The following is a 144179-nucleotide window of genomic DNA, read 5'->3' as shown; positions in this document are numbered from 1 at the left end:
CATTGTGGTGGTGAATAGAGGCCAAAATATGAAAATTCTGTCAATGTCCCAATATTTATGCACCTGCATGTATATATATTGTGCGCATCGGCTTGCTTCCGACGCAGAGTAGCGTCCGATTTACTCTTTATCAGCCCATAAATGACTAGATTGTCAGATAATAATTATAAACGATCATAACCAATTATTTGACTTCGACATAACGATCGTTCAATCTTTCATAAATCGTTTGCAAAAATGTCTAAAATGACCAGTGATGCGCGTGCCCGCTGGTCGTTTAGACATCCATCATCGTGCAAACAAGCTGGTCAACTTGACGATAACGTCAGGTTGAGCATGTTTGCAGATGATTGCTGAGCCTGCACTGAACGACTGCTCATTCATTGCAGGCTCATCACAGACTGACAAACGACTGTACGATTACAATGTCGTAATCATGTAGTCGTTTTCATGTCTGCTAGTGGATGGGCACCTTTAGTAAATTTGTTTTTGTATTTACAGTAAGTCAGTGTTATTGATACGATGTTTGGTCTGATTGTGTATTGTACCAAATTGGTGTGTTATTTTTATGTTTCACCTGCGAGTTACAGTCGAATTGGCCTTAATCTCCGATTTGCAAAGTCACACCCAAATTGCAGAAAAACTAAAAATCGACCAAAAACAAATCTTAGTATATTTACCCCTAAGTATCCATTTATCCTGCAAATAATTCAGGTAATAGGTAGCCCAGCTGGAATCTGTTAACAGATGCTGCAGACTGATTATCAGAGCTGGGTCACTGGAGCCTAAATCCTCAATGAGGAGTCTATGTCCAGCACCCAGTCCCCAACATCTGGAATGAATGCTGTAGCAGAAACTCAGTATGAACCTCAACACTCTAGGGGGTAAATTTACTAAGATGGGAGTTCTATTAAGTGATGTTGCCCATAGCAACCAATCATATTCCATGTATCATCTTCTAAAAGGTGCTAGATAAATGAGAAGTAGAGTCTGATTGGTTGCTATGGGCAACATCACTTTTTAAAGAGAACTCCCATCTTAGTAAATTTACCCCTAGGAGAGGACTATAGAGCAACAACCACCATCAATAGAGGTACCAACGGTATAGTGAGTAGTGAGTCCCAAAGTAGATAAGGAGCTGCAACGCTGAGTATAAGCAATACAATGCAGGACAGAAAAAAACAAGTACCGTGAGGATAAAGGGTCTGTCACAGCATGCCGGATTCCGGCACCCGCTTACCGGGTCCGACAGCGCTGGTCTGCGGAGGGGCAGCGGGGGGTGCGACACCGGCGTCCCCGGTAGTCTTTGTCTCTCCCTCCTCAGTCTGATGCAGGCGGCAGCGGCTCCCTACGGGCGCGCGCGCCGCCCTGTGTTATATTTAAAGGGCCATACACACGCCCTTAGCGATGTCACAGGAAGTGACTGGAGTAGTATAAGGAAGTCTGTGGGAACGCTCCAGTGCCATAGTATAGGCTCATTTACCATACTCCAGCGTTCCTGTGTTATTCCATTACCTGTTTCTGACCTTGGCTTCGTTTGTGAACCTGAATTCGCCTGACCCTTGGTCCTGCATCTGATATCTGGTTTTGACTTTTGCTAATCCCTGTGACCTGTTTTCGCCTGCTCCCTGGTACCATCTAGTCTGTTTGGTTCTGACCCGGCCTATCAACTAAGCAATACGTCTTCTCCGCTCCATCCAGAGTTTGCCAGCACTAATATAAGGGAACCTATCCTGAGGGCCGCGACCTGTGTGTCGGACGCAGCCAAGTCCCTGCTTTCTTGCGAGGGTCCCTGGTGATGTCGAAGTTGGTTTAGTGGCTGAGACAGAATCAGTGTAAAATTATCTCGGAGCGACGCCATCTTGCGAATGGCAACCAGACTCCATCTTAAAAATAAGAATCTGCAAGACGCCATTTTGCAACTGATCTTCCAGCGCCATTTTAAGTTACAACTCACGAGCTAAGTACAGATGGCAATGTTTTTGGTACTGGGGACAACCTTGCATAGAAAAACAGCTTCCTGAGAAAAGTAATTAGAAAAGACAATACACCAGGAACTGTGGGTGTTTTTGCATGTAAATGGAGAGACCCCACATGTGGACAGGTGTAGCTGTGGCAATTGTAATATGGCCCAGACACTTGAATTTGACTGAATGAATAATGGTAAGAAATCTGCATGAAAAGAACTGTTTAAACTCACTGTCAGACAATATGGCACCAGCAATCGGCTGGGGGTCTCCACCCTGTTTGAGAGTGAATCTCATTACTAATAACACATTGCATTTCAGTTTAAAAATGTTAGTAAGGAATGATATATATGTACATATATATATATATATATATATATATATATTAAATCCATCATAAATAGAATCACATGAATAAACACTGCACATTACGCACAGTTGCGCTGTTAACATGTCGCACATTAGCGAATGCATAATACCCCGCATGCGAACGCTGTTTATTAGCTTCATGCGTACGCATCTGCCACAAGTTAACTAGCGTCTTTTCCCAAACCCATAATACTTACGCACTGCACACTCATGTAAAAGGTTCCATAGCTTCAAAGTATAAGATTCAAGTTTTATTCATTTATTACAAATGCTGTGAAATAAAGGCTATTTTGTATCTAAGGTTTAATACGTGATAAGTAAGCCGTGTTTGGTATTGTACTGATCTGCTCTTTCTCAACAGCTTCCCGGTATCATCGGTGTGAAGATCGCAACATGCATTCTCAACTTATGGACCGTAGAGAGTTAAAACACTAAAATGTATTTTGTAAAATTAACAGCCTAGATTTGCATGCAGGGGGAAATTGGAGACAAAGGCTGTTGAAGGCTGGTCTGTGTCCATTTGAATCAACCTGTTAAATATCCTGTAACAGATGCACCCGCACTGGGAACCAATGAAACCATGCCAAACTTTTCTATTGTATAGTCTATTTCTGTAAGGGTATATATATATGTGGGTTCTGACCCCAATCTGGAGTCTTCATGCTGATGCTGTTGATGGAGGTTTCTTATGGATGCCGGTAACTGGTCCCAGTGCACGTGCGTATGTATAACTGTATCTTGGGTCTATATAATTTCTTTATAAATTGTACTTAGATCACAGCGTGCAACTAACTGTACTTTACTTGAATAATACTTTGTGCTTTGGAAACACATGTTCAAGGTCTGAAGGCATTTATTTACTGTATGACTGCGTACGCAAATAGCGTCAATTTTAGAAGGTATAGACAGGTTTTTAGAAGGTATAGGCAGGAGCGTATAGAGGTTTAAAAGTCAGTATCCTTAGATGGGGCTCTCGAGTGAGGTCACTTACCAATTCAAACGATAAACATACGGTTATCCATCTCTCACCAAAGGGTGGAGTGGCCACACGCAGGGTTTACCTGCAACCACTTGATGCTGAGAGATCGCTATCCGTTATCGTGTGAGTCAAGGTACGCTGACTAGAATCCAGGGACAAGAAAGGAAAAAGTTTGTTTTCCTTTGTTGATAGTAGTTTACGCTAAAAAGGGTACCGTAGTATTGTGTACACGGCTGAGTCACATTTTTGCGCGCGCAGCAAAGATGCACTTTTGCGTACGCAGCTAAGGGTAAGTCATACGGTTGTGTAGTAGTCGCATTATTGTGTATGCGACTAGTCGCACAATAGCGTATACGTATTTCCGGTTGTGCTGCCACGTGTTTAAACAAAGCCGTTGAGTTTACTTTATCAATTGTTGCCAATAACTGGGTTAACGTGTATTTTTCTGCCTAGGAAAAAAGTGTGTAACTGTGAGTATTTGTTTAGGGCGTAACACGGGACCTAAATGTTAAGGGTATCGTAGGACCCTTAAGTGCTAGGCGTAACGAACGGCCTAGTGAGTCGGTAGCAGCTTACCGTTTACTTTACATAAGGCAGGTGTATGGGTTGTTATTTTTGTTAGGGATCGGCTCCCAGCGTGATTATAGTATTCAGTAATCAATGTGCGTGATCTGTTATTTGAACACTATAATTGAACCACATAGTTTTGGTTAGACTATGATTGTGAGCTGGTGAGAGGGTGGACGAAATCAACTGGAAAACAAAGGGTACTTTGCTGCCCCCTAGCAGTTGAAATGTAGTCAAAAAGGGATTGCTGAGTGGAAGCGGCCTTTACTTCCGTAGATGAGTGGAGGCGTCTAGAGGTCCTCCATAGGGTTCGTGGATACACCCTTTTTCAAAGGCGTCCGCAGGTAAGTGAAAGTATCTTGATTGTCTTTCACCAGTTTCAATTTTTATTGAAAAACGTAGGAGTTGTCCCAAGGTGGGAGCCACGCAAACAATAGAAATGTTAGACAATGATGTGCTGCTAATGGAAGCGCCGCTTGGATCGGCCTGTCGTATTATGCATACTAAGGGCCTGATTCAGACCCGGACGCTATTTGCGGACGGTCGTTCCAAAAAAGGGGCCGTCTATTTAAATTGAGCGCTCACTCTTTGCGGTTTGTTGACGCCTCTATGTCTGAGCGAGCGAACGAAAAATACGCTCGCTATTTTGTAAAGACGCCCCTTTGCCGTTCACATCACACGACATCTCCGGTATTTATTAGATTAATCGGGTACCTTTGTAGGGTAGGTGACTAACATACTAGGGTTCAAATCCAGAGTGCAGGACACCCCCAAACTAGCCCAGCTAAGCCACCCTAAGGCACCTCTATAATAAGAAAAGTGAAGTGTAAAGGAAATAGTTAAGAGCAGCCGCAGCTGCATATAAAGTATAAAAAAGTGAAATACATATATAAAAAACAGACAGTGAAGCGAAAAAATGTGTTGAAGGAAAAATGTGTTATACTGCGGTGCCCTGAAGCATATCAACCCAAGCAATCCAGGGGGACCTATGCCCCAAATATGAACCAAAGCTGCACTACACAGTCTAAATATTTGCAGGACTTACATATATTGTGCCTCTGACTGGTGTGCATATTACAATGCCAGACTCCATGCTCTAAACCAATATAGTAGGGGTGCTAGTCTGAGTTGAAAGTGTCTCAAGCTTTCAGGTGTGCAAAACAATGCACTGATTGGATTTATCTAGAAAATGGGCCTCAGACTGCACACCCTGAACATATATATATAATTGGAGGTGCTACCTGTGGAGACAATTGATATATACACAAAAAGAAATACAAGTGCACAACACCAAATTAACTGATTATATATAAATAAATACATTTTTGCAGTAAATAGAGGTTTTTGGCATAATCTTGGCCAAGGTTATGGGCCTACCCACCACATCCGGGTAACCTCTGTAGGGTAGGTCCCTAACATACTGGGTTCAAATCCAGAGTGGCGAAAAAGTAGGGGTACAAACTTTAAAATTAGCAAAATAGACTTTTGGAGGGTCTGCAAGTATGGGGGAGGTGTTTTTTGTTTGCAGGTGTTTTTTAAAACTTCACTTTAGCGTTTTGAAACCATGCTTGCATTTTCAAGTATCTGAAATTTGACTGGTCTACTTATTTTTTCTAAAAAAACTGCTTAATGCTACTCTTCACCACTTGTGCAAAGACGCTATATAGAGGCAATTGAAAGCACTTAAGTACCCCAAATAGCTCCAGGAGGACTAATCGGGGACATCTATACTGATCCCCATTTAGTGCATCTTTTGGGGGTGACAGGCTGATTTCCCCATTTCTGACAGCACTTTTCGTCTGTTTGAGTTTATTCGGGATGCGTTTTTACGTCCTTTGGAATTGAATACGGTAAATTGTGGGGGCGCGCACGATAAGTTTCCACGGCTAAAACACATGAAGTTGGCGAAAAGTGCGGTATGCGAAAAAGTATCATGGGTACGAAACTAATTGAATATGGCCTCAAGTTGTTTAAGCAACGTAGCATGACCTGAAGCTCCCTAGCATGTGCAGAGACAGTGTCTTGAATTTTAACTTGGTTGTCAAATTCACTTCCGTATGGTCCTCTAACTCTGGTGGTGGGATATATGACAAATGTCCGCTTGCAGTGTGGCAATCTCCACCTTTATGGTGTCCCTGACCTATTTTTCAAGCTCAAGGTTTGGTAGGAAAATCTTGTTTAGTTGGCAGAGAGCAGATGTGGGCCAGGATGTCATCTACATGGGTTCCTGATGCATAACAGAATCTGAACAGGCAGACGAGATCATTGGATCCATGCTATCAAGTTGAGATGAGACAGTAGTGGAGGGTAGAGTCATTTAGGAGAAATCAACGTCAGTCTGGAACTTAAACCTAAAGAGGTTTGGTTGCGTGGAGATGTCACATGAAGCCTTCACAGATTTTTTAGGAACACTCTTTCTTTTTTTCCCCCATTCAAGTGGTTTACAATAAGCATTTATAGGGCTACGGTGAGAGCAGTGCTAGATTCCAGTATCCTGGGCACAGGGGTCAGGGCAAGGTCTGTGTAACATCCACAGGAGAGCCGGTGGGAGGCAGCCTGTGGAGGAGGGGGGGGTCATACACAAAGTATTTTAGTGACATATGATACAGAGACCATCCTAGTAACATAATCAACACAGAGTGCATCCTATTATCAGATGCTACAAATGGATCCTGGGTCTAACCAGTGTTCTTGTTTCAGCATACTTATCTCCCCCGGAGAGTCCCTACGTTCTCTTGCTGATAGACAAGCGACCTTAAGTCCAGGGTCACATCATAGCTTCTGGGTTTGGCTTGCTCCTCTCCCAGAGGGTTCTGCTTCCCCCTACTGTTGGTAAAAAAGAAATGCAGTCCTTTTCATACTGGTCTTCTGCCTGTTGATTTCACTTTGACCATGTAATTCAAATTACCTAACCTATATTATAAACCAATACTGAGCATAGCATGGTGCCAGAGTATTTAGTCTCCTTTACTCTAGCGTACTCGTGCTTTTCAGTCACTCAGATATCTGAGTGACTGAGCCTTGCTTGAGAACTTGATCTCGGACCGACTGTTACCAAACCAGATTTTCTGATGCAAATGGCAGATATTCTATACAGAAAATCTGAGTGACCACAATACAATACAGAGCTCATCCTAGTAATCAATATTCAATACAGAGAGTATCCCAGTGGCTGTCATGAAATACCAAGAGCATTCTAGCGAGCACCATGCAATAGAGCATCCTAGTTACCACTAGGGATGTGCAGGCTCGGTTCTACTCGGTTCCGTTCGGTTTTTTTTACCGAATCTTATTGGGTTTCAGCTGTCACGAGTTTTGGATAGCCAATAAGATTCGGTAAAAAAAAACTAACGGAACCGAGTAGAACCGAGCCTGCACATCCCTAGTTACCACCATACAAAACAGAGATCATTTTTAGTGACTGAGGGGTGTATTTACTAAGCTTTATTAGGAGATAAAGTGAACGGTGATAAGGTACCAGCCAATCAGCTCCTAACTGCCATGTCACAGGCTGTGTTTAAAAAATGGCAGTTAGTAGCTGGTTGGCTGGTACCTTATCACCGTTCACGTTATCTCCTAACAAAGCTCAGTAAATAGACCCCTGACATCCAATACAAAGAGTATCTTAGTGATAACCATACAATACAGAGAATATCCTTGTGACTGCCGTTAAATACAAATTACATCCAAGTGACAGCCATGCAATGCAGAGAGCATCCTAGTGACATATTCAATACAGAAAGGATCCAAGAGGTAGATATTCAATACAGAGAGCACCCTAGTGGCAAATATTTAAACAATGAGTGACCTACTGACTGCCAAACAACACAGAAAGCATCCTATCAACTGCCATACAATACAGAGAGCACCCTAGTGAGGTTGACAAATACACTTTACATATCCACACAGCTACCTGCCCAAGGTACCTGAATTCATCTACTTTTTCTCTCTGCTTTAACCACATCATTCTTCCTAACGCTATAAAGGACAATCAACAGGCTCCAATATCAAACTCATTGATGATGTTCACTGAGACCCATCCATAAAATGGGAACTAAGATCTGGAAAACATAGGAACAGGAAGAGGGGTGGGGCCAAATTGAGAATAGTGTTACTGGCCTCTAAATAGGGGAATTAACAAGGAAGTGGGCAGGATGTGCGAGGGTGGCTTAATTTTATGGGAATCTGATTTTCATCTGCAATTTCCTAACATGATGATGTGTCATCATGACTTTCACCCTTGTCATGGCTACAACCTATCCTGCCTGGCACTTACCTTTCCAATGCTTTTCACCTCTCCAGCGGAGGTCTTCTAGGCTGTACTGCCTGCCGGTTTCTACATGTCACTCCAACGCTGCTCACTTTCAGTGCCCGTTCTGTAATGCCGCAGACTGTTCCAGCGTCTTCTGCCGACTATTGCTCCTGGGTACCGCCACCTTCCTTTGGATTAGGCGACCGCTGCACCACCAAATGAGAGGGTGACCAGAAACAGCTGACCCAGTTCTCTGATCAGCATCCAGCAGCCCCTATAAAAGCTCTTACTGGAGATCAGGCTGGTTGCCAATGCAACTTCACTCCTTGCTAGCGTTCAGTGGCTCAGCAGCATATATTCCAGGGTTATTTCACCACTGTGTTGCCACTTGCTAATTCCACCAGTTTCAGTCCGGTCATCAGCATCACCTGTCCCAGTCTGGTAACGAGCACCATTGATTTCAGCCCGATTACCAGCATAACCGGTCCCAGTCTGGTCACCAGCACCTCCAGTTCCAGTCCGTTTACCAGCATCACTGGTACCAGCCCAGTTACCAGCAACATCGGTTTCAGTCCGGTCACCAGCATCACCAGATCCAGTCCGGTCACCAGCATTACCGGTTTCAGTCCAGTCACCAGCACTACCGGTTCCAGTACGGTCACCAGCTTCACCAAATCCAGTGTTACACATTACCGGTCCCAGCACAGTCCAGTGTTTCACATCACCGGTCCCAGACTGGTACCAGAGATATGCATCACCAGTCCCAGTCTGATTCCAGAAATACACATTACCGGTCCTAGCCCAGTTCCAGAGATACACATTATTGGTCCCAGTCCAGTTCCAGTGTTACGCATTACCGCTCCCAGCCGGTTTCTAGAGATACGCATTATGGTCCCAGCCCGGTTCCATGGTTATGCATTACCGGTCCCAGCCCAGTTCCAGAGATATGCATTTCTGGTCCTAGTCCAGTTCCAGTGTTGTGCTTTACCAGTCTCAGTGAGTTCCAGTGTTATTACCGGTCCCAGCCCAGTTCCGGAGTATCGCATTACCAGCTCGAATCCAGTACCTAGTACTACCAAACTTAACCGGATCCTAGTCCAGATCCTCTTCACTATTTCATCCATGCACAGGAGCTTCATCAAACCACCCAGTTTTCTGCACACAACTCCTACTCCAGCTCTTGTCCTAGATCCCAGTCTGGAAACACAATCCGACCTAGATCTGACAGTCCTGCTGTGTGATGATTTGTATCACTTCTATGAAGAGAGTGGTGCCATGATGACACTTGCCTCCCAATGTAGGTAAGTCAATTTTAGTCCTAACTCTAAACCAAGCCACATTACATTGCTATTTACCAAAAGAAGATATATTTTTACAGGATTATATTCCAAATAAAAGTGATGACATCAATACTTAATACTAGGGACGGACTGGCGCTGTAGATCAGCCCTGGCAGTCCCCCCTGTGTGCTTGCCATAGGGGCATGGTTAAGTTTCACAGGGGCGTGCTGCAAGTCACGGGGGCCTGGCCTCTCAGCACGCCCCCGTCTTTTATTATCCCTGTCGAGCAGAATGCCGGGAGGCAGTGTTGCTCGCCAAGGATTAAAGACCAGATTGGCCCATCATGTGCTCTGTGTACTGTACTGATGACACCCTTTCCCCTAACCCTCCCTCCGACTGAGCTCATACAATGAACTCCAGCCTGAGGGTGGGAACACCTCCATGGTAGGACAGATGATTTCCGCCCTGTGCAGCGGCAGCCACACTCCTCGAGCCAGCTCTGAGGCCATAGGCCCTTCTAGCATTTCCCAGATGGCCAGCCCAGCCCTGCTTTACACATATAAATAGATTTTGCAGGAAATTTTATATACATTGACGCTGTTTGGTGAAAAAATTATACAAAGTCAAAAATGATCCACAAACGTTTCCCCATATTATAATTATTATGAGGATATAGCTACCAACAACTAAACTGAATGAGAGTGGAGGCAGACTGGGGTAATTATTACTAGCTACAAAATTTCATATACAAAATGCTCCAGGAGGATAATTCCTGATGGAGAAAACACTAAGCATTGTTGTCAGGATGCTTTGAGCCCCCTGTTGCTTCCAGAGACGAAACGCGTCAGTAGGATTCCCCAGTTGAGACCTAAATGGTTGAAACGTCTATTTGCTGATGTTCAAATGTCCAGCAGGCTGAGAATTAATCCACTCATCATCACGATTCCGGGCATGCCGCTGTGAGTCAGTGTGTGCAAATTGCTGGCAGTTGGCTGTAATCCGCAGATCTAAGGCAGCTTTCAGCTGAGGCATAGCATAACGCCTCCAGGACAGAGATCTATTTGACGGGGTGAGCATCAAAACATAACCCGGCTGAGCTGCAGCCTATTACCCTCCCGAGACAGTGATCATTTACTGAATGGGGTAAACATTTGGCTGTATATTCAAATTAACTTTGTTATTGAACAGTGATCACCACTTGTGGGATTTACACAGTAAAAATCAGCTGACAGCATCAGGTTGCAAATTTGTACTATTTTTCTCAGCAAATGGACCCAAGTGAAACATTTATCCTTTAATTGAATTGCTGCTAATTGAATAGGTTGGACTTTTAAGCGTTTTTTCTGTGTTATTATGTGGAGTATCTCCAGATGGAATTATTGTTATAATAGTCACACCATACTGTATTAAAGGTATATAAAAATATTTTTATATTCATGATCGATTCCTGACTATATCTTTTCTTCTGCCATTTCACAATATCTACTAGCTTAGAGTCCAGCTGTGTGTTTTTATTGTTGTCAAGATGTTCATCCAAATTTGCACAACCAATATCTTATTCAAGACTAAAATCAATATTTAAGTGCAATGACTATTAAACTGAATGAAGTTTTAGTTAATATGACTCAATCCATCAATGCACTATCTGTGCTGACAGACGGGAACATTCAACAGAATAGTGGAAGAACAGACACAGAACTCAGTTGCTTATCATGGGTGGGCAGGATACAATTACACACACAGTCACGTGACGCTGGGATAGATCATGTGACCACCACAGACCAGTGTCCTCCTCTCCCTGCACTGGTGTACCGCTGCGTGTGATCTGGAGCTGCTGAGTGCTGACCTCCCGCAGATTTGTGGTATTGTACGTAGAGCGGCGTCCCAGTGACTGTCAGGTGAGTGCATGGTTATTATTCACAGGAGCAGCCAGGGGACACTGACAGAAGAGTATACCTGCAGCCTTGTGTAATGTAGGCGCTGTGCTGGGCAATCAGTGACACACAGACACCTCCAGTAACCGGGGGCTGGTCCTGTGCGTGTGTCTGCTGTGCAGGATAAGGACTGGGAGATGTCCTATCGGCACTGACGCGTGTGTCGGGACAGACTGTGTAGGCCTGGGCCTGGGTATGCTGCTGGCCTGGCAATGCTTCTCTGGTGCCAAGCACGTTATTTGCTGTACTCTTATACAAATATTCACTTCCTGTGGTCAGCAATGGCTCCTTGGCAGTACATGTAGGTAGGGTCAGCAATGGCTCCTTGGCAGTACATGTAGGTAGGGTCAGCTACGAAGGGGTCTGAGGCCTAGACAGCACAGTAATCTGCTCACTTTCATGTGACAATTTGCAGGTCTTGTTTTTATTTTGTAGAGAGGTAACTGCTTACATTCCTGATGCTAGCATGCACCCTGCCTTAAGCTGGCCACACACTAGACCAACTTACATCCAACCAGACAACTTGTTGATTGGTTGTAATGAAAATCTGGTAACGTATGGGAGTAAATGATGATCAGCAATTTGCTCCTAAATGCCAGAAAACAGATGAAAATGGTCATCAGACAAGTTTGTTAAATGTTTGATCTAAAGTATTTGTTCAAACAACAGTTTTGGTCCATTTTCCGGCATTTGGGATCAAATTGCTGATTGTCATTTGCTTTCATTCCTTACCAGGTTTTCATTCCAACCAATCAACAAGTTGGCTGGTTGGATGTAAGTTGGTCTAATGTGTGGCCAGCTTTACTCTGACCCTAATATAGGAGGTTTAAGATGTTTATTTTTTGACTGTTACACTTGTCTTTTATTTCCATTGTTGTGCATCCTAATAAATGTCTGACCTATTATTATCAATAAACTGGTCTGTATAAGCAGCTGTATAGACCAGTAACTTCCTCTCCCCTAATAGCATTTGTAAACAAGTCAAATAAACATAACCAATTTAAACTGAAAGTTGCAGTTTGTATTCTGCAACTAAGTAATAACCATTTTCTCTTTGACCATAATTTTCAATATTCTGTGCCATGAAGACATGTGCTAGTGCTAAATAATACCCCTTTAACATGGCAATGCCGAGCTGAGACCCCTTTCAGACTGCCGGCTCGACCCGGTAATGACGTTACAGCCATCACGTGCTGATCTGGCGCTTGGAGATGAGATCATCGCCGGTTCTTATTATGCTGTGAATGGGTCCCGGGTTACCTGTTCACGCTGAATCGCAAGCCGGAGTGAACCCGTGTTCAACCCTGCTCATTACCAGGGTTGAAATGCTGGGTTATTTCAACCTGTCCCTTTCACACTGCACAGTAACCCGGGTTGTTACGTTTTTATGTGCAATAACCTGGGTTATTGCTGGCAGTGTGAAAGTGGTGTATAAGAAGTCAGGCACTTCAGTGTCAAACAAAACAGCCTGGTAAGACTTAGGGCCTGATACAGACCCGCACGTGAGCGCATATCGCTTGCAAGTGGGTCGATGGTCAGGCAGTGCATGCACAAGCCCCGGAGCGAGTGAGAACTTCACTCGCTCGGGGCTTGCAGCAAAATGGGGCAGCTGTCGATGTTGATCGATAGCTCGCCACGTTTTGTGGGTGGCTGCACAAACGGAAGCGTTCCCGAACGAACGCCTGCCGTTTGTGGGCGGCCCTACTGACATCACACGTGATGTCAGTAGTGAACTTCCTGCTCTATTAGAGCAGGAAGTTCACTGGGGCTTGCGGTGGACGAGACCCTACCACAAGGGTCTTGTCACAAGTCCGATGGTCGCGATAATCGTGACCATTGCCAGGCCGCCCGCACAAGCTGTGGGTGGTCACAGACAGCTATGCGAGCTCCCTGGAGGCGGATTTTTTTTAAAACAAATCCGCCCTGATTCAGAGCGAGCGCCTAGCGAATAGCGAGCGCCTCTGAATCAGGACCTTAGAACTAAAGATGAATTACAGTTCACTGGCACAGGTTCTGTCTGTATTAAAAGCGATAGGTTAAGGCAGGGTTAGAGTTAGACAAAATTGGCAAGAAATCATGGCTGGGTTGCTGCTGTAACAGTGGGTTAGTGCTATTTGCCTTGCTTCAATGACATCTATTATACACATGTATTTCCAAAATAAACCAAATGGATCAGGAGAGGTTAACTGGTTTCGCTCTTGTACATACTCATTGGGAAATTGCAGTAAACCTGGACAGAGTGACTGATTGCTTTGCACAGTTGGAATCGAGGATTGGATTATGTATTGTAAAAAGTTACTGATTTGTTTGTATTTTTCTTGTTGAATACTCTATTTCACTTTTTGGTTTATTGTTCAGTGTTCTCCCCAGGCTGTTTTATGCGGGTGTACCACCTGGCAAGAAACAGCCTATCACCCGGCACTTTGGGAACCTGCAAGTGGGGACAGTATCTGGGAGCTGTATAAAAAGGAACTGATCCTACAGACTTTGCAGCTTTTTCATAATCCGACGACTGGGCCTCTAATAATAAGAGGAGAATCAATATATAAAATGTTATTTCAAGAGTAAATCGTTGGGTCAGGGTTTAAAACATTTTATTATTGCAAAAGCTCCCACCCGGCTACTTGATGCCACCCGGCTGGAAATATTTTCTGGGGAGAACACTGTTGTTGTGATTTTTATAGCTATTTAGTGTCTTATTTAAAATAAAGCAAAGAACAAACCTGATCTTAAAATACATTTATTTGTGTGACGTATAGTATAGTACGGCACAGAGCCTGCAAGGATTTGGAACTAAACGGCAAACTGCCTCTCTAAAAGAAAAGTCTACATCCGCCACTGGTACTGTTACAGATCAAACTTAAGTACTTAATGGAGCCTGCTATATGTTCACTGACTCAAAGCTGACTACGTATGCCAGCCAGCAAGTTTAGCTCCAGAGATACTTCTAGTAGAACCTATATCAACCCACATCTGGAACCCATGTCAATGTTGGGTTACCCAGCTTTAGCTACTTATGATTCAAGCCGTATCTATCTTAATTTTTGCTTTATTGTTTGACAGCCGCTCAGTTTAATCATGCTTAGGACAGTTAGAGCCTTGACTGAGCCTCTAGAAATCCCTGGTTATACTGTTCTAATATAATATTGTGTTCTATTTTAGAATGGGCATAGAGTGGTTTGGTTTTAGCTATGCCGCCCTGGTTGCTTCGGGAGGAGTTATTGGCTATGTAAAGGCAGGTATGTTTTTCATGGTAAGAATCTTACCAATAATATGAATATTGTATGTTTGTAAATACTGTACACGTTATTCTGAACCAAGAACCTGAAAGTCCTATTTATCACAGTGTAATGGAACACTTATTAATTGGTAATGTGATAACAATTATTCTTTATTAGTATTTATTTATAAAGCCTCTTGTATTAACCATAGCATTGTACAATTGTGGAGATTATTGTTGATCTATTTGCATACTATATTTACAACTGACAATATTAAATCCTACAAGTCTGATTGATGAAGATACATATTGTGGGATCTTCTATCTGGAAATCCATTAATCGGAAAGCGAGAAAGTAAATGACAAATGCTTTCAGTAATGACATACACACTAAATCATGTTTTACACTGCTCTCCACTCATTCTCCCCTCCCCCTGTGCTTCTCCTTCATATTCAAGTGATAGAGAGGGTGTCACTGATTAGCTGATAGCAAAGTGCTTGAGTTAACTTCACCAGGAGTTGCAAATGATCAGAGTACATGAATGACCTGGAGGAGCTGCTTGTGTGTGATACCAGGAGAACCCATGTTATTACATGGGAGGGGCTGGCTGTGATAGAGAAGTTATAGAGGCAGTTGGAAATAATTCCAGTGGAGACTAGGGGCTTTATTTACTAAGCCGCTGCTTCCCAGTTGCAGGTGAATATTTAAAGCGGCACCCGCAGTCAGTGGAAAGCTCGCCATGCTTTATACTGACCGTGGGTGCCGTTTTAAGTTTTTACCTGCAACCTGCCAGGAAGCAGCATTACTTTGTAAATAAAGCCCCTAGTCTCCACTGGAATTATTTCCAACTGCCCCTATAAGGTCTCTGTTTCAGCCAGCCCCACCCATGTAATAACATGGGTGCTCCTGGTATCACACACAAGCACTTTGCTATTTAAAACCATGCTAATATTGGTTTCTCTGTAAACTAATTTTCAATGCTGCTTCTAGAAGATGTTAAATGACTGCAGTTGTAGAGAGGGAATGCACATCACTTCATTTAGGACCAGTGCATGCCCTACGCTAACATCGCCGATTAATCTGCAGTGTTGCCAGGCTCTGATATTTGTCGCTCTCCTCTTATTTTGCTACAAGAAATGCTACAGTTGTGTAGGTTAAGCTCGGTACGCACTAGAGCGACGTGTACCCGGCTGATATATCGTATCCTCGGTACACATCAGAACGATTTAATGAAGGACGAAATATTCCCTAGTTCCGTCCTAAATTACCTTACATGACGCCACATGCAATGTCGTCTGGTTGGCAGTGTAGCATGGCCGACTGGAAGATATCGCTAACGAATGCGGAAGTGCGCAGATTGGCCGTACACACTGAACAATCCAGCTGATATGTCATTCCGATTTGGCTGGAAATTCCATTTTGGCCGATATCGCTCCACTGTTTACCAAGCTTTAGGGTTAGGGGACGATTCAATGCAAAGTATATTATGTAGCCAAACATTGGTCATTTTCCTGTGCAACTGTAAATTTTCCTGTAAATGTAATTATAAATTGGTGTTCTGAATATTGATTCATCTCCTGTACAGAGCATTGCATTTTTCTTTTTGTAGTACTATCCTTTTTTTTTGTTTTCAATACTTTACACTGTGATATTAATACAATGTAATGTGTACAACACTTTTACAAAATAGCATATACTTGGAGTTTACCACTAGAGGTCAGTAGTGGTCTTTATTTCAGTGTAGTTTGTTGTATATTACCAGTTATTTATATAGCGCACACATATTGCACAGTGCTTTACAGAGAGAATTTAGCCATTCAGATCAGTCCCTGTACCCAGTGGTGCTTACAATCCATATTCCCTACCACATATACATAGTACAGTTAAATTTTATTCAAAGCAAATTCTGTTTTTTTAAATTGTGAAACAAATTTGGAGGTAACCCATGCAAACAAGGGGAGAACATACAAAATCTACACAGGGCCCTGATTGAACTCCTGGCCTCAGGGCCTGATTCAGACCCGCTCGCAAGTGGGTCGATGGTGGCCCAATGCATACGCACGGCGTGTGCAAGCCCCGGAGCGAGCACAAAAAGCACTCGCTCTGGGACTCGCTACAAAAGGGGCGGCTGTCGATGTTGATCGACGTCTCGCCCCATTTTGTAGGCGTGGTGGGGGGGTGGCTTCACAAACTGAGGCGTTCCCATGCGAATGCCTGCCGTTTGTGGGCGGCCCACTGACATCACCAGTGATGCCAGTGGGAGAGCTTCCGGCTCTATTTGAACCAGAAGCTATCCGGGGCTTGCGGCCACGAGACCCTACCACAAGGGTTTCGTCGCAAGCCCGATGGTCTTGACCATCGCGACCATCATCATGGCCGCTCGCTATAGCCGTGGGTGGTCACCAACAGCTATGTGAGCGGCCGGAAGGCCGCTCCTAAAAAAAACGAGCGCACACTTTTTGCGAGCGCTTCTGAATCAGGCCCTCAGTTCTATGAGGCAAGAACTCCACCGACTGGACACACATGCTGTTACTACTTCATTGTTTTACCTTCTGGCTACATAGTCACTGTGCAATATGTAAGTTTGTAATCATTTCTCATGCTGGGCATACACTATACAATTATCTGGCTGGTTGGAATGAAAACCTGGTAATGTATGGGAGCAAATGACAGTTGAGCATATGGTTTTAAACACAGGAAAACAGCCAAAAAAACAATTGTTCAAATTGGTTAAATCCATGTGTTTTAACCAATTTGTTTGATCGACCATTTTTGGCCATTTTACAGTTTTGTGAGCAAATGGACGATTGTCATTTGCTCCCATACATTACCAGGTTTTCATTCCAACCAGACGGATAATTGTATCGTGTATGCCCAGCATAAGTGTTTATCTTCATATTGCTCAAAATCTTGAGATCTTTTAGCATATAACTAACATGTTATATAATCAATTGCTGTGCAGGTATCCATCTCTCTATCTCTGGTAGATCTCCCCCATATAACAAACTGACAAAGTGTGACAATATGAAAGTATATTTATATACGTTTTTATGTTCTAAGAGTATGTGTGTTTAATCATTCTCAGTGACCACTTTATTAGGTACACCCATTGTGGAATCATCCCCTACAGTTTCCAATGAGTTGTGTACGGGATCCTTGCGGTTGGGATGCCGGCAGTCAGAATACAGACAACGGCATACCTACAGTCAGAATCCCGACCCAATTAGGTAAGTCTCCTAACCCACCTTTCCTGCAGCCTAACCCTAACACCTCCCCCTAGTACCTAACTTTCCCCTAACCCGAAAAGGGTGTGTGGCCAATCGGGAAGGGGGCATGTCCTTGTAGCACACCAACAAATTCGTCAGACTTGGGGGCGTGCCCAGCACTTAAGGAGGTGCTAGGCTTCCCCCAAGCTCTTCCCTCATGGTGAATAAAAGCCATACGTATGTGTAGTGCATCTCTTCACCGGGCGGAAATCTGTCACCGCAACTTTTCCCACACGCAGGACACTGCGGCCTGTGGGTGAGTAAAGCACAGGGCAGGCTGTTTTAGCAGGGCGCTACTAAAAGGGCAGGGCACATTTTACCCTTTTAAAATTGAGCAGGGCACGGCCCCCAGCTAAAACAACCTAGCGGGAACACTAGCATCGTTATAGTGTTATATTTAGTGCCACGTTAAAGCAAAAATAAAATAAATTAAACATAAACCCTGCAGCTCAAGAAAAATTGGAAAGAAGTGGGGTTAAGTCTTATATTAAAGATGTAATAACCAGGTTCTTTAGCTTGAAATTTACTATGTACAGTAGGCTACATAGTCAAATTTGTAGAGCAATAGTGCCATTCTCCACATGTGCTAATGACCGTTGTGTTTTTCAGGTAGTGTTCCATCTCTTGCTGCCGGTCTTCTGTTCGGAGGTCTGGCTGGGCTAGGAGCCTATCAGATGTCACAGGATTCAAAGAATGTATTAGTTTCACTGAGTACGTTTCTAAATACCTCTCTTCTCCTGCAATAATAATACCAAGTTTAGAACTCAGAGACTAATGTATTACTTCAACTATATCTGACAATATACCAGTAATCTATTTTTAAGATTGATTTCAAATTAATTTTCACTATGTATACATTTTGTCTTGAAACAACCTAGAGGATGACTGATCACTTAGTTGTGGCAGATATTCTTGTGTTCTGGTTTCGTACGCTGACACAAAATACTACATTACAGTATATCTGAAATTATGTACTTCTCAAAAGGTTTATGCCGTTTTAATATTCATTTTGTGAATATAACCTAAATCCCAAAACAAAGTCTAAATGAATGCAAATAATTGGTAGCACAGTCTTCAGACACAACTGCTAGCTGTACTCAGCATATGATTACCCTTCCTCCTTTATGTTCCAGTTGCATCAGGCACATTAGCGGGCGTAATGGGCTACCGCTTCTACAACTCTGGGAAATTCATGCCAGCTGGATTAATTGCTGGTGCCAGGTGCGTACTTTCTACTGAAGGTTTCCTGTTATATGCATGGAAATACCTTCTGCAAGGGAGATGCATGGTCTCAGAAATGTTCTAAAAATGTATGGGGCAATCCTGGGCAATGGTCTGTCTTATGGGTGTTCTATCGGAGTGTCGTGGATAGTGGTTGTGTACAGAATCGTTCACATAGGAGGCCGTATGCAGGCTGAGAATCTGCACCTGTCATAGGGATGGTGCTCCTAAAGACAAGTTGTATTTCAGTGTATACAGGTGCTGGCAGTGAGCATCTCAGTCCTTTGGATGCATGGATGTACACCAGGGAAGGGCTTTGTAGTGACATTTGCATAAAGTCACAGTCGTGCGACTGGCAAAAGACAGAGATGAACATGTTTGTCTCTGAATCATAATATCCTTTCTGGCCACAGGCTACCCATCTGCTAAAGGCTACTACCAGAATAGCACACCATGTTACAAAGCTAACCTCCTCTCGTGCTGCCACCACGAACATGACAATGAGGTCCGTGTACTCCAGGGCCTCCAAAGTCACCAGATCTGGTGAATAGAGACACCTTTGGGATATGATGAAACGTAGGATTTTCACTCCGCACTATGGTATCTAGCTTGTACACCAATGTCTCTATCTAGCCAGAATCTTCTAGATCACAAGATTATCCCACCGCCTAGGTTAGGTGTCCTAAAAAGAAAATGAATGCAACCTGAATGGTGAGTGCAGTATAAACTTCTATGAGGGCTGGAATCGTAAAATCCTTGTTTCACTAGGAAGATCTGTAACAAGTTCCTCATTTGTAAAGTCGCATACACACTGGACGATGTGTCCAGTGAGCGGCAGCTGCGGGGGTGCTGGCATCGATAAGTGCATACACACTTGCCGATGCCAGCAACAACGGTTGGAGTGGGCCCAGCATGGCATCGCTAACTATATTGTTCTGCAAGTTCAGACGACTGGGGATATCGTTAACGACCCGCGGGAGCGTGCATCGTCCATAGTTTACTGCTTACACACTGAACGGTATATCATCCAGTGTGCATGCACCTTAAGGTAATAGTTCTCTTTTCACATGGACGGATTTATAGTTCAGGTTTAGCTGTCTTCAACCAGTTGCCTGGCATGGTCACATCAGATGCGACCACACCAGGCTGGGCTTTCCCTGACATGGTCGCATCTGATGCGACCAGTCAAATGCCCAGTGGGCAGCTTGCTGGAAGTTAACTTCCAGCAGCCACCCATCTCAGAAAGACCTCCTGGTTCCTCTGCAGCTATTGCTCCTCCCCTTGTCCCGATCACTGGTAGGAAGCAGTGATCAGGAAGCCCGGTACCGCCACACCCCAACTTGGCGACTGTAAAGGAGATGGAGCAGCCACCAGGGAAAAAAAAACTAACTAACCGCACTGTCCACCTCTCCGTACCCTTACCCCCCGCCGCCTAGCTATACAGCCCATTGGCACACATAGCCGGTGGCTGCAACAGGAAGGAGCAGCCACCGAGAAAATAGAAAACATGCTGTCCTCTAGCCCCCCGCTGCCTGACTAGAGAAAACAGCCCCGCGAATCCAACACCCGACGGGGTAAAAAGTTAGCCCTCTGTCCTCCACGAATCCCTCATCACCTCTCCACTTACCCTCACCGCTGCCTACCTAGAGGCAACAGTCCACCGGTGGCTGCTCTGTCCTCTGCAGCCGCCGGGTGTAAGCAGCGTGCTGTCCCCCCCACTTGACCACCCCTTCATGTAAGTGGCATCAGCAGAGCCCCGACACTCTCTCTCTCTCTCTCAAATATATATTTATTATATATGCTGAAAACTCAGCACTCACCATTGTTAAATCACTCACAATAATACATAAATAATAGGGGTTTGGTTCATGGATTTATCAATGCAGTTAAGCCTGCAGCCTACATCACGGGACCCCATTTCTGTGCAGGTCCTACACTATCCGTCATACTTATGGAAACCTGGTAGCTGCTATCACAGAGTTTAAACTGAAAAAATGTTAACTGGTTTAAAGCTCACCTGCCAACTAACTTATGGCTTTTTAAAGGCAAGACAGTCACCATACAGCTTCTATCATACTACCAAGAAGGCAGCTGACAGAGGTTAATATAAATGAGCTTGCACAGGGGTGCATGAGAAAGCGGTGATCACAAAACGGCTAATTAAAAATTAACCAAATAAACAAAGTCCGAAAACCACTGCACTCGCCACACCCAGATTTGGGGTGCAAACCTGCACTCGCCATTCACAGGCCTGGGGTGCAAGTGGCTTGTGACCACACTGCTTAAATAACTAAAAACAGAAAACTCAGAACTCACCATTGTTAAATCACTCACAAAAATACATAAATAATGGGGTTTTGGTTCATGGATTGAGATATATGTACAGATGTAGCCAGCCTCATCGTTGCCACGATGTGCCCAAACGTGCGCACGCATTGCGGCATAGTGCAGCAATTGCCAGGCTTCGAGCACTCACAGCTGGCGATTACCCTATTGAAGTCTATGGTGTGCGAACGCTATAGCAGTGGGCCCAACCATGCTGTGTTTTTAAAAAAAAAAATTAAATCCGTGTTGGATACGTTTTAAATTGATGTTCTTGACCTAATTCAATAAAAAAAAAAAAAATTTCAGAGAGGTTTTTGGGAAAAAAAATAAAATAAAGTGGTTAATAAGGATACAATTGTTGTTTACATGTTTTGTTTTCTGCTCCACAGTCTGCTAATGTTAGGGAGGCTGGGACTGAAAATGTTGGAGAAACCTCACGATACATGATAGAGATGAAGCACTGAAACCTACATATATCTTCAATGAACAGTGTCCTGATTCTGATTATACTTGTTTACTGCAAATCTCATTAGTTTTCTAAGTAAAACCTGTTTTTACAAAGTAACTCGCATTGTGTGATTTGTGATGTATTGAAATTATATGTTAATCAGATATTGTGGTTGTTGACTAAGAATAATGACAAAAGCTCTTATTAATGAAACATTCAGGAGTCCTGTCTTTCCTGTACCAATTTCTTGAATTGCAAGCACAGTTTATGTCTGGTTTTCAGTCAGGCCAGGGATGCTGTAATGTAATGTTACTCTGGGAAGAGCAACACTAATATTGCAATGGTAAGCAGGGCCCTTATGGCTGCCAAGTTATATGGTAGAGTGAGGGGAGAGTCATACGAGAGACCTGACTACAGGACCACTCCATACAAGTCCGATGAATTATCCAGGGCAAAAGTAGATAGGTTGGATACTATTTTAGTTATATACTTTGCCTCCAGTAGCTAACAAACTACTCTCAAACCATTATTAACTGAAGGATACAAATCAGGAAAAAAAAAAAGTTCATTTGTAATACTATTACAGGTTCAGTCTCTCATATCCAAATATTCCAAAATACAGAATATTTTTCGCATGAGGTAGTGAAACCTTTTTGCTTTTTGATGGTTCAGTGTACACAAATTTTGTTTAATGCACACAAATAAAGTATAAAATTACCTTCAGTCTGTGTGTATAAGGTATATATAACACATACATGCATTCTGTGTTTATATTTGGGTCCCATCCCCAAGATATTTCATTATGGTATGCAAATATTCCAAAATATGGAATATTCCGATATCCAAAATACCCCTGGTCCCAATCATTTTAGATATGGAAGACTCAACCTGTAATGTTGTAAAGATATAGGCTGGATACACACCTAAACGACCAGCTATTGTGCCGCTGTTCAGGGCGATTTGCCTTCACCATGGACATCGAATGATTGCCAGTACACACTTAAAAGATTTAATGAACGACGGAACAATCACTGTTCCGTCCTTCATTAATCTATACAGCCTCACATGCAATATCGTGTGATTGGTCGTGCTGCACAGTCAATCACACGATATCGCATGCGACCGCAGGAGTGCGCAAATTGGGCATACGCACTGCACGATATGCCCGATTTGTCGTTCTGATTTGGCCAAATCATGCTAATAACGTCCTGGTGTGTATGCACCTTAAGTCTCCAGAAATCTTTGAATAATGGAGGTTTGGGTTTCCCGCTAGTGCGGAATTATTATTATGTAGCTCAGCTACATTACATTTTGGCTTTCTAATCCTGGTACAAAGAAATGGGTGGATATTGAAAGTGCTCTTACCCCCTGACATGGGACTTAGCTTCCTCCCCTGGTTACCTGAGATCTACAGACCTGCTTCGGCCATCCTTTGATTCAATTTACCCTCTCTCTTTGGGTTGAGGCAAATGGAATACTTCCGCTCTTCACATACCCCTCTCTGCTTTCTTCGCTTTGTAGACACCCTGTTTCCATCAGGCTGTTCTGACACAATCACCTCGTTCTGGACTACAGAGCTGGAGAAACCCTTAGCCGTTAGGAGGGATGTCTCAAGACCCAAGCCGTTAAAGACAGACGGGCTAGGTCCAGATGTAGACATGGACCCTGAAACAACAGGTCTACTCATAGAGGAAGTTGAAGAGGAACGTCTATGGAGAGTCTGAAGATCGGAGTACCAATGGCATCTGGATCAAGCCGGAGCTGTCAACAGGACTGTGCCCCCCTCCTTCCTGAACTTTCAAAGCACTTGAGGAAGCAGGGATATTGGAGGAAAGAGATATGCCAAATAGAAGTTCCAGTTCACCAACAATGCATCTATGAAGGGTTCTTTGTCCTGACTCCATAAACTGGAAGTTTGTTGTAGTGTCTTGAGGCTATGAGATCCACTTCTGGTAGACCCCATCCGTCCACCAGATACTGAAAGACTTCTGGCTGTAGAGACCATTCTCCTGCATGCATGTCGTGAAGGCATGAGGAAATCTGCTTCTCAATTGAGAATCCCCGGGATGAACACTGCGGAGATGGCTGGGAGATTATGTTTGGTCCATTGAGAATGCGGGACACTTCTGTCATTGCTCACTGACTGAGTGCCCCCCTGGTGATTGAGGTAGGCCACTGTTGTGGCGTTGTCAGACTGTACCTGTACTGGCCTGTTCTTCAGAATATCCTGAGCCATAGTGAGAGCTCTGTAGATGGCTCAAAGTTCCTGGACATTGATTGGCAACACTGCCTCGACTGGAGTCCATTGGCCTTGGAAGGAGTGCTGACCGGTTACTGCGCCCCACCCTCTGAGGCTTGCGTCCGTGGTGAGGAGAGCCTAGTTCGGGTTCCAAAAGGGGCGACCCTTGTCCAAATAGGATGTCTGTAGCTACCAGGCTAGGGACAGGCGAACCTCTGGGGAGAGGCTCATTGTCTGGGATCTGAGCAGATGGGGTAGCCCATTCTACCTGGACAGGATCAGGTGTTGTAGGGGCCTGGAGTGAAACTGGAAAAAACTCCATGTCGAAGATGGACACCATTGATTCCAAGGTCTGCATTGCAGAGTGAACTGACACTCGGCGACTAAGAAGAGTTCGCTATAACTGTCATGGTCTTGGTAAAGACCCGAGGGGCTGTTGAAAGAACAGAGCCTGAAATTGGTAATGTTGCTGTAGTATAGCAAACCGGAGATATTGTTGATGAGAAGGTGGTATAGGGGAATGGGTATGAAATACCGCCAGCTGCATGGTTCGATTCCCGTCAGCGGTAGCCCGACATCAGCAGAGTTCCGAGCAGCAGAAGGCCGACAGCGCTGGAAATCCCGATCGTGGATAGGTGAGTATCTACTAACCTAACCCCCCCCCCCAACCCTCCTTAAGGGTGCCTAACCCTAACTTCGCCCCCAAGTGCCTAACCCTAACCACCCCCTTCCCCGCTGCCTAACCCTCCCTCCCCCTAGCCTAACTCTAAGTCCCCCCCGGGAGCCCTAAACCTAACCCTCCCCCCCCCTCCCTCCGCGGCTGTCCGCTCGTGGCGCCCGGCATCACTACGATCGGGATGCGGGGTGCCGGTCTACCGGCGTCGGGGTAATGCGGGCGTCTACATCTAGACGCCCGGCATTTCACCCTTGCCGGGATATGACAGTCGGGAAGCCGGCTGCCGGTATTTAGGCAGTCGGCTTCCCGGTATAGGTACATGTAGGAAAGAGTCTTGAATATCCAGAGATACCAAAAAATCCCCAGGCTCTCTAGCTAGGATAATAGAGCGGCGGGTATTCATACAAAACCTGGGCACCCTGATAAACTTGTTCAGAGATTTGAGGTTGATAGGCCGATGAGACTCATTGGGCTTCTGAACTAGGAATAGCCCTTGTCCCGTTGTGAGCAGGAGGGCGGGGGGGGGGTCTATCCGTGGGAGACCACTTCCCTCATCTAGGCATGTGACGTGGTCCCCCAGGGAGAGGCCTGCCCCGTCAGACTGTAGACTTGTCCTCAGATTTGGCAGGCGGACATCTAGTAGCCCAGGTCTTTTTAGTTTTAGGCTTGGAGGCCTTGGTTAATGCCTGATGCCTTGCAACTGACTGACCTTTGGCTTTTCCTTGAGGGCGAAAGGATGATGTCCGAGGCTTTGCATTATATCGAGAGGGCAGGAACGCAGTCTTGGAAGCTGCCAAGGTAGTCACAATTTTATCCAATTACGGGCCAAACAGGATATCTCCAGAATAAGGCAGAGATTCCAGAGCCTTCTTAGAGTCCAAATCTGCTTCCAGGAATGGACCCAGACAATATAGCGGGCCACTACCGAAGTGGCGGATACCGTGGAGGCTAGAAGTCGTCTAAGTAGGAGGCTGCATCTCTAATGTGAGATAGTGCCTTGCAAAAGTATTCACCCCCTTTACATATTTCATGTTTTGTTGCCTCACAACCTGGAATTAAAATGGATTGTTTGAAGGTGTGCATCATTTCATTCACAGCACATGCCTACAACTGTGAAGGTTTTTTTTTTTTTTTATATTGTGAATCAAACAACATTTAGGACAACATAACAGAAAACTTCAGCATGCATAACTATTTACCCCCCTAAAGTCAGTACTTTGTCGAGCCACCTTTTGCGGCAATTACAGCTGCAAGTCGCTTTGGATAAGTCTCTATGAGCTTGCCACATCTTGCCCCTGGGATTTTTGCCCATTCCTCAAGGCAAAACTGCTTCAGCTCCTTCATGTTGGATGGTTTCTACTTGTGAACAGTAATCTTCAAGTCTGACCACAGTACTCAATTGGATTGAGATCTGGGCTTTGACTAGGCCATACCAACACATTTAAATGTTTCCCCTTAAACCACTCGAGTGTTGCTTTAGCAGTATGCTTCGGGTCATTGTCCTGCTGGAAGGTGAACCTCCGTCCCAGTCTCTAATCACAGGCAGACTGAAACTGGTTTTGCTCAAGAATATCCCTGTATTTAGCACCATCCATCTTTCCCTTGACTCAAATCAGTTTACCAGTCCCTGCTGCTGAAAAACATCCCCCCAGCATGATGCTGCCACCACCATGTTTCACTGTGGGGATGGTGTTCTTGGGGTGATGGGCCAGACATAGTGTTTTCCTTGGTGGCCGAAAAGTAAAATTTTAGTCTCGTCTGACCAGAGCACCTTCCTCCATACATTTGGGGAGTCGCCCACATGCCTTTTGGCAAGCTCAAATCGTGTCTTCTTATTTTTATCACTAAGTAATGGCTTTTTTTCTGGCCACTCTTCCATAAAGCCCAGCTCTATGGAGTGTATGGCTTATTGTGGTCACATGCACGATACACCAGTCTCTGCTGTGGAACTCTGAAGCTCCTTCAGGGTTACCTTTTGGTCTCTGTGCTGCCTCTCTGATTAATGCCCTCCTTGCCTGGTCTGTGAGTTTTGGTGGGCAGCCCTCTCATGATGGGTTTGTTGTGGTACCATGTTCTTTCCATTTGATTATGATGGATTTGATGGTGGTCCGGGGCATCAAAGATATGGATTTTTTTTTTTTTTTTTTATAACCCAACCCAGAATTATACTTCTCAACAACTTTGTCCCTGACTTGTTTGGAGAGCTCCTTGGTCTTCATGGTGTGATGCCTCTTGCTTAGTGGTGGTGTAGCTACTGGGGCCTTTCAGAAAAGGTGTGTTTATACTGACAGATCATGTGACACTTAGATTTCACACAGGTGGACTTCATTTCACTAATTGTGACTTCTGAAGGTAATTGGTTGCACCAGAACTTTTGAGGGGCTTCATAGCAAAGGGGGTGATTACATATGCACATGCCAATTTTCAGAATTTAATTTATAAAGATTCTTTTTTATATATATTTTTCTCATTTTCACTTCACCAAATTAGACTATTTTGTGCAGATCCGTCACATAAAATTCAGATTACAACCTGTAATTTTATTTTTTTTTTGTAACGTAACAATATAGGTAAAAAGCCAAGGCGGGTGAATACTTTGGCAAGGCACTGTATGTAGGATAGCTGTTCCATCGAAACATCAGGGGCAAATGTGCCTTCTAGGGCCTCTGCCCAACTCTCAATGGCTTTTGCCACCCAGGCCGTAGCCCTAGCAGGTGGAGTAAAAGCTCCTGTAAGAGAGTATATAGCTTTATGACAAGCATCTATCCTTTTATCAATAGTTTCCTTCAAGGAGGTTGCATTATGTATGGATAAGGTAGCAGTCTTAACCAGATGAGTTACATGAGAATCCACTGCTGGGGGAACTTTCCATTTAGGCAATCTGTAGCAGAGAGAAGGTAAAAGGAACTTAAAGGTACCTGAAACCTTTTACTGGGCATATTCCATGTCTTACTCATGTGATCAGATAGTTGGTGAGAGTGAGGAAAGTCTGGCTGTTTTGTCTTAGGAGTGGCTTCCGCCTCTTCTATTTGTAGAATAGACTTTACAGCTCTCACCAATGCAGGTATATTTAATTTAGAGGGCGGTTCCTTGTCTCCTGTCAAGGAGTCAGAGTGAGAGAGGTCTGCATCTTCTGCCTCTGCAGAGGATACATCAGAATCATAACTGGGTAGACTGGGAAGATAAGCATGCTGTTAGCAGGTTTCCTAGGGAAAGGCTTCTCTTTTTGCAGCACTTGCTGAAAAACTGATGTAGAAAGTACATCTACCCATGGGGGAGGCAAAGGATTTGCAGGGAGCACCGGATGTGACCAATGCATAGGGGGAGCTTCCACAGGGACTGCTAGGTGGTCTGTAATTTTTGCCAGCACCTGTGAAAAAGTAACCCAAGGTGGGTCCTGAGGAGGAGACACCTGCGCCGAGGGGCTGGGGGCAGTATAGCAATTAGTACAAAGACCATCCTGAATGAGGTCCTCTGCAGCGAAACCCACTGAGCAGGACTTACAAGACACCAGCGTGGGAGCAGCAGCATCAGCCTGCTTGTTATTTCCTCTGCCAGCCACAGCCACTGAGATAATAAAATATATAAACTGACACAGTGCAGTGAGCAACCCCAATGTATGTAAAATATGGCAGTGTGGTGAGCAACCGCGCTATATAGTATGTGATAGTACCTCACATCTCCCATAGATTTGGGAGGGCTATGAACCCCCTATACCTTAGTATGCCAGGGTATAGTAGAATAAAGGAAAGGTAGAAGCTTGACAGTATAGAAATTAGAGATCAGCGCTAGCACAAGTCACATACAAATGCAAAAAAACACTGTACATATTTGCAATGGACACTAAATCAACTACACAGACCGCAGAGGCTGGTAGGACCTGGCCCCAGTGGCTGTATAACATGGCCCTTGGGAGAGGTATACAAGGAGACTGGACTCAGTGTTCCTGGAGATCTGCTTGCCGAAAATGGCTGCTGCATGTCTCTGGGGGGCGAAGGATGAGGGAGGAGCAGCTCATGGCACAGCAAGACAGCAGTGGAATGGTGCCCTGAGCTGGGGGAGGGGCTGCAGGGAGAGCACCTTATTCCCCTTGCTGACATTAACCACCGGGTCCCTTGGCCTGTAAAATATGCCTCTGCGCCAGTGTTATATATGCTCCGGTGGTCTAGTGGAGTCGTGGGCGTACCAATGTCCACATCAGCGCCTCTGGTCTGTCTCCTGAGACCGAAGGCAAGACTGCATAAAGACGTGGGGATCCGCCTTACCTGTCCCCTGGATTCCAGGCTGCAGTCTGGGGTCCGGGGAGCCTGCTAACTAGTCCCCCTCAGAGCCCCGCTGGAAGTATCTAGCCGAGGGCTGGTGTCACAGCGCCGCATAGGGGTGATGGAGCAGCAGTGCAGACGTCCAAAGGACTGTCTCGTGCTCCTGCTCAATAGTACAAAAAAAATACTAGAAATAAAAATAAGCTTGGGCTGTGTAAAGTAGCCTCACTGTTAAAAATGGTGATCCAACTTCTGCTGGACACCAACGAAACTGAGTTGCTCTCAGGCTGTGGGTAGGGTATAGGGGAAAGGACTGAAGCATCCTGTGATTGAACAGTTTTGCTGTTGGTGTCTGGTCCTCCACGTCCCACCTACACCCCATTGTCTCCCTGTGGAGCACTATGGACATTTATATGGGACACCTTTTGTACCCTTCCAATAGCACTTTATACGAGAAAGGAGAACACATTTGTAGATGACCAATTTCCTAAGAACATTCAAATGCTCAAAATGATCCCAAAGACATAAATGAGGTTAAACTGCTCAAAATTGTAGAAAACAGTTTAAATTAATTGGATGCCCTAGTGGCAGTAGGCTGGACTTAACAACTTAAGAGCTTTTAACCATGTGTGTTGACAACCAGATCTGCCAAAGGTTAGTGTATAACTATAGGCACTTTCTCAGAGTAGTGAGTGTAAAAAGGGAATTTGAGAACTATAAAACGTAGGCAGTTTCAAAATAAGATCTTCATTTTTTCATGAGGGGGAGGATTTACAGGAGTCTGATTTGCACTACACAGAGTGAGCAAGAGAGGGCACTGTTGGATAAGAAAAAAAAAAACTTTTCTAGATTAAAGCCACAGATTCAGCTTCTTACATTAACCTTTGTGTCTGCAAAGTACAGTGTATTTATTCAGAGAATAGTGGTGTAGTAATACTTGTCAGCACAATAAAGGTGCCCATCCACTGGACTATTTAATTGAGCGATTGAACAATAACGATATCATTATCGTTCATAAATTGTTTGCAAAAATGTCTAAAACAACCAGTGATGTGCGCTCTGGCTGGTTGTTTAGACATCTATCATCAGGCAGTGTAGGCACATCACAGACTGACAAACGACTGCACGATTACAATATCGTAATCGTGCATTCGTTTTCATGTCTTCTAGTGGATGGGCACCTTAATGGGTATATTTAATAAGGAGTGAGTTTTTAGAAGTGGAGATGTTGCCCATAGCATCCAATCAGATTCTACTTAACATTTAACTAGCCCCTTCTAGAAGATAAGAGCTAGAATCTGGTTGCTATGGGCAACATCTCCACTTCTAAAAACTCTCACTTTAGTAAATATACCCCTAAATGTTTCAAAAGGTTTTACATTGGTGGACAAGAAAGTCTGGAATTGCAGGTATGGCCGATTTTTACAGTATGAATTGATCTTCATTAAGATACATTGACTACTACATATTTGTGGAAAGATTATTTCTGGCACTATAGTAAAGCAAACAGTTAACGGGGGAACTCCTTGTGGGGGAAGAAATCTAGAGAACCAGTTAAAAAAAACTACTAATTTTTCCCATTTCAGTATTTTGTCCCAGTCTCAGAGATCTGTCCTGCTGGGCCATATTTATTTATTTCTGTTTATATAGTGCCATCAAACTATGCAGCGCTTACCAGAGGACATTGATAATTCACTTCAGTCTCTGGGCCATTAGAGATTAAAGTCTATTCTCCACCAAAAAATACATGCACAAGGGTCCATTATTGTCAGAAGCCAATTGACCTACCGTACCAGCATGTTTGTGGAACGTGGGAGGAAAGCCATAGAAACACAGTGAGGACGTGTGAAGAAATCAAAGACTGTTTGCGCATTCACGCTGCGCAGGTCATTCACCCTGCGCAGGTCATTCACCCACCAAGACTCATGGTCGGGCAGTCTCCCTAAATTGCTTTTTAAGTGCTCTGTAAGGGGCGTGCCATTACAACCTTTTTTTGGAGATGTTGTGCATTGTTAAAATGAACCCTACAATACAAAATCCCTCTGACTGAAGGGAGGAGTGTTATTAAATTCCTGAATGAGTAGAAAGCGAGACCTGATGAAATTTATCGTCAATTATAGCAGGTGTATGGGGAAGTGAGAAAGTGGTGTGAAATGTTCCATAATGGATGAAAAAACGTACATGATGAAGATTGACTGGAACGCTCTTCACTTGTCAGTTTTGGGTGGGAGGTTTTTGATAAATCACCCTTATAGTAAAGGCCTGGACAGAAAACGTGTTAGAAGTGATGATACTATAAGTTGAAATTTGCAGTCAACAATTGCTCTTGGACATAGATTATAAATGCTTAAAAGAAGGAGGTGATTATGTGGAGGAATAGACAAAGGTACTCTGTGTTTAAAAAAAAAAAATAAAAAATAAAATATATATATATATATATATTATTTTTTTTTACAGTGAAACGGTCATTAGTTTCTGGATTACCCTCGTACAAGCACCAGACACAGATGGTGCCTTGGTCAGAATCATATGGGCTGCAGTGAGGGATGTGGTTACAGCTTGCATTGTAAGATTTCCATTGTACATTGTCAGTTTTTGAAGCTGGGACATCTTGGTGTGATAAACTTCTGGAAGGAAAGCCAGTACATTGTAACATTCAGCTGATACTGGAGAAAAGCTATCTCGAACACATGTAAGCAAGCCACATGAGGAACTCTGAACAAGTATAACAGTGTGATAACCTTATCTATGTCTTGGTGGATCAGTCTTGATATAAAGCAGTGGTTCTCATATCCAACCCTCAAGTAACCACAAGTAGTCATGTTTCATGTTTCTGAAAAATAGATTAAAACCTGATAATGATTAAAGAAATCCACAAAACATGACCTGTTGGTGGTACTTCAAGACTGGAGTTGAGAAACCCTTATAAAGCATTCTATATTTTCCATATATAAATTTTTTCCCCTCAGAGCTACGTCTTAGTGACTTTCTTAACAGATCTACTTACACACATGGGGCCAGGGGAGTATCTATAATAGGTGCAGGGTGTGCGGGGAACACAGGTCCCTGGGTCCAGGGGGGCACCGCACACCCTGCACCCATAATATTACCTCTCCGGAGTCTCACGTCGGCGCGAGGGTCCGGCGCTGTAAGACGACTGGAAAAAGGCAGCGGTGGCCATTTTCCCTTCGTTTGCGCATGCGCAGTACAGGGAAAATGGCCGCAGCAGCCATTTTCCCAGTGACTTGCGCGTACACTACAGGCTCTGGGCACACTCTAGTGCCCAGAGTCTATAACTCCGGCGCTGGCCGCGCACAGCTCAGTGCGCTACCAGGCAAAGAGGAGGGGGCCCATGTCGGAGACTGCACATGGGCCCCCTCCTCTCTAGAAACGCCCGTGCATGGGGCAATCCTGCCACTTAAGCCTAACAAGAGGATCACAACCCCCACGAGTAGGTTGCTACATTGGATGAGATCTGGGGATACCCTGAGGGTATCCCTAGTATGATTGGTCACTTTAACTTAGGGCATATAAATGTACAGTATCCTATAGTAAACATATATGAGCTTTGTGTTACCTGTACCATAATAAAGTTACATCACAAGCACATTAACAGTAACTGAAAAATTATTTAGATGGAGTTATGCCGGAGTTAATCTGGAGGAAAAACATCCTCAAAACCAGAACACTTTTTGAACAACAACAAGCAATGTACTTATGTGATTACCAAATTCACCATCACCTGCTGTATGCATATGGAAACTCCTTACTGCACTCGCTGCTTGGACATTGCAAGTACTCCCCTATCTGCTGCTGCTCTTGTTGATTGATCTTTGTTGTTCAAAACACTTCAGACTGGATCGGCTCTGTACATTGTCATTTTTGCCTTCATACTACTGAACATCCTGTTTGTACTGTATCTCCTTTTTCTATTGCATTGTATCTGTCCACTTTAAACATTCTTTATTTTAATAACTAATTCCTGCACCCACTACTCACATACTTCTCTTTATATTTCACTTTTGGAGCTGAGCTCATACATTAGCAGCACTGATCTTTTACCTGTATTTTGAACATTTAACAACTTTTATCCACTGTCTCTACATTACACAGCCTCCACTCCAGTTTTCATCTTGCTTATTACCTCGTCCACAGCATGTTGGGCATGGCTGCACCCATTTGTGGCTGGGTCTAGCATGTGAGATGTACCCACTCACAGGAACATGGCATAGCATCCAGCAGCTGGGACTGAAGTAGTCACTACTGTATTAGGATGGCAGGACAGTCCCATAATAGCTGCATTTTTAGCAGGATTTATTTAGATGCTAAAATGGAACACACAAAGCGCTACAGCTTTATTTTGTATATCTCTCAAGTAAATAACACATAAATAAAATCTATTTTCTGTCATAGAGATAGATGTTATGTCAAACTTAAATTCTTCATACATTAGGTCATCTTATACACACACATTCCGCAGCATATATCCTAACCCACTGTTCCATGCTCCTTCCTCACTATCTACCCCATCTGTGTTGCCCCTGTCTGTCTGCCCCTTCCCTTTAGAATGTAAGCTCGCACGAGCAGGGCCCTCATCCCTCATGTGCTTCTCCTCCCCCTACTCATAGTATCCTTTACTCCTAACTCCCCAATTGGCACCTAACACTTGGTGGCTCATGTCCTGCTGCTTGTGTTATGCAGCTATGTTTATAAACCATGTCCTTGTCCTGCATTGTTTTGTATTACTATTAACTGTTTTTCTTGTGTGCTCATGTATGTACTGTGTAAGGCGCTGCGGAACCTTTGTGGCGCCATATAAATAAAGGATAATAATAATAATAACTACTGTCCTACAATGAATCAATTGAAAGATTTTGGTCCACAAAATGTTATTACAAATGTAATGAATAATGGTAGCACACCACATGACACACATTCAGTGGGAACCACATCTCAGGAAACAGACTGAAACTGGGAAGTCCTAAATCAAATCATGGGTCAGTACATGCTTAATAGATACATACACAACAGTATGAGTGGTTTAAACATATGCTGATCTTGTACAACAAACTAGCAGCCTTTGGAAATAATTAAATAAAACTTTATTGCTTATACCTATCATATACGTTCTACATTAGTAAACATTTGCCATAACAGTTTATATGACGTGATGATGGTGACTGACTGTTAAAACAATTTGCAATACGTTTAATGTACGTGGTTTTTACTTGTGAATAACCCTGTCATCCAGTACTATGGGTCATTTCCCTGTGCACTTTCCAGGGTTGCATATGCTGATCCATAATCAAAAAGTAGAGAAAGCTAGTATGCGAGATTGTGATGTGTGTTTCATGGTTATTTGGCCACAAAGTGTGTTTCAGTGATGAGTGTATGTATGTATGTATATATAAATAAAATAGCATAAATAATATAGAGGCAGCTCATATATAGCTTTTACACGGGTAGAGTAATCCAGATTCTATGCGAGTGTGACATTCCTAAAGATAAGTAGCATGATCAGTGGGCTCCATGATGGACTTGCTATCATGAGCATCTATAAGCAGGTTTGTTTTCTTTTGTTTTCATTTTGTTTCTATGGAAATATTCAAATGCAATAAGTATGTATTATTATTATACTCATAGTCAGTGATTTACAAAGTCAGTCCCTTAGTATTCTCCGGTCTGTGCCCTGCTTAAAGCACTTCCCTTGCTTCATTCATAAAAGTGTTCACAAAACGTGTTACATTTTAATATCTTTACAGTAGGACTGTAATAGTCTAAATAAAAAATAATCTCCTTGTGCCTTTCCATTGCTTGTAAAGAACTATTTCAGCTATCAAGATCTTTTAATATACAACAATTAACCTATCCTAAATTATTATGATAGATCTTGATGAAGCTATTTGGCCAGGTCTTCTACAAAATCTCAGTAAAGAGGATATTCAGAAACGTGGAATGATTATATTTTGCTCATATTGTTTGTGACGCTGCTCCTAGGAAATGTTCACTATTTGTATTATCAAAGGTTGAAATTTCAGTAGTCCAAATCATTATTAATACTTTGTGTAATGATTAGTATTTTGTTCTCCTATAATTAAAATTAGTTAGCCTTGCATGACTCTTTTCTTGATACTTTTTGTCAGGCATATTTACACAATTCTGGAATCCTAGAGAATGAAGAAAAATAGATCAGTGATAAAAGGTTTCTGTTTCCTACATTGTAAAAAAATAAATGTTCTTTGAGCTTCCTTCTAACGATGACTACCATACTTTGCAATCCAGTCAGTCCTTCCATGTATTGGTTGAATTGGCTGTGGGCGGTTTAACAAAGAAAGGTTTTTAGCTGCCGGCTTGTAGGATGGAGCTGGTAATTGAGAACGCATAGCTTTTGTTTTCCATGTGTCATAATCTGAAATAGACAGAGGGAAGATTACCAATCTTTTAAAAATATGAAATAGTTTATACAGTAGTAGGTTTCCTGAGCAGTGTAAAATACATGTAATTTACTGATAAAATGCTAAGAAAGCATAACATCACAGTAGGGAACCATTATTTAGCTGCATGATCATTAAGTAGGTGTAATGGTCATATTTAAATAGTAGTTCAAAAATATAAAGATTTTGCTTGATGCTGCGTATATATGATTATCTAATGCATATTGGGAATGGAGTGCCCTAGCATTTAAGTGTTAATGCTCTAGCGTGATATATATTGTATATTATGTACTAGATGATTTTGATACTTCTCTGCACTGAGTCTATTATTCTCTTTTTTTCATATATTTATATAATATGTTTATATATGCTGTATTTTTTTTTTATGCTCTGCAGTTTGCGAATGTGTTATTTATATTAGGTGTTCTATATATTTGTGATGGATATGTTTTACACATTAATTATCACACATCAAAATCGTGTTTTTACTTTTTTTTTTATTTATTGTTATATTGTATTGTTTAATTGGAAAAATAATTTCAATAAAAAATACTCAATTTTAAATATATATATATATATATATATATATATATATATATATATATATAAAGTTATATCATGTGTTGCAGGCACATTTGCATAATAAGTCTACTATATTTGCAAAATGTTAACTTATATTTATTAAATTCTTACTGTGTTTGTACAGTGTAGGTATGCAATAAATCTGTTTTTTTTTCTTATTATTATTATTATAGGAATAGTGTCTCTATTTCAGCGATTTACACCCGATTGTAGTCCATTGTGTTGTGTCAAATACTACTTCTATACTGATGTTGATGTGTCCTAATACACCTGGGGGTACATTTACTAAGATAGATCTATTAAGAAGTGATGTTGCCCATAGCAACCAATAAGATTCTACTTCTCATTTATCTAGCACCTTTTAGAAAGATAATACCTGGAATCTGATAGGTTGCTATGGGCAACATCACTTCTTAATAGAACTCTTATCTTAGTAAATTTACCTCCTGGTGTCTATACTGCGTGAAATGCCCGGCACGACAGATGCTCAGAGAGAAATGGCATACCATACTTTAAAATTTAGCATCTTTTACGCATCGCAAAATCAGCAAAAGGTGCCCATAGTGTACTAGAGACGTTAGCTGCGACATTAACCATACAGGAATTGGTTTTACACGCATACAAAGTTGCAGATGAGGCACAATGTAACTTGGCGTGAGGAAAAAGCAGCGGACACTGCTCCCAGTTGTTTTATTAATGTGAACAAGAAGCACATTTTGAGTGAGAAAGACGATTGGCATGGGCGATTTGCCCGGGACCTGGTGAGCCATGAGGGGCTATTTGATGTGACTGAAGCCTCAGTGTAGAAGAACACGTGTTGCCAACAATAAGCAATAGAAGTTAGCAAAATAAACAGCACAGTATCTATTTTAGCACACAATCTTGTGTAAGTGATCACTCTTTGATCGTGTGTTGGTTTAATTCAGTTTATGAAGTTTTCTTATTAAAAACCAAGTCTAGACAAAGAAAAATGACAAGTTCTGCCTAATCTTATGCTTGAAAAAAGAATACATTTTCTTATTCCACATTTTGTTATGTTACAGTCTTATTCCAAAATGGAAAAAATTCATTTTTGTTCTCAAAATTCTACACACAATACCCCATAATGACAACATGTTAAACATTTTTTGAGATTTTTGCAAATTTAATTAAAAAAAAAAAAACAATAAGAAATCACACGTACATAAGTATTCACGACCTTTGCCATGATGCACAAAATTGAGCTCGGGTGCATCCTGTTTCCACTGATCATGCTTGAGGTGTTCCTACAGCTTAATTGGAGTCCACCTGTGGTAAATTCAGTTGATTGGACATGATTTTGAAAGGAATACACCCGTCTATATAAGGTCCCACACTTGACAGTGCATGTCAGATCACAAATCAAGCATGAAGTCCAAGACATTGTCTGTAGACAATCCTGTCTCGAGACACAAATCTGGGGAACGGTACAGAAAAATATCTGCTGCTTTGAAGGTCCCAATGAGCACAGTGGCCTCCATCATGGAAGTAAATGGAAGAAGTTTGGAACCACCAGGACTCTTCCTAGAGTTGGCCGACAGTCTAAACTGAGCGATAGGGGGAGAAGGGCCCTAGTCAGGGAGGTGACTAAGAACCCGATAGTCACTCTGTCAGAGCTAAAGCATTCCTCTGTGGAAAGAGGAGAACCTTCCAGATGGACAACCATCTCTGCAGCAATCCACCAATCAGGCCTGTATGGTAGAGTGGCCAGACGGAAGTCACTCATTAGTAAAAAGCACATGACGCCCGCTTGGAGTTTGCCAAAATGCACCTAAAGGACTCTCAGACCATGATGAGACAAAGATTGAACTCTTTGGCGTGAATGCCAGACGTTATGTTTGGAGGAAACCAGGCTACGCTGATCACCAGGCCAATACCATCCCTACAGTGAAGCATGGTGGTGGCAGCATCATGCTGTGGGGATGTTTTTCAGCGGCAGGAACTGGGAGACTAGTCAGGATAGAGGGAAAGATGAATGCAGCAATGTACAGAGACATCCTGGATGAAAACCTGCTTCAGAGTGCTCTTGACCTCAGACTGGGGTGACGGTTCATCTTTCAGCAGGACAACGACCCTAAGCACACAACCAAGATATCAAAGGAGTGGCTTGAGGACAACTATGAATGTCCTTGAGTGACCCAGCCAGAGGACAGACTTGAATCCAATTGAACATCTCTGGAGAGATCTGTAAATGGCTGTGCACCGACACTTCCCATCCAACCTGATGGAGCTTGAGAGGTGCTGCAAAGAGGAATGGGCGAAACTGCCCAAAGATAGGTGTGCCAAGCTTGTGGCATCATATTCAAAAAGACTTGATGCACCTTTGGCAGCAACTACAGACTCAAGAAAGTATTGAGCAAAGGTTGTGAATACTTATGTACATGTGATTTCTTACTTTTGTTTTAATTAAATTTGCAAAACTTGTAAAAAAAACTTTTTACACATTGTCATTATGGGGTATTGTGTGTAGAATTGTGAGGACAAAAATTTATTTATTCCATTTTGGAATAAGGTTGTAACATAACAAAATGTGGAAAAAGTGAAGCGTTGTGAATACTTTCCGGATGCACTGTATCACAGAACTACAGATTCTTTCATGATCACATTTCATAGCATGATGATGCCACTTCTGAAATCATGACAGTTGCAGATAAAAATCATAATTATGCATACTATACACTTAGGGTAAATTTATTACATTTGTTCGTGCAATTTTTCATAACTCTTTGTGCTTGTTCTACAGAAGATCTAACCAGGGCTAGATTCAGAGCCACAAGGACTGGAGCTGAAAATGACCAAGACTCTGTTGTGAGAAGCAATAGGGGTGTGTTCAGGGACGGCGCTAGGCTTTGCTGCGCCCAGCGCCGTCCTGTATTGCCGCCCCTTCCCTCCCTCCCCCTGAAGCTACATATTCTCTACAGCGCCGGGAGGCAGGGTGGGCGTTTCCAGCGCCCGTCGGATACCATGGCGCTCCGGGCGACGGCCCAGCTTGCCCGGGCCTAGAGCCACTACTGGGTGTGTTAAGTGTTGTTTTGGCATGGCCAATATAAGGCATAGCTAGTGCCTCCATCCATCTGTCACACATGGCAAGATAGAGGAAGATATACTGGAATAAATAGGAATGGGGTGAAATACACAGACATGGAGAGACTGGCACAGAGAGGGTAGAGAGAAAAGAAGGTACAGACAGAAGGGAAGTGAAACTGATAGAAGAGCAGAGAATAGCATAGACGGAATGGGCATGGAGGCTGACTCAGGTGCAGAGGATCTGGCAAAGATAAGAGAAGAGAGATTTACTCAGACAAGGGGGAGTGGCTGGCAGAGTCGTCAGAAGACACTGTTAGGAAGAAGTTTCATATTTGTTCTCAGTACCTCTACTGTCCAATGACTCAAGTTCTGCAGTCCAATGAAGGAGGTGTAGTGGTGGGGTTAAGCGGCTTGAAGCAAATGCTCTGGAACTTACTAATCCTTAACCTTCTCTAGATCAAATATGTCAGGAATATGGCACTGGCATGCTGTAGACTACAAAATTATTAGTAAACTAACAAAAAAAATAAAGTAAACAAGCAGACTGACAGAAGAGTGGGCACCTCTGTACTATGGCACACCTCTGCCTCACTTACGCACAGCTGAATCAAGCCCACTGTGTTTATAAATCCACACAATGTAGCAATAGTCTCCAGTACTAGATGAAAGTGAGAACTTCGAATGACAGCCTGTAGTCAATCCTCCTTTATAAACCCAAAAAAGGAAGTTTATTGATGGCACATAGAAAATCAGTATGTCAATAGTCCGACTATAGATCTCTGTGGGGAAAGTCAGTTCATAGGTCTAGAAAAGTTAACATGGCTGCAATGGGAAATCTCCTCAACAGTACTCACTAATATTGGCATCCTCTGATTTCCAGCCACAGCTGGTGACAAGCGGAAGCTCTGATATTACACCGCTGTCGCTGTGAGGTACCTGTATACTATTGGCAGTGGAAGGTGGGGAAAACAAAACTTGAGTTGAGGAGCGTTTGTTTATGCACTACAATTGTCTAGTTAGGTGCCAGGGTAATTTGTATATTTAGAAAACACAACCTGTCTGCATTTCAACACTGATATCTAATCTGTTAGCCTATATATCTAACATTAAAGGTTAAAATAAGCATATGTCACATTGTGAGATGTCATTTCAGCAGATAACTGATAGTTCTATACCAAGCATTGACTTTAATACCAAAGCTGATACAAAATCTGTTTAGTCAACTACATCATCAGCCTACTAAGGTATTCTGTGTATTTAATCTCTATCAATGTGTATTTATCTCTATCAATCTATTATTATTTTCATGTAAAGAAAAAGTTAATATGTTAACCTTAAATTGTGAGAAGTAAAATCTGTAGATTCATTTGATAACTGACAGTTCAATACAAGCTGTGACTTTCATTCAAAGGCAATTGATAATGTAAGGCGGGCACATGATCAGCCTACTAAGGTGATAGATCACAAACTGCCTGCATTTCACCACAGATATCTGTTTATTTATCTACTGTATCATTTACCATTATTTACATTTACCTTTTTAGGTTAAAGCAAGCTTATTTTACACTGAGAAATGCCAGATCAGCAGCTACAGCTGACATCTGGTGGATCTATACCAAACAGTGGCCTTTATACTGAAGCAGATATACATCACAAAGGCTGTTTATGAACAATTACAGATGTGATACAACTGAAACTGCATGCTTTAACCAATGGATAAATACCTATCATTTAGGCTAGAAAAAAAGATTACATTACACTGTGAGATGTCTTTTCAGTAGATACTGCTCACAACTAACAGTTACACACAAAACAGTGATATCAGAAAGACTGTTTATGATGTAGGATAGTCACAAGATCAACCTACTGAGGTGGTAAAACTCATCCTGCATTAAGTTGAACACTGATATCTATCCACCTACCTATGTAAAATAAAAGCTTACCTTACATTGTGAGATGTCTTACCAACAGATAAGTTCCATACAAGGCAGTGACATCACAAAGGCTGTTTATGATGTAAGCCAGTCACATGATTAGCCTACCAAGGTGATAAATTACAAACTGTCTGCATTTCATCACTAATATGTTTATATACTGCATCTACCATGTTTCCCCGATAATAAGACACTGTCTTATTTTTTTTAATGTTCAAAAAAACACCATAGGGCTTATTTTCGGGGTAGGTCTTATATTGATTAACATTGACAGCAGTGCCCCTTATGCAGGCCCCCTTGTAGAAGTGCCCCTTATACAGGCCCCCCCTTGCAGGCCCCCTTGTAGAAGTGACTCTTATGCAGCCCCCCCCCCCCCCCTGTAGCAGTGTCCCTTATTTCAGTGCACTTGCCTGACTCGCCGCCATCCGGGATGTCGCCTCACTTGCGCGCTGACTGGATCTAACATGATCCAGCAGGCGCGGCCGCACAGGATCCTCAGCGCGCGGGTGACGTCATGACGTCACCCACGCACTGCATGACTGGGAACGCTGGTCTCTGCAGCGTTCCCAGCTCAAAATGAGATTCAGGTAGGTCTTATTTTCGGGGTAGGGCTTAATTTGGACCGGGTTACAAAATTAAGGGTAGGGCTTATTATCGGGGAAACACTGTATGTCTAACCATCTAACTTTATTTACAGATAATTTGTAGGTTAAAACAAGCTGACTTTACACTGAGAAATGTCATATCAGCATGATACAGCTGACATCTGGCAGTTCTATACCAAACAGTGGCTTTTATGCCTAAGTGATATCACAAAGGCTGTTTATGAGGTTATAAAATTATTATTTATTAACAGTTTCTTATATAGCGCAGCATATTCCGTTGCGCTTTACAATTGAAACAACATTAATAGAACAAAACTGGGTTGTAAGAGACAGGCATAAAGGTAAGAGGGCCCTGCAAACCACATGACCAGCCGATAGAGGTGATAAAACTAAATACTGCATGCTTTTACAAACTGTTATTGAGCTATCATTAAGGCTAAATAAAAGCTTACCTTACACTGTGAGATCTTATCATTAGATACAGCTCAAAACTGGCAGTTACACTTAAAGCACTGACATCACAAAGGTTATTTATGATGTAAGCTAGTCATATGATCAACCTGCTGAGGTGGTAAAACTCATCATGCATTAATTTTAACACTGATATCTATCCACCTATGTTAAATAAAAGCTTACCTTACACTGAGATGTCTTACCAACAGATACTGACCATTCCATACAAAGCAGTGACATCACAAAGGATGTCTATGAGGTATGAGATGATCAGACTACCAAGGTGAAAAATTACAGACTGCCTGCATTTCACCAATGGTATCTGTTTTTCTATCTACTGCATCTCTGTCTAACTATCTAACATTATTTACATATAATTTTTAGGTTAAAACAAGCTTACCTTACACTGAGAAATGTCATATATTAGTGTGATACAGCGGACATCTGGCAGTTCTATAATAGTGGCTTTCATGACTAATGCCCCCATTTACTAACGAGTTTTATCACCAAAACGAGGGATCGATTTCACTGTGTATGATAAATGGTGCTCCAGCCAATCAGCTCCCAACTGTCATTTTTATAACAGTTGACAGTTGGGAGCGGATTGGCTGGAGCACTATTTATCATACATAGTGAAATGTATCACTCGTTTCAGTGATAAAACTCGTTAGTAAATGAGGCCCTTAGAATGAGTGACAACACAAAGGCTGTTTATGAGGTTATGAAGCCACCTTACCAGCCTACAGAGCTGATAAACCTAAAACTGCATATTTTTAGGAATTGCTATCTATATAACTATCTATCATTTAGGCTAAATAAAAACTTACCTTACAGTGTGTGATGTCTTACCAGCAGATACTGCTTTGTATGGAACTGTCAGATATCAGCTGTAACATCACAAAGACTGTTTATAAGGTAAGCCAGTCACATGATCAGCCTACTGAGGCGATAAATCACGGACTATCTACATTTTACAACTGATATCTGTTTATACATCTACTGCATCTATGTCTAACCATCTAACATTATTTACATATAAGGTTTTGGTTAAAACAAGCTTACCTTACACTGAGAGATGTCATGTCAGTATGATACAACTGACGTCTGGCAGTTATATACCAAACAGTGGCTTTTAAGTCTAAAGCTGGGTACACACTGGCCAATCAATTGAACAGCCAATATATCGTGCCCCCGCCGGCCAGTGTGTACAGACGATGTGTCTGTGAACAACGTTTTTTACAGACATAGCGCATTGGCTGTGCTCCACAGCCAATGAACAGATATGTCTGCAGACATATCTGCCCATCGGCAAGTGTGTACGGGCGATCAGCCGATCGCCCGTGCACAGGGGCGCTGAGAGGGGAGGGGGGGAGCCACGAGCGGGTACTATGTACCTGGGTCCAGCACCGCTCCCCATCCCTCTTAGGTCACAGCAGCCCACGCTGCTGTGACCTGGTCACGCTGATCGCACCCCCCATTGGCCGGGCTGAGGGGCACACAGCGCCCACCTCCGCAAATGTTTTTTTTTTGTGTGAAGGGGGCGTGGCCACGAGGGTCATGATTAGGCCACGCCCCCTACCAGCCCCCAGGCCGGACTGACCCGCTGCAGCATGCAGATGATGGTCTTCAACGAACGACCATCATCTGCAGATCACTCGATCTGCAGATATATCGCTATAGTGTGTACCCACCTTAAGTGACATCACAAAGGCTGTTTATGAGGTTATAAAGCCACATGATGAGTCTACAGAGGTGATAACACTAATACTGTGTGCTATTAGGAACTTCTATCTATCTATCTTATATAAATTAAAGCTTACTCGACACTGAGATCTTATTAGTAGATACAGCTCAATACTGACTGTTACGCACAAAGCAGTGACCTCACAAAGACTAGTGTACGGAGACCCTAGCGCATAATACTGCATGCTTTTAGGAACTGTAATCTATCTATCATTTAGGCTAAATAAAAACTTACCAGACACTGAAATCTTATCAGTAGATACAGCTCACAACTGACAGCAATGGTGCATACACACGGTCAGATTTTTCTTCAGATCTGAAGAATAACGATTTAAAAAAACGTTCAATCGTTCATATCTGAAGGAAAATCTGATATATCTGACATGTCTGAACGATGAACAATTTGCGTTCCCGATGGTCAGATAACGATATCTGACATCTGATGTGTTTGCAGTCAGATTTGGACGATTCCATTCAATTTAATGCAGTCAAAAATCGTTTGTAGTTCAAATCGTTGGTCAAATCGTTCATTTGACAAATCTGGCCGTGTGTATGGTCCATTACACACAAAGAAGTGACTTTACAAAGACTGTTTATGATGTAAGCTAGTCACATGATCAACCTGCTCAGGTGATAAAACTGGAATGGGTATGAAATACCGGCCGGCGGTTCGATTCCCATCAGCGGCAGGCCGACATCAGCAGAGTTCCGAGCAGCGGAAGCCCGACAGCGCTGGAAATCTCAATCGTGGATAGGTGAGTATCCACTAACCTAACCCCCCTAACCCTAACCCTCCTTAGGGGTGCCTAACCCTAACTTCTCCCCCAAGTGCCTAACCCTAATCCCCCCTCTAAGTGTCTAACCCTAACCACCCCCTTCCCCGCTGCCTAACCCTAAGTCCCCCCCGGGGGTGCCTAACCCTCCCCCTAGCCTAACCCTAACCCTCCCGGGGGGTGGCTAACCCTAAGTCCCCCCCGGGAGCCCTAAACCTAACCCTCCCCCCCCCCGCGGCTGTCCCCTCGCGTTGCCCGGCATCACTACGATCGGGATGCCGGGCGCCGGTCTCCCGGCGTCGGGGAAATACGGGTGTCTACATCTAGATGCCCGGCATTTCACCCTTGCCGGGATATGACAGTCGGGAAGCCGGCTTCCCGATAAAACTCATCTTTCATTGATTTTAACACTGATATCTATCCACCTACCTATGTAAACTAAAAGCTTACCTTACACTGCGAGATGTCTTACCAACGCATACAGCTTATAACCGAAAGTTCCATACATATAAGATTGTGGCCCTATCGTTGTGAATACGCAAGCTGCTTCAGAAGCAAAGGGTATCCATTCTGCTAGCAATGCAGGTCCAGGGATCAATGGTATCCACTTTCGACAAGGTGGGGTATGCTCAGTTCCATTCCAGGCCTCTACAAAAGTTGATTCTCTCCAAGTGGAACGGACAGTATCATCGAATAAAGTGCCAGAGGATCCTTCTTACTCCAGAGGTTTGTCACTCCCTCTCCTGTTGTGGCTGAGAAAGGATCATCTGAACAAAGGGCGCCCATTCTGGATTCTAAATTGGGTACTGCTCACCACAGATGCCAGACTTCGTGGATGGGGAGCAGTGACAGGTCATCACACCTTTCAGGGAAGATGGACAAATCAGGAAAGTCATCTGCCAATAAACATTCTAGAATTGTGAGCAGTATACAGAGCACAGGACCTGCTCCAAGGCAAGCCGGTTCAGATCCAGTCCGACAATGTGACAACAGTGGCCTACCTCAATCATCAGGGAGGCACAAGAAGTTATGCAGCCATGAAAGAGGTGACAAGGGTTCCGATTTGGGCAGAACGTCATCTTCTGGCCATCTCGAAAATATTCATACCGGAGTACTCAATTGAGAAGCAGACTTCCTAAGTCGCCGGGACATACAGGCTAGAGAGTGGTCTCTCCATCTGGGAGTGTTTCAGCTTCTAGTAAACAAATGGGGTCTGCCAGAAATAGATATAATGGCATCACGTCACAACCACAAGGTCCCCAAGTACGGGTCCAGGTCCAGAAACCCATCAGCAGCCTTTGTAGATGCACTGGCAGTAAGATGGGACTTCAAGCTAGCATATCTCTTTCCTCCAATTTCCCTCCTTCCAAGAGTTCTCAGGAAATTCAAGCAGGATGGCGGAACAGTAATACTGGTAGCTCTGGCTTGGTCCAGACGTCATTGGTTCACCAACATACAGTGTCAATAGACAGTCCGTATCCTCTTCCTCTATGGCATGATCTGCTAATGCAGGGTCCCTGCCGGCATCCGGACTTACCTCGCCTGGCTTTGATGGCGTGGCTCTTGAGAAAAAGGTTTTTCCAGTTCTGTAATTCAGACAATGCTTAGGGCACGAAAGCCTGCTTCTGCCCTCATTTATTTCAGGGTTTGGCATACTTTTGGTCAGTGGTGTGCCCACAGAAGGTATGATCCTAAGGTGTTCAGGATTTCCAGGATACTGGATTTTCTCCAGGCGGGTTTAGACCGTGGTCTCCACCTGGCCATTTTGAAAGAGCAGTGTCATGTCTGGTTCCAGAGGAAGATTGCCTCATTACCAGATATTACAATTTTTTTTCAGGGAGTTCTGCAAGTTCAGCTTTCTTTTGTTCCACCAGTAGCGCCGTGGGATTTGTCGTTGGTTCTTAGAGGGCTACAGGCTCCCCCATTTGAACCCTTGGACTCTGTAGATTTGAAATGGTTGACAGCAAAGACACTTTTCTCCTCAGTATCTATTCTGCTCGCAGAGTCTCTGATTTGGCAGCGCTTTCTTGTCGCTCCCCATTTTTTATTTTTCACCAGGATAAAGCTGTTCTTTGTACTAGAGAGGGTTACCTTCCTAAGATAGTGTCCTGTTTTCATGTGAATGAAGAAATTGTTGTTCCAGCTTTTCAGGCTTTCTGTAGGTGAAGCCTCCCTGGATGTAGTTTGTGCTCTCCGTATCTATGTGGAGCATACAAACTGTTAGTAATATGTGGCGTTTACAAACGAGGTTGGCTAGCTAAAAAGCAGACTCTGGCGAGATAGCTACGCATGACTATCTCTCAGGTGTACACACCATCTGATCTGCACATTCTACTCGGTCTGTAGGGCCATCGTGGGTATTTAGCCGTGGTGCCTATGCTGAACAATTATGCAAGGCAGCCACGTGGTTTTCTGTCCACACTTTTCTTAGGTTCTATGCCTTTGATACTTTTGCCTCTCAGGATACTTCCTTTGGGTGTTGAGTTCTCCTTTCTGCTCAGAAGCATCCCCCACCCTAGGGGAACTGCTTTAGGACATCCCAATGGTATCCCTGTGGATCCCTATGGACCCTGAAGAAGAGTTATGGTAGACTTAGCTAGATAACTCCTTTTCTTTGGAGTCCATAGGGTCCACAGGGCACCCACCCTGACGCACCTGGCTCTATGGGTAAATTTTTAATTTTGGGCCGATTCCCTCATTTTGTGTAAGAGTGTTTCTGATGTACAATTGCTCTTTCTTCTACTATTTCCTTCTCCTGCCTTGAGGCTTGTTAACTAAACTGAAGTTTTATGGCTAGGGGCGGGTATATATGGAGGAGGACCCAAGGCATCATGGGAGCTGAAGCTTTAACTGGTTGTTGCCTGGACTCCAACCATAATATCCCCATGGCATCCCTGTGGACCCTATGGACCTTGAAGAAAAGGAGTTATCTAGGTAAGTCTACCATAACTCTTATTTTTTCATCCATAGCCTGTGACATGGCAGTTAGGATCTGATTGGCTGGTACCTTATCTCCGTTCACTTTATCTCCATCCAAGGCTTAGTAAATAGACCTATATGGCTCTTAATCAGGTAAGCCAGTCACATGATCAAGCTACTCAGGTGGTAACACTCATCCTGCATTAATTGTACCAGGATATCTATCCACCTACCTATGTTAAATAAAAGCTTCCCTTAAACTGCGTACACACTGACAGATATATTGGCCGATCAATTGATCGGCAAATATATCTGGTGCCCATCAGCCAGTGTGTGCCAGCGATATGTTTGTGAATTATGTTGTTCACAGACATATCACATTGGCTGTGCTGCACAGCCGATGGACAGATATATTTGCACACATATCTGTCCATCAGCAAGTGTGTACGGGTGGTCTGCCGACCTCCTGTACACATGCAGCGGCAGTCGCGGGGAGCCCCCGGTCTGTCCCCCGGCCAGCTGGACCCGCGGAAGATGATGGTCGTTCAGTGTATATGAACGACCATCATCTACAGATATATCTGCAGATCACTCGATCTGCAGATATATCTGCTAGGTGTGTACCCACCTTTACATTGTGAGATGTCTTACCAATAGATACAGCCGATAACGGACAGTTCCATACAAAGCAGTTACATCACAAAGGCTGTTTATGAGGTAAGCCAGTCAAATAATTAGCCTACAAAGATGATAAATCACCACTGATAAGTTTATCTACTGCATCTGTGACTAACCATCTAACAGAGTATTTACATATCATTTTTAGGTTAAACTTACACTGAGAAATGTCATATCAGCATGATACAGCTGACATCTGGCAGTTCTATACCAAACAGTGGCTTTATGCCTGAGTGACATCACAAAGGCTGTTTATGAGGTAATAAAGTCACGTGACCAGCCTACAGAGATGCTAAAACAAATACTGCATGGTTTTAGGAATGGTTATCTATCCATCATTTAGGCTAAATAAAAGCTTACCTTACACTGTAAGATCTTATCAGTAGATACAGCTCACAACTGCCAGGTACACAGTAAGCAGTGACATCACAAAGGCTGAGGTAAGCCAGTCATATGGATTATCCTACCAAAGATGCCTGCCTGCATTTCTCCCCTAATATCAAAGTATCTCGTCTTTGCTGCAGTCGCACAAACTGCCCCTCTCATCGTGCCTGGTCCTGTGAGACTCTGCTAGTGCCAGGTGCCTTTTTGTGTTTTTTTTTTTTACCGACAATGCAACTAAGTGACAATTCAATGTGACTAGGACACACCAGGAGAATGTGCTGATTATTTTTGATATGTGACACTACTATATCTGTGTACAACTTATGCTAGGCACACACTGGCCAGTCGTACAGACATATCTGTCCATCGGCAAGTTTGTACGGGCACACATATATATCTTTCAGGTCTGCAGACATATCTGTCCATCGGCAAGTGTGTATGGGCGGTCTGCAGAACGCCCGTACACACGCAGCAGGGGGGAGGGGGGCGGCCCCACCCCGCCTCCCTGCCAGCAGAACCCACGGCTGCCGGATAGATGATGGCCGTTCAGTGTGTATGAACGGCCATCTAAAGATATATCTGCAGATCACTCGATCTGCAAATATATCTTTCAGGTGTGTATCCACCATTAGTCTCTCAATCAGCAAGCGAAGTGTGACAATGCAGAGGCCGCAGTCTTTCCCCACGCCAAGTTCCGTTTACAGACTCAGCTGCACACAGATATACAAGTGTCCCATATGAAATTATTCAGCACAGTGTTCTGGTGTGTACTAGTTGCATTGCATTGAGATAATCACATTTTCGTCAAAATAGATGCCTGACGCTGGCAGAGTTGATCGGGACCTGGCAGCTCACGTCAGGCATATTGTGCTGCATGGCATATTGAGGCTAGATAAGAAATGACACGTGTATCTACTGCATCTATATCTAACCATCTTACATTATTTACATATAATTTTAAGTTAAAACAAGCTTACCTTACACTGGGAGATGTCGTATCAGCGTGATACAGCTGACATCTGGCAGTTCTATACCAAACAGTAGCATTCATGACTTAGCTGAGTGACATCACAAAGGCTGTTTATGAGGTTATATAGTCACATAACCAGCCTACAGAGCTGATAAAACGAATACTGCGTGGTTTTAGGAACTGCTATCTATATAAACTATCATTTAGGCTAAATAAAAACTTACCTTACGGTATGAGATGTCTTACTGCTTTGTATGGAACGGTCAGTTATCAGCTGTATTTGCTAGTAACATCACAAAGGCTGTTTATTTATTTATTAACAGTTTCTTATATAGCGAAACATATTCCGTTGCACTTTACAATTACAATGGAAATGAGGTAAGCCAGTCACATGACCAGCCTACCGAGGTGATACATCAAAACTTGCCTGCATTTCAACACTAATATATAGTTATCATATCCAGGGGCGGATCGGCCTTATCATTTACAGGGCAGATTCCCGCTGGGTCCGAAATTTCTTATGGTGGCCCTGGCCGGCCCTCTACCCTGATGCATCCTCCCTGCTGTAGAGATCCAAATCTGATATATACTGTAACTGATGTCCTCCCAAGCTTATCCCAACAATCTATCAGTCCTGATGGCAGTATGCTGAACTCGTGAGTCTCAGACATGGGCAAATTGGCCACTTTTCGCTGCGGCACTTTGTGTGGCACCTAGTGTCTCTCAACCAGCTAACTCAGTGTTCCCACCCTAATCAGCCCAGTGCCCCCCCACTTAGAACCCCCCCATCCAGCCCACTCACAGTGCACCCCATTTACCCCAGAATCCCCCCTTCTCTCCTGGGTGGAGTGGATTGTGGACATGGCATTTCACATAAGGTCACCCCCCTTGTCACAACGCCACAACCACTTTTTCGGGTGTGTGCACATAGGGCCCCTTTAAAAAGACATTTCCAGGGTCACTTTAAATCCCCAATCCACCCCTGATCATAATTGCTGATCTCTAACCATATAACATTATTCTGATGTAGCTATAAGATTATGAGTAGAGGTGCCACCAGGGCCGGTGACACCCAGTACGCACTGTATATGCGCCCTGTACGCACTGTCGGCCCATCCTCTGTGGCAGGAGCCAAGTGCTGCAGGAGAATGTCACACTATAGCACCCAGCTCTTGTCACTGAGGAGGAGCAGGCATTTTGGTGTCACTCCCTGTGAGGGTAACACCTGGGTGCGGCCCACTCCCCCAAAGTGGCGTCATATCAGCAATACATCTGATAATTTACCTTTCTATAAGAAGCAAGCTCTTTCATGTCAAAGCTGAGTAACATCACAAAGGTTGTTCATGAGGTTAATAAGTCACATAACCAGCCTACAGAGGTGAGAACAGTTGCTAAAAGCATGCAACCTTAGTTTTATCTATCTATTTACCAACCTATCATCTATGCTAAATAAAAGCTTACTTTACACTGTGAGATCTCATCAGTAGATGCAGCTCACAACTGGCAGTTACACACAAATCAGTGACATCACAATGGGTGTTTATGATGTAAGCCTGCATTCATTTGAACATGTCTACCTACTTTAAATATAAGCTCACTGTGTGATGTTTTTTTTTACCAACAGACACAGCCGATAACTGACAGTTCCATTCAAAACAGTAACATCACAAAGGCTGCTTATGAGGTAGCCCAGTCACATGATCAGCTTACCAAGGGGATAAATTACAACTGTATTTCACCACTGATATCTGTTTATCTATCTACTGCATCTATGTCTAACCATTTATTATTATTTACATATTTGTAGGTGAAAACAAGCTTACCTCACTGAGAGAAGTCATATCAGCGTGATACAGCTGACATCTGGCAGTTCTATACCAAACAGTGGCTTTCATGACTAAGCTGAGTAACATCACAAAGGCTGTTTGAGGTTAAGAAGTCACATAACCAGCCTACAGAGGTGATAAAAATAATACTGCATGCTTTTAGGAACGTGTATCTATCAATCATTTAGGCTAAATAAAAGCTTACCTTACACCCCAGATCTTATCAGTACAGTAGATACAGTTCACAACTGGCAGTTACACACAAAGCAGTGACATCACAAAGACTGCTTATGATGTAAGCCTACATGATCAACCTACAAAGGTGGTAAAACTCATGCTGCATTAATGTGAACACTGATATCTATCCACCCATCTGTAAACCTATGTTAAATAAAAGCTAACTGTGCACTGCGAGAGGTCTTTCCGGGATGTGGTCAATATCCTGACCACAGGGATTCCGGTGCCTGAATTCCGACCAACGAAATCCGGAAGGTAAGTAACGGGGTTGGGGCGCTGTTAGTGTTAGGGACTAGAGGGATGGTTAGGCACTAAGGGGGAAGGGCTGGGTTTAGGGTGCAGAGAGGGGTAAGTTAGGTTTAGGCACTAGGGGGGAGGTTAGAGTCAGGCACCGGGGAAGGTTAGGATAGGGAGAGGGGGAGGATTAGTATACTGACCGACAAGTGTCAGTATTCTAACCCTGTTGGGATGCCGGTGCCAGGATTGAGAGTGCCGGGATCACGAACGCCGGCATCCCGTACCCATTCCGTCTTATCAACAGATACAGCTGATAACTGGCAGTTCCATACAAAGCAATGATATCGCAAATGCTGTTTATGATGTAAACCAGTCACATGATAAGCCTACTGAGGTGATAAATTACAATATGAATGCATTTCACCACGGATCCCTGTCCATTCTTCTACTGCATCTGTCCATGTCTATCCATCTAAAATTATTTACACACAACCTACTTTTGTGATAAAATTCATCTGCATTAATTTTAATACTTTAATATTGATATATATATTGATCCATCTAACATTATTTTCATAATTCAGTGTTCACAAATACGCATTATAGCGCGTATTTTACCCGATATCGGGCACTGGGGACTCACTTTTTTAAAGTACCCGGGTCCCCGGGGACACGCTGTGCTGTGGCCAATCCCTGACAGCTGGCTGCAGCACAGCACTTCCCCCTGCAGAGACAGACATCATGCTGTCTGTTATAGCAGCCCCTGAGAGTCAGATAGACTCTCATTGGCTGCTGCTGTGGAAAGCCGTGCTGGGATCAAGTGTCTGATCCCAGCATCGGCACAGTGTCCGTGCCCAGCGCTGGGACAGTGTTTGTTCCCAGCGTCGGTTAAGCCACCGCAGCGGGTACCTGGTGAAGGGACTGCCTGGTCCCTTCCACCAGTGTCGGCGGGATAAGCTTGGCTCCGGGCACAAGCTGAGCGGAGCTCGCTGCCTGGAAGTCAAGTAGCGGCGGCGGTGGTTTGGCACTGGACGCGTGCCAATTGCAGCTCGTCGCATCATAGCCCCGCCCACTCACGGAGTCTTGAATAGACGTTGCTGAGCGGGAACGTTCAGTCAGTCGGTGGAGGAGTGAAGACCTCCCGAAGACAAGTGAAGAGCGTTGCGGCAACAGTTCCGGCGGCCGCACAAGAGGCCAGAAGACGGCATGATCAAGAAGGAAGAGGCGGCGCGATCCAGAAGGAAGAGGTGGCGCTGCTGGCCAGGACGGGAGAAGACTGAAGCTGAGGACCGGAGAGGACTGCGGGGTGTGGAAAGTAAGAGTTATCGAAGCTCCCCCCCCGCAGCCTTGTCCACCGTGCGGGTAGGCGGCCTTGGGCCACCATTATTTACCCCTCCCTAGACCACCAGGGTTGTCGGGCACTAGGCCCGTGGCATAAATCCAGGCAATAGGCCTGTGGGTATATAGGCGGGCACAAGGCCCGGGCTACATAGGGGGCATTAGGCCCAATTGAAGGTATCTGCCCCCCCTAAATAGGTGTGTGACCTGGGCTTTAGGCCCAGGTCACTAAAGGGCAAATAGGTGGGTCCCCAGTAGTTGACCCACCAAATTGCCCTTTAGTGACCTGGGCCTAATGTCCAGGTCACTCCTATATGGGGGGCAGCTACCTCCACTGCATAGGGGGTCTGAGAGGCATATGGGGGACTTCTGGGGGCACTGCATAGGGTGACTACTACTGGGGGCACTGCATAGGGAGACTACTACCAGGGGCAATGCATAGGGGGACTAAAGGGCATTAATGAGCGGCATCATGTGTAAAGGGCATTAATATGCGGCATCATGTGTAAGGGGTATTACTGCATGGCATAATGTGTAAAGGCTGGGCACTGCTCTGTGGCATAATGTGTAAAGACCGGGCATTAATGTGTTGCATAATGTGTAAAGGCTGGGCATTGCTGTGTGGGATAATGTGTGAAGGCTGGGCATTGCTGTGTGGCATAATGTGTAAAGGGCATTAATGTGCAGCATAATGTGTAAAGACCGGGCATTTATCCTTAATAAATATTCCTATTACCTAAAGCGTTATTCATAGGCTAACCATACTATCGCTTTAAAACGGGACACATTAATTAATTACAAAGGTTCTGTGACTGGCTGACTACATGTCTGGATTTCACCTGGTTTTAATGAGCCACAGAACCTGTGTAATCCATGAGTGTCCCAGTTAAAAGGGATGATATGATAAGCCTACTTATTCACTATGGGTTTTGTGAACAGACAAGTCATATTACCTGAAAGATCCGTGGAGGCATTAAAACATGCATTTAAGGGGGTTGTGGGTATCAGATGGGCATTTTAGGGGGATATGGGGAGGTCTGAGAGGCATATGGGGAGCTCTAAAGCATAAATTATGATGGGACCCAGAAATGGTCAGGTAGGACCCCATTTTTTTAAAGTGGTGGGTCCCTGGGACCCACAAATTTTGTCACTCACCGCGATCACTGCATATGAGTAAATATTTTTCATTAATAAAATGGTTCTTGTGGCTTCAACAGAACATCAACAATGGTTATACATTACACATCAGAAAGTTGCAATTCAGGGACAAGTTCCTAGTCTTGCACCACAGAAAAGGAAACAAGACAGTATCTATAGAAATTAAGGGGCTGATTCAGCATTGCATGTAAGTGCTAAATGCAGATTCCTGACTACTGGGAATCTGCGCGTGCGCAGTACCTGTTCTGCGAATGTGCAGAACAGGTCCTGATAATCGCATGCAGCCTCTGCTATGTCTCTGTCTGATAAACAGGCAAAGGCATTTAACGGGGCGGTGCAGGGGCGGGGACGGCCGGCGTTCCCGGAAACTAGGGGTGTCGACCCTGTTTTCCAGGAGTGGCAAGGCCAGGGGATGCAGTAAGCTAAGGCTTACGCAACTGGCCGGCAGCGTCAATCATCGTGACCGATGGTTGCGATGGTGATACCAGCCTGTGACCTAGGTCGCAGTGCTGGGATCGCAAACGCAGCAGGGGGTGTCATACACGTCCTGCTGCATTTGCATATTAACAAGGACGGAATTGCAAAGCTGCTTGCGTGCAACTTTGCAATTCCGTCCTAAGCTGAATCACCCCCTAAGACACATTCCCATGTACCATAAGTAACATGGGATGATTCAGACCATTTCAGATCTATCATCAGCTTCATCAAGTTAAATAATTCAATGGAAGTCTCTCTTGCTGTTCATAGGACTGAGAACTTTAGGATTTGCATAGACTTGACAGATAATTACATGTCCCTATTCTAAAGTCATATCAGAGATTTCTCTGCATTTTGGGTCAGCCACTTAAAGTTACAGAAGCTATATCTTCTACCTGGGCAAAAAAGACACAGGCCACAACAAAAAAAAAAGGCAAAGTAGCATGATGGAGTGATAACGTTTGCTACATAGCCTCTCTTTAAACATTAGAGTGTCAGGATGTGGCCTGGGATCTGTCGTTACTTACACCTACGCCGGTGTCTCTGTGCTCCGAGGCGTTTGGATGACATGCCTAAGGTTATGTAGTGACTGAGTATTCTCCTCAAGGTCCGCTAGAATCCTCATGTGTGCGTCTTGATTACCACTAGCGTGGACATGGACGCTGCCATGTTGGTTCATGTCAAATGGCAAGAATCCTCCAATGGTAGCCTACGGTCAGCCAGCTGTCTCATTCGACCATTGACTAGCTAGCTAAGGGTATTTAAATCTGCCTCTTGCTGCAGCGTCTGGTTACTCACTAGTTACATCTCTAATCAGTGTCTGGATACTCACCAGTTTACACCGCTAGCTGTTGTCTGGATACTCACCAGTTAACACCTCTAACCAGCATCTGGATACTCACCAGTTAACACCTCTAACCAGCATCTGGATACTCACCAGTTAACACCTCTAACCAGCATCTGAGATTCTCTGACGTCTACCCTGTATCCGGAGTCGTTCCAGTTATTCTGCTATTGAGCGTCTGGATACTGATCCTTGCAAATACCTCCTAGCTGTATCATCGCTAGTCTGAGTCTGACTGCTGATTCCAGTTCTTTACTGCCTTGTCTGATTCCCTAGTGTACTGTGTTCTTGTCTTCTGCTTTTCCCAGATTCCTACTCTAGGGGCCGCGACCTGTTCACTCGATGTCGCAAAAACCCATATCCTGCTTGGAGGGGTCACTGGTGAACACCCCTGAGTGGATTAGACTCCGTGCCCTGGACTAGGTTTTGTAAACATCTGGGAACAGCTTATGAGGAAGACCTATATCTAACCACCCAGTCTCCTGCCTCCAAACCACCCTAGCCCCCCGGCTACTGAACCCAAATATGAGGATCAAACATCCCTGGGCCTGATATAGAGCTCATGTAACAACTATAGTAATTTTTGGAAAAGTACTACAGACCATAGTTACCCCAATCCAGGAGGACATGAGCTGCTTATGTACAAACTCTTTAGTATCTGTTGCCAAAAAAGATAGAAATGGAAAATGATTGCCAGTTAGTTTAATTTCCTTGATTACCTAAATGGAAGCCTAGTTCCTGCCCTTTTGCATTTGTTTGTTATTGTTTTTGTGATGCACTATATTTTTTTCTTTTTATATGTGGTTTGTAATGCTGGTGGACACATCAGTAGGAGGGGCAGTGCTAGCCTCATAGGCTTCCAGTCAAAACTACTTTCATGTCCTGCCTTTAGAAATATGGGCATTAACCTTTTATTTTCTATGGTGCAAATCAAGGAAATTAAATTAACAAGTCATCATTTTCCCATTTCAGTTTCACACATATGAAATCATTTACTGTAGCCCAGTACTGATGGGTCAGCATCCCCTACCACTCATGCCACGTGCAGTTTAAGTTGTATGCTGGTTGCATCTCATGTTTGTAGCCAACGATGCACAGGTAGCAAGAGGAGTTTGAATTTTTCGGGATACATTTTGCTTAAGTGTTTAGAAGAAACAGTATCCAATTCTGCAAAAGGCCCACTTGGCATAAGTACACTCATAGATAATTAAAGACCATGACAGGAGAGGAACATAGCACAACAAATGTACAATGCCTTTGGTAAAAAAAATATGTCAATTATATGAATGGAAGTGTGAAAATGGAAGTAAATAGAGGATTACAATAAAACCTTCGAGAACATGGGTCTTCTAGCAATAATTATAAGGTGTGCATTACACAACACTACAGGAAGATGATTTACCTGAAATATTTTCAACTACTGCCTTTTGGCAAGTGGGCTTAGGTTTCAAAATTTTTGGTTTACCATTCACAGCATCACTGTTGATGGGTAAAGCTGATGAGGACAGAAAAGGAAAAAGAGGAAGAAAATAAAAAGAAAATGAAAGCAGGAAGAAAACCAGTTAAGAGTAAGAGAAGTAATATAAGGAGTACAGTAAGGGGAAGTATTTCAATTTCTATGGGGCATGTTACAGATGTCTCTACATATACCTGTCCACAGATCATGCCAAATAGGTCCTTGCGTTAACCATGTGTATCCATGTTACAGAGAATATAGATTGTAAGCTCTACTGGGGAAGGGACTGATGTTTGAGTCGGCTACTACTGTTAGACATTGATTATTATCAATCTATTATGTCAATTTACCACTCAGAGGCTTTTACTAGTACTTTGCTGGCTGTTATCGTACAATTTACAAACGTCTCAAAAATCTTGAACTATTATAGACAAATCTTAGTTGTATTCTGACAATTTAGAGACCATGAATCGTCCCAAAACGTAACTTATTGTACAGCCTTAGCTCTGGAGTACATACACTGCTTAAGGGAACCCTATTACTGCCCATTCCCACTTTCTTACACCTCTTTCAGCTGATTAATTTACACACATAAAAGTCTTACTTGTTGTAGGCCCAATTGGTGCAAGCTGTATTCTTTGTCCCGCTGATCCAACCTCCTTCTTGTGAAATGAAGGGATGTATCCTCCTGCTGTATTGTATGCTGGTCCTACAAATCCTCCTAAAGTGCCTGTAGAATAACCACATAATTATGTCTATCGCTCATAATTCAGTGATCTATATACAGTACATGCAACTACCAGAAAATATACCTCAACCTAAAAGAGGTCACATTCTATTTTAAAATAAAGTTTAAAATGTGCAAAACTTCTAAAAGCGCTCTCCATTTAACATGTTTATAACATGATGCACCAAAGTGTAGAGCTCACAAAAATAATAATCACCATAAATATAATGGTTCTAATCCAGGATGAGAAGTTCCAACCTCTATAATGAATATTTCCACCTTGATGGATCTGTGGAAGAAAATGCCCTCCCTCCCTTATGCTCTAGCAGCAGTGGGAGCATAGGGGGACACAAAAGAAAGGAATAGGATAATAGTGCAGATTGTAATTAAAAATATTGTTTTAAAAGACAAAGATGCACTTACAGTAGATCAGTAAAAGGAAGAATGTAACTTTTCCAGTGGCAAATAGCGGCAGCAGCAGCAAGCATCAGCCAGAGTGTAAGTCTCTGTCCCAGATGTATGCAAGGGATAATAGGACCGTCACTCCGCATGTTCAGGTCCTACTTTGGAGAACACCCACTGCGACACTGCAGGTGCTGTCAGAAGTCCACCAGATGAGCCCCGCTTAACATTTGGTCCTTCGCCTGACTAAGCTCATCTGGTGGACTTCTGACAGCGCCTGCAGTGTCGCAGTGGGTGTTCTCCAAAGTAGGACCTGAACATCCGGAGTGACGGTCCTATTATCCCTTGCATACATCTGGGACAGAGACTTACACTCTGACTGATGCTTGCTGCTGCTGCCGCTATTTGCCACTGGAATAAGTTACATGCTTCCTTTTACTGGTCTATTGTAAGTGAATCTTTGTAATTAAAAATATTGTTTTAAAAGACAATTTGCACTATTATCCTATTCCTTTCTATTGTGTCCCCCTATGCTCCCACTGCTGCTAGAGCATAAGGGAGGGAGGGCACTTTCTTCCACAGATCCATCAAGGTGGAAATATTCAATATAGAGGTTGGAACTTCTCATCCTGGATTAGAACCATTATATTTATGGTGATTATTATTTTTGTGAGCTCTACACTTTGGTGCATCATGTTATAAACATGTTAAATGGAGAGCGCTTTTAGAAGTTTTGCACAGTTTCCACTTTATTTTATGTAATCTCTGAGTATTGTATGGGTGTATACTCCTGTGTATTCTTTTAAGCTGCACTTCATATTTTATTGCGCATCTTTTCTATCATTTATTAATTCTGTAGACATTCTATTTTAAAGAAATATTGAGCAAATCTCTCTACAGTGAGAAACACCTTTGGGGAGTTTGTGGCTGCCTTACTAAAGCTCTGGGCCCTCTGTGCTATACATTACATGTTTGGAAGCTTAGGTATATTACTTCAAATAAAAATCAACGGGGCAATTCAATTAAGTGCAATGTCTGACTTAAGTGCTGGCCGAGATGTTGTTAGCGCACGCACTAAGCTGGGAACCAGCATCACAGCACTAATTTAGTTTGATTTCTACTCACACCTCAGGAGGGTGCGAGCAGAAATACTCTAGTCTGGGTTAACAGCGCAGTCAATTGAATAGCTCTGGAAACTCATTACCGATGCTATCCAACATCGCGCTGAATTTAATCACCCCCCACAATATAGAAACCCAATGTGGTCACATTTAGCAGATTTTGCACTTGGCCACACCATTTTAAAATTGGTTGTATTACATTGGTATTCCTTAGAGTAAATTTATTATGCTCGCTATTCAACATTTTGTTTGAGTTTTCTTTTAGTACTCTACTTGTGTAAATATATTTTTGTTTTGGGAAAAACATTTCATAATATGATTTCTACACTTAATACAACAGCATGCATTAATATGACCAGTGTAACACAGTGCTCTGTCTTCTGTCATTTGCTGTTAATCTCACCACTAGGGGCTGACACAGAGCACATGCTTATACAACAAGTGCATGCAAATGTGGCTGAGCAAATTAATACGCAATTTGGGTGCATTGACCCATATGACTGAAGAGTGTGTAATTTGGATGGAAAGAGGTGTTGTCACATACAGTAGGCTAGGGTGATTGGGGCATGTTAATGTAAATTCTAGCCATGAAAAACCTGCACGTAAGCGAAAATACACCAAACAGAAAGGGTATATTTTGCACATAGTATAGGGCAGGTGCACATCATTGCTGATGACTTGAGATAAACTAGGCACATATGCTACCAAAGCGAAGGCAGTCGCATCACAAGATGCCTATAACTCTGCAAATAGGGCGAAAATAAATTATTACCAGTTACATTATGTCAGAGTTTTCCAAACTCCGCCATTACAGTCCAGGTTTTAAGGCTATCCATGCTTGAGTCCAGATGATTAAATCCAATTAACTGAGTACTAATTAAGTCACCTGTGCTCAAGCATGGATATCCTTAATACATGGACTGTAATGGCGGAGTTTGGGAACCTCTGCACTACTGGGTTGATGTAATAACCTGCGACTTGCAGGTTTGTGCAAGATCTTGGCAAGTCTTCCCGATGTTTTAAAGTGGTATTGCGGCAGATCCACAACTATTAATACATAGGCCCCTAAATGACTTAGAACACCTGCATTATCTACTCTTATTGTCTTGATCACACTTTATTACCTGCATTGTTCCTAATAAATGTAACTCCACCACCTACTGGAGCAATAGGTTTTGAGGACAGTGCGTTGCTCCAGGTAGAATGATTTGCCTCTTTATTAGTGGATATCAGTCCTGCATTCTTTGGATTCATACCTTAACACAGTAAAAAGAAATGATTTTCACATTAATTAAAAGGTCTTATTCTTTGCATCTTGTAAATAAAACAAAGCACTAATATCAATGCTATTAATACCATATATTAGTGGCTGTAAACATGCCAGATACTATGGGGGTCATTCAGACCCACTCGCAAGCGGCAGTACGCTCGCAAGTGGGTCGATGTTCCCCACTGCGCATGCGCACAACGGATGGAGCTCCGTCATGCGCATGCGCGAGACCCGACGAGCGAAGGACTTTCCTTCGCTCGGAGTGTCTCATCAAAGGGGGCGTGCTGTCGATGGCGACTGACAGCACGCCCCCTTTGGTGGGCGTGCCGGGGGCGTGCCTGCCAGACGGAGGCGTTCCCAAGGGAACGCCTACCGTCTGAAGCCGGCCCCACTGACATCACTAGTGATGTCAGTGGGAGTGGTTTTGGCTCTGATAGAGCCAAAATCACTCCTGGCCTTGCGGTTGAGAAACCCAACCGCAGGCTTTTACTCGCAGTTCCGACTCACAGCTATACGAGCGTCCAGGAGGACGCTCCATATTAATGGAGGTGGGCCCTGATTCAGAGCGAGCGCTCTGGTCAGAGCGTCCGGCTCTGAATCAGGGCCTATATCTTCTATTCAGTTAATGTGCCCTGGCATAGTACACATCAGTGGACTACGCACATTTTTGTGAATAATAGTTGTATTATCAGTGCATTCTTGACAAACATTTGAATGATACACCAAAAGATCACTCTATGCACTACAGTTATTAGTGTTCATTCTAGCACCCTGCACCTGTCACAATGTATGTTTTAACTATAAGCAGTGTCGATGATTATCATTAACATGCATTGAACTATGGGAGGAATAGCTGATATTGTTGAAAATATGATACATTTTACCATATCGAGTTATCTTTCTAATGCTTTGGCTTCCAATAGATAAGCTTGGCACTAATGCTATAATGCATGATATTCATTCAACAAGAGAGAATGCAGAGAAAATTAATCTAGGATGAAATATAATTTCTTAGTTAATTCTAATGCATATAGTTTGGGCACAATTACAGTGCAAATTTGCATGCACTCCCTTTATATAATTTATCTTAAATGCTCTTTGTAATCTACACCGCTGGTATAAATTTGTTAGGCTCATCATTCATGAAAATGTGTACATATATAGGAGTGTCTATTAACCACAGTAACTCAAAAGGGTGAGAAAACTGGTACCATACATAACTCAGACATATATCATGTAAATCAAAAACATACATCATGCAAATCAACACTGAGGTGGTAGAAGACATGAACTGCTTCAGATTCAAAAGTATAACTGCAAAAAAGTATGAAATCTTTAATGAGAACCAAATGTAAATATTATCTAACTCTAGCAATTACTTAACCCCCAAATTCTCACTACTAATGACAATAATGTGATGAGTTACCTGGAAGATATCTTGATTGCCTTAGATAATGCTGTTTAGCTGATATTGGTTGCCCAGAGTCTCTTCTCAATACACCCACATTTGATGAACCTTTATTTAATTCTCCAGTGGATATGGAATCTGTCAAACTGAAAATGAATTGTAGTTACAGAGTGTATCACTACTGACACCCTCAACTGACATTTTATTATTTGGAAGTTTACATTGGGGACATTGAATTGTGCCGCTATAACTCTTCCTGCTTCACCTCTTTACTGAGGAGAAGCAGGAATCAGTACTGACCAGATGTATAAACACCTCTTCTGCCAGAGTGGGAGAGTGAAAACTCCCCCCTCCGGCGATCCCTGACAGAGCCCACAGCGCATTAGCCTAGTATTGTATCTCACCTCCTGGCCGGCTGGGCACTGGGCATGCGTGAGATCTCACATGCCGCCAGGGACAGAGCTGTCCCTGCTGTGGTGGGTCAATGACAGCTGCAACTGTCGAAAATCGATAGCTGCAGCTTTCGGAATGGTCACCACCACTGTTCATACATCTTGTAGATAGCAGTGCTGATAATGATCTCATCTCAAACACATCCCCACATTAGTATATGGGGAGAAGTGGTACATAACGTGCGCTGATATCACTAAACCCCATAACGCTGGATAATACATCTCCCCCATTGTGTTAAAGGGGTTGGGCCCCTGGCTTAACTGAAACCACTGAACTGGCAGGTGTTTCTGGTCATAGAGGCTCAATATCTATTTCAACCCTATGTCCCCTGTTTTAGTCTCTGCTGGCTTATAGTGTTAAATAATGTGGTCAGCTGCCTTTCCATCAATAAATAGTTCAACCTCTTAATAAAAATAAACAAGCAAAAAAATAAATGGCTAAGAATCGCACTTAATGATCACAAGCCTAAGAGCTATGCAGAACTCTTACAGCCTTACAATGGGCAAGGGCCAATGATACTAAAAGTTTGCCAAGTATATTGAAATTGGTGCTAGTAACGCCGCCATGGCCCACTACTTCAGTGCTGCAATCTATTGCAGAATGAAATATCATATAACCATTCAGTTTTGAAGTAGTGTTTATCAAGTACATTCTATAAAACGATAGGTAGAAGCTGATTGGTTGCTACTGTCCAACTCTCCACTTGTCCACTCTTCGCATTGCCTGATACATCTCCCCCATAAAGTTTAAACTGGAGTCTCACCCATACATAGAATCTTCGGTTTTGTTCTCTTTAACCATAGCCATGCTGGGCTTCTTAGAAAATGACATTCCAAAGTCTGTGTCAAATTCATCCCAGCTGTCCTTTAAAATGGACTGTCCCCAGCGTCGTCTTCCATGTTTAAGGTGAACAACACTGTTCTGTGGTCCATTGGCTCCTGGCTTCTAGAATATATATATAAAAAATAAAACAGAAACATTTTTAGCTATATAACTTTATTCCTAAGTTGACTACTGTATAATGTATAACAAAATTATGACTTTTCAAGAGAATGGCTAAGATATATATGTATAGATTGCTGATTTAATATGGCCATATTATTCTTTTTTAAGACTGTAATAATAGAAGGTCTACACTATTTCTTATCGTTGGGCAGATGCACAATCAGAATGTATCTAATAAATATCGATTATGCAAGTCTCTTTAATAATTGATTTTCATTGAACTGTTTACATGGCAGATTAAATTAAAAAAAACTTTAAATAAGTTTACTACAGTACTTTGTGCTTGATATTAGAATTTTTAAATGGCATGAAATATGTAAATATCTTAAGTGCAAGTTTACGTTTTCACCTCTATTGGCAACACTGAGGTCTCTGATGACTATTAAATGCAGCATAAAATGCATGCCACACTACAAATGCAGTATACTGGCAAACAAAGCTAATGGATTTACAGTATATTTGCAAAGTGAATCAAAAGCAGACTTTAAATGAAAAGCACATTGTGCGTGCAATTTTAACATAGTTACATGCCTGTAGGTGGCATTCCAAAAATGTTAAAGTGAACAAGTCCTAAGACACACACACACACACACACACACACACACACACACACACACACACACACACACACATCACAGTACTGTTACTTACTGGAGAGATGGTTTTGCTGATGCTGGGGAGAATCACTTGGGGAGGGTTGGATGGCAGCTGGTTGTCAGCTGTGTTCTGTGGCAGCTGTATTTGCTGTAGTGGCAGGGCAGGTGAATCCCTTGATCTCTTTTCTGGTCCATCAGGTGGAGAGAAAGACAGCTTTTTCATCCCAGATAATGACTGTGGTTCATTGAATTGTACTGGTTTATTTAAAGGCTTCTTCTGCTCTATATGTTGTGATGGTGGTCCTAGTGCTTGTCCAACTTGAAAATAAGGGTACCTTAAAGCCTTAATACAAGAACAAATGGCTTACAACATTTCCTTTATTTCTATTTATAGGTAATATATTTTTCTGTATGCATATTTTCCATGCCTTCAACAATTCAGCAGCATACAGAGCTAATCCATTTGTAAGAAGGCATCCTTTATTTTTACTGCATTAGCCAATGCTTAAAAGCATATTTGATGACATGAATAGTATCATATTTCACTTTAACATAAACAATTAAAAGTACGAGAATAAAGGAGAAAAGAGCAGCAGTAAAGGGCACTCATGCGGTATTTGTGTAATTAAAATACAACTCATTTTACAACTTTATTTCAATTTATTAAAACTAGGAAATAAACAATACAAAAATGATTAAATAATATCTACCCAAAAAATATTACTAAATGAGTGGAGGTACAAGCTTTAGTCAGCAACGTCCACGAAACAAGCTTTGGAGCGGATTCAGAGTGGGGGGCAAAGCAAAAAAAAAAAAGCAGTAACTCTGCACCTGAACAAACTAAGTAGAGACATCCGGACGGTCTCCATGATGATGTGGGAATATTTGTTTTTCTGCGCAAATTTATTAGGAAGCATGACAAGTACCTGACTGGCTGTGGGACGTTTCTTGGGATCCCATTGTAGCATGTCTCTCATTATAGTTAATGCCTCTTCACTAGCATTGGGTATGAGAGTTTTCAAGTTGATAGGTACACATTGTGGAAAGCGGAAATTCATGGAAGCAGCAAGTTGATATCCTTCAGACCAGTCACTCTATGGAGTAAAATAATGGGTTATTTCTCATTATTACATAAAGTATTACATTACAACATTAAAGAATCACATTTGTAAATGTATATTTTACTTGCATTTGAGTATCATAAAATAGTAAATATATTACTGTGGGCAGTTTATTGCTTTAGTACTCCGTAATAAAAGAAAACCCACTCACTTTCTTTGGTGTACCTAGAACCTGACAAATTTTGAAGATTTCATCAACCTCGCTTGTTCCTGGGAAGAGCGGTCTCAGTGTATATAGCTCAGCCATAATACTGCCCACTGCCCAGATGTCTATTGGAGAGCTGTACATCAGAGATCTTAGCAACACTTCTGGAGCTCTGTACCTGAAGGGATATAACATGCAATAGCACAATGATTTGCACAGCTAAAACAAATCCTGACATCTCAGATGGTAAATTTACTAAAGTTCGATTTGGTATTCTATTTCATAAATCGATAAAATTGACTGAAATCAAATTGAACTGCAAAATCCCTTAACAAATCCCTCATTTACTAATATTCAATTTTGCATTCGATTTTTAAATCGAATTCGATTTTGGTTGATTTTAAGAAGGGATTTTTGGATTTTATGTTCAGTTTATGAAATCCCTTCCAAAATCGAACCTCATATCTCCACTAAAATCGAATGCAAAATCAAACTCAGCTTCCTCATTACTTCCTGTTGGGCCAAATGTATCACATGCACACTAAATAACAGGGGGAACAAACTGGAAACACTTGCGCACACTCTAGAAAAGTGATTTATAATTTCTTAATAAATCTAATATGCTCATCTTACACACATTGTATACTGATTATATATACACACACATTATATATATATATATATATATATATATATATATATGTATATATATATGTATATATATATGTATACATACATATACATACACACACACACACGCATACATATCTGCACCACAAGTTATCCAGCAAAGGTAAAACCTTAGGAGGCCAGCACACCACCGTTTTGATTTATATCCACAGGAGTATTGTTTAATGAAGCAGCAAAATAGACATCTTCATATAAGCACAGTATATTCATCCCTGTAGTGTGGGTAATAGTAGCAAATGGAGGCAGCGTATGGCCATCCCGACGGCCCGTTTTAGTATATATAAAACCTTCATCAAGGGTCAGCCACAGAGACTGAGGGCCTGATTCAGAGCCGGACGCTATTTGCGGACGGCCGTTCCAAAAAAAGGGGACGTCTATTTAAATTGAGCGCTCACTCTTTGCGGTTTGTTGACGCCTCTATGTCTGAGCGAGCGAACAAAAAATGCGCTCACTATTTTGTAAAGACACCCCTTTGCAACACACGTCATCTCCGGTATTTATTAGATTAATCGGGTACATCGAAAGGCATCTGAACTGCTCGCAGTGCTTGTGGTAGGTTTATCTTACCGCTATCACTGCGAGCAGTTCAGGCTAAAAGACAACCAAGTGACGTGGTCGATGACGCTCCTTAACTAATTATGCACTCCCATTAAACGCCCTTTTTACCGTTAGGCACGCCTGCGTTCAGATCTCCACTCCCCCGTTTTCAAGCACCTTCCCCTGTTACCACCCACAAACGGTAAATTCTGTCAATCAAATTAGCAGCCCCTCGCTGTTTTGTGAGCACACGATTTCCGACCGCAATGACTGGTTTGCACATGCGCATTACGACCCATACGCATGCGCAGTTGTGCGAACATCGCTCAGAGCGAACGAGTGGCCGCTTACGAGCAGCTCTGCATCAGGCCCTGATATCATAAACAGGGCTCTTTAGATGCTAAAGCCATTAACCATAAAATACACCCACCTGTTGAGGTGCACGCGGTTGTCAGCGGTCATCTGTAGGTTCACTCACCTGAGCAGGAACCGATATGCTCACCCAAGTTCCCAGAGGACAAGCAAAACATTCCTGCGTACCGGAAGTGACGCCGCGGGACCACAACTGTCAACATCCGGTCGGCCAGAGCGTAACGCTACCTACTACGTGGACTAGGGGAGCAGTCAAGCTCAACGCACAGGAAGTGGGCCGCATAACCATGGCAACCCTGTACGCATTAGTGTAACCGGTACCAATACACCATATGCAATCCAAAGTGATAAATCATAACAAACCAATAAATATAAATATGTATTACATAGTTATATCCACATAGTTGGGGTAATCAAGGTACTAATAGAGTGACCACTTTTAGCATCTATGGTATAAACATACAATTATCATATTGTTTCATCATATCTATAACATAAACCTATAGCCAATATTTACACTCATGTAATATATGAGATACTATTACCCACTATAGTTAGCCTTGATACCAAATAGTATATAATTCCATACCCAATAAATCATAGTTAATTTTAGGTAAACCATTAGTGTGAAAATATATGTAATAAATCATACAAGATAAAAAAAGGAAATAATAACCAAAGATAGAAAAAAAAGGAAATAACTAAAAGTACAAAAAAAGATGAGAACTAGATCATAGGATATTATCATTAGCATGAATTTTAGCACACACACATTATATTTATTTAACATAATCTCTGTTGCACAATGACGTCAGCTGCGCGACACATCCGTCCCGGATGGGAGTCCGGTGTGACACTTCCGGGACGCGCTGTCTCGTGTTTAGCCATTAATCAGAGTTACAGGTGAGTACTTCTACTTTATTTTCAGGTTGGCGCCCTTCTCACCATTATATATATATATATAAATATATATATACATATACATACACAGTGTGGCTGTAAATGGTAATTGTGCCCATGATGAAGGTGTAATCACACTGAAACGGCTGCAGGGCCATTACCCACTTCTCCTGCTTATCATGTCACCAGTGTATCTGCTGCAAGTTGTCATTTTTTCGATGGTTAGAACACTGCTGCTGCATAAGGTGTTCATTTGACTGCTTCTCCATTATAAATGATGCCGGATTATACAGTGACACGCATTGACTGGAATCTTTCAGCTGTATTTTTGTTATGATACATGGCTTTTTGAATACAATATTTTTTGCATATAAGAGGTGTGCTGGTCTCTTTCCCTGTTCTTTGTAACTGGATACTGCTATATCTACTTATTATGGGACTTCAGCACCTGAACATTGTTTATATGAGCGTGTGCTGTTCTTGCTTACATGTATGTGTGTATATATATATATATATATATATATATATGTATATATACATACACATATATATACATACATACATATACACGCACACACACTGTATATACATACAATTTTTTTTTAAAAAGGTTTTAGTGTTCGCCTGGCTATGTCGGCTGAACCTCACCATGGGGGAGGCTTGTATGCACCTTTGCTATGGGGCCCCCAAAGAACTAGTTACGCCCCTGATACTGCAGGTAGGTGCACAGCATATCATAGCCTTGAGCAGCCATTTTTCATACAGCAGACTGCCCCACATGCTTTTGGGAACTTTCACATCACAATCAATTTCCAGCCAACAGAATGGTGATTAGAATCTCAAATTGACGGTCTCTCATTATTCTATTTATTTGGGGATTTGAAGTTCGATTTTGAGTTTGATTTACGTTCGATTTGCAAAACGAATGTTAGTAAAAGAAGGGATCCTGAATTGTTGTGTGTCTGCAGAAATGCTTTACATCAAAGCTGATCATGTGTTTGTCTATAAGCTGGCAAAGTTTATCTCTTGATACATTTAACTTATTTTTAAACTGTTATAATCGATTTCATTGCACTATGGGGACCCTGTTTTATTTATTCTTGATTGATGTTTTCAAGCCCATGAGGATTCTGGGGAAAACACAATGACAATTTTGTTGCATTCAGTTTTTGTGTAACAGGATTATCACCCTGCAAGATGGAAAAGGTTATGAAGTGACCATGCCACCGCCTTGGTCTTGTGCCCTTGGGCCAGGCAATGTGCATGGTGATTGGAGCTGGGTGATGTAAATAGTGCTGGGAGAGTACTCTACGGTATATACAATGATGAAACTGTGCATGTGATATAGAGATGCATAATCTGGGATTGATATTTGCATATCAATAGGGTGCTAATATCAGGGAAAAAAAAGGATCTTTTGTCACAATGATGACTTGCACATGAGCACAGAAGACCCTCTTCCAGAACCTGAGCAAGATTTCTGGAAGCTATGGAGCAGTGTGACATGTGTTGTTATATAGGCACTACCATGGTCCAGATATCTACTGATCTGTAACTACTCTGTCCCAGACAATTCACCACATCTCGTTCCGCTGTAGACACACGAAGATGCAGCAGAAATAAATGTGTCACAAAGAGTGGATGGCGCTGTTACCATGTGCAGCAAACTGTATTCTCTTCATCATATCTAGCTGAAAAATGCATTGATAAAATGTTTAAGAAAATAGCGCCCACTTCTTTAACAGTGCAATGCAAACTGCACCACAATGACTTTACATAACATCTTACAATGCAGCCGCCTGTTTACACTTCTTGTTCTACTTTCTGGACATTCTACCTCTGGAATACAGTGAAAACGTTGCATCATATCCACATAATGCACATTTTCTAGCTTCATTTTTTGTAATTTTTTTTTCTGCATAGTCAAGAATTTATTGATTCAACCAATGTTAATCCTGTATACAGTAACATCAAGGTTAACCTTGATAAACTTGTTTGTATATCTAAAACCATGTACTAACATAAAGGAGGTTACAGTATGTAATATGTTCCAATTTCACAGAACCAGCTGGATTTCAGCGAGATTTGCGCTAAATGGAAAGCAATCAATCATATATAGTTATGAGGCTAAACCACCCTTTTAAACTTATTGCAGCTTTAATTTTAGGGGCAATCACACTTAAACCCCACCGGTTCCATGAAATCAGAACCTTTCACATACTGTAATCCCCTATATGTTATGACATGGCTTAAAATATACTAACAAGCTTACATTGACCTTTATGTGATTGTTTACAGGATAAACAGACTGTGTTAATGAAGATTTTCCAATGAGGAATTGAAAACTATTTATGGGACTTAAGTGTTCCTTAGAGATGAAACGGCATATAGTTATAATAGGCTTTAGGATTAATGCACATTTGAATCCTATGTACATTTTTATGAATGCTAATATTATGTAAATTTCAAATTATGTTGAGATTATCAGCTTTTTATTAATTTCTTCTGGATCTCATCCTGATTTTACTAGTAGAATAGCAAATAGATCTAGAGAATTCATTGGTAGATTATCAATTTAAAATCTTATTTTCCAGAGATTGTTTGTAAAAGCACAATAAATAAATAAATAAATAAATAAGGCAACAATTTTGGACTCTTGTGCCAAGCATAAATTTGTACTATATGTTGTCATGTCCAGTATTTCTTTACCAGTCATTGTCAGTCAGTAATAATTAGGTCCTCAAATTCACAAAATTTAGTAGTTATCTCTATGTAGATATTAGAGATGCTTGATAATTTCAAAGGGGTTTTAAATTGACCTTGAACATGTTGACATGACTATTGTCAATAGACCCCAATTCAAATTTGTAGTTTAAAATATTCAGCTTGCATTCCTATTTTGCTGTGACTTTGAGGTTTGCGTTACAATTCATGGTTTGCAATTAAAATCCTCCAAAGTGTATCAAATTTAGGTTGAATGCATTTGAGCTGGTTTGCATATGTTCGATTTAATAATTTAATTAAATTATCTAATATTGGAGAAATTCTGTCAAACTTTGAATTTTAAAACAGGTTTATCGATACAGGACTGGTATGAGCATTTATTTATTTATTTTTTAAATCAAGTAGTTATTATTGGTTTTCAAAAAGAAAACTAGAAAAAAAAATTAAAAAAAACCAAAACACAGTAAGACATAATGGTGCATGCCCCGGCAAGTATGCAAGTAGAACACAGACTACAGTGATCACAGGAACATATAAGAAAGGTGAAGTCCCAACCACTGCAAGTGTTGCAATAAGTATAGCTATAACTAACATATAGTACTGAAACAGTGTTAGTGAATATCAAAACAGAAAGAGTAAAAATAAAATACATTAGGAGAATAGGGAGAACTCCCATCAGCGGACCTCTAGAGACCCAGTGGGGACTGGGATCATCTATACCATATCTTATGAAACTGCTGTAAAGTTATTTTACTGGTATATACATAACATCCATGATATTTTTCTAATATAGTGTTCCCGAAAGGATTTGGGGCGGGCAGTGGACGTGCCCAGCCAGCGGCGTCACTAATGGGAGTGCCCAGCAACCTCTCACAATGTGAATAGATGCTGTGCCCGGCATCTATTCACACAGCAGCAGAACGGCAACGGATACATTTTCATATGCAAGCATTTAATAGCAATAAAAGTGGTTTAATAAACTCAGTGTAGATTAAATATAAATAGATTACAAACTTCCACAAACGCACCTGAAAAAAAAAATATTTAAAAATGAATCTAGAATAACGTGGAACGGTTAGGAATGGTGGTGAATCTTTCTGGAAACGTTGTGCAATATATAAAAAATATTGCTATATATATATATATATATATATATATATATATATATACCAATGGTACTCCGGCACTCACATGGCTATAATCCAAGAAAACTTGCTCTGGTGCCTTCCTTTATAGGCAACAACGTCCCCACAATACCAATCCAAATAAGGCGGCACTCAGAGTCCATGTACTAATGTAAATAGGTGGTGTTTATTCACACATTCAACGACGTTTCGGGGCCATCTGCCCCTTCTTCAGGATGACAAAAAGAATGTGACATACAGATCGATTTAAATAACTTACCCCACCGGACATGTAACACCTCCTCCGCGCCGTTCTGGATCCCGGAACTCCAGTGCTCCCACGTGATGGAAACCACACGTGACTGGTGCTGCCGTGATGCAGTCCGGCGCATCGGATGATGTCCTTAGCACGTATGCTAGCATGTTGCCGTGGTAACATCATCTAGTATACAAACAAAAAAATGTGAAGACAACACAAACAACATTGGCTAAATTTAGTATACATGTATAACAACATATTTCAATTAAGGATCAAAACACCACTAATATATGACTAATGTATTCTCAATAAGAAGTCTAATAAGTTAAAAATAGCAGGACTGCACATTCCAATTATACTATCCGTTCCTCCAATAAAAATAACCTACTGTGTCAACAAATTTGTAAACATCATTTAATAAGTATCAATATGATACAAAACCAATATATGTGTTAATGTGATATAAACTGTGACAAAAAATATATAACTTGCCACAAATGTAAAAACCTATAAATGTTTAACGTGTATTGATCACTGCTAAAATGCAGTGAAAATTATGTGTAAATCGTGTGTACAAACCAAATGTATGTGTCAAAAAAGTGATGAAAAAACTAAAATACAACAAAAAAACAACAAAATCAGTATTTCTAGGTGTGATATAATAAACGTATCAACTAAACGTGTTAAATGAACCCATTAATATGACTCAATGTGTATACCTGCAATATTAAATGAAATGCCATCAAAAGGCTTAAGATATAATACTTATGTATAATCAATGGTGTTAGCAAATAAAAAATAAAGTAGCAGAAAAAATATATCCATAACCCTAGAGGATATATAGAGTATAGAATTAATATTCTCCTCTGTAGAACCACAGTCCATAATGTATATACATTATCTCATGCGTGTGTGGTCTGTGCCAATAGTTACCAAAAGTAACATACAATACCATTATAGCAACTCAAAACATTTTATAATACTACATACTGTTACTAATTTACTGTAATATCATCAGAATCCGATATTATCCTAGGATCCCTGGACACACCTGTCCTCCATAGAATAATAAAGTGAACCACTGGATCACAAATGGCATTGTAAGCCCAAGGACTCATTTAGACCACGGGGGGGCTAGAGTGTCTAACCTGAAAATCCAGGAAGCCTCGAGTTGTAACAACCTTTTGGATCTATTGCCCCCTCTGAGTGAGATGGTTACGTGGTCAATGACTTTATATTTGACTGAAGCTAAATTGTGTTTTAGCTGAACAAAATGTCGAGCGACAGGTTGGTCGCTAGTTCCCGCAATAAGAGCAGCCCGAATGGCTGCACGATGCTGTGCCATCCTCTCTTTAAATTGTCGTTCTGTCTTGCCCACGTAGTGTAACCCACATGGGCAAGACAGAACATATATGACAAATCGACAAATGTAGCTCTCGATTTGTCATATATGTTCTGTCTTGCCCATGTGGGTTACACTACGTGGGCAATACAGAACGACAATTTAAAGAGAGGATGGCACAGCATCGTGCAGCCATTCGGACTGCTCTTATTGCGGGAACTAGCGACCAACCTGTCGCTCGACATTTTGTTCAGCTAAAACACAATTTAGCTTCAGTCAAATATAAAGTCATTGACCACGTACCCATCTCACTCAGAGGGGGCAATAGATCCAAAAGGTTGTTGCAACTCGAGGCTTCCTGGATTTTCAGGTTAGACACTCTAGCCCCCCGTGGTCTAAATGAGTCCTTGGGCTTACAATGCTATTTGTGATCCAGTGGTTCACTTTATTATTCTATGGAGGACAGGTGTGTCCAGGGATCCTAGGATAATATCGGATTCTGATGATATTACAGTAAATTAGTAACAGTATGTAGTATTATAAGATGTTTTGAGTTGCTATAATGGTATTGTATGTTACTTTTGGTAACTATTGGCACAGACCACACACGCATGAGATAATGTATATACATTATGGACTGTGGTTCTACAGAGGAGAATATTAATTCTATACTCTATATATCCTCTAGGGTTATGGATATATTTTTTCTGCTACTTTATTTTTTATTTGCTAACACCATTGATTATACATAAGTATTATATCTTAAGCCTTTTGATGGCATTTCATTTAATATTGCAGGTATACACATTGAGTCATATTAATGGGTTAATTTAACACGTTTAGTTGATACGTTTATTATATCACACCTAGAAATACTGATTTTGTTGTTTTTTTGTTGTATTTTAGTTTTTTCATCACTTTTTTGACACATACATTTGGTTTGTACACACGATTTACACATATAATTTTTACTGCATTTTAGCAGTGATCAATACACGTTAAACATTTATAGGTTTTTACATTTGTGGCAAGTTATATATTTTTTATCACAGTTTATATCACATTAACACATATATTGGTTTTGTATCATATTGATACTTATTAAATGATGTTTACAAATTTATGTTAACACAGTAGGTTATTTTTATTGGAGGAACGGATAGTATAATTGGAATGTGCAGTCCTGCTATTTTTAACTTATTAGACTTCTTATTGAGAATACATTAGTCATATATCAGTGGTGTTTTGATCCTTAATTGAAATATGTTGTTATACTAAATTATACTATACTAAATTTAGCCAATGTTGTTTGTGTTGTCTTCACGTTTTTTTGTTTGTATACTAGATGATGTTACCATGGCAACATGCTAGCATACGTGCTAAGGACATCATCCGATGCGCCGGACTGCGTCACGGCAGCACCAGTCACGTGTGGCTTCCATCACGTGGGAGCACTGGAGTTCCGGGATCCAGAACGGCGCGGAGGAGGTGTTACATGTCTGGTGGGGTAAGTTATTTAAATCGATCTGTATGTCACATTCTTTTTGTCATCCTGAAGAAGGGGCAGATGGCCTCGAAACGTCGATGAATGTGTGAATAAACACCACCTATTTACATTAGTACATGGACTCTGAGTGCCGCCTTATTTGGATTGGTATATAATTAGGGATGAGCGGGTTCGGATCTCTGAAATCCGAGCCCCCCCGATCCGAGTCGTATCCGAGTCAGGATCGACTTTTCCCGCCTGACTCGGATCTGAAATCAAGGCAAATCATCATCATCCCGCCTTCCGGATCTTGCGGGTTCTGGATTCTATAAAAGGTCCCCGCGTTGGCGCCATTTCTCACTCCGGCTGTCTACAGTGAAGAGGGAGGGTGGGAGCTAGGGTTGGCTGGGCTGTGTTGTGCTGCTGTTGTCCATAGGGGCTGTGTCCACTCAGTCCATAGGGGCTGACTGGGCTGTGTTGTGCTGCTGTTGTCCATAGGGGCTGGCTGGGCTGTGTTGTGCAGTGTCCCATAAAGGCTGTAGTCCTAGAGGAGTGCTGTAGTGTTGTCCAGGGGGTGATCTGTGCATCAGGAGTGCTCCCCCAAAGTGCACTCCAAGAAAAATAAAAAAAAATGTCTGTGTTTGTGAATTGTGTGCACTGTGACTGCACGTACATCAACAAAGTAGCGCCAAGCGTGCGCCTGTGTCATAAGTAAAGGGCCGGCTGGCTTGACCGCTAAACAATGCTGTAACCCCCAAAAGTGCACTTCAAAATAAAAAAATATTTTCTGTGTTTGTGAATTGTGTGCACTGAGGCTGCACGTGCATCAACAAAGGAGCAGCGCCAAGTATCTGCCTGTGTCCTATAAGTCTGTTAAAGGGTGGTGTAACCCCCAAAGTGCACTCCACAAAAAATAAACAATTCTTTTTTTTCTGTGTTTGTGTGCGAAATGTATGCGCAGTAGCCGCACGTGCATCAACACAGCAGCAGCGCCAAGCATGCGCCTGTGTCATAAGTCAAGGGCCGGTTTGGACATCTGGTCCGGACTGAAGGACGTGCCACCAATTTCTGACAAGTCTACTGTCACTGCATATGATACTGTCACCATTGACAGAATGGTGGAGGATTACATCGGTGACAGCATCCAAGTAGCCATGTCAGACAGTCCGTACCTGTACTGGCAGGAAAAAGAGGCAATTTGGAGGCCCCTGTACAAACTGGCTCTACTTTACCTGAGTTGCCCCCCCTCCAGTGTGTACTCCTAAAGACTGTTTAGTGCAGCCGGAAACCTTGTCAGCGAAAGGCGTAGGAGGCATGTTCATAAAAATGAATTATCAACTCTTCCAGGGAGACCAGCCTCCAGAACGTACAGAGGGACCTGTGGTGGTAGATTCCAGCGGGGACGAATTAATACTCTCTGAGGATGAGGATGTACACAACACTGAAGAGGGTGAGGAATCGGTGGATGAGGACGACATCTTGCCTCCGTAGAGCCAGTTTGTGCATGGACAGATTAATTGCCAGCTTGTTTTGTGGGGGCCCAAACGAACCAATCATTTCAGCCACAGTCGTGTGGCAGACCCTGGCGCTGAAATGATTGGTTTGTTAAAGTGTGCATGTCCTGTTTATACAACATAAGGGTGGGTGGGAGGGCCCAAGGACAATTCCATCTTGCACCTCTTTTTTTTCTTTGCATTATGTACTGTTTGGGGCCTAGTTTTTCAAACTGCCATCCTGTCTGCCACTGCAGTGTCACTCCTAGATGGGCCACGTGTTTGTGCTGCCCACTCGTGTCGCTTAGCATCGTCATCCAGCTAACTCGGTGCATCCTTTTGGACATAAAAACACTATTGTGAGGTGTTCAGAATAGACTGGAAATGAGTGGAAATTAAGGTTATTGAGGTTAATAATAGCATAGGAGCAGAAAAACCCACACATTCTGTGATTTTAGCTGTTTTTATGCTTTTTTTCAAAAAAATACAGATCCAAAACACAAAACCCAGAACCCAAAACACGGAAGGGTGGTTTTTGCAAAACCAATCCAGATCCAAAACACGAAGAAAGATCCAGATCCAAAACACGAAAAGTGGCCGGTGCACACCCCTAATAGATATATAGAGAGATTATATAATATAAATATATATATATATATATATATATATATACACATACACATACACACACACACAAACAGTGATCTCTATATGTACCCCTTTATGGATTGTGTGATCCATGTAGAAGAAATAAAAACAACATACCAACGGGTGGACACATAATCGGTATAGGGTGGCTGAGACCGCAGCTCTCGTACTAATCCGAAATCAGCAATTTTCACAAGCTCAGGACCCATACATAGAAGGTTTTCAGGCTTCATATCTCGGTGAAAAAAACCTAATTTAGGATTAGGAGGGGGAAATAAAATATTATTAAAAAAAGCATTGAGTAAATAAATACAAATTTTACATTTAAAAAAAAAAAAGGGAGGTTTATCCATTTCAAAATTGATATATATAATTTTTATACCTTTGGTGCTTCTCAATGTAGATTTTAATTTTCAATGAATTAAAATAACACACTGCTTTAGTAATTTGTTTGAAAAGAACTCCATAGAAATATGAACGGGGAAAAAATGCAATGGAACTTCAAAAATGTTGTTAATTCTTTCTTTCTTTAGATGTCATGCTCCTATTTTTTCACATCCTGCATCCACATTTACTAGTATAAATGGAACAAGGCTTGGCATGCTAAGTTGGCATCTATTTTAGGGAAGAAACATTTTGCTTGTTCCGATAAGAATACAACCAAGAGATTTTGTTTAGCGGGATAAGATAGTCTAAGGAACTTCAATAGGTAGTAGATAGGCATCCTAGGTAAAGGAGGTATCCAGATATCCCCAAATTTAGTTAAAACATTTAGATATGACACTGTACATAAAAGGTAAGATTCGGCAGCTCGTGTTGCACATTTTTTAGCCAGTTATGGTAGGCAGATTTTGCCTGGCCCATGATCAGAATCAGTCTTCCATAATGTAACAAGCGAAGCTCCAGAAAGCTCAGTGGCAGCTTCAGTGGCTAATTGAATTCAGCCCAAAGATTTATTTAAAACTTAAATGAGGCTCCAACATCCACAGAGTGGAAATGGAAAAAAATTATGAAAATGAAAGTGACATTATGTGCATAAATTGAAGAAATTGGTAAGGTAATCCAGAGAGCCATAGGAACTCTTATTCGATTATAGGAAAACTATTGCTAATGTAATTGTTTTGATATGTTGCATAAAATTTTAACTTTGCTTTTAATTAAATGATAAAAAGACTACAGTGTTTACCTTTTCTATGTGCAGTTCACTACACTGAAAACTACAGAGAACGTGAACTATTTCTGAGCAGATATTGTTCTCATATTTATTAAATTTTAGGTCTATTGAATTACAGAAAAATATAAGCAAAATTGAAAAGTGACTACTTCCCACTTGTCACTAATGGGGATTCTTGAATAAAATCCTGGACAGAACAAAGGTAGCATAAAGATTGTATTAATGTACAAGAAAGCACTGGTAAATGAATTAGCAGGTAAGAACTTGTAGTTGTGCACTAAAGTTGCAAGCACTGCTTAAAAGATTGCACTCATGGCAGAGGTGGAACCTTAATTTACAGGAGTGCTGGAGTGATGCAAATAAAGCTGGTTTATTGATCAATAATAAGAATTAAAATAATATAGTTCACCAATTCAAACCAGGTTTAAAAATACAGAGGCAATACAGTGAGCAATGGCCAGAACTAGTGAGAAAAAATGTAACTCATGATCGTAATGCCTAAGTAGTGGATATACATTTTTTTTTAGGAGGCAATGTCATTAAGCATATCTATACATAATATAAAATAAAGTCCCTGGTATGCGTATTGTCTGTTTGTTCGGACTACCACTGGATTTTGATGCAGTTCTCCCTATTCTATAGAGCATTTGTCAATGAAAAAACGGTCCCTGGTAGGCATCTGTCTGTTTGTTCGGACTAATTTCAAGAACTATTGGACGGATTTTTATGCAGTTTTCATTATTCTATAGAGCATTTGTTGAGGAAGGTTTAGGTGTACGAAACATTAATGTGTGACACAAGGGAGCCGGACAGTGACTATTTTATCGCAGCAAGTAAATGAACTACGGACATCAGAACGCTTTCTTGGCTTATGCTGCCTAAACCGATAAATATATATTACAACGATGGATTTGATTTTATACTATTCAGAGATTGATACGTATTATCTGGTTTCTCCAGGAAAATTGATGTAAGCCCTGTTTACTGATATAACATTTAAGTTTTTCCCTTTCTTTACCGTTTCTATTTAATTTATGTGAAAAACGTATCTTTAATTTCAAACGAGTTCAATTCCCGGTAAGAGTCTGCTTTGACATGACAATAAATAAAGCACAGGGACAGGGCCATACTGAGGCTGGAGAAAGTTTTTCTCATGGACAACTTTACATGGCTCTTTTGCGCGTCACGTCAATACTAAATCTTTTCCTGTTGACGTCAGGAGGGAAAATTACTAATGTCGTCTACAAGACAATCTTGTAAGATCTCGGTAAAAAAAGACCGATAGCCGTAAATTCAAAATTACTCCCATGCGAAGCTGCAGCGGGTCACTAGTCAATGTATATAAGAATATTTTTGATCAGAGTGAGAGTGGACTGGGACTAAAAATTATCCTTGACATTTAAAAGCACCTAGGCACTCCTCAGTAATGGTGAGCGGGTCCTGGTGTCCTCCTTTTGGCTGCTCGAGCGGTTCCCAGCCTCCCCCAGTATGTACAACATAACGTCATGATGTCACGTTAAACCTTACCATCCATCCTGTCAATCGGAGCGCGGGAAGTGGAGCTGCTTGGTCAGGCCTCCTAGCTTACCCAATGCGGATCCAGATTTTTTTATTTAGGAGGAACATTTTAGCAATTACCATATGTAGTCGAGTATAAGCCTAGTTTTTCAGCACATTTTTTGTGCTGAAAAAGCACCCCCTTGGCTTATACCCGAGTCATGCCCGCATGGTATGCAGCTGAGTAGTGGGACACCGCGTCTTACCAGATTCCTAAAGGGCAGAATGCACCCTGCCCCTCTTGGTGGCACCCCGCTAAAATAGCCTACGGGTGCAGTCCCCATCCACGGGCCGCAGTGTCCCACGGGTGGGGAAAATAGCGGTGCAGTGGTCATCAGCTATTCACTGAGACAGGAGCGCTTGGGGGCAGCCCGGCATGTCCGTAAGTGACGGATACGCCCCTAAGAGTGATGAAAAGGGGGCACATCTTAAAGACACGTCCCCTTTTCTCGTGATCACGCCCTTGTAAGACATGCTCAGAAATGCCCCTTTGCAGGGTGCCGGACCTAGAATGAACACTAAATTAATTCCACGGTAGTAGACCAGATCTATTTTTGGACTCTATATATGAAACACGGATGCAAATAAAATAGTACATAATAAAGTTCATAATGGTTTACAAAAATAAAGCATTATGATACTTTGATAAAGAAGAGAGTGAAAATGCAAATCAAAATGGTAATCTAATTGCTTACCATGCTTGTGAACAAAGGCTAAGCCAGAAAGCACCTGAAACATAATGTTCCTTATTTCATTCTCAGTAAACATCTGATTCTCTCTGGCAGGACATAGAGGTAGGAAAGCAGGAGCAGGAGGAAAAAGAATGAGAAAAAAAAAAGAAAAATATAATGTATTTCAAGGATACGTAATACCATTTAGAAATAGCCTCACCAGATGTTTACAAGTGAATATGTTGTTGAATAACAATTTTCTGTACACTGGAGAGATGTTGCTATACAGAGTAAAAGGGGATGGCCAGACTGGTCTGAACACCTTATCAGGTCTACTCTGCTTTTATCAAAATGGTATCAGTTGTCCTCTCTGAAAGCTGCAGAAAGTATGGAAAAGAAGAGTCTAGGTACAGAACGTAGGGTCACAATCATATATAGGTTTCCACTGTTCACAAAGATAAAACACTTGGAAACACGATATACATTTGCTATGGCATCACAATGTACATTTGTGATGCCATAGCTGATAATGGAATGTCAGTAACATTGATGCTTCTAATTTCCCTCAGTCTGTAATGGTGCTGTATAATTTCTAATGGAAAACTACCACATTATTTTTATTAAATTATTAATAAATAATTTTTGCCTTTAAAGCGTACATGTCACCTATGTACAGGCTTAAGTGATATCCTTACATGTCATTCACTCCACTGTGTCAAGGGGCAAGAACAGTCCCTATTCTATTTAAGACATGCAATAATACTGAGAATATACATTACCTAGAGAGAACATTGCAAAGATTACACAAACCTACCGTGCTTATGGATAAAGGCTAGCCCTTGCAATATTTGATACATAATGTTTCTGATGACTGACTCAGGAAACAACTTATTTCTGTGAAGAGACAAATTAAACAATTCAAGCAATGCTTCAAATGTATTTGGAAAATAAAGCTTGTGTAACGCCTTAAGGCGCATATCCCCTACAGGATTAAAATGAACGATTACGACATCGTTATCTTTCAAATCGTTCATTAATTGTGCAGTGAATATGCCGGCAATGACCAGCGATGTGCGCTCCCGCTGGTCATTGGCGGCATCTGTCATCGCCTGAACATGCAGGCTAAGATAGCGGCAGCGGCAAGTTGTGCATGCTCGGGGATGAGGGAGGGTGCCTGTACTGAACAACATATCATTCAGTGTGGGCACAATATCCACTGCACAGGATGATGAACGACTGAACGATTACAATGTCGTAGTCGTTATGCACCTTAATTTCAAAGAAATGGGTTTTTTATATTAAGTTTACAATAGGCTGACAATTGAGATGTAAATGTACAGCTATTTTAATGGGATAACATGTATTTTTGTATCATGCAATAATTGTATTATGGTATAATATCATTTAAAGGAAGGACACTTCTGTATGTAGAGATAAATAGCAATATTTGTGCATGACAAACAGTTCAGTACATATATTTTACTTGATCCTTCATAAAATAACCTAAGCAAAAGTAACTATATATTTATTTAAAGCACTACAAGCATAATTGAGGCTTCTCACTAGGATTTTCATAAATACCCTCATCCTAGTAATAGAGATGAACAAACACTACACTGGTACACTAGTATAGTTGCAGATACACACTAAGGGGCCAATACAATTCAATGTGATGTGTTGGGAATTTGGCAGCGCAAAATCAAATTGCAAGTAAAAGTAATCTCCAGCTCTTCTGCAATTCAATTCCAGGCTGACAATTGTAAGAACAAAGTCACATTTTATTTCTCGCACCCCTCCTGAGAAGGGGAAAAGGTGGGGAACGTTCTTACTTTAAGGTAAAAATGCAAGGAAACAGTGCGGAACCTCTGGTACACCCCACCCAATTAATATTCATGAACTTGGAGGGGTTTAAATAGTAAATTATAATAGTATAACTTGGCCAATAAAGACATGTCCGCTGTTAGGGGATTTTCTCTAAGCTCATAAATGGGTTAAATGTTATGGGGCATATAACCAGAGGTGTTGTAATGATTGGAACATGCTTTTGACCTTGCAGATGGTGCGAAAAGTTTTTTTTTTTTATCATTTAATAAACTGGTATAAAAATACTGAAAAATCAGTTTAAAAACATTTTTGTGTACCCCAAAATACAGGAAAGACGATTTGCTGAAAAACACTTACTGGATTTTTAAAATATGTAAAAATCAACCATTTAAGTACATCCAACACTTTGCTTATTGCCACGAACAGACTTCTAATACTATTCTGCTATCTTATTTGCAATTTCGGGGGGGTTCAGGGTGATTTTCTTACTCTTTCATGCACTGTTCCCAGGTTGTGCACTGTAGAATTAACATAGTACATTGCCGTGATCATCTCAAATTGCTGTTCAGAATTGAATTGCAAGAATCACTGGAGTGCACTACAAGAAAATTTGTCTCGAAGTGCGTGATTTTTAAGGTGCAAATTTGCGCTTCCAATCTCACTAAGAGCCTAATTTAGAGATGGTCATAAATCTAATTTCTGTGTTGTACAAATATGCTTCTTCTTAGTGCATAAAAATATGTCTATCTAAATTTGTGCTTGTATTACACTTGCACCCACTTATGCCTTTCACTCCTGCGTTATATATGACACTTCATTTTATTATATAGCGTGTAAGTAATGTGATTGTTACTAGCACTGTCATCATCAACTCTATATGGCTGTATCTGCAGATACAGGTGAATGAACATACAGACATAAAGACTCTACTTAAGATATGTCCATAGTGTAAACCGCTTTAAAATCCAATTGAAGCCATAAAAGAGGACTTTAAATCATTTTTTATCGATGTGTCAGCCTCAATGTACATATTATTAATTTTTCAAAATGTCTATCATTCCACAATGAATCCTTTGCAGTATTGAAATACATGTTTTATTTACTACTTGAAATTGAATAAAAACTCTGCCACATGTGTAATAACTATAATTCCACTATTTGGAGAAGAAGAGTTTGAACTGTGAATTTACATAGCCTTTTACTTAATGAAGACAAAATTCCAATGCATGAAAAATTTAAAATGTCACTAAACAGAAACAAAATTCCTTAAATTTCCTTTAACCATGATAAGCTTCTGATAGGCTTGCCCAGGACTTATCTCTTCAGAACGGTCTGAGAACTGATGCTGTAACAAAGACAATTATGACAACTATTCCTCTATAGCAGTGATTCCCAACCTCGGTCTTCAAGGCACACTAACAGTCCTGGTTTTAGTGATACCCATGACTGAGCACAGATGGTTAAATCAAAATAACTGAGGTACTAATTAAGTCACTTGTGCTCAAGTATGGCTATCCCTAAAACCTGGACTGTTAGTGTGCCTTGAGGACCATGGTTGGGAACCCCTGCTCTATAGTCACAAAAAAACTGTAGTTAAATCTCAAAAAGTGTAAAAAGTGTGCATTCATAATCAGCCTGCCCAACAAACACTTCAGAAATGTATCCGCGTGAACAAGCCTTTATTACTTATTACAATTACAAATATGTATGTGTGTGGTAGAGTAGTGTTTCCCAACCTCAGTCCTCAAGGCACACTAACAGTCCAGGTTTTAAGGATAGCCATACTTGAGCTCAGGTGAATTGATTAGTATCTCAGTTATGTTCATTTAACCATCTGTTTTCAAGCATGTATACCCCTAAAACCAGGACTGTTAGCATACCTTGAGAACTGAGGTTGGGGAACACTGTGGTAGAGGATCAGCTTGATTATTTTGCTCTCCATCTGAACTGAAGTATGTAACACATGAACTTGTGTTTTTTTAAAGATGGAGGCACTTTATATTGTTACCTTATTGCCTGATGCATACAACTTAGCCCTAGTGTTGGATTTAGGAGTGAAGCATACATTTATACAAGTGTATTCATAATATAGACTTTTAAGCAGGAAGTGTTTGACACACAGACATTTTAATACAGTAATCTGGCAATAGCGTAACACAATGTCTTTTGTATTAGTTCACATAGTTAATGGTCAAATTTGTATCCAAAAAGTATTATGGCAGTCTGCTATTTTTGGATACAAATTTGACCATTAACTATGTGTACTGAAACAAAGGACATTGTGTTATGCTATTACCAGATTACTGGTGAGAACTGCAATATGTAAGGAGTACGTGAATGTGTAATTTTTTTCTATATTTTTAATATATATTCTTTTAATATGAATTAAAATTGTTATTTTTTATAGAATTGCGCTTTCTTGGTAATATATTCATATACCAACATTGTATTTAGTTTGACATTCCAGAGAGTTACTTGGGAGCTGCATATGATTACTATAAGAGATGATGAAGGTTATTTTCACTTTAATTATTGGCTGCGCCTGATTTTTTTTACATACTATATTATAATACAGTGCAGTTTGCCAGCCAGAAAAGCACATCTTTCTGAAGCTTCTGTAATTATACAGAAGAAAACAGTTTCTCTGCCCCACTTTAGGTGTGAGTACAGTGTGCTGTCTTCTCAAAGCTGACGTGCTCTGAAGCACTTACTGTCAGACAGGGAAGTCTTTCCTTTCACTCCTGTGTGTCACTATAGGAGCTTCAAATGCTTGGGATTGAATTGCAGCACTCTAAACAGCCCTGTAAGTTTGACAATTGTGTTCCAGATCAGAAGATGGGTTCAAACTGGAGCCTGAAACCTAAGCAGACATGTAGCTGCAGTATCCAAGTATTATTCACTCATTTATTTCCGCAAGACAGTTTGTTATCATTAGGTTAGTGGCAGTGATGTGCGGTGAGGTCAATGGCTGCGGAGGCACACATTGAAATGGGTCCGAGTGCTGGGAGCCTGTCTCACCCCCTACTGACTGTATCTCTACCCTCACTACACTAAGCTTCAGTGTCCATTGATTCTCCTATCTGCATCACTGTGTCTTATTGTGCTTCTGCTGACTGAGCTCCGATCTCTAAACACTGCAGTGCACTTCCTGGTCACCTGACACATCCAAGGTGTCCATCAGTGCTCAAGGCATGCCCCCATACTCAGAGGCATGCCTTTATTAGCTCTCTTTCTGTGCAGCTTGCTGCCCCTGGTGTGGCCCCGCTAGCTCTGCAAGCAGTGTGACTATACAGAAGCGATGCTGAGTTGTTGCTGCCTGATCTCTCGTCTCCCTGCAGTCCCAGGGAGTTCTTCAAAGCTGGTGAGTGTTAACTATAAAAATTATTACAATAAACAAAGAAGATGTTTATAAGTTATAAATATCTTTTTTGTATTATTCTAATCATTTTTATATCAAATCTCAGGAGTATGATAGGGGAGGCTCTGGTATCTGGTATTTCCAGAATATAGTGCTAGGAATTACTACATATATAATAGGCGTTCTGCAGTTAGAGCCACAACAACACCCTAAGTTTTATATATTTTTTAAATTACCAATATATAGGATTATAGTATATTTGTTGTATTCTTGTAATATGGAAGTCTGTTAAATATTACACAGAGTACCTCAAGATTAATATTATTTCAGTATAAATTTAATTTACTGAAATATTGCTATTTGACTTTACATAACCTAGATGCAATGCTTCCTTAGTAAAGAAAATAATGTATGAATATATTACCCCTTAATAGACAGAGCTAAAATCACACAGACACAGGGGGTGTTTCACGAAGTGGACAGGAGCCAAAAAAAAAAAAAAATATGCATAAAATCTCATAATGTGTTTTGTACTGTCTACTTTGAATAAATAACCTTCATAGCCTTATATAGTACTGCTTTGACGTAATATCATACCTGTCTTTCATTAATTGATAAAGATTTTCTTTCATATATTCAAACACAAAATAGAGCTGGTCATTCTCTCTGATCACTTCCTTTAATTTGACCACATTAGCATGATTAAGTTTTTTCAAAGACTGCAAAAATAAAAGAGAAAAAGAATTACATATTAGTAAACCCATTTTTAAGGTCACTTCAAGCAGATCTAATTCTAATGAGTATATGGGTAACCACTTGCTTGAAAGGGGGCAAGAGTTTAGACATATTGTTAACTACCGACAGCTACAGGCCTAGACTGTTATGGTGCGTACACACGGTCAGATAAGCTGTCAGATTTGTACAATTTATCTGACAGCTTCTGGCCCTGCAAACGACCAAACGATGGTTGATGAGCGGTCACGTATAGTCGTTATCGACCATCGTCGGTAGTCCATGCAAGCAGATATACCTGGTCGATATCGACCAGGTTAGCCTGTTTTCTATAGGGACCTGCGATCATTAATCGTGGGTCGTATAGGGCTTGAGGTATGTGTTGGATCTTCGATAACGATCATCCAACACATGCAGGACAATCAGATAACGATCGTTATCATTATCTGATCGTCCCCCCTGTCAAACAGTGTGTATGCACCAATAAATATTCTACCTAACTCACCTCTCTAGTTCCCACTTCCATTTTTATCATTTATCCATACGCTTCATTTTTATAATTAGAAACAAGTTAGAATTGAATGGACTACTATTGAAAAAAAACAAAGAATGAGTGTAAATGGCAGTCTCAAACCCATATTCTAGTTTTAGCTCCATTGGGCCTGTTGACTTCTAGGCAGCTTAAGGAAAAGCGAATGTAGCAATCATAAAAAAAATAATTATATATTAGAAAACAGGGGAATAGGTTTAGGCACTAAGGGGGAAGGGGTTAGGTTCAGGTACCAGGGAGGGATGTTAATAGTAAGGGTTAGCGCTAGGGTACTTACCCAACGGTGACGGGATTCTGACTGACAGGATGCTGCTGTCGGTATTCTGACCGGCGACATCCCGACCACCGGGATCCCATACACAACCTGTATATAAGCTATTCATCCAATTTCCCTTTTAAATTTGCATCTAAAGTTATTTGCCAAGATCTTTGCTAATTGTTTGGCTATAGTTATCTCCTTATGGTTTTCCCAGACCTGGCGAGGTTTATCCTGGGTAGACAAGCCTTATGCAGGTCATACATGCATGGCCCGATTACCTGTTGTGCCGATTCAATTTCAAAACCACCGATCCGTGGTCATCGATCCATCGGCAGATCAGGGAAAAACAGCATACTAAAAATCCCTGACTCGCTGATCACGATAATTTTTTGGTCGGGATCAGTGAATTGAGGATTTCCAGCATGTTGGATTTCCCCAATTCTTTGTACCGTGGCAGAACTGGGAATTGGAGCAATACATTGCAAATGTATGTGCCCCATAAGATATTAGACGTTCTATCACCCTCATACATCACTCCAACTTCACTGGTCTCCCCTTCCTGGTGATGGCTTTGTACTCCGAGAAGGCGTTTGACAGGGTCTCCTTGACTTTTATGCAGCGGACGCTTCTTCATTTTGGATCTGTTGACCTTGATCTTCGCCCTTATGGTGGAACTGCTCACTGCTAAAATTAGATCTAATCCTGATGGTTTCCGATAGCGCTCCTCAAAATTTAAGATATGCTGACTATATTCTCTTGATTCTCACTAATCCTCTTATTTTCCTTCCTAACCTCTCTAAGGAATGGAGTGTTTTTTGTTGAGCTCCCCAACTTTAAAATTAATTCTGCAAAAATGGAAATTTTGGATCTCAACCTTCCTGCTCCATAATTCCCTCACTTCCACTTATGATTTTTCATAAAAAAAAAAAAACACATTGCCTTAAATATCTGGGAGTCTAGTTGACAAAAAATATGCTGATCTTTATTCTGTTAATCACCCTAACCTATTCCGCACCATTGCAGCTGATCTTTCTAAATGGACAATGCATTTTATCTCTTGGACAGGAAGAGCTAATGCATTGACAATGAATGTTCTTCCTAGATTTCTATATATTTTCCAAGCTCTCCGAGTCAGGATTACTCCAAATGCTCTACAGTGCAAGCTCTCTCAAATTTTATGGCCTGGCAGATTTCCTAGAGTAAAATTAAGATTGCTCCAGAAATCGGTGAAGGGCGCTTAGGTGTGCACAATGTTCTACTTTTGTATTATGCTGCGCACCTTTCTCAGGCTGTACTCTGGCATTCTGTACCCTCCATGAAACTCTAGGTCCAGATAGTGTCTGAACTGTTTTTTTTTTTTTTTTGCACAAAACCTACATTTATTTTATCTGGTTTTAGAATTTGGGAAATACAGGAAAGAGATGTTAATTGAATAACAAAATATATGAGGGTGGTTCAATAAATAAGGTAAGAAGACCTCTCATTGGCAAATTTATGCAACTGTTACATATACGTATAATCAATAGTATGGCCTTGGTAAAGATTATTTTTCCGCATAGTCCCCATACTTGTGTAAGCATTTGTTCCAACGGTACACCAAGGCATCTATTCCAGTATAGAAAAATTCAGTGTCAAGCGCCTGAAGCCAGGACATGATGGCTTTCTGAACTTCACCATCGGTTGCAAATAGTCTTTCACCCCGGTGCTTCTTCAATGGTCCAAAGAGATGAAAATCACTCTGTTCCAGGTCAGGGCTGTAGGGAGGATAGTCCAGTACCTCCCAATGATGGTGCCGTAACATATCATGTGTGTGGATGGCGTTATCGTGCAACAAAACGATGCCTGTTCACCGCATAGGCATCTTTATAATGGGTGCAAGGTGTGCGGAGTACACGGGCCCCTGGATCCAGGGGGGCCCACACTGCACACCCTTAATCCATAGTTAATAAATACTTACCTCTCCGTAGATTCCGATGTGCTGCTCACAATTTTTTTGTATATTGTGAGAGGAGTACAAACACAAAATCAACAGCGACAAAACTTAAGATGATAAAAAAATGCATTGTGCTACTAAATTGTAAAATTACCTTTACTTCTTTTAAATTCATACATTCTTCCCAGGAATAGAACTTTCTTTTCATCCTGTGGGAAGAAACAATAAGAATTAACAATAAACATAAATCGTATGAGGAAAAAATAATTATAACTTTTCAACAAAAATCTGATAATCTTTAATGTATTTTGCAGACTGACCTCATTGAACAGAACACTTACCTTTTGATGGCCACTAGCTCTCCAGACTCATTGCTTTTTCCCATTAGCACACAACCATATGTACCATCTCCAAGTTGTTTCATTGTTGTATACCGATTCATTTTACAATGTACTTTTATAGGCAGCGATAACAAATGAATATTTCAAGATTAGTATTAACAAATTATGCATGTGAATATATTATTTTTAGGTTATTGTTTAATGGTTATGTGGAGGAGTTTGCTGAGAAGAGGGTACTGCTGCCATTACAAATGGAACCTAAAAGATAAAAACAAATAGAAAATAATTTGTCAGGTTGACTAAAGCATAGAAAATAAATAAATTAGGCACATTCCCATGTAGACAGTATTCACTGATCACATTGTAATCTCTCAGTAACGAGATGTAGTTGAGATCCTGGCTGTCGGGATGCCGGTGCTCAGAACACCAGTCAGAATACTTGCGCTGGCATCCGGATGGTAAGTACTGGAGTTAGGGGGGAGGGTTAGGATTAGGCTGCTGGGGTTAGGCTGCGGTGGGGGAGGCGGGTGAAGGTTAGGTTTAGGCTCTGGGGTGGAGGGTAAGGTGTAGGGTGGGGTACTTACTGGAAGGTGTCAGAATCCTAACCCTGTTGGGATGCCGGCATCGGGATTCTGACTGCCGGGATCCTGAGCGCCGGCATCCCTTACCCAACCCCCAGTAACTTTCCAAACCACCAAAAGGTATAATATCTTATTCTAGTATTGTTTATCCACTAACACTAAATGCATATGTAGCTACAGAAAAATATTTTGTAAAAACACTGCTGGGAATGTCTGAATGTAACAGAGGTGCCAGCTGTTGGAATTTTTTATCTAAATAGCTGTGTTGAATAAACCATTGAAACATGAATAGTTAATCTCTAACTAACCAAGAGCTAATTGCATCTTGACCACTTAACTGGATAAAACATTTTTCCAAAAACCACTCAGAAATATATATAGTCTCTCATATCCAAAATGCTTGGGACCAGGGCAGGGGTATTTTGGATATCGGAATATTCCGTATTTTGGAATAATTGTATACCATAATGAAATATTTTGGGGCTGGGACCCAAATCTAGACACATAATCCATTTATGTGTTATATACACCTTATACACACACAGCCTGCAGATAATTTTATACAATATTTTTAATAATTTAGTGGCTCAAACAAAGTTTGTATACATACATGAATTTAATTTATGTGTTTCAAATACACCTTATACACACTACCTGAAGGTTATTTTATACTATATGTTTAATAATTTGGTGCCAAAGTTTGTGTACATTGAACCATCAAAAAGCTAAGGTTTCACCATCTCAGTCATGCTAAAAATATTCCGTATTTCGGAATATTTGGATATGGGAGACTAAACCTATATTATATATATATATATATATATATATATATATATATACACATACATACATACATACATATATATATATATATATATATATATATATATATACACACAAATGTAGAAATATATATTGCTGCATGCTCTTGTCATATAGTACATACACGGACGATTGAATCACCCTGATGCGGTGAAACAATACACGGCACTGCAGCTGGATGAAAAAGACAACCTTTACTTCAGCTGTAGTCAGTCATGTCTGTGGTGAGGGATATAAGGTAAGCGTGTCATTGTCTTTGTTTGTTTATGTCTTCCTGACGACGGGGCACGGAAGCCCTGAAACGTTGAAGCAAAGTTTGTCTTTTTTATCCAGCTGCAGTGCTGTGTATTGTTTCACCGCATCAGGGTGATTCAATCGTCATATATATATATTAGGGATGTGCAGGCTCGGATAGGTTCGAGTTTGCACGTGGAGTTCGGATTTTTCCCTCCAAAAAAACGGAACTCAGAACGAGGCAAAACGTCATCTTACATGGACGAACATCATCATTCCTGGACAAAAGACCAGGAATGATGATGTTCGTCCATGTAAGATGACGTTTTGCCTCGTTCTGAGTTCCGTTTTTTTGGAGGGAAAAATCCGAACTCCACGTGCAAACTCGATCCTATCCGAGCCTGCACATCCCTAATATATATATATATATATATATATATATATATATATATATATAATTAATTTTTTTTCAATATCGACCGACAATATATTGGAATTTTGATCATCGGGAGATCGCAACTTTACTTTTCCAGACAGCTGCTCCACTCTACAGCCACTGGGTGGGGGAAACTGTCAGACTACCCGATCAGCAGTGATCTGCGGCACAGCAGACACTGGGGGAGAGTACAGGTATGCAGAGGGGCCAGAAGGTCCCTCTGCAATTGACGGCTGCTGGAAGATTATCTTCTAGCAGCCGCCCAGTGGGTATTTCTGACTGGCTGCATTGTTTGCAACCATCTCATGAAACACACAGCCTTGCGTGGTTGCAAACAATGCGACCACCCCAGGCAAGTGGTTAAGGATCAAAGCTAAATGTTAATGACCATGTTAAACCTCACATTGTTCATACTGTGGGTATAAATGAAACCAGTTATATTGTTTTTATTATTTAATATTTACTATACTTGTATAAACATTGTATAAGTTTACATTTCCAGTACCTACATTTATCCAAAATGTATACAACTAGAGTGTTTGATTATTTTAAACTACTTATTATTATCATTATCATCCTTTATTTATATGGCGCCACAAGTGTTCCGCAGCGCCTTACAAAGTACATAAACAAATAATTTGACAACTGACTTACAGTAAAAAATAGGACAAGGACATGGATAATATACATTGATACATAAGTGACCATAACACCTAGATATTATTATTATTATTATTATCCTTTATTTATATGGCGTCACAAGTGTTCCGCAGCGCCTTACATAGTACATAGAACTAATAAGTGAACAAGAAACAAGTAACTTACAGTACATTACAGTGCAGGACAGGGACACAACTTATATACATTGCTATGCAACAGAGCGTAAGCAACCAAGTGTTAGGTGCCCTGGTGGGGGGGGGGGGTAAGAAGTAGGTGAAAGTAAAGTAAGGAGAAGCACAAGAAGTTAGAGGCCCTGCTCGTAAGAGCTTACATTCTAAAGGGGAGGGGCAGACAAACAGGTGCGACACAGATGGAGTAAACGGAGGAAGGAGCATGTTGCAGCAAGTTAGGATGGGAGCTGGAAGGCTATGATGAAGTAGTGGGTCTTGAGAGCCCGTTTGAAGGATTGTAAAGAGTAGGAGAGTCTGATAGGGAGAGGGAGAGAGTTCCAAAGGTCGGGAGCAGCACGGGCAAAATCTTGGAGGCGGGAGTGGGAGGAAGTAATCAGTTGGCATGAGAGGCGGCGTGCATTGGTTGAGCAAAGGGGCGGCCAGGAGAGTGGAGGGAGATGAGGTCAGAGATGTAAATCGAAGAGGAATGTGTGAGGGCTTTGTAAGCAAGTGTGAGAACCTTGAATTGGGTTCTAAAAAGGGAAGGGGAACCAGTGGAGGGCTTGTAGGAGAAGGGAGGCAGATGTAGAGCGTTTGGACAGGAAGAGGAGTCGAGCAGCAGCACTGAGGACAGACTGGAGAGGAGAGAGATGAGAGTTGGGAAGGCCAGATAGGAGAAGGCTACAGTAGTCCAATCTGGATATGACCAGTGAGTGTATGACGGTTTTGGTGGCATCCTGGGTGAGAAAGGGTCTAATCTTGGAAATATTTTTGAGATGGAAGCGACAGGACTGTGAGAGGCTCTGGATATGTGGCTTGTAGGAGAGGGAGGAGTCCAGGATAACTCCAAGACAGCGCACTTTGGGGCTAGAAGGGATAGTTGTGCCATCAATTGTTAAAGAAATAGTGGGAAGTGAGGTTATGTTGGAGGGTGGAAAAATGATCAGCTCAGTCTTATACATATTAAGTTTAAGAAATCGCTGGGACATCCAGGAAGAAATAGCAGAGAGACAGTTGGAGACACGAGTGAGGAGAGAGGGGGAGAGGTCAGGGGAGGAAAGGTAGATCTGAGTATCATCAGCATAGAGATGATAATGGAGGTCAAAAGAGCTGATGAGTTCACCCAGAGAGGACATATAGAGGGAGAATAGTAGAGGTCCAAGAACGGAACCTTGGGGAACACCTACTGTAAGAGGCTGTGGTGGGGAAGAGGAGTAATGAGAAGAGACAGAGAAGGACCAGTATGCAAACTTGTAAACTTGTATGCATGATATACAGTAAGTGATATGGAGAAGGACATCTTCCAGATCAATCTCTTAATATTAAGACTTTTACTCCTCACAAAAGATTCTGCAGGGGTCCATCCCTATATCCAAATTGTTATGTTATTGCCATTTAACGGACAAGAAGAGCATGGTCAGAGATCCTGGGTTTAGCCTGACACTCTGGGTCCTAAGCTACTAATAAACATGAAGTACTTGTTAAATTATTCCTGCCTGCCAAATTGTTTGCAGATTATGCCAAATAACAATTATGTAACATTTTGGCCACACATATAAAAAGTGTGTTGCTCAATTCTGCCACAAAATTACGGTTTGCCCCTTCACGGTGAGCTATTATCCAGCTGCGGCTACTACCGTTCGCCTATGTGTATCTGCCGTTCCGCCCTCGCCTCCACATGTGCTGTCCTGACTATGGTGTCTCGCAGGGGGAAGTTGCACATCTGGATGTCGCCTAGCTTGTGTGGAAATGGCTGCTGGAGGCATGCAGTAGGAGCTTTGAGTTCTACCCTCCTGTATTGTGTGTGCCTCCCGGGGGCTGGGTTGTGTGTTTACTCGAGAGAAGACAGGGCATAATTCATTAATTACAAAAGAGGCTGGGCGCAGCGCCATGCTAAAAGTTCCTAGCAGGAACACTAGGTTTTGGTTACAGCCTGTGTTAGAAAGGGCCACATTCTAGCAATGTTTCGAAAAATGGGATTTTGGTACTTACCGGTAAATCCTTTTCTCTGATTCCACAGGTGACACTGGGAGGTGCTTACACTGGGGTATAGAGGTGTGGATAGCTGAAGCTGGCACTAATTAATTTAAAAGTGTGAAGCTCCTCCCCCTCTATTCCCTACCAGACTTCAGTTTAGAAAATGAAGACCGAGAGAAGATGGAGAAGAACAGGACTAATAAAGGAAGAGAATAATCACACAACAACAAAACCATAACACTGACTGAATAACCTAATAAGCAGGCTAAGAACGCCGTGGCGGGCGTCCAGTGTCCCCTGTGGAACCAGAGAAAAGGATTTACCGGTAAGTACCCAAATCCCATTTTCTCTTTCATCCACTAGGGGACACTGGAGGTGCTTACACTGGGGACGTCCCAAAGTTCTCCCCACGGACGGGAGGAACCTGCAGAACAAGGCGGACAAAACTTGATGTTGAAGCCGCAAAGCTATCAAACTTGTAAAACCTTATAAACGTGTGAACTGATGACCAAGTGGCCGCACGGCACAATTGTAAGGAGGAGGCACCCCTTCCAGCAGCCCACGATGCACCCACAAATGTGTGGAATGGGCCGAAATGGACAAAGGAGGCTGATGATCATTGCTGACATACGCTTGACGGATAGTCAGTCTGATCCAACGTCTGCTTGGGTGCTGGCCAACCCCTCCGAACCGCATCATAGGAGGACAAAAAGGGACTCCGACTTGCGGAGGGATGCCGTCCGAGCAACATAGATGCGAAGAGCTCGAACCACATCCAGAGTAGAGGAAACACCAGAGTCCTCTACCAAAGAAGGCACCACAGTAGGTTGGTTTATGTGGAAAGCCGACACCACCTCAGGTAGGAAAGCGGATACCGTCCTGAGTTCCACCCTATCATCATGAAACACCAGGTAAGGAGGCTTATGGGACAGAGCCCCCAATTCCGAAACTCTGCGAGCTGAAGCCAAAGCCAAGTGGAAGACAGTCTTCCAAGACAAATACTTAATATCAACCTCTTCAAGAGGTTCAAACATGGAAGACTGAAGAAACAAAAATTTCCCAATTTAAAACCCAGGGAGCAATAGGTGGTACAAAAGGTGGCTGCACTCGCATAACTCCCTGAAGAAACGTCTGCACTTCAGGTATGAGGGCCAACTTGCGTTGAAAGAAAATGGACAGAGCAGAAACCTGCACTTTTAAAGATCCCAATTGCAGGCCAGAATCTAAGCCGGTCTGGAGAAAAAGGAAAAAAACGGGACAACCGAAAAGTCTTAGACGGAAAGCTCCGACCGGTACACCATATCATATAAGAGCGCCAGATGCGATGATAATGTGCAGCAGACACCGGTTTTCTGGCGCGAAGCATGGTGGGAATAACAGAGTCTGGAATGCCTCTGCATCTTAAGATATCGGTTTCAAGAGCCACCCCTTCAAATGCAGTTGCAATAAGTTGGGGTGGACGAACGGACCCTGTTGCAGAAGGTCCCGGGCGAAGAGGAAGAGGCCACGGAATGTCTGCCATGAGGGACCGAAGGTCCGAGAACCAACTTCTCCGAGGCCAGTTCGAAGCCACGAGAATGACTGAGGCCGACTCGTGTTTTATTCTTTTTAGTAGACGAGGAATTAATGGAATCGGAGGTAACAGGTAAACTAAGTCGTAGGTCCACGGAACTGTTAGTGCGTTGATTGCCTCTGCCTGCGGATCTCGAGTTCTTGACACGTATACTGGGAGCTAATGATTCAACCGAGACGCCATGAGGTCCACCTGAGGAAGACCACATCGACGTACTAGTGCGTGGAACACGTCTGGGTGAAGCTTCCATTCCCCGGGATGAATATCCTGTCGACTTAGGAAATCTGCTTCCCAGTTGTCCACTCCCGGGATGAAGACTGCAGACAGGATTACCGACTGGCTTTCGGCCCACCGGAGAATCTGAGTTACTTCTCGCATGCATAAAAAAAGAAGGACAGAGATGAAAATGTCATATGTGGTGCACTATTAATAAAACGTAACTTTTATTCTTATTACCGATTAATATCCAATCAAAGAAGAAAAAGCAGCGAAAATAATTTAAAATAATAAAGTGTGTCACAAAGAAAGAAAATGTGATTAAAATTGAATGGCGGCGTATGTATCCCGACCTATTGTGTCATAATAAAGACTGACTGATATTGACTTGTGACTGTCTGTCTGATTAATCAACAAAAAGTATTACAATACCTAATTTAAATCTATGAAAGGTGACACAAATAAGTCACATATCAGTCAAAAACTGACTGAGTGTGTATTAAGGCTGCTTACAGGGGGCATTACCACGTCATATGTCCCTAAATATAGAGTCCCTATGTGGGCTCTCTATTACATTGTCTGTCCACCAAATCATGTGGCTCATTGCATATCAACACCTCAATATATATGTCTCTTTAGTCGAATGATTCTGTTGTTCACAGCTATATTAAAATTCACAGTAGGGAGTGACTCTCCTTATATACCATTGAAATGAAGGTGTAGAAAAATTCTCTGAGAATATCCGCCAGAACCAGGAATATTTTACTATTCACATTATCTGAAGGGATTCCTCTTTAATATAATAAAAGACATTTGATCGGGTTGCACACGCCGCTGCCAACGCAGCGAAATGTCTTTTATTATATGAATATACTGATAGGAGTGTGTTATAATGTGTATTGAGTTCTATGAATAGGAAAGAGCTGCGTCTAATAGGACATGCTTAAAGAGGGACGACATTAATGTCCACGCCGATGGTGTTATATTTGCTTATCCCCCAGAAGCTCTGATTATAATAGGAGAGATCTCCTGTCTAAACAAAAATCTGGGAAAGAGAGCCAGCATATTAAAGAGGAATCCCTTCAGATAATGTCTATAGTAAAATATTCCTGGTTCTGGCGGATATTCTCAGTCAGAATTTTTCTACACCTTGATTTCAATGGTATATAAGGAGAGTCACTCCCTACTGTGAATTTTAATATAGCTGTAAACAACAGAATCATTCGAATAAAGAGACATATATATTGAGGTGTTGATATGCAATGAGCCACATGATTTGGTGGACAGACAATGTAATAGAGAGCCCACATAGGGACTCTATATTTAGGGACATATGACGTGGTAATACCCCCTGTAAGCAGCCTTAATACACACTCAGTCAGTTTTTGACTGATATGTGACTTATTTATGTCACCTTTCATAGATTTAAATTAGATATTGTAATACTTTTTGCTGATTAATCAGACAGACAGTCACAAGTCAATATCAGTAAGTCTTTATTATGACACAATAGGTCGGGATACATACGCCGCCATTCAATTTTAATCACATTTTCTTTCTTTGTGACACACTTTATTATTTTAAATTATTTTCGCTGCTTTTTCTTCTTTGATTGGATATTAATCGGTAATAAGAATAAAAGTTAAGTTTTATTAATAGTGCACCACATATGACATTTTCATATCTGTCCTTCTTTTATGCATATGATATAGATGTCAGTGGTAGTACCCCTCAAATACAGAATTGTTGTAAGAAAAATATATTTTTTCAATATATATGATATGAGGGTTGTAATGTTCTCCTTGATTGAGAAATAATGATTCTAGTGCGACTGTAGATTCTTCTTTTACTTCTCGCATGGCCATGCGACTGCAAGTCCCACCCTGGCGGTTGATGTAAGCGACGGCCGTCACGTTGTCTGACTGAACTCTTACCGGAAGAGACTGTAGAAACTGTGCTGCTTCTAGCAGAGCATTGTAAATTGCTCTGAGTTCCAACACATTTATGGGCCACCGTCTTTCCAGTGGGGACCAACGACCCTGAAAGTGAAAGTCGAGGAACACTGCTCCCCATCCTCGGAGGCTGGCATCCATTGTCACTCTAATCCAGTCCCACACTCTGAATCTCCAAGAGATTGTTGGATTGTGTCCACATGAGTAGAGCCACCCTGGTAGCCGGGGCCAAACGGATCATTCGATGTAGTTTCAGGTGAGATCCTGACCCCTGTGGTAGAGGTCTAGCTGGAACACTCGGGAGTGGAATCGTCCGAATTGTAGTGCCTCGAACGCAGCTACCATCTTCCCCAAGAGACGCAGACAAAGAAGCAAGGACACCCTTTTCGGTCTGCGGACTAACTGAACCAACAACTGGATATCCCGGGCTTTGTAATGTCGTATGCAAGATCATCCCCAGAAACTGGAGTCTCTGGGACAGAGTGAGATTGGATTTTTTTAAATTGATTATCCAACCGTGTTGTATTAGAGTCTGGTATGCCAGAGAAGAGATTCCGATGGAGCCTTGATTAACAGGTCGTCCCATTAAGGAATAATTTTCACTTCTGATGACCGAAGGTGTGCAATCATGACCGACATAATTTTGGTGAAAATGCGGGGAGCAGAGGATAACCGGAACGGCAATGCTCAAAACTAAAAGTTATCTCTCAAGATTGCAAAATGCAGGAAGGCCTGATGCCTATCTCCATGTCCCCATTTGGGAACCGCATCTTTTATATCCAGGAAAATTATTAACTCCACCAGTTCCAAACTCCCAATGACAGACTGAATTCACTCCATTTTGAGGCAATAAATCTTCAGGTACAGGTTTAGGGACTCTAGGTTTAAAATGGGCCTGACTGAACCATCCGGTTTGGGCACCACAAAAAGGTTTGAGTAAAACCCCATACCTCGTTGATGCACTGGAACCAGAACTAGCACTGCTGATTGTTGCAGAGGCTGGATAGCCTCCTGGAGGACCTTGGCCTTGTCTATAGGTATTGGCAGACTCATAGTGAAGAACCGATTTAGAGGAGGGACTTCAAAGTCTATTTGGTACCCCACGGAAAGCAGCTTGCAAATCCACGGGTCTGAAGAGGTCTGGTTTCAAACCTGTTGAAAATTCTGCAAGTGAGCTCCCATCGTCGGAGATCCGAGGTGGGACGGAAGACCGTCATGCCACCTGTTTCTCAGCTGGTGTTTGTTCTTGTTGACCTGCAACTGTATGTGGATGGCCTCTACCTCTGCCGCCCCTTGCCTGCGTGGGAGCACCTCGGGCCCTACCACGAAATGGCTGTGGTGCACAAAAGGAATGAAACGAGGGACCAGTGTATGTTCTCCTGGGAGCCGGAGCAGTTAAAGGGAGGAAAGAAGATTTACCACCCGTGGCCTGGGATATCCATTTGTCCAAAAGCATATCACCCATAAACTGTAAACCCTCAACAGCACGTTTGGATTCTGCGTCCGCCTGCCAAGAGCGCAACCAGAGCGCTCTGCGGGCAGAAATAGCAGAAGCGGATATGCACGTACTGATCTGACTGATATCCTTGGAAGCCTCGTCCAGATAAACTGCAGACTCACGGATGTGTTCTGCTAATAGACGCAACTCTGCTCTGGAAGTACCAATCCTGTAATCAACTGGTCCGCCCAGCAAGTTACAGCTTTGTTAACCCAGGCGCTAACAAGCGTAGGTCTCAGCTGGGCTCACGCTGCAGTATAAATAGATCGTAGTGTTGTCTCCAACTTTCGATCAGAAGGGTCTTTAAGTAACGTAGCACCCGGAACTGGAAGCGTTGTTTTCTTAGAAGGACGGGAAACAGACGCATCAACTGGAGGAGGTGTTTCCCACTTTTCCATCATGGATAATGGAAAAGGATAGCTGGATGTGAAACGACGTGGAATCTGGAACCTCTTATCCGGTTGTTTCCAGGCAACGGCAAGCTGTTCTTGAAGCTGCTGCGAGAACGGAAAAACAGTCAACCTGTTTGGTTGGTTATCAAATAATTGAAACTCTTGGGTTGCAGGAACTATGTCCTCAGGTAGATTAAGGATCTGCCTGACCGCCATAATTAAAGGTTCCACCCCCGTAGAGGCGAATTCTAAGTCTTGTGGTGCAGTACCATCATCATCCAAAAACTCCTCCAATTCACCTTCCTCAGTATCCTCAAGTGCGAGGAGTTGCTCGTCCGACTCTTCTGACTGGAGAGCGGTCGTAAGAGGACGCTTTTGAGTAGGTTTTTTATAAGAAGTGGAGGGTATAGTAGCAGTGGTACCCATAACCTGTACCAGGCTGTCTAGAGACCTGGTTAACCCTGCCATCAAGGGGGGTTGAGACTTACAAGCCTCAGTCAATTCTAATGTTAAATCTGCCATAACTCCTACCATGTTCGCGGCCCATGAAGGAGTGGGTGAGGCAGTAATAGTAACAGAAGGATCTATTACCAAACAAGCATCACATAACGTGGAGCCAGTGGCATGAGGCTTAGTCTGTTTGTTGTTAAATTTGGAACAGACAAACATCTTAAGAGAAGCCTTAGTCCTGCTTGTCATTTATACTCCACAGTCACTCAGACAGACTCTATGCAGAAAAAGAGACAGTATACATATATTGATAGTATACAGAGACAGAAGGCTGATGTTGGGAACAGAGGGTGAGATAACACCACACCCCTCCCCCACAGATGAGAATTCCCTGCTCACTATATACACCCCAGTTGCACTCACAGCCCCCTTTGCCAAGGATCCTGCAGTATAACCTAGGCGCTATTAACTCAACACTGACTTATCAAAGCAATTCATCTTTACAAAGGAGACCTATTCCGAAACTATTTGATGCTGAGGCCGGTTTGATATAGACTGGGATTGAGCAGAGAGAAGCTGAACATCTGTGGCTGCAGATGAGGATTGCTCTAGATTCCCGGGGCCAATGCAGAGTAATTATACTGATGCGTGCTCACCCATCTGAACTTTGGTATGAAGTACCCCTACCTGTGATTTTAATAGTATTTATACATATTTTACATGTTATATTAACCACTTAACTATTTTTTCCGGCAAAACTGGTCAGAAATTGACGGGTCCGCAGAAGAGTCCATGGAGTCAGAGGAGATCCGTCCTGCACATATGTAGAACAGATTTCCTCTTCAAAAACACAGCGGGGCGGTGCGGTCACACCTTGTCAGCTCAATCACAGCTGTCTGCGTTCAAGGTAATACACTATTAGGGGTAAATTTACTAAAGTGGAGATGTTGCCCAAAGCAACCAATCAGATTCTGCTTAACATTTTACTAGCTCCTTCTAGAAGAATATAGTTAGAATCTGATTGGTTGCTATTGGCAACATCTCCACTTCTAAAAACTTTCACTTTAGTAAATTTACCCCTTAGAATCTTTTTTCCTTTACATGGGAAACTTTGCTGCACAAATGAGGATATATTTGAAGTGTGGGAAACAAATTTGGGAGAACTGAAAAGGTGGCTGATTGGGGATCTTATGAATGCCGAACATCGTGGTTAGGATCACACCCTGAGCCAGTTTAAAGAAACCTTTATGGGTCTAGTTTTATCTTTATGCAAGTGAGCGCAATTACCAGCAACATTGACACTTCAAGGGAAAAGGATTATGGTATGTATAATTTTGTTTCCAACATATCGCTTCAGAAACTGTAAACCACATTTGCACAGAGATTGGGAGACGCATTAATTCTGATAAGGTGGTATTGAGCCAGGGGCGTTTTAAGAGAGGAGGGTGCCCGTGTTAATTTCCTGTCCGGTGCCCCCTCCTCTCTTCCCGGAGGCCGGCAGCAGACTGATGCGTCTGATCGTCGACAGCAGCATCAGTAGACTCTGCACACTAGGGTGTGCCCAGAGTCTACTGCGTATGTGCAGGTCGCCAGGGAAATGGCACGGCTGCCCACCCCTGGACCCAAGGGCCCATGTTCACCGCATATCCTGCACCCATTATAGATACGCCCCTGTATTGAGCTCAGAGTTCTCAGCTTCACTTTCCTTGCTTGTTTCTATATTGAATGTATGGAGTGGTGATCCTTTTAAGCAAATCTAGAAGCTTGAAGCACTTTAAAACGCAAAGTTATGATTATTTTTACATATACATGCATAAATAAATATATTTGCACCCCTTGCAACATGGCCTGTCCAGGTCATACTAACCGACTTTGCTGCCCCCTCCTCCGAGAGGGGGCAGCCAGGTCGGTCAAGAGAGGGCCTGGTGGCCGGGAAAGTGGGCGGTGCAGGGGATATACTGGCACGATTGCGTCATTGTGGCCCCAACCATCGCTATACAGTGCCTACTTTTACAGGTGGCCAGAAGAGCCACCTAATTTTCAGGAGTCTCCCAGCAATTCTGAGAGAGTAGGCAAGTATGGTCCAGGTGCAAAATTATTTGAATGCTTTGATCCCAACTCAGAGTCAGCTAATAGGTGTTGGCACAGGTGGGCAGAAGATGGGGAAAAACTATATGAAAATGGCCAGACATGGAGGGAGCATGGTGCAGATGGAATCACAGGGGGAAACTGCAACAACATGGGTGTTACATGTCTATACTACGTTTGCTTGGTTCTATCATTATTTGGTGTATAAGTATCAGATGTTACAAAGCATAATCTTTATTTTATATTTACCATCTCTTTGTGACTTGGCTGTTGTGCTGCGGAATATAAAATGTAGTACAGCTGTGAACTTATCATACTAGCTTTGACCTAGTTGTGCTTACTTATGTTTCAGGTAATGGACCTACACTGGCTGCACAAAGCTACACTATATGCCGATATCTTTTCTGTGTCACTATCCGAAGTAACTTGACATCCACATAATCTTTAATTATCACTACCATTATATGTTACACTTACTTCTTGCAAACACCACTGTAGCTTTCGCATTATATACATGTTGTGACACAGGAATTATTAGTATCTATGACTTAATATTCCTTTATGACACGTAGGTAAAGACAAGAGCTACACAACACTAAAGGGCTAATTCAGAGTTGCATGCAAGTTGGCCACAATTGCACTTGCACTGCATGCACAGAATTAAAAGCTGGTATTCACCTGTATCCAGTGTTGTACTCATTCGTGCAACTGCACTGCCCCTATATCAAATAGCTGTCCTCTTCATCGCCATGCACTTGCAATAGCCCGATTCTCTGCATGCACACAAACACACACCTTAGCGTAGACCACTTCCCTAAACTTATGCTGGGTACACATTAGCCTATGTGTACCCAGCACGATATCGTAGGCGGCATGTCCTGGTGGGGGACACGGCATCGGTAAGTGCGTACACACTTGCCGATGCCGGGATCAAAGGCGCGACGGGGGGACCATGCTGCAGCCCCCACTGACGATATCGCCCGTTGGAGCTCCACGCTGGTCCGAGGGGCGAAGTCACTAACAAAGCGCGGGAGCGCGCATCATCAGTGACGTAGCAAGTACACACTTTCCGATGTGGACGATATGTTCTCCGATCACGCAGATCGGACGACATATCGTCTAGTGTTTACCCGGCTTTAGTCTATGTACAGGGGTGTAAGCAGAGTTATGGGTTCCTAATAGCAAAATTTCCTCTGCACCAACCCCATCCCCCCCCCCACCAGCCCCCGGACATTGCAGACCAAGCTCAGAACGGCTTCTACACATGCGCAGATCTCAAAAGCATCGATTTGCGTAAACATTGCGTTAACGTAAATCTCTGAATTAGACACAGAGTTCTCTGAGTATCGTTCCTGGTAGGCTGTTTTTGTCCCGTGGGTGGGAAAAATTGCGGTGCAGCTATCATGAATAGATGCATCTATTTACAGAGACAGGAGAGCTTGAGGACAGCCTGACATTTCCATAAGTGCCGGCCATGCCCCAAAGAAGGATTAAAAGGGTGCGTGCCTTAAAGATATGCCCCCTTTTATCGTGATGTCAAAGCCAGATAATCAGCTGAGACAGAATCTGTTTACAATCGGAATCTGCGCAACGCCATCTCACGAATGGCGACAAGACTCCATCTTAGAAATAGACCACACAACACCATTTTGTCAAAACCACAGAGTAACAATCTTCCCCAAAAAAACATACCGACAGTGTTTAACATACATAAAAAATTACTTATTAGCATTAGAACACTTTTTAGTAATCCTTCCAGAAATCATGCCCTGATGTACACAAAGCCCATTCTGGGGACAACCTTGATATCATAACAAAAAGACAGTATACTAGGAAAACAACTAACAATACACCAGAATACTGTGAGTGTTTTACATATAAATTGGGAATCCCTGTAGACAAGTGTAGCTGTGGCAATTGTAATATGGCCCAGACACTTGAATTAAATCTGCTCATTTTCAGACAGGCTGGCACCAACACAGTTGGGGGTCTCCACCCTGTTTGAAGCTCACTGCCCATAACACATTTGCATTGCAGTTTGAAAATGTTAGTAAGAAATGATATATTATATATATATTTATTAAATCCATCATAGATAGAATCTCATGCATAAACACCGCACATTACACACAGTAGCGCTGCTAACATGACGCACATTAGCGAATGCACAATATCCTGCATGCGAACGCTAGTTATGAGCTGCATGCGTGCACATCTGCCCCAAATCAGATAAACCTAACTAGCGTCTTTTCCCAAACCCCTAATACTTACATAATGCACACTCACATAAAAGGTTCCATAACTTTAAAGTATAAGATCCAAGTTTTATACATTTATTACAAATGCTGTGAAATAAAGACTATTTTGGTATCTAAGGTTTAATACGTGATAAGTAAGCCGTGTTTGGTATTGTACCGATCTGCATTTCCTCAACAGCTTCCGGTACCATCGGTGAAAAGATCGCAACATGCATTCGCAACTTATGGACTGTAGAGACTTAAAGCACCAGAATGTACATTGTAAAACCAACAGCCTAGATTTGCATGCAGGGGAAATAGAGGAGGCAACAAGCTGTTAGAGGCTGTTCTGTGTCCATTTGAACCAACCTGTTAAATGCACTGTAACAGATGCACCCGCACTGGGAACCAATGGGATTAGCAACAAACCCCTCTTTTGTGTTGTCTGTTTCTGTGAGTGTATAAATGTATGTGTTGTGACCCCAGTCTGGAGTCTTCTTGATGATTGACGGAGGTTTCTTGCTGATGCCGGTATCTGGTCCAGAGCGCGTGCGTAATGTATAACTGTATCTTCGGTCTGTATAATTCTTTGCGCTAAATTGTACTTAGATCACAGCGTGTAACTGACTGTACTTTACTTGAATAATACTTTGTGCTTTGGAAAACACATGTTCAAGGTCTAAAGTCTTTATTTTACTGTATGACTGCGTACGCAAATAGCGTAAATTTTAGAGGTTTATAGGCAGGTTTTAGAAGGTATAGGTAGGTGCGTATAGAGGTTGAAATCCAGTATCCTTAGATGGGGGCTCATAGTGTGAGGCCACACGCAGTTTTCCCTGCAACCACTCTATGCTGAGAGTTCGCTATCCGTTATCGTGTGAGTCAAGGTAAGCTGACTAGAATCCAGGGACAAGAAAGGAAAAAAAAGTTTGTTTTCCTTTGTTGATAGTATTTTACGCTAAAAAGGGTACCGTAGTATTGCGCAGGCGGCTGAGTCGCATTTTTGGCGCATGTAAGGGTAAGAGTCATACGGCTGTGTGGTAGTCGCATTATTGTGTATGTGACTAGTCGCACAATAGCGTATACATATTACCGGTAGTGCTGCCACGTGTTTAAACAAAGCCGATAAGCTCACATTGTCAATTGTTGCCAATAACTGGGTTAACGTGTATTTCTTTGCGCAGGAAAAAAAGTGTGTAACTGTGAGTACTTGTTTAGGATGTAACACGGGACCTAAATGTTAAGGGTAACGTAGGACCCTTAAGTGCTAGGCGCAGGAGTTGGCCTAGTGACTCGGTAGCAGATTACCAGGTACTTTACACAAAGCAGGTGTATGAGTTGTTATTTTTGTTAGGGTTCGGATCCCAGCGTGATTATAGCGTATGTGTGTGATCTGTTAGGCTTATTTGAATTTTGAACACTATAATTGAACCGCTTAATTTTGGCTAAATTGTGATTGTGAGCTGGTGAGAGGGTGGACGAAATCAACTGGAACACAAAGGGTACTTTGCTGCCCCCTAGCAGTTGAAAGGGTAGTCAAAAAGGGATTGCTGAGCGGAAGCGGCCTTTACTTCCGTAGGTGAGTTGAAGCGTCTAGAAGTCCTCCATAGGATTTGCGGATACACCCTTTTTCAAAGGCGTCCGCAGGTAAGTGAAAGTATCTTAATTGTCTTTCACCAGTTTAAATTTTTATTGAAAAACGTAGGAGTTGTCCCAAGATGGGAGCCACGCAAACAATAGAAATGTTAGACAGTGATGTGCTGCTAATGGAAGCGCCGCTTGGTTCAGCCCATCGTATTATGCATACTAAATACGGTACTTATGTAATAAGGTATTGTGACGTATGGTTTAAAATAACAATGAAGAATGTAAGACCGTTTCCCAGAATTGGTAGTTTTGATAAAGATGTATTAGATAATGTCCGGGATCACATCAGTCTGATACGCTCTCGAGAGAAAAAAGTAAAATATTATGAATGTTTAAAGTTGTGGCAGCATGAAGGGGATGCGTGGCTTAAAAATGAGCAAGCGACGCAAACTAGCGTTGCGAACGCATTGCCAGAAAATACACCAGCGGCGCTAAATTGCAAAGCGTGCGAGACGCAAAATGGCGTGCATGTGCAGCAAGGTAGCGTTGCAGAAGGTATTGCCAGTAGTTCACGCGCACCACCGCCACCCTATGTGGAAGGAGGTGCAGGTACAGTTATTGGAAAAAACTCATAAAAATGTAACAAGCAATTTGTACCCTCTCTTAAGTAACCATAAAGAAAATGTTTATGATGTGGATGATGAGCCTGTTGTCATGTCTGCCGTTTCCCATGCTGTACACGTTAGATGCGGCACCACGACAAGCCCAAGTGGTGCCACCATCTCCATCTGTAACAGCACGGGAAGTGTTAAACTCCTCTGCGCCCCTTGAGGAAGTTGTTAATACTATACGTTGCAGCAATAGACTAAACCCCCAACCAGGTAATAAGGTCGAAGTTAGCACTGCGGCCAGTCTGCATCCCATTCGAACAATCACTGTTCCGAATGGGAATGCGGATGCGAACGGAGTTGTACCTACAAGGGATGTGGTAATGCATTGTCCTTGGACAAGAGCAGAGCTAAATTCCATCATAAATAATTTCCCCGATCCCAAGAAGGAATTAGCGAAATTATCAAAGATTTTTGAGAAATCTGGGTAGTTCTCACGAGCCAACTAACAAAGATTGGCGTGTGGTGTTAAGGGCCTGTCTACCACGCAATATCGACGTGACAAAATTTATCACGGATTGTGTATTGGATGGTGACGTTCCCTTAACAGATGAAGTGAACCAAGGTAACATTTCCCGTATTATAACTCAATTGGGTGTATATTTTCCAGTAGTAGTTAACTGGAACAAAATTTTCACTATAAAACAAAAAGAGAGTGAATCTGCAGAAGACTATTGCGACCGGGGTCTGCAGGCTATCACCCAGTACACTGGGTTAGAAGATATTAAAGATAGCACTCACCACAGGAGAAGGATTGTCACTATACTCATGGATGGCCGTAAAGAGAACCTAAAAACCCGGGTTCAGACCTCACAGCCTGGCTGGAGGGGAGTCACAATAGATACCCTCATAGAATCCGCCATAGAACATGACAAAAAAATCTCAAAGAAGAGAGAGACCCAGAGCGAGAAACTAATGGCTGTCAGTATTCAAGCTCTGGAAGGAATGACGGTAACATCACAGCCAGCAGACACACCTGCACCCACACCCACACCTGCACCTGAACAGTTATACGCCCTCACTAATCCTACACCACAGCAAACACAGCCTTATCCCACTTATCCTACACAACCACAAGTCCCATACTACCCACAAGCTCCATACCTCCCACAATATCCTTTTCCTCAATATCCTTACCCATACCCACCACCTTTCTCTCCTGCTCAACCCACACAACAATCCTTTCCACGAAAGTGTTTTTTGCAACCAGCCAGGACACATAAGTAAGAGCTGCACGGTAAAAAGGGCAGGACCCCCAAACCAGGGAGTACCTGGATATCCCCATAAGGGATATGCACAGTGACCAGCAAATGTCCAACAGGCACCAGCTCCAATTGTGGCCGTTAATGCTTTATTGGAGAGTGGGAGCCAACGCTAGGAGTCGGGTCATACTTGTGGTCTGCAGATAGACAAGTTGACGGGAAGTACTAGTGAAAAACTGGTAATGATAATTGATGTAACTGTTACCCAATCTCTGTTCGGCTTTCTTCCCTGTGCCCTAACACCCTGACTGTCAGTATTTTTCTTTTCCCACCTAGGGGGAGGTGTACACTACACATGGACACGAGTGTCCCATGGGTTCATAGACAACCCCAGTATCTTCTCCCAGGCCTTATATGACTGTTTACAATCTTTTCAACCTGCCAATGGATCTGTTCTAATGTAAAATGTGGACGATTTATTGTTGTATTTAGGTCATGTTTAAATGATATTAAACTGTTGTGCTTTCTCTCTCACACACAGGACACAAGGTCGCTAAGGACAAACGGCAGCCATGCCAGGCTAAGGTCAAATACTCAGAATGCTGTCCAACCCAGGGGCCCAGGCAATATCTAGAGCAGTAGATATTGATAACAGAATTTAAATTGCAGGAATTTGTGTACAAATACAGTATCCCTAGAATAATTGAATATAAGATGGATACTCATTTCACAAGTAATGTCTTTTATAACCTGTGTAAGGTGATGGGTATTAATATCAAGATCATCCCAGACCATCTGTCTACCTGTCCCCCTTTGAGATACTGTTTAACAGGCAGCCTCATGTGAAAATATGATAATGAGGTTACTGTGCAGTGTCACGCGAAGATGAGTAAGAACAACAGGAATTGAAAGTGTTATTAACTAACATAACTGAAGCAAACCCTCATGATGTTAAACCTGGAGAATCCGTTATTTTCCAATAATTTCTTATGTTCAGGTTGCCTGACTGATCGGTGGAAAGGTCCGTATCTGACGTTGTTGACAAAGTACCACATCCTCAAAGGGTGGCCGGGGAAGATACGTGGGTCCATTCCACTCACTATAGGGAGCTTAACCAACCGAGGGAGATACAAGGTGGAGACGAGGCCGATAACGTGGACCTGTCGATCACGAGTTTGTGCCAGGAGGATTAAAAAGGTGATAGTGAGAAACCTGAGCTAAAAGAAAACTGTAGATCAGTGTCGCAGCAAGGGATTGTTCTGCTGTGTTCATTTTTGTATTCTTCTTCCAGAGTTTCCGTCATCTTGGTTTGTCTGGGGATTTCCGGTTCCTGTGACGGAGGATAGATAGAGGAGATGGGAGCTGATGCTGCTGTTAATGGAGTGGAACCGAGAGGAGGAGTGTTATACCAAATCAGGGGAGTGTCTGACCAATTTTAGTACAGTAAATTGTTGTGAGATATGGATACCAATAATAAGGAAGAACTGTATTACAATCCTGAGTTATAATGTAATGTATGACAACGTAATCTGAATTTGAATAGTTGTGCATAAATATATTGTTTAGGTTATTTTAAGTCATCTTAGGTAACGCAGTCCCAATCTCCTTTCCATAGGGGTTCCACAGGATACCTTGGGGTATAGGCGATGGCGGCAGACATCCAGGCACCACAGAGTTAAATTTTCAGCCTCCCAGGATGCACTGGGGTCCCTCTCCTATACCCCGCCCCCGAGCCTCAGGCCACTCAGTTTCATAACAAGCCATAGGCCGGAGCAGGAGCAAAAAAGAGAGAGAAGAAAGTCTGGACACACAAGAATCACATTCTCACCAGAAGGAGACGGAGAAACCGGTGACCAGATCAAAGCCCATCTGCAGTACAGGTGCGACAGGGCGGGAGTCCTGTGGAACCCAGTGGGCTTCGTAGAAATAGAGATAACAAGGGTAAGTTCTTACCATATCTCATATTTTCTACTTCAGGGTCCATAGGGTATCCACAGGATACCTTGGGGATGTCCCAATGCAGTATCCTTTAAGGGTGGGGACGCTCCTGTGCTGTAAGGAGAATCCGCCGCCCGAAGGAAGCATCCTGAGAGGCGAAGGTATCAAAAACATAATACCTTACAAAAATATGGACAGATGACCACGTGGCTGCCAATCACCGCTGAAGCGCCACGTCGAGCTGCCCACGAAGGACCCACAGACCTAGTGGAAGAGCTTTAAAAGAGGATGGAACAGGAAGACCTGTGAATCCATCCTGCCAAAGTTAGCGCAGTGGCAGGCCAACCTATTTTATGGAAACCAGAAAGGACAAAACCGAGAGTCTGATTTCTTAAATGGACTGGTACGGTCAACTTAAATTCTTAGAGCCCGTACCACATCCAAAGAGGCCTCACCAGCAGAAAGGACTGGGGAAGTAAAGGCAGGTACTATAATTTCCTCATTGATGTGGAAACTAGACACCACCGTAGGTACAAAACCAGGGCAAGTGCGAAGCACTGCCCTGTTCCTAGGAAAGATGAGAAAGAGGGAGATCTACATGACAGAGCCCCCCATTCTGAGATCCTACCGGCCAAATCAATGGCCAGAAGGAATACATTCCTAGCCATAAGCCATTTGAAGTCCACTGAGCCCAGTGGATCAAATGGCGGTCCTCAGAGAGCCCTAAAGACCACAGCCAAATCCCAAGGAGCCACAGGAGGAACAAAGGGATGCTGAATATAATGTATACCCTGCACAAAAAAGTGCGGACATCAGGAAGAGTAGCAATCCTACGATGAAACCAACAGGGCAGAAACCTGCACCTTCAGGTAAGCAAGGCGAAGACCGTTATCTAAGCCCACCTGTAGGAAAGCCAACACTCTGGATATCCGGAAAACCCGAGGAGCAGAGCCTGTAGGGCGACACAACTGAAAGAAAGTATGCCATACCTGATGGTAAATTCTTGCAGATAAAATCTTCCGAGCTCTTAGCATGGACATAGGCCCTGTTAACTATAGAGCTGGAAAAAACTCCTAGACCTTAAGAGGGCAGTCTCCACCGCCACACCGGCAAGGACAGACAACCCAGGTCTGGGAATCAGCCAGGATCCTGAGACAACAGGTCTGGTCGTAGAGGTAACCGCTTCGGAGTGTTAACTGAAACACTCCAAAGATCTGAGTAATAGTGCCGTCTGGCCCACGCACGAGCTATCAGCAGGAGCGCGCCTCCTTCTTGCTATTACTGGAGGAAGGGATAACGGAGGGACGAGGTACACAACTTAGAAGGTCCACTGGACCAACATACGTCTACCATAAGAGTCTCATCTCTGAAAGGCTCCACTTGTTCACCAGAAGATTGAACACCTCCTGATGAAGAGGACATTTCCCTGAATGCACGTCCTGACGGCTGGGAAAGCCTGCTTTGCATCTGAGGATTTCTGAATGAACACTGCCGATGACGGCAGGGATATAGCCTTCCACCCAAGCCAGAATTCGAGACACCACTGTTAGTGTCGCCCGACTTCGGGAACCACCTAGGTGGTTTACATAAGCCATCATGATGACGTTGTCAGACCGTACCTGCACGGTATTTCCGTGGAGGACCTGTCCTGCATGCTGGAGAACCATGAATACTGCTCAGAGTTCTCAGGTGTTTATGGAAAGCGCAAAAACTACTGGAGTCCACCTGTCCTGGAACAAGTGTGGACCCGTCACTGCTTCCCAGCCACGGATACTGGCGTCCGTTGTCAGAAGGACCCGGTACGCAATCCCAAAGGGGGTGCCCTTTGTTTAGGTAAGCTTTCCACAGCCACCAGGCCAGAGAGAGACAAACCTTCGGGGAAAGCACTATTCACTTTATCCTATGGGGCAACCCATCCCATCCGGAGAGGATCAATTTTTCTAGAGTGACACTGGGTACTCTCCACCATGTCGAACAGCGACACCCTGGAACCCAGGAACCTCATTGCCGAGTGAATAGACACTCGGCGACTCTGTAGGCAACTGCGTACCTTTGCCTGTAATGCAGAGATCTTTTCCTCAATCACAAAGATCCTCAGATGTTGGGATATGGAGCATCCTCTGTGAAGAATCAGAGAGGACCATTTCCAGTGTATCAGTCAGCCCTAACGTAGCAACACAGATATTGTCCGTTGCAGATGGCACTGAAGTATCTCTGGAGACTCTGGTAACACCAGGAGGTCGCCCGGATTGGGTAACAAGCGTACCACCTGCATCTGCAGGTGGGCTGCCATAACTTCCATGACCCTGGTAAAACTGGAAATGCTTATCGACCACTGCAAACCTGAGGAAAAACACTGGTGTTCGAAGAAAATAGGGACATTCAGGTAGTCACCCTGAATATATCCAACGACACCACAAAATTCCCAGGCTCCATTGAATGATGGAATGCAGGGTCCCCCTCCTGAACCAAGGAACCCTTAAGAATTTGTTGAAGGATTCAAGGTTGAGGATGTCCAGGTATAACTCCTGCTTGTAGCATAGAGTGTAACACCCTCAAAAATTACAGAGCCTTGTCTTGAATTGACAGAAGACCTGTAATGAAAAACCGTCTGAGAGGCTTTTACCGGGAGGAGAGGACATACATTCAAGAAAATACTTCTCTTACCCCAGTGCCCGTGGAGGTCAGACACCAGCACTGGGTGAACTGGAGAAGCCGGCCTCCAACTCTGGGGTCCCCCGAGAGGAGGCCCGTCCTGTGAGGCTGAAGGCTTATAGTCCAACTTGGGAGTAGGACGTCTTGTAATCCAAGCCTGTTCTTATGGCTGAGCAGATTTCCTGGCTACTGACTGTCTTGGAAAGCTATATTTTAGACTTACCCTGGCCTCACAGGACCGAAAAGACAAAATCCCAGACCCCGATGGGACTGTAGCCGATGGCAGACAGGCAGACGTAGCTGCTGCCTGCGGGGCCACAATTGTGTCCAGACGAGGGCCAAACAGGACCTGTCCCGTAAAAGGCAAAGCATTCCAAATGGAATCTGCGTCCGCTTTCCAAGAGCGCAACCACAGGGAGCGGCGAGCCGCTACTGCTGCCGAGCCGCTACTGCTGCCGAGGAGATTCTGGAAAGGAGTAGGCTATATGTAAGACTGTCTCATTATGAATGTGGCTAAGTCTCTGAGAATTTGCCACTATCCACCTGCTCCGCTGGAGAGTCAGTGTGCAGAGATCCAGTTACCTACCCAGCGCTCCATGAATCTGGCCCCCCAGCACACGGTCATAGCCGGCCTGGAAGCCCCTCCAGCAAGGGAATAATTGGCTTTTAGATATATTTGCACCTTGCAATGTGTAACCTCCTTCAAGGAGGACCTGGAGGGCATGGGCCACGTAACACTCCTCACTAGGCGCGTAACATGAGAATCTACCCGTAAAGGTAACTGCCATTCGGAAAAATAATTATCCGCAAAGGGGTATGCAAAAGGTCAACCGTTTTTGAGGTTGGAACCGCTTACCCGGATTTTCCACGCCTCCTCTAAATGATCCACCTGACCAGATAGAGGAATTACAGTGGCAACACCCTTATCCTTAAAGAAGGCATAGTTGGATTTAGCCACGGGGGATATGTAATAACCAAAGCCGCACGGACTGCCCGTATAAGGCCAGGTATATAGATTTTAGACCCAGACTACGCCTCCTTTGCACTAAGGGGCTCGTGTCTGAAAAAGTCAATAATGTTACCGTCATCAGACGTCATGTCTTTACCCGTCTGAGACCCGAAAGGCCGTTTAGAAGGCCGAAATGGTGACTCCCCCTGCAAAACGTCCATCAGGTGCTATACCATTTGGACAATAAATTCACCCACACAGGCTCCTGCGGGACCTGGGGGGGCGAAAAACAGGATACACTGGGGTACCATCAACTGCCCAGGGACCCCTGCATGTGATGAGACCACCACTCTCTGCGATAACCCCTACGGGGAAACGCAGGGAGCGTTGCCCACCAGGGCTGTAAGCATCTTAGTCAGCCGAGGGCGGTCCCTTTTTTTGTGCAGGCACAGTGACAGAAATGGGGCGTGATATATAATACAACATGCCCTCCATAAACCCTCAGCGTCTACATATCCCTCCGCTAACTGCACATGATATCAGTACATTATAGCTGGAAGAGGATATCCTCGTTCACCTTCAGACATGAGGATTGTGAACGGAGCGTATGTGACCTCCCACACAGAAAAAACACGTTTACTGTGAGGTAATAAACACCCTGCGACACCGCACCGCAAGGGCTGTAGCAGATTAACAGGGATAGGAAAAAAGGCTGACAGTCAGAAATGAAAGTACAGGCAAACAGCGCTAGCATTTAAGTCACATACAATGCACAGATAACATCCTGCATTACAAGCACTGCGATCAACTACACAGACCAGAGCCTGGTAGGAAACAGTGCTGCATACACTGACCTTATTGAAGGAGAGGTATGCGGGGGACCCGGACCGCAATGGCACCTGTAACAGCTTCCAGCAGCGTTTGTCATTCCCAGCACATGTAGTGAGAAAATGGCCACCGAGGAGCAGAGAGGAGGCGGGCCCGGGGGAGGAGCGCTGACACAGCCCGCTCAGACCGCTGTGGAATGGCACTGTGCAGCGGGGGAGACGCCGGCTGTGAGACAGGGAAGGCGTTCTCCCCTGGCCTGCTATTAACCCCTGGGACGCCGCGCTGTACCGCACATGCTGCGGTCCGCTGTCCCTGGTGGTCTAGTGGAAGGCGCAGGATCAGTACCTGGCCCCACGCGCAGCCGGTCCCCAGGGAGCCCCCTGCCTGGGGACCAAAAAGGACTGTGTTACCGGCGGGTGCCCACCGCGGGACCCCGCCGCTTACCTTGTCCCCCGTGCATCCGGCCACAGTCCAGGTAGCCGGGGTCACCGCTAGCTGTGACCCCAGCTACCAACCAGCATCCCCGGATCGGTACCGGCGCTCTGGTTCCGGCGGGGTGTAGGAGTGACAGCATGGACGTCAATACTGACTGTCCTATGCTGGAGCACTCTAGTTGTGCAGCCACAGCTGCGAAGAAATCTTCAGGGGCCTTGAAAAGACCCCCCTCTGTACGGTGCGACTGGTCCGGCCAGGCACGGACGAAAACTGAGTGGCCTGAGGCTCGGGGGCGGTGTATAGGAGAGGGACCCCAGTGCATCCTGGGAGGCTGAAAATTTAACTCTGTGGTGCCTGGATGTCTGCCGCCATCGCCTATACCCCAAGGTATCCTGTGGATACCCTATGGACCCTGAAGTAGAAAAATGACTTATTAGCATTAGAACACTTTTTAGTAATCCTTCCAGAAATCATGCCCTGATGTACACAAAGCCCATTCTGGGGACAACCTTGATACCATAACAAACACGGTATACTAGGAAAACAACTAACAATACACCAGAATACTGTGAGTGTTTTACATATAAATTGGGAATCCCCGTATATAGACAAGTGTAGCTGTGGCAATTGTAATATGGCCCAGACACTTGAATTAAATCTACTCTTTTTCAGACAGGCTGGCACCAACACGGTTGGGGGTCTCCACCCTGTTTGAAGCTCACTGCCCATAACACATTTGCATTGCAGTTTGAAAATGTTAGTATATTAAATCCATCATAAATAGAATCTCATGCATAAACACCGCAAATTACGCACAGTTGCGCTGCTAACATGACGCACATTAGCGAAATGCACAATATCCTGCATGCGAACGTTGTTTATTAGCTGCATGCGTGCACATCTGCCCCAAATCAGATAAACCTAACTAGCGTCTTTTCCCAAACCCCTAATACTTACATAATGCACACTCACATAAAAGGTTCCATAGCTTTAAAGTATAAGATCCAAGTTTTATACATTTATTACAAATGCTGTGGAATAAAGACTATTTTGGTATCTAAGGTTTAATACGTGATAAGTAAGCCGTGTTTGGTATTGTACTGATCTGCATCTCCTCAACAGCTTTCTGGTACCATCGGTGAGAAGATCGCAACATACATTTGCAACTTATGGACTGTAGAGACTTAAAGCACCAGAATGTACATTGTAAAACCAACAGCCGAGATTTGCATGCAGGGGAAATAGAGGAGGCAACAAGCTGTTAGAGGCTGTTCTGTGTCCATTTGAACCAACCTGTTAAATGCACTGTAACAGATGCACCCGCACTGGGAACCAATGGGATTAGCAACAAACCCCTCTTTTGTGTTGTCTGTTTCTGTGAGGATATAAATGTGTGTGCTGTGACCCCAGTCTGGAGTCTTCTTGCTGATTGCCGGAGGTTTCTTGCTGATGCCGGTATCTGGTCCAGAGCGTGTGCGTAATGTATAACTGTATCTTGGGTCTGTATAATTCTTTGCGCTAAATTGTACTTAGATCACAGCATGTAACTGACTGTACTTTACTTGAATAATACTTTGTGCTTCGGAAACACATGTTCAAGGTCTAAAGTCTTTATTTTACTGTATGACTGCGTGCGCAAATAGCGTCAATTTTAGAGGTTTATAGGCAGGGTTTAGAAGGTATAGGTAGGTGCATATAGAGGTTGAAATCCAGTATCATTAGAGATCACGCCTAGCGTTCCCGCTAGGCTGTTTCAGTGGGGCGCCGCTCCTTGCCCTATTTCTAAAAAGCACCCTGCCCTCCGTTGTGGTGCCCTGCTGAAACAGCCTGTGGGTGCCTTTCCCACCTGTGGGTCACAGAAATCTACGGTGTAGCGGTAACCGCCAGTGAATGGATGTCGGGTGCATGCTCCCAGCATCCATTCACACTGATAGCAGCGCTTGGGGGCAGCCCGGCATGTCTGTAAGTGCCGGGCACGCCCCCAAGAGTTATGAAAAGGGGACGTGTCTTAAAGACACGCCCCCTTTTCTTTTTCGGCGAACGCAGATGTGCCCTTTCTCTAGGTCCGGCGCACTGCCCAGCAAAGAGTGAACACTAACGCTACCTTTTCGGGCACACGAAGGAGTGCCCCTTTCTAGGTCAAGTGCCCTACCTAGGGTGAATACTATCCAAGGGCGTGCCGTTGGCATGTACTGTAAATGTGGGGGATTCAGAGTTGAGCGTATGCAAGGATCCACCTAATTTCTAAATATGCAATTTGCAAAAGTTGGTATTTATCTGTAATAAGTGATTTTTAATGGTAGTAAAGTCTCTGCAAGACATTATTTGCTATGGAGGGTATCTCAGAAAAATATACGGCCTGTGCAACATATGCCTGATATTGATAATCTAAAGGCTCATACATACTAGACGATGTGCTGTATGAACGATATTGGTGAAAGATTTCCCTTGAACTTTCTGTAGTGCAGGACAAACGATATTGCATGGCCGGCGGTTTGATTCCCGGCAGCAGCAGTCCGACAGCTGAACAGATCCCTAACCCTCCCCACCACGCGGCTGTCCGCTCGCGGAGCCCAGCATCACTACGATCGGGATGCCGGGCGTCTGTCTCCCAGCGTTGGGATAATGACAGGCATCTAGATATAGACGCCTGTCATATAACCCACGCCGGGATAAAGCAGTCGGGAAGCCGGCTGTCGGAATCACGTCAGCCGGTTTCCCGATTGCATCCCGGTGTACACACTGAAATATATCTTTAAAGATATCTTTCAGTGAAGTCATCCTGCCACATCTGTGAACAGGCAATTCTTCACGATACCGTCAGTTTGGCCTGCATGTACTGACAAAAGACATCGTTAACGACCCGCGGGAGCGCGCATCATTGGACTTCACTGCACACACACTGAACGATATATATCGTTAACCAATATAGTTATCGTCCATATCATTCATAAGGATTGTCTAGTGTGTATGCGGCTTATGAAAATATGTGGAACATGCTATATTTTCTGCACCTTAGTGACTATCAATTAACTTTTCATTCACTGTAGAGAATTGAGCTAATATTAGGAGCCAGGCTAGAATGAGATAATCCTACTGTGAACAGTTGCTAGACTTAATGACACACTAAACAGTAATCGCTTTACATAAGATTAGAATAGAATTACCTGAAGGACAAACAGAGGACAGTACTACTTGTTAACATAAATACATTTAGCAGAAAAAAATATACATTGTGTAATTAGTTAGAAAACTCTAAACACCATCTATTTCACTGAAAATATGTTTAGTTTTCATTTTCAGTAACCTTGGCTGAAAAATATAACTACACTAAACAGTTATAGCATCAATTATTTAATTCCACCTAGGGTCAATCATTTGGAAAACATGTGAAAAATATAGGAGCAGAGTAAATGTGTCATGTTTATAGGGAGTTCTACTGTTTGTAAGTATTCTTGTTTAATAACAAGTAAAAAATGAAAAAAAAAAAAAGCTATGTTACATCACAAATATTCACATATAATTCATACATAGCTAATGCACATATTGCTTTTAAATGTGAGTTTTAATAAAGTGCCCTGAAATGTCTGACAAAGGGTCATTAATCCGGATCTTCAATCCCAATATCATAGTACCTGAAGTAGTGGAGATAAAATATAGTCCAAAAAGGGCCAGCGTTTAGGGTCCAATGTAAGGACTTTCTATCAGACAATACGGATTATACCACTCACGTGGAGGTGGACATAAACCCAATTTGTGCCTTTTTTCCCTGTAAATATTTGTTGTGGTTTTTTCTTTAGATACGCTCCAAAAATTCTTACGCGCCTATATAGCCATAGTGAATGAGACAGAGTTTGCACTTAAGACCACTTGTGCTGGGGGAAGGGGGGTATAAACACAGCCAAAAGTACATCATGGGTGGATCTGCGCAAAATTCACTTCATGGCGACCACACAACATATGCACATCTTCAGGTGTATGACTTGCTGGTGTTTGACCCCTGGAACAAAATGCTAACTGATGACGACGAGAATCGATGCAAGTTTCTAAATGGCTAAATGTGACTGATTTCCTCCCTTTTATGCCATTACTATAGTAATGTTGATGCTGCAACTTATTACCATTATTACAGTGATTTTAGCAATTGGTCCAAAACAATAAAGCATATTTCCTTTCATTTATGAAAGGGAATAGTGATGGATGTGTGTATTGATTTGAACTTATTTTTTTTTGTCTTTGCACCTTTGTCCAATTGCCTTTAACATGTCAGCCCTGGAGCCGGCAGCCCCCGTAGCAGGGACAGCGCTGTGCCTGCTGTGGGGATAGGGCATCGCCAGGCTGCAGCTGTTGATGGTGACAGCTACAGCGGGCGGAACGGACAGGCGAACTGGTAGATGGATAGCAGCGCCGATAATGACACGGGCGTCTTTTACCGCCACGGTCATTTACCAAATCATACATGGGGAGAAGCAGTATCAGCGCAAATAACGTGTGCTGATGCTGCTTCGGTGGCTAATACATCTCGCCCACTGTGCCTACTCTCGCAGAATGTCCAGGAGACAACCGTTCCCCATCCCACCCACTTTTGAAACAGAGTCAGCGTACTGCCGATTATTGTGTAATTTCTTCCATTGTTCACCTTATTAGAAACCATGAGAGGTTTACATGCCTGTATATTTGTATTGGGTTTGGTATAAAAATATCTACGGTAAAAAGATAGACAATGTCTGAATAGACACCAAATGGTAGACAGGTACAAAAGGTTGTCGTCAGGAACAAAAATGTCGACATGGATAAAGATAGACAGGTACAAAAGTCAAAAGGTCCACACTGAAATAATCAACATGTTTTTTTTTTCTAACCATAGGCCCTCATTCAGAGCCGGACGCTCTGAGCAGAGCGCTCACTCTGAATGAGGGCCGTCCTCCATAAAAATGGAGCGTCCTCCTGGACGCTCGTATAGCTGCGGGTCACCACCCACAGCACATACGAGCATGCAGGATGATGGTCGCGATGGTCTTGACCATCGCGACCATTGCCAGTGCGACCAGAAGCCTGTGGTCGGGTTTTTCGACCACAAGCCCTGGAGTGATTTTGGTTCTATCAGAGCCAAAATCACTCCCACTGACATCACTAGTGATGTCAGTGGGGCCGGCTTCTAACGGTAGGCGTTCCCTTGGGAACGCCTCCGTCTGGCAGGCACGCCCCCGGCACGCCCACCAAAGGGGGCGTGCTGTCAATCAACATCGACAGCACGCCCCCTTTGATCAGACACAACGAGCGAAGGAAAGTCCTTCGCTCGTCGTGTCTGGCGCATGCGCACGACGGAGCTCCCTCCGTCGTGCGCATGCGCAGTGCACACCATCGACTCACTTCCGAACGGACAGCCGCTTGCGAGTGGGTCTGAATGAGGCCCAAAATCTTCACTCTAACCCTAACACTCCCCTTGGTCCCAACTCTAACCATCGGGGTAAATGCCTAACCCTAACCGTCCGTTTTAGTGCCTCACCCTAACTGTCCCTCCTAGTGCCTAACCCTCCCTCCTTGGGCCTAATCCTAACCGTCCCTCTTTGAACCTAACCCAAAACTTCCGGTAAGTGCCTAACCCTAAAAAACAAAAACGTGTTGACAATTTCAATGTCGGCCTTTTGACCATTTTGATCTTTTGCACCTGTCTATCTTCATCCATGTCAACCTTGTGTGTGTCAATCTTTGGTACCTATCGACCTTTTGTCCCCATCTACCTATTGACTGCCTACCATTTGGTGTCTATCTAGACATTGTCAACCTTTTTACTGTAGATCTATTGATTAGAATCCATCTGCATTTTGGTACGCGTATTTAAATTTATTTGAAGCAGCAAAATAAATGAAGGATTCAGGGAATAAATGGAAAAAGTGGCAGACTGCTCTCAGTGCAAGGGAGCACCCTGATTATCTGGTGTCTCGACTTGGTAGATCTGTTCACAATCACTAGCAGATGGAGGGACTAATCTTGGTCAGACTTAACAGTGAAGCACATTATAACATTGGTGTTTAAATATAGACTGATGTGAATGATGACATTCTTTGTACAGGGCTGTGTAATATGATTGGTTCTTATTAAATAATATATATTATTGCTTATACTAAGATTCAAATTTTGCAATAACATTGGAACCTCTTTTACATGTGTCTGATATATAGATTATCAATTTTGCCCCCAAAAGTTAAAGAGGCTTTTAGCATACAATAAAATTGATACCCAAAATGTTTTTTGGGGGTTTTTTGCATAAAAGTTATATCCAGTTCTTTGTACTACCTCCCCCTCCTCGTTGATCATGGCAAAGGTGCTGCTGGTGCCTCACCACCAACAATGGTACCACTGACAGGGTGTTCGTTCAGCCACTGTTGACTGAACGTCTGTTCAAGGGGCACAGATTCTAAAAAAATGGCATGGTTCCTAAGAGATGGACCTCCATCACTTTAGTTTTGTGACGTAAGGTGCCTTTTTTTTGTGTGATTACATGGCAAGAGCAAAAATCAATACACAAAATGTTTGCATCTTTGGGTATGTAGGATAAGTACAGTTATGCTCCTAGTATTGTGTCTACATGGAAACACAAGATTTTGAGACAAAATATTTAATTGAAGTTCTAAAACTGGAGATGGCACATTCTCATTAACATTTACCTGTTTAGCCTATTTATTCAAAATCACTTTATCCCCATAAAGGGAATTACAGATGTTGCAGATATAGAGCCCCAGTTTACAATTGGACGAAAAGTAGTTTTGAGCACATTTCACAACTAATTAAATACAAAAGTAAAATAAACAATGAAATATAGCATAAGAATAGTCTCAATGTCTTTTCAATATTATGTGTACTTTAAGATATATATGATGACTTATAGAGCAGTATTGTAGAAAATATAAATCAAAATAAAAGTTACAATTAATGAAGACCATGGCCCTAAAGTTCTAGTAATCCAGGATTTTGAGGTACCATGTTTACTCCTTCCCACCATGCTTATTTTTATCTAGAGTTCTAGACCCACCATAGTGTTGACAACATTTTCGGGTACATTGCCAATTATCGAATGTGCGGGTGCTATGCAGAAAAAAGGCGCATTTGCACAAATATAAATATTACATATAGGTTGGTAATGTATATAAAATTATCCTTTACCATTTGATAGAGATAACTGTTTGACTATTATTTCCACAACTATAAATAGATGCCAGGGCACATTTTTTCCCCTTTGTAAATAAGGCTCACGATTTAGTTCATAAACAAACTACCTGTTGCCTTGGTGAGAGGTCATCATTAGAGCTACATGCTGGTGAAATGTGACATACTGTAGTGACATCACACAGGCAAGAAGAAGAAATTAGTGGGATCAGATCAGGAAACCCGGCTTAAAGAATATTTATCAGCAAAGGTTTGTTTTTTTGTTTTTTTACAGCCTTTCTGCTCACATGGGTGCTGTGGAGACAACAAACCTCACTGCAAATTCATATCTTCCTTCAAACTGGAGGTTCAAAACATTGTTTGTTGTTGATCTCATTACCTTATTCTGTTACAATAAATAAGTTATCCTGCTAAAAACCATTTTCTTGTTTGTATAGTTTATGTAACAAAAACAACATTTTACCAGTTTTAGGTCCGTATTCAATTAGCCGCGATAATTTTGCCACCGTTGGCGGAATCTACTTTCCGCAAATTCACATTTCGTGCGTGCCCCCGCTTTTCTCCCTATTTAATTCCAAAGGACGCGAAAACGGAACCCGGCGAAACTCTAACAGGCGGAAAGTGCTGTCAATAACGGGGAAACCAGCCTGACACCCCCAAAAGATGCACTAAACATTGGGAATCAATATAGATACCCCTGAATAGCCCTCCTGAAGATATTTTGGGTACTTAAGTTGTGTCAATAGGTTCGTATTAGCATCTTTGCACAAGCGGTGAAGAATAGCATTAAGCAGTATTTTTTGGTAAAAATAAGTAGTCCTGGCAAATTTGGGATGCTTGAAAATGGGTGCAAGCATATTTTGAAGTCCCTGAAGTGAAGTTTTAAAACAACGTGAAAAATGCACCTGCTGCACCGTCCTGCAATCCCAATAACACCTGTCCCATACTTGGGGACTCCCCAGAAGTCTATTTTGCTACTTTTTATGTTTGTACCCCACACTGAACTTTTTCACCCTCATTTTCAAAGTCAGATTTTGGGTTGTCCCTCTTTCTTTTTATTTGACGCAGTTATCCTTTGGGGGGCTGTCCCAAGGCTGCAGAGTGGTTTTCCGAAGTTTGCACCCCAAAACCCCACTTCTGCACTTTTTTCCGCCTGCTATTCATAGGCGAAACATGTCCGCATATTACATCGCATTCACTTTCCGCGTATGTGAAAAGTGTTTGGAATTGAATACGGAAATAGGTTTCCGTCTGGCAAAATGACGTCACCCGCGATACTTTTCGGCGTATTCGGACTTATCGCGGCTAATTGAATACAGGCCTTAGTGCAGGTTCTATAAAAAAAAGGAATATACATAAATATATGATTGGAATTAATTAAAAAAAAAGAAAAAAGTGAAACCAGTGTCCCAACACTTAATGAAAATAATAATTGTCAATTTGTTTAATTATTTATTAATAGATACTTATATAGCGCCACAATAGTCTGTTGTGCTTTACAATTCTGGCCCTTTTAGTGCCATTTTATGCCCAGAATTGTTTTCAATTAAATTATGAACGCATACTATTTTATTACATGCAGATTGACTCTCTTATTGTATAGTAATGTGCAATTATCCTCACGTAGTACCTATAGCTTATAAGCAGGGTCCTCGTACCTCTGTCTGTCTCTTACTAACCAGCCTTGTTTGATTTCCCAATCGTAAAGAACAAATGTAATAATCTGGCGCTAAGTAATTGCTAATAATAATTAGTGTCTCACGGTCGTGTAACCCAGTATACCAGCTGATGATAAAACTACTAGTACCAGCATGCCCTGTATGTGTATATCAGAGAATACCAGGACTTGTAGCTTCACTCCGGCAGGAGAAACACAACCAGGTAACCTCTGATTTATTCCTTTAAAACACCGTTAGTTTAACCAATATAACAGGGTCATTCCTTTTACTACGTCCCTATGACAGGCAACTGCAGCCCAGAAAATGATAGTGGCCTTCCTACCACTGCCCGATATTTAAAACGAGCATTTCAAAAGAAACAGTTGTAACAAACTGCAATACACGTTCAATACAATAGTTATATATTATCTATGTCTTTAGTTTGTACATTGCACACACATATACACACACAGAGGAGTCACAGAAGATATAAATACATATGGCAGCATGTGCTGTGCCTCACCTGTCCCTGGATCGGGGTATCTGTCTGTCTGTCGTTTGTGTTGATGCTGGGTCACATGACCGGCTCCCGGCTGTATGTATTGTATGTGCGGCTTGTGTGAGACTCGTCTCTGTGGTAACAGCGCTCGGTGCGGGGTGGGAGGGGCCAAGGCGGCTGCGCTCCTGATGACGTCACAGCGTGAGGGAAACAAAAGCCAGGGGTGGCGGCTGTGCTGAGTGACTGAGACTGTGTGTGACACTAGAGCTCAGCTGTGCTGACCTGGACTCCCGGAACAGGGAGAGTTCTCTGTGATAAAAGTGACGGATAAGTACATTCGAGGCAGGAGCGAATTTGTGACCCGATTGCGTTAAGGGAAGGTGCTAGGTGGCAGGATGCTGCCTGCTTCTACTATAGAAGTGTGTTTCCCAACCACGGTCCTCAAGGCACACTAACAGCCCAGGTGTTAAGGATTGCCATACTTGAGCACAGGGACTTAATTAGTGGCACTATTACTTTGATATAACCATCTGTGCTGAAGCATTGAAAGCAGTAAAACCTGGACTGTTAGTGTGCCTTGAGGACTGAGGTTGGGAAACACTCCTATAGAACATGTAGCATGTAATACAAGGCTATATTGCAGAAGTTCCCGAACTTCACCATTACAGTCCAGGTCAGTGGTTGAAGTGGGAATTTTGAAGTGGGGGTATGGGCATACAGTGTATATGTACGCTGAAGATGCAAGTAAAAAAATGGGTGTGGCCAATGAATCGCAGGGGCGTGGCTGTGTCAATAGGGGTGTGGCCTCTCAAAACAAGGGCGTCATGTGAAAAGTCTTAAGTTTGGATGCCGAAACAGCAGTTTAGATGCTGATACTCTGGATTTAGACAGGTTTAGCCGATATGTGTGGCTATACCCAGTGCTTCTGGGTGCTTCAGTAGTCATGAACACCCGAATAAATATAATTATCCGTTTGGCGTTCATTACTTTAAACATCTCTCAGTGGAATTTTACTTTCCTCATATGTTTTGCAAGAAATAAAAGAAAAAATGCACACACATTGGCACTCATAAGGAAAAACCAAACATAGTCCCCTGCCGCATAAAATAAATAAATCACATAAGCTTTGCATGAAAAAAAACAAAAAAACATTGGGCACGATTCTATTCAACGCGAAGTGAATAGCGTCAGGAATCAGCTCCCGGAGCTATCCAATTAATATGCGCTGCTAAGCTCGACTAGGATTTCTTCTCGCATCCCTCCGGGGATGCGAGCAGAAATCACAAAAGTCCAGGCGCGATGCTGTTTTCAGCCCATAGCGCTGGGAAAACAGCATCGCGCCACAAAGTTTAGTCGGAGAATGCCCGTTCTCGCTCCTAAACACCCTGTTTAAGGCTCTAGAAAGAGCCTTCCCTGACCTAACTTCTCGCAGAATTGAATAGCTCCGGGAGCTAATTCCCGGCGCTATTCACTTCGCTTTTAATCGAATCGTGCCCATTGGCACCCATAGGACAAGAAAAATCAGACACACAGGGTCCCACAGTAAAAATATCACATAAAGCTTTGCATGAAAAAAAAAACACATTGTCACACATAGGAAAAAACCAAACACATAGGCCACTGCCGTAGAAAAAAATAAATCACATAAGCTTAGAATGAAAAAAAACCATTGATACACATTGAAAAACAAACACACAGATAGGTATTCAATAAGCCGCAGGGTTTCCTCCACGACTAATTGCCTGCCAAAATCCCCGCGGTGCAGGGAAAAGCTATTCAACTAAATAGCCTTTTTCCAGCGCCGTAAAAATCGGGACTCACGCACGGAAACACACTGATTGGTGGTTTTTACGCGCATTTTACCTCGCACCTCCATGAGGCCCGTATTCAATTAGCCGCGATGTTAGTGCCTTAAGCCAGGTGTTTAGACTCGCTAACTGGCAGGCATTTTCAAACTAAAGTGCCTGTTGCAATGCTGTCAGCACCTCACTAAGTTAAAAAACAGCATAGTGGATGGCACTTTAGTTGGATTTCTGCTCACACCCTCAGGAGAGTGCAAGCATAAATCCTTTAGTTAGGTTTAAATTAAAAGTGCGTTCAATAGAATAGCTCTGGGACCATGGGCCTGATTCAGAGCCGGACGCTCTGACCAGAGCGCTCGCTCTGAATCAGGGCCCTCCTCCATGAAAATGGAGCGGCCTCCTGGCCACTCGCATAGCTGTGGGTGACCACCCACAGCATATGCGAGCATCCATGATGATGGTCGCGATGGTCTTGACCATCGCGACCATCGGGCTTGCGACGGAGACCCTGCGGTAGGGTCTCGCTGCCGCAAGCCCTGGAGTGATTTTGGCTTTATCAGAGCCAAAATCACTCCCACTGACATCACTAGTGATGTCAGTGGGGCCGGCTTCAGACGGTAGGCCCCCTTTGGTGCGAGACCCGGAGCGAGAGAGAGCCCTTCGCTCTCCGGGTCTCGCGCATGCTCGACCCGCTTGCGAGCGTCCTTTGCTCGCGAGTGGGTCTGAATGACCCCCCAAATTCCCGGCGCTATTCAAGATCACACTTAACTGAATTGCCACCAATAGGAAAAAAAAAAATACATAGGATATAGGAGGGTTAAGGTTAGGAAGAGGGGAAGCGTTTTCGGCGCCAGGAACTTGACCGCTGGGATCCCAAACGCTGGCATCCCGTACCCAACCCTGAGGAAAATGGGTAGCGAGGCACACAACAGGGGTAGCGAGACACCCAGCCATACTATTCCTGTATTACTCACCAGTTGCTGCTGTCACAGAGCTGAGGAGGAGGCTGGCTGAGGAATCCATCCAGAAGAGAGAAGCAGGGAGAAGTGCAGTGGCACCAACAGCTGTACTCCGGGGGCAAGGGCTCCTTCAGCAACCTTATAACCCCCCTCACCACGGAATCCAATATTAGGGGCTGTTAGGTGGTGACTCCTGTCTGACCTGACTGTCACAGAAACCTGTGGGGAATGCGCACACACAGAGCCGTGCCAGGGGACGTGGCCTAATCGCGAGAGGCGTGGCCACGCCCCCTTAGGCTTAAAAAAATATAATTAAATTATTTTTCACCTGCGTGCTGTGGAGGGGGGTGCTGGGTGCCCCTCAGCCCCGCAGCACACCATGGGGGGTGGTGCGATCAATGTCATTGCTCCCCCCCACAGGCATAGGAGACTGCAGTGGGGGGAGTGGCAGTCTCCTATGCAGCCCGGCACACAGCAGCGTGTGCTGGGCTGAAGCGAGTTAAGAGGGTGGGTGGGCCAATTCCGGTCTCTGCACAGGCAGCGTGTAATGCTGCTGCAGAGACCTTCCAGCGGGGGAAGGCATCTGGCAACGCGGGAGGTCAGCCGGGCGGCAGTACTACACCCGGGCAAGTGGGCAGGGGTTTAGCACTAGGAGGACGGCTCCCGGCATGCAGACCACGGGCTGCACCCAAACACGCTGGGCTCCAGATCAGATTCTTCCGGCGGGGGACGAATGGCTCACGGCGCGGATGGGCGGGGATAGACGGGCAGCAGCTTGGTGACTGACAGCCCAGGGTTTTGACTGAGCCAGCCACATAAATACACAAGGCGGCTGGCTTAGGGGGATGTCCGAGCGGGCGGAGACCCGCGCAGCCCTCTGTCCTCTAAAAAAATCTTAATTGCTTGAAGTGCCGGTATGCCATACCGTTGCATACCGGCACACTTCGAGCACTGGTCCAGGTATTAAGGATATCCATGCTTAAGTACAGGTGACATAATTAGTACCTCAGTCAATTTGATTTAGGAATCTGGGCTCAAGCATGGATATCCCTAAAACCTTGACTGTAATGGCAGAGTTTGGGAACCTCTGCTATATTGGGAAATAATATTTTCTGGTAATATACAGCACGGTTCCCCAGCCAGAAAATGTGTATTTCTATGAAAATAACACCAAAAAAACCCTATTTCTGCAGTACATGTGTACAAGGGACAGAGACCTTTTCACTGAAATTGTCTCTTCAAAGCTCTTTTTGTATACATTCCAAGTTTAATTCCAAAGAGTCTGATTCTTAAATAGCCTCATGAGCAGGGCCGGCGCAAACCGCTCTGCAGATCCTGTACTGCAGTTAGGCGCCAGGCTGAAGAGGCGCTCTCCCAGCAGTTGCTGCCGCTGTGCCTGTCAAACTGTAAGGCTAGTTTCACACCTCCAGGTTTTGGCCAGCTGGGCATGAAACAGGCGGTAGCCGGCTGGGTTTTTCCAGGCACTCGGTGCCTTTCACAAGCAGCGGCTCAAAGCTGCTTTTCTTTTTTTTTTTTTTTGTATCTATTGGGCATGCGCAGCAGCAGCTGTTGCTGCTGCACAAGCCCTTGTGTATGAAAGGAAACATTGTTTCCTATACACCATTGTTTCCTATACACCACTGGCGTGCAGGCACAGCACGGCAGCCGTCCTTCCAGTGGATATTCACGGCTGTAACACAGCAACCGTGCCGTGTGAAAGGACCCACCTGCTTATCTATTTTTCAACCCGTGCGGCCTTTAGTCGCCCGGTCAAAACTGGCAGGTATGAAACTAGCCTAAGACAGGCAGCGGCAGCCTGCTACAAAGAAGCGCAGCCAAGCTTATGCTCTTCACACAGTCCCACCCCCTGCAGATCGCTTGGTGCCAGGTGACTGTACTGGACTTGTTACTTCCCAACTTCGTGTCCTCTCTGAATGGCTGCCTGCTCAGAATCCCTGCCTGAGACCTCCGAGTCTCTACCCCAACCAATCCTCTGGCCCATTTCACACTTGCCGGTTTTGACCAGGTGGCAGAAAGCCGCCCGGTTATTTGCCGGGTGTGAGAAATAGTGGTGGCTGAAAGTATGTGCCTTCTTTCGCACAGCACGGTCACCGTGTTACAGCCGGGAATATCCACTGTGCAGGACTGCTGCCGTGCCGTGTCCGTCCCGTCCCTGCACGCCAGTGGTGTAAAGGAAATAATGTTTCCTTTCACACACATGGGCTTGTGTCGGCCAGGCTTGTGCAGCAGCTGCTGCGCATGCCCAATAGATAAAAAAAAAAAAACACATTAAAAGCAGCTCAAAGCCGCTGCTTTTGAAAGGCACTGAATGCCTGAAGAGACCCGGCAGGCTACCGCCATGTTCTTGCCTGGCCGGCCAAAACCGGCAAGTGTGAAATAGGCCTCTACCTGTCACTACCAGTCCCTGACTGCTCTTCTGTTCTGTTGAATCATCTTCTGTCCCTGACTTGCTCTGTCCCCTCACCGCGAGTCTCTGTCACTACTCTGACTCGAGGCTATTATACTGAATATACTCTTTGCCTGTCCCAAGCCAAGACCCCACCCCTCACACAGAGTCCCTGCCCCCTCATCTTCCCTCACTGACTACAGTATTCTATTCCCTCCTGGCTAAGACCTCGCCCACCCATATACCCAGTGTGACTCTTCTAATCAACTCCCTCCTGTTCTTTGCCAAGACCCCGCCCCCTTGCCCCGAGTCTCCACCTCTTTCCCAGTCTCCTGTTTCAGAATTATGGGCCTGATTCAGAGCTGAACGCTCTGACCAGAGCGTTCGCTCTGAATCAGGGCCCTCCTACCTGTTTTAGGAGCGTCCTCATGGACGCTCGCATAGCTGTGGGTTACCACCCACAGCTACCACAGCTGTGGGTTACCACCCACAGCTATAGCAAGCGTTCATGATGATGGTCGCGATGGTCTTGACCATCGCGACCATCGGGCTTGCGACGGAGACCCTGCGGTAGGGTCTCACTGCCGCAAGCCCTGGAGTGATTTTGGCTCTATCAGAGCCAAAATCACTCCCACTGACATCACTAGTGATGTCAGTGGGGCCGGCTTCAGACGGTAGGCGTTCCCATGGGAACGCCTCCGTCTGGCCGCCACGCCCCCGGCACGCCCACCAAAGGGGGCGTGCTGTCAATCAATAGCACGCCCCCTTTGGTGCGAGACCCGGAGCGACAGCTTGGCTGTCGCAGTCCGGGTCTCGCGCATGCGCACAATGGAGCTCCCTCCGTCGTGCGCATGCGCAGTGGGGAACATCAACCCGCTTGCGAGCGTACTGCCGCTCACGAGCGGGTCTGAATGACCCCCTATATTCCTTCCTGTACCCTGGCTTGGAGCTCCGCAGGGACCAGACACTTCCTCCTTCTGGTATGTGCTAGTAGTGGTTGGGGGAAAATGTTTAATATCTAGGGAAATGGTATATTTATGCAAAGGGGAGGGTTGAATTTGTTTTTTACTGGGGGGAAGGTTAATACTGTCTGTGCTGGGGATGGTGTATTAATGTGTGTGCATGGGTATTATTATTTTGTGTGTGTGAGGGGTGTATTCATGTTATCTGTTGTATGTGGGTCAATGATGCACTGCATTATCTGGTGGTCACTGCGACGCTCTCTGCGTCACTACGTCTCTCTGCGGTGCTCATCTGACGGTCACTGCAACACTCTCTGCATTATCTGCCATTCACTGCGACGCTCTCTGCATTATCTGGCGTTCACTGCAGCGCGCTCTGCGTCACTACGTCTCTGCGGTGCTCATCTGGCGGTCACTGCAACACTCTCTGCATTATGTGCCATTCACTGTGACGCTCTCTGCATTATCTGGCGTTCACTGTGATGCTCTCGGCATTATCTGATGGTCACTACAACTCTTTGCATTGTCTGGTGGTCACTGTGAAGCTCTCTGCATTGTCTGGCGGTCACTGTAACACTCCCTGCATTATCTGGCGGTCACTGCGACGCTCTCTGCATTATCTGGCGGTCACTACAACGCTCTCTGCATTATCCGGCGGTCACTGTGACGCTCTCTGCATTATCCGGCGGTCACTGCGACACTCTCTGCATTATCTGGCATTCACTGCGACGCTCTCTGCATTATCTGGCGTTCACTGCGACGCTCTCTGCATTATGTATTGGGAGGCAGTGGGCATCTCTATGCTGGCAGTGCGACGGCTTTGTGATTGCATTCATTAGCATATTTTTGCAGCGGACCTGCGTGGGATTACAGAGCTGCGATCGCAATAGTGATCCTAACTGAATCAGGTCATCTGTGCAGTGAATGTGCATAAGTTTGTGCTGCAGTGTGGAGTCATTTGAATTGGGGTTACTATTGTGTAGCACGTCCCTTCCTTGTGAGGCTACATGCCTTTTTTGTGGTGCGCGTTGAAGACGCTTGCTAACCCTTATAAAAGCTAGGAGAGAGGGTGCAAATTTATAGTTTGCAGGGGGGCGCCGAACACCCTAGCACCGGCCCTGCTCATGACAGAAACAATTGAGGCACTTATTAACAAGCTAGTATGCCCGTGGTGAACATTTCAACAATTTGTACCAACTCCTCTTCCAGCTCTGGGAACGTCAGCACGGGCAGGTCCAGCTTGGCACCGTACCGCTCCAGAAAGGAACACACCATGGCGAAGTCCAGCAATGCTCCCGGGCCGGAGGCGACCACTGAAGGCTCCAGAGCCTCCGCACCATCCTCTGCCATCTTGGAACTTGAGGACTGCGAGAACTGGGATGGGGTGGAAATGCGTGCACCCCTCCTTCCTCTCCAACTTGAGCTGTGTCAGTCGGTCAGGGCGGCTGCATGGAGGTGGTCGCAGCTGGGTTGTTGTTTTTTTTTGGGGGGGAGAGTGATGCAGCCCCCTCCAGGTGAGTTTCACTTCCTCCTCCCTAGCAGAACCTATATCCTACAATGCACCCGGAACGAGGGACCGCTTGTGTCACCTCCCCTTTCTTTTCATAGCCACGACCCCAACATCATTGTATCTACGGCGTTGTTTTCTACACTTTGTAAATAAATTAAACATTTATTCATTGCAAAGGAACCATACTAACCTAGTTACAGGTTACATGATCATCACTCACTGGCTAAGCCACGACCATTTATGGGTTTTGGTGATTTTTGATTGTATACAGTTTAATTACATATTCTGTAATTTATTACTGATTGAAATCCATACACTCAAACATACAGTAGAAATAGAAATACACACACATACACTTATACACAGAAACACATTTCCAGAAGTACCTACAGTGCCAGTTGCACGATGTCTACAAACTTCATTCTCCGTCTCAGCCCTGCAGTTGGCTCTTCCTCCTCGTTTTCAACCATGTACTCCCTAAGGGAAATGGGGAGGAGAGAGAAGGAGAGGAAAGCTTCCGGGGAAGAGCGCCTGCACTTTGTCACAATTGGTGTCTGCGAGTTACCTGTCTCAGGTGGTGATCGGGTTTCAACGGAGGCCGGCATGACTGGAACCACAGATGATGTAGATGAATAGCTCTTTTATTATAAGAAGTGGGTAGCAGTGAGAACTGCCTTTGGTGATGAGTGACTGGAACTGGAAACTTGAGATGTTGGAATGTAACCAGAAGGAACTTGGAGGGACTGGACTGGAACCGGCAGGTAGGCTGACTGAGCTGGTCGGGTTACAAGTAGATGGGCTTGCAGACGGATGGTAGCGTGGAAGCTACATGGAGCGGCTGGATAGCCGTGGGTAAACGCTGGTATCTGGGCAGCTATGTGGAGCGGCCGGTTAGCCGTGGGTAGACGCTGGTAGCTGGGTGGCTACGTGGAGCGGCTGGATAGCCGTGGGTAGACGTTGGTAGCTGGGTAGCTACGTGGAGCGGCTGGATAGCCGTGGGTAGACGCTGGTAGCTGGGTGGCTACGTGGATAGAACTGATGAGCTTGGAACTTGACTCTGGACTGGAATAACGTGACAATGGCTGAAGGGAAATCAGGAATGCTGAGACGAGAGTTAAACAGGGTGATCTGGAAATGCTGTGACAAGGTTGGAACTCAGGTGCAGGCTGGATAGGATAATTGGGAATAACAGGTTTCAGGAAGGGATGGGTAGGTTTGGGAATTTTAGGTTCAGGGAGGGAGTAGGTAGGTAAAAGGAGCAGGAGTTGATCCACAGCAGTAAGCAAGGCAGGGTGACACGATGCAGGTTACAGAGTGCCAGGGACCAACCAGGAGTAGGACTAGCAGCAGAGCACAGGCCAGGTATTGCTGTAACAGGACGTCTGGATGCCAGGTATTACTGTAGCAGGTTTTCGGGATGCACCAGGGGTTGCTGTCAGCAGGCTTACTGGATTGGCAGGTTTGGCTGTACCAGGTTTTCTGGAAGCACCAGGGGTTGCTGCCAGCAGATTTACTGGATTGCCAGGTACAGCTGAAACAGGTTTTCTGGATTGCACCAGGGGTTGCTGTAGCAGGTTTCAGGGATATACTTTAATGCAGAAATAGCATGAACCATACACCACGGGAAGACGAGATGTTCAGGCCCAGAATGCTATCAGGAGAGGATATATATACCATTGGTCTGGCAGCAATTGGTGGTTATGGACAGGTGGTCTGGTAGTAGCATTCTGAGTGGTGAAAGGCACAACATGCAGAAGGAGTATTCATCACTGCAGCTCTGAGAATCAGAACCACACCTGCGATTCCAATCAGGGCTAGCAGTGCTCACAGACAGGTGCAATAATCAGAGCAAATCCTCCAGGCAAATTACACACACAGATCCATGGGGAAGCTGACAGGGGTAAGTCCCAAGGCACAAGGTGACAACTAGACAGTGTCACGGCCAGGGTATTTCAGCATGGCGCTAGGCGGGTGTTACCTGTGAGGTCGTTGTGGCGCGGGCTGTCTGGTGGCGGAGCTGGTGTCTGGCGGGGGGCTTTGGCTGCGCGCGTTGTGCGGCCCTGTTGTCACTCTGCGCTGGTGAGGCCTGGCAGCGTCTCCGTTCCATTTGGCATGGGCGCCGCCATCTTGCCTTCTGGCCATGTGATGCGGCTGGCCAATCCTGGTGAGTCACATGTTCCTTCCGGCCAGTAACAGCATTTAGGAAGGGTCAGTGACTTCCTTCTTTGCCAGTGCAACGTGTATCTCAGCCTAGCTGAGAGGGAGTTTTCTGTGCTTTCCTGTCCCTGTGAATTCTCTGTCTGTCAGTCTGCCTGTCAGCTCCTAGTTCCCACTGGACTACCCCGCTTCCTCCATCACCCTTGCCCATACCTGAGTGCCTGAGCCTGCTGACAACCTGCACTTCAGTTCACTACCTGCAAACCTGGCTTGATTATTTTCAGTTCACTACCTGCAAACCTGGTTTGATTATTTTCTGTTTCACTACCTGCACACCTGGACAGCTCTAATTGTTTCCACCTGGACATTAACCCTTTTGCTCCCACCACAGAACTCTTGTGCACATTTATATTTTCCTGGACTTTTATTTACTGCCACATTATATGTCTACTCAAGCACTTATTAAAAATCCTAGTTTTATTTTCAAATCTGCTTCTGTGATCGCTCCTGCTACCACCCCGGGTCCACAAGCAACCCAGAACATAACAGACAGGGTCGTGACAGTACCCCCCTCTTTATGGGTGGACTCCGGACAACAAAACAAAAACTTTCTTCAGACATCTTCCCAATTCTCAATTTCTTGGGATACTTGGAGTGGAAAGTCTACAAAGGAGATAGTTCAAGACCTTCGCCGATTCTTCTTTTTGCTGCAAGAACGTTTTGTGCCAACCAACGGACCAGGAATCTTTGGTAACTCCTGTGGAAATATGTGGCTGGGAAGGACAGGATCAGAATTTTGGGAGGAACAGTAGCAGAAAGGGAACAAGGAGGTGTGTGCACAAGTCATGTTCTGGGTTACAGATTCAAAAGTACTGCTCTCTTGGGATGCCTGGAATTCGGCACGCTGGCCCTTGAAAACTTGACCTTGTTCAGATTTCAGAGGAGTGGAGAACGAATTCTTGGTAGCACAAACAGAGTGCTTGGACAATATTTTGGAACTGAGAACTTCGCTAGAATTTTGGTTTACAGGGTAAGGACCAAATTCTTTGACAACAGCTTCACTGAAAGTCTTTATATTTTGAAACATTGGATCTTTGGAGTTGTAAATAGGGGCAACCCAGTCCCAAGCTTTACCTTGAAAAGATGAGATAACAAACTCTACAATATTAGTAGACTTGACTCCACATGGCAGAGAAGAATTCATCATACCGAAGAATTGTTTCAATAAAGCATAGTATTGAGTTAAGTCCCCATCAAATAAATGCATGGTGAAATATCTGACGAATCCTGTGTGTTCAAGGATTGTGGAGCACTTTCAGGTGCCTGGCAGGAGGAAATCTGAAGATGCTCCGATTGATGAGGAGTCGAAATAACTGAAGCTGACCGATGTTTGGAATTCGGACCAATTGATGGAACTGGAAGGAGTCCAGGGGAGCTAGAGACAGTAGCATCAACAATCAAAGCTGAGAACAGACTACAGAGATTGTCATCTTCTGGAACAATATATGCAGGAGACGGTGAACAGGAACCATAATCAGATTTTGTAGCACAAGACACTTCTCCCTGATAACAGGAACTTGAGACCCCCTCCTGAGACATGAGACTTGAGACCCCCTCCTGGGGCGCGAGACTTGAGACCCCCTCCTGGGGCACGAGACTTGAGACCCCTTCCTGGGGCGCGAGACTTGAGACCACCTCCTGGGGCGCGAGACTTGAGACCCCTTGCTGGGGTGCCAGACTTGAGATCCCCTTCTGGGGAATGGGACTTGAGACCCCTTGCTGGGGTACGAGACTTGAAACCCCCTCCTGGGGTACGAGACTTGAAGCCCCCTCCTGGGGTACGAGACTTGAAGCCCCCTCCTGGGGTACGAGACTTGAAACCCCCTCCTGGGGTACGAGACTTGGAACCCCTCCTGGGGCTGCTGACTGGAGTCCCCTGCTGGGACGGGCAGAATCCGGGCTGGGACATGAACGGGCAGAATCCGGGCTGGAACCGGAACAGGCAGAATCCGGGCTGGAACTGGTACGGGCAGAATCTGGGCTGGGACCGGAGCGGGCACTGAGACGTTGACACTTGGAACCACTGCTGGAGTTGCAAAGGAAACAGTCTTTAATGAAGTGGTCAGAACTCCCACAATAGAGGCAGAGCTGTAAATCTTTGCGCCGCTGGCGTTCGGCCACAGAGAGCTTGGGGCGTGGGTAACTACGATGTCTGACATTACTTGGTTCGGAAGAATCCTTGTTTCTTAGGGATTCCAAGGAAGAGGTTTTAGTCGAGACAGAGGCAGCTCTAAGAAATTCAGGAATGATTTGAAAAATTTTGCTGAGTAGAGCCTGAAGCTGTTCCAGCAGTCGATGGAAGGTAGTTAGGGGTTCAGGTAAGGTTTGGGTAACATCTAGCCGGTTATTCAGGATTTGCAAAAGCTGTAGCACTTGATGCTGTACGGCCTCCTGTGAATCCAAGCGGGTGACCAAGTTACGGAAAGCATCTAGTCCCTTAATAGGTGCTTGATCCGCCACCATCGTTGGGCCTGAACTTTCTGTCACAATTGGTGTCTGCGAGTTACCTGTCTCAGGTGGTGATCGGGTTTCAACGGAGGCCGGCATGACTGGAACCACAGATGATGTAGATGAATAGCTCTTTTATTATAAGAAGTGGGTAGCAGTGAGAACTGCCTTTGGTGATGAGTGACTGGAACTGGAAACTTGAGATGTTGGAATGTAACCAGAAGGAACTTGGAGGGACCGGACTGGAACCGGCAGGTAGGCTGACTGAGCTGGTCGGGTTACAAGTAGATGGGCTTGCAGACGGATGGTAGCGTGGAAGCTACATGGAGCGGCTGGATAGCCGTGGGTAAACGCTGGCAGCTGGGTAGCTACGTGGAGCGGCTGGATAGCCGTGGGTAGACGCTGGTAGCTGGGTGGCTACGTGGATAGAACTGATGAGCTTGGAACTTGACTCTGGACTGGAATAACGTGACAATGGCTGAAGGGAAATCAGGAATGCTGAGACGAGAGTTAAACAGGGTGATCCAGAAATGCTGTGACAAGGTTGGAACTCGGGTGCAAGCTGGATAGGATAATTGGGAATAACAGGTTTCAGGAAGGGATGGGTAGGTTTGGGAATTTTAGGTTCAGGGAGGGAGTAGGTAGGTAAAAGGAGCAGGAGTTGATCCACAGCAGTAAACAAGGCAGGGTGACACGATGCAGGTTACAGAGTGCCAGGGACCAACCAGAAGTAGGACTAGCAGAAGAGCACAGGCCAGGTATTGCTGTAACAGGACGTCTGGATGCCAGGTATTACTGTAGCAGGTTTTCGGGATGCACCAGGGGTTGCTGTCAGCAGGCTTACTGGATTGGCAGGTTTGGCTGTAACAGGTTTTCTGGAAGCACCAGGGGTTGCTGCCAGCAGATTTACTGGATTGCCAGGTACAGCTGAAACAGGTTTTCTGGGTTGCACCAGGGGTTGCTGTAGCAGGTTTCAGGGATATACTTGAATGCAGAAACAGCATGAACCATACACCACGGGAAGACGAGATGTTCAGGCCCAGAATGCTATCAGGAGAGGATATATATACCACGGGTCTGGCAGCAATTGGTGGATACGGACAGGTGGTCTGGTAGTAGCATTCTGAGTGGTGAAAGGCACAACATGCAGAGGGAGTATTCATCACTGCAGCTCTGAGAATCAGAACCACACCTGCGATTCCAATCAGGGCTAGCAGTGCTCACAGACAGAGGAGAGGCCAGGTGCAATAATCAGAGCAACTCCTCCAGGCAAATTACACACACAGATCCATGGGGAAGCTGACAGGGGTAAGTCCCAAGGCAAAAGGTGACAACTAGACAGGGTCGTGACACACTTGTTTCACAGCGGACATCAGCACTGTGACAGCCTGGGCGGACAGACCAGTGTGGGATGATGGTGGTCACAGTGGGGTCCGGGATAGTGGCAGCTGATAAAACGTCAGCCGATGACATCAGGGCTGTCACAGCCCATGTCTGTCCCTCACTTTTGTTGATTGTAATAAAAGCTGGAATTCTAGGAAATTGTCTCTTTAGAGTAAATGCCAAATTAGTTTCCCTCGGGGACAATTTGATTCTTGGATTGAAAACTCTTTCTACTTTATTGTTTCCACTCTGGATTTCAGCATCAATGAAGTGGAGTGCATCTTTGTTCTTGGCAGTTAGAATAAATTTGTTAAATAGCTCTGAAACTGATTTTTTTTTTTTAATCAGTTTTATTCCAAATTCTGGAATTTATTGCTGATTTGAAATCTGTCGATAAAGAATCAAATGAATATCTCAATTAGTCTTTGAGATATTCAAATTCAAAGAGTGTTCTGGACAAAGGAATTAAGCAAATTATATAAATTAGATGTGAAAACCCTGTTACCAAATTGCATATTTTAGATGAGATAATCGTCATACCTAAGTTGCTTTGTACTTAATGATTACTTTAGGATTTATCTAAAATATTGTGCAGCAATTTGCTCGTATTGCTACATCACAGCATTGAAGTCATATGTTCGGTTCCAACCAGGGCTCTAGCTGTGTGGAGTTTGTTTGTTCTCAATGTGCTTCCATTGTTTCAATTGGTTTCCTTCAGGTACTCTGGTTTCCTCCCACAATCTGAAAACATACTGGTAGGTTAATTGGCTTCTGAAATAATAAATATCCCTACTGTCCATGTGGTAGAAAATTTAGATTATATGGGAAAGATTCCAGGACTGCACACCCTGAAATATATATATAATGGGAGGTGCTACCTGATGAGACTAATTGCAGGCACAGAAACAGACAAATCTCAGGTGCACAACTAAAAATTATTGATAATATATAAATGCAATAACATTTTGCAATCAATAGAGGTTTTTAGCATAATCTTAGCCAAAGTTATGGGCCTACCCACCATATCCAGGTAACCTCTTTAGGGTAGGTCCCTAACATACTAGGATTCAAATCCAGAGCGCAGGACACCCCCAAACTGGCCCAGCTAAGCTGCCCCAGGGCACCGCCATAGTAAGAAAAGAGTAGTGTAAAAGAAATAGTTAAGAGCATCCACAGCTGCATATAAAGAGTGAAAATAAAAAAATGAAGTACATATATATATATATATATATATAATAAACAAACAGTGAAGGGTTAAAATGTGTTATAAAAGAAAAATGTGTTATAATGCGGTGCCCTGAAACAGATCAACCAAAGCAATCCAAGGGGACCCACGCCCCAAAAATGAACCAAAGCTGCACTACAGTATATAACTTGTAGGACTTACCTAGAATTGTGCCTAATATCAGTGTGCATATACAGTCAGGTGCATAAATATTGGGACATTGACAGAACTTGGTCTTTTGGTGTTGCTGAGCTCTCCGATGCGTTATTTCTTTTTAAGAATGTTCCAAATAGTTGATTTGGTCACACCTAATGTTTTTGCTATGTATCTGGTTTGTTTTGATTTTTCAGCCTAATGATGGCTTGCTTTACTGATAGTGACAGCTCTTTGGATCTCATATTGAGAGTCGACAGCAACTGATTCCAAATGCAAATGTCACACCTAGAATCAACTCCAGACCTTTTACCTGCTTAATTGATAATGAAATAACGAGGGAATAGCCCACACCTGTCCATGAAATAGCTTTTGAGTTGATAGTCCCATTACTTTTGGCCCCTTAAAAAGTTGGAGGCACATATAGAAACCGTTGTAATTCCTACACTGTTAATCTGATTTGGATGTAATTACCCTCAAATTAAATCTGAAAGTCTGCAGTTAAAGCACATCTTGTTTGTTTCATTTCAATCCCATTGTGGTGGTGAATAGAGGCCAAAATATGAAAATTCTGTCAATGTCCCAATATTTATGCACCTGACTGTACATTACAAGACGCCATGCTTTTAAACCAATAAGGTAGGGGTGCTAATCCAGACTGAGGGCGTCTCCTTTCCCTCAGGTGTGCAATAAAGCACATTAAATGGAGTATATGGGAAAGATTCCTGGACTGCACATCCTGAAATATATATATATAATGGGAGGTGCTACCTGATGAGACTAATTGCAGGCACAAAAACAGACCAATCTCAGGTGCACAACTCCAAATTATTGATAATATATAAATGCAATAACATTTTGCAATCAATAGAGGTTTTTAGCACTTTTCTTACTAGCTGGGCCAGTTTGGGGGGGTCCTGCGCTCTGGATTTGAATCCTAGTATGTTAGGGACCTACCCTAAAGAGGTTACCTGGATATGGTGGGTAGGCCCATAAACTTGGCCAAGATTATGCTAAAAACCTCTATAGATTGCAAAATTTTATTGCATTTATATATTATCAATAATTTGGAGTTGTGCACCTGAGATTTGTCTGTTTTTGTGCCAGAAAATATAGATTGTAAGCTCCAGTGATGCAGGGACTCATGTGACAAGGGGGTGGCTATTCACACTAATGGAGATGCTGCATGTTATGGAGTCTTGCTGAAAATGGTTGCGTCGCTTACATTGGAGGCTATACCCAGATGGAGAATCTGCACCTATCATAGGGCTGGTGCAAGTTGTGAGTGGTGTGACCAATGGTTACGTCTAAAGATGCTCAAAGTGAGCGTCTCAGTCCTTGCACATTGGGATGCACAGCTGTACACCAGGGAAGGACTTTGTACTGGCATGTACATAAAGTTGCAGATACTATAGCGTTAAAAGATGTACACACGGATGTGGCTGCGTCTGACTCAGAATCGGCCCCTATTTTCTATTGTGTACATGACACTTCCCTACATGATGTTGGGTACAAATAGGGGTAATCCAACTCACATTTCCAAACACTTTCAAGCTGCATTGCTGTGCTATCGTAGTGTGTAAAAGTATGCGCTTGTAAGCCTGATGTATACGTGACACATAAATAATGCTGTATTTGTGTTTGTAAATAACCTGAGATATGTGTGACTCTATTTACATATTTAAGTACAATTTCTATGGCATTGAATCTTTATGTATATGTTGTAGTATGCATGCAACTCTAAATTAGGACCATAATGTGTCTTTGTATTTGTTTATCTCTACTTTTTTATTCTATTTTTAAACACTACTTTCTTGATGCTGAGTTGAACGTACACCTGTTTGCGCAGTGTATTTTGTGTATTCGTCCGGACAAAGTGTGTGCAGGAAGAGGGGGCGCTGCAGAGTTGTTTACATTATAATAGTATCTCCACTTTTGACATAGATCAAGTTCAGAGAGGGAGCATAACAGGGGGGGGGGGGGCAGAAATACGCAGGTGTGTCTTACCATTTAAATGCCGTTACATGGACGTGCATAAATTAGCAATTGCATCAGAGCCCACTGCGTGTCAGTAGAGCTGCAGTGTTTGTGGCTGGTCAGACCTACCACAAGGGCAAGATGGCTGCTCGATGTGTTTTGATGTTACCAATATTTACGCAGGTAAGCGACGTCGTACACATATGACAAGGCAGCAGTGGGCGTCCTTATGCTCTGGTAAGCTTTGGCGCTATTAGCATATTTTCGTAGCTGCATTCTGTGCGATCACATCAGTAAATCAGGCCCTAAGAGCACAGATAGGGACAGGTGTACCGCAAAGATGCGTATGGGCGAATATACACATTTCGTTCCATGACTGCAATGCAGTATCAATTAACCAGCAGTGTCACAAAACCACAATACTGGCACAAACGGGGAAGATGCTACAACCCAGCTTTATATCAAAACTTTTGCAAAGAACCCTCTGGAATTTAGTAGTGAATTGTACACCACAATCGGAGACTATATCTATGGAATTAGAGTAACCTGAACACTTCCTTGACAAATAGGTTTGCTCATTTTGGAGCAGTGGGCAATCCTTTTAAAGAAGTAATATGTGCTGGCTTAGAAAAATGATCTGCAGTGACCCAGATCATGTTGAAGCCTTAAAACGAAGGGAGATCAGTGATGAAGTCCATGGAAATGTATGTCCATGGACAGTCAGGAAATGTAAAAGTATTTAAGGGACCTAGAAGAGCCCAGGGTGGTGTTTTGTGTCTGGAGCCAGAAATTATGTATCCTAATTTGCTCAGAAGTATAGTTTCCTAGCTTACAAAACAGATGATTGGATCAAAGATGTGTAAGGACCTCACTAACATGTTTCTGATGGGACTCCAAATCCTATGAGAAGATCAAAATATCCTCCAAGTACATGAATTCATATTGATACAGGATATCTAAAAACTTCTTTCACACAATTTTGAAGCACTGATGGTACGGGATACGTTTAGGAAGCCGGCGGCCGCAATCCCGACCGCCGGCTTCCCGAATCCTCTATCCCGCCTAGGGTTAAATGACAGGTGTCTAAAATCTAGACGCCTGTCATTTTCCCGACGCCGGGAGACAGGCGCCCGGCATCCCGATTGAAGGGATGCCGCGAGTGGACAGCCGCTGGGGGGAAGGGTTTGGTTTAGGGCACCCGGGGGGGTGAAATTGGGGTCAGGCACCCCCCGGGAGGGTTAGGGTTAGGCTAGGGGGAGGGAAGGTTAGGATTTGGCACCCCCGGGGGGGACTTAGGTTTAGGCAGCGGGGAAGGGGGGGTTAGGGTTAGGCACCCCTTAGGAGGGTTAGGGGAGTTGGTTAGGTTAGTAAGTACTTACCTTAGGGACGATCGGGATTTCCAGCGCTGTCGGGCTTATACTGCCGGGCTCTGCTCTTTTGTCGGGCTGCCGCAGCCGGGAATCGAACTGCCGGTCATGCGGCAGCCGGCTTTTCATACCGAATGCTGATGGTACATTAAATCAAGCGCTCCTTATTCTGAGATGTATATGAATGAACTTCGAACGGCACTCTTTATAAACTAATTTTTCTTTCTTCCAATAAAGTCCTTAATCTGGTAATCCCTCAAAATAAAGCAGGAGAATATACCGTTGGTGGACAAATTCAATATATATGGTACAGATTTCTTACTCCTACTTACATGTAGGATTCGGTGGTCCGTCTCCTCCCAAATTAGAGGGGGCTTTTGTCCTTTCTTGAATAGCTGACTGGTATGCAGTGCACAAGAGCCAATGCGGATCAAAGCCTCAAAGGAAAGTTTGAAACAAGAACAACCATAGTGTAATCCTGTAACAATTTATTAGACACTACGTACAACCACACAATAAATATACTAATTAAAATGGGCGCTTACCAAATGGGGCCTTCCAACCAAGGCAAGCATGTACACATGAGTCAGTGAATGAGATACCCGGGTTCACTCACCTCCCAGTAGCACTTCTTAAAATGGTATAGTCAACCCACAGCTGCGGTCCTTCCAGTCACACAAACGCTTTTCGGCCTCAAGCCTTTCTCAAACAACACTTTCTTTCAATGACTCATGTGTCATAAGCGCAAGAAGCCAGTATCTCCATCAGCTGATGGAGATTTTCTGTCTTCCTCTCAACTGCGGTGGCCAGCTGCGTGACTCCATGGGTCACCTTACTTGGCCGATGTTATGCAGAGTATCCGATGCTGCGTTGGACAACGCAGCTCTGATACGTAATGCAGCAGGAGGCGTGATGCCTCCAGCTGCATTACCATATCTGCAGGGATAACAATTGCAAAGCTGCCTGCATGCAGCTTTGCAATTGCGATCCTTGCTGAATCGGGCCCTGGGACCGTTCGGATACAGAGTACTTGAGAGCTCAGCACTAAGCTGTAACTTCAGCAAGAAACGACGTCATACTGGCATTTAGAGGCCAGTCTAGAAATGGAATTTATAGGGGAGGTTCTCCAGGGATTGGATGCTGCTATCAGCTGGTCTGGGAAGTGGAGGAAGAGCATCAGGTGACAGAGTCCAACATGGCTGCGCCCATACTGTTGTTTAGGAGGGAACTAGGGCATGCAGCCTGTGTGCAATCATGCTGGGAAGACATGCTGTGAGCAAGGGGTTGCGGAAAGCTCAATCATCAGGACACTGAGTGAAAGGGGCAGGAGCAGCACAGACAGACCTCAGCACCAGCCGGGTGCGATGTACAGCATGAGCGGACCTCTTTGCTATCCTAGACAGGCACCGGAGAAGTAAGAAAGTTGTTTTAATAGACAGGAGCGTGACAACTGAGGCCAAACAGCATATCCAAACAAGGAGCCAGTCTTAAAGAGGTTCCGCAAGCTTGTTCCTTTTCCAGAGACTGTTCTCAGAATCACATATCCACTTTTTATAAAAAGGGAAATCAGGTC

General features: G+C 43.3%; 2 protein-coding genes across 6 annotated transcripts; one reads left to right on the top strand and one right to left on the bottom strand.

Annotated features, from left to right (window-relative positions):
• The first annotated feature begins 11150 nt into the window (after positions 1-11150).
• LOC148524742 (transmembrane protein 14C-like) lies at positions 11151-21946 on the top strand. 3 transcript variants are annotated; one of them, XM_088471659.1, is made up of 6 exons: positions 11151-11312; positions 14511-14601; positions 17670-17796; positions 18445-18546; positions 18969-19056; positions 21771-21946. In XM_088471659.1, exons 2-6 carry the CDS (start codon positions 14512-14514, stop codon positions 21826-21828), a joined length of 465 nt encoding a protein of 154 aa, XP_088327785.1. In that variant the 5' UTR covers positions 11151-11312; position 14511; the 3' UTR covers positions 21829-21946. The 3 variants fall into 3 exon arrangements, with proteins under 3 accessions (XP_088327785.1, XP_088327786.1, XP_088327787.1); XM_088471660.1 differs by having other exon boundaries at positions 11152-11312; positions 17700-17796; XM_088471661.1 differs by lacking the exon at positions 17670-17796 and having other exon boundaries at positions 11159-11312; positions 14511-14587.
• Positions 21947-34091: 12145 nt separating this feature from the next.
• MAK (male germ cell associated kinase) lies at positions 34092-124603 on the bottom strand. 3 transcript variants are annotated; one of them, XM_088471657.1, is made up of 15 exons: positions 124221-124603; positions 89322-89579; positions 89135-89189; positions 86104-86225; positions 81139-81218; positions 77040-77172; positions 65354-65525; positions 65008-65175; positions 64137-64424; positions 63244-63425; positions 62046-62173; positions 60474-60605; positions 57704-57829; positions 57046-57138; positions 34092-35415 (listed from the first exon to the last, which is right to left on the bottom strand). In XM_088471657.1, the coding sequence occupies exons 2-15, from the start codon at positions 89420-89422 to the stop codon at positions 35258-35260; spliced, it is 1938 nt and encodes a 645-aa protein (XP_088327783.1). In that variant the 5' UTR covers positions 89423-89579; positions 124221-124603; the 3' UTR covers positions 34092-35257. The 3 variants fall into 3 exon arrangements, with proteins under 3 accessions (XP_088327783.1, XP_088327782.1, XP_088327784.1); XM_088471656.1 differs by lacking the exon at positions 81139-81218 and adding an exon at positions 80349-80431 and having other exon boundaries at positions 124221-124602; XM_088471658.1 differs by lacking the exons at positions 57046-57138; positions 81139-81218 and adding an exon at positions 80349-80431 and having other exon boundaries at positions 124221-124600.
• Between the last annotated feature and the right edge of the window lie 19576 nt (positions 124604-144179).

Source organism: Taudactylus pleione, unplaced genomic scaffold (genome assembly GCF_031769625.1).
Source record: "Taudactylus pleione unplaced genomic scaffold, aTauple2 ptg000116l, whole genome shotgun sequence".
Classification (NCBI taxonomy): Eukaryota; Metazoa; Chordata; class Amphibia; order Anura; family Myobatrachidae; genus Taudactylus; species Taudactylus pleione.
Note: the sequence above shows the minus strand (reverse complement) of the source record. Positions and strands in the feature narration are given on the sequence as shown.

Excerpts from the sequence above, each read along its gene's own strand:
- LOC148524742 (XM_088471659.1), top strand. The coding sequence starts at position 14,512 with ATGGGCATAGAGTGGTTTGGTTTTAGCTATGCCGCCCTGGTTGCTTCG. Across the intron at positions 14,602-17,669 it reads AGGCAGGTATGTTTTTCATG|GTACACCCATTGTGGAATCA; the intron begins GTAAGAATCTTA and ends CCACTTTATTAG. Across the intron at positions 18,547-18,968 it reads GAATGTATTAGTTTCACTGA|TTGCATCAGGCACATTAGCG; the intron begins GTACGTTTCTAA and ends TTTATGTTCCAG.
- MAK (XM_088471656.1), bottom strand. The coding sequence starts at position 89,422 with ATGAATCGGTATACAACAATGAAACAACTTGGAGATGGTACATATGGT. Across the intron at positions 57,139-57,703 it reads ACCAATTGGGCCTACAACAA|CTTTACCCATCAACAGTGAT; the intron begins GTAAGACTTTTA and ends TGTCCTCATCAG. Across the intron at positions 35,416-57,045 it reads AGTAGTTGAAAATATTTCAG|ATTATGACACATGGAAAACA; the intron begins GTAAATCATCTT and ends TGTCTATTTCAG.